General features: G+C 39.2%; 5 protein-coding genes across 10 annotated transcripts in view; 3 read left to right on the forward strand and 2 right to left on the reverse strand.

The window, feature by feature from the left end:
* Positions 1–10,616, reverse strand: part of slc7a2 (solute carrier family 7 member 2) — a 32,217-nt gene extending 21,601 nt beyond the window's left edge. For 2 of the 3 annotated variants that reach the window (XM_061901796.1, XM_061901794.1), the window contains exons 1-6: positions 10,196–10,616; positions 7,682–8,059; positions 7,447–7,602; positions 4,776–4,941; positions 4,562–4,698; positions 97–319 (exon numbers count right to left, since the gene is read on the reverse strand). In XM_061901796.1, coding sequence (XP_061757780.1) covers positions 97–319; positions 4,562–4,698; positions 4,776–4,941; positions 7,447–7,602; positions 7,682–8,051 — 1,052 coding nt within the window. In that variant the 5' untranslated portion in view covers positions 8,052–8,059; positions 10,196–10,616. Of the gene's footprint in view, positions 1–96; positions 320–4,561; positions 4,699–4,775; positions 4,942–7,446; positions 7,603–7,681; positions 8,063–10,195 lie in introns of all 3 variants that reach the window. The other variant, XM_061901795.1, reaches the window with a different exon arrangement.
* Positions 10,617–35,741: 25,125 nt separating this feature from the next.
* On the forward strand, positions 35,742–65,852 carry mtmr7a (myotubularin related protein 7a). The gene is made up of 14 exons (XM_061901798.1): positions 35,742–35,917; positions 36,208–36,327; positions 39,175–39,337; positions 43,536–43,693; positions 43,770–43,898; positions 48,323–48,457; positions 51,855–51,987; positions 53,321–53,430; positions 55,849–55,974; positions 59,388–59,437; positions 59,516–59,716; positions 59,856–59,990; positions 60,897–61,023; positions 64,582–65,852. Exons 1-14 carry the CDS (start codon positions 35,894–35,896, stop codon positions 64,909–64,911), a joined length of 1,941 nt encoding a protein of 646 aa, XP_061757782.1. The 5' UTR covers positions 35,742–35,893; the 3' UTR covers positions 64,912–65,852.
* Positions 65,853–68,265: 2,413 nt separating this feature from the next.
* On the forward strand, positions 68,266–81,936 carry cnot7 (CCR4-NOT transcription complex, subunit 7). 3 transcript variants are annotated; one of them, XM_061901801.1, is made up of 7 exons: positions 68,266–68,495; positions 68,874–68,997; positions 69,064–69,257; positions 72,052–72,213; positions 78,265–78,409; positions 78,492–78,602; positions 80,644–81,936. In XM_061901801.1, exons 2-7 carry the CDS (start codon positions 68,881–68,883, stop codon positions 80,773–80,775), a joined length of 861 nt encoding a protein of 286 aa, XP_061757785.1. In that variant the 5' UTR covers positions 68,266–68,495; positions 68,874–68,880; the 3' UTR covers positions 80,776–81,936. The 3 variants fall into 3 exon arrangements, with proteins under 3 accessions (XP_061757785.1, XP_061757786.1, XP_061757787.1); XM_061901802.1 differs by having other exon boundaries at positions 68,268–68,431; XM_061901803.1 differs by lacking the exon at positions 68,266–68,495 and having other exon boundaries at positions 68,855–68,997.
* Positions 81,937–81,948: 12 nt separating this feature from the next.
* zdhhc2 (zinc finger DHHC-type palmitoyltransferase 2) lies at positions 81,949–113,008 on the reverse strand. Of its 2 annotated transcripts, XM_061901799.1 has the most exons (14): positions 112,721–113,008; positions 100,287–100,313; positions 98,113–98,207; positions 97,513–97,633; positions 95,652–95,721; positions 95,504–95,536; positions 93,268–93,388; positions 91,165–91,203; positions 90,617–90,749; positions 90,228–90,354; positions 82,743–82,835; positions 82,513–82,628; positions 82,372–82,442; positions 81,949–82,294 (listed from the first exon to the last, which is right to left on the reverse strand). In XM_061901799.1, exons 1-13 carry the CDS (start codon positions 112,845–112,847, stop codon positions 82,402–82,404), a joined length of 1,143 nt encoding a protein of 380 aa, XP_061757783.1. In that variant the 5' UTR covers positions 112,848–113,008; the 3' UTR covers positions 81,949–82,294; positions 82,372–82,401. The 2 variants fall into 2 exon arrangements, with proteins under 2 accessions (XP_061757783.1, XP_061757784.1); XM_061901800.1 differs by lacking the exon at positions 91,165–91,203 and having other exon boundaries at positions 112,721–112,997.
* Positions 113,009–131,258: 18,250 nt separating this feature from the next.
* eif4ebp3l (eukaryotic translation initiation factor 4E binding protein 3, like) lies at positions 131,259–139,428 on the forward strand. The gene is made up of 3 exons (XM_061901804.1): positions 131,259–131,627; positions 136,655–136,828; positions 138,873–139,428. The coding sequence occupies exons 1-3, from the start codon at positions 131,501–131,503 to the stop codon at positions 138,899–138,901; spliced, it is 330 nt and encodes a 109-aa protein (XP_061757788.1). The 5' UTR covers positions 131,259–131,500; the 3' UTR covers positions 138,902–139,428.
* The last annotated feature ends 4,751 nt before the right edge of the window (positions 139,429–144,179 follow it).

The following is a 144,179-nucleotide window of genomic DNA, read 5'->3' on the forward strand; positions in this document are numbered from 1 at the left end:
CCACCATTTAGCAGCATAAATCAATCCAGTAGTAAGTATTACAGCATGCACATTTATAATCAGACATTCATAATGTAAAAACAATCAGTTGGTTACCTGGTGGACAGGGCACAAAGTGAACCAACAGCCACCACATATTTGGCAGGGCTCCATCCCACATATTCAAAAGCCATGGGCAGTGGGCTCTTCTCATCCAGCAGGTAGTAGGGCATCATAAGTGTCAGCGCAGCCGAAACACCAAAGTAGGCCAGGAAACACACAGTCAGTGACACCACTATGCCGATGGGAATGGCCCTTTGAGGGTTCTTCACCTCCTCACCTGTAGCAGCAAAACATTTTTACAGTATTTTTATATGGAAATAATGGCGTGGTACCAACAACTGACTGTATATTTATTCCGATAACAGCAATAATACTGTGTACAATTATACATAATAACTTGCTGGTTAAATTAATGATGTTCTGTATTAATTATAAAGTCGTCCGGACACGATCGGCATAAAAGTAGGATTAACATTAAAAAAATAAATATTTACATAGCTGGAGCATGCAAAAAGTCTTCGCAACTTTCTAAATAAGTTTTTAAATTCATATGGCCCCATCCCTGGGTGGATTTTGCATGAGAGGAAGATGAGGGGTTGGTAATTTGCAGTCTTCTGAAAATGATGGAAAGGGCCACTCTACATAGCAGCTGGCGTGGTGTTCAAAGCATACTTGCCAACCCTCCCGATTTTTGCGGGAGATTCCTGAATTTCAGTGCCCCTCCCGAAAATCTCCCGGGGCAGTCTTTTCCGGAATTTCTCCCGATTTCCACCCGGACAACAACATTGGGGGCGTGCCTTAAAGGGGAACATTATCACCAGACCTATGTAAGCGTCAATATATACCTTGATGTTGTAGAAAAAAAACAGTTTTTTTTAACCGATTTCCGAACACTACAAGGGTGAATTTGGCGATTTAAACGCCTTTCAATTGTTCGCCTGTCGGAGCAATGACCTTTCACCCGTGACGTCACATCGTGAAGCGACCCGCCATTTTCTCAAACACATTACACACACCAAGTCAAATCAGCTCTGTTATTTTCCGTTTTTTTGACTGTTTTCCCGTACCTTGGGGACATCATGCCTCGTCGGTGTGTTGTCGGAGGGTGTAACAACACGAACAGAGACGGATTCAAGTTGCAACAGTGGTCAAAAGATGCGAAAGTCCCTCGTTTGTTCTGCACACTTTACCGACGACAGCTATGCTACGACAGAGATGACAGAGATGGCCAGAATGTGCGGATACCCTGCGACACTCAAAGCAGATGCATTTCCAACAATAAAGTCAACGAAATCACAAAGGTGAGTTTTGTTGATGTTATTGACTTATGTGGAGTGCTAATCAGACATATTTGGTCACGGCATGACTGCAAGCTAATCGATGCTAACATGCTGTTTAGGCTCGCTGTATGTACATATTGCATCATTATGCCTCATTTGTAGCTATATCTGCATCCGGCCTTTCCCTCCACCCACATTTAATGCCAAACAAACACATACCAATCGTTAGTTAGAAGGCGATTGCCAAATTCGTCCACGCTTCCTCCCGTGCCGCTGTCTGTCGTGATATGGTTCAAAAGCTTCTGTTTCTTCTTTAATTTCATTTTCGGTACCTGCCTCCACACTCCAACCATCCGTTTCAATACATGCGTAATCTGTTGAATCGCTTACGCCGCTGAAATCCGAGTCTGAATCCGAGCTACTATGTTATACATTTCTGCGCTATCCGCCATGTTTATTTCTGGTGGCTTCGCGCAGTGACGTCACAGGACAATAGACGGGTGGATATAGCGATAAAAGTGTAAATCAGGCACTTTGAAGCCGTTTTTTAGGATATTGCGTGATAAGTAAAATTTTGAGAAAAACTTCGAAAAATAAAATAAGCCACTGGGAACTGATTTTTATTGGTTTTAACAATTCAGAAATTGTGATAATGTTCCCCTTTAAATATTTCTGATTAGCACATAAGTCAACAACATCAACAAAACTCACCTTTGTGATTTTGTTGACTTAATCGTTGCAAATGCATCTGCAGGTTATCCATACATTTCTGTGCCATGTCTGTCTTAGCATCGCCGGTAAAATGTGCAGACACACTGGTACATTCAATGGGGGTCTGGCGGCAGATTTCTTGCCAGTGGTGCAACTTGAATCCCTCCCTGTTAGTGTTGTTACACCCTCCGACAACACACCGACGAGGCATGATGTCTCCAAGGTTCCAAAAAATAGTCGAAAACCGGAAAATAACAGAGCTCAGACCCGGTGTTTGTAATGTGAAAATGAATATGGCGGGTGTGTTACCTCGGTGACGTCACGTTCTGACGTCATCGCTAAAAGACCGATAAACAGAAAGGCGTTTAATTTGCCAAAATTCACCCATTTAGAGTTTGGAAATCGGTTAAAAAAATAGATGGTCTTTTTTCTCCAACATCAAGGTATATATTGACGTTTGCATAGGTTTGGTGATAATGTTCCCCTTTAAGGGCACTACCTTTAGCGTCCTCTCTCACCTGAAAAGAAGATAATTGTACTGTGTATGTCTCTGTTATACATAGGTTTGTCTATAACCCATAAAGTAGGCAGACACGGAGCTATTTCTCAGTGTGTGTTTATTCCAGGTCAGCATGTTAATACACTGACACACAACATCCGGATTCCCATCATGCATCACTTCAAAACTACGGCAAGTAGTAATGTCCAAAAACATGACCGAGAAGAAGTAGAAGAACGAAGAAGAGACATGGCGACGACAAGTAACGGATATATCATTCATAAACGGAGTGTATATATATATATATATATATATATATATATATATATATATATATATATATATATATATATAATAAATACTTGAAAATATATATACCCCCCCCCCACACACACACACACCTCAACACCACTCCCCACACCCCCACCCTCATCTCTCGAATTCGGAGGTCTCAAGGTTGGCAAGTATGGTTCAAAGTTAGAATTGCCACAAAACACATTTTAAGATATTCAACGCTCTATTGCCGTCTGGTGGCTAAAGTGGATAGTGCACCCCCTCATTTTGTCAGCTTTCATGAGTCAGGTAAATCGCGACAAATGGGGCCATGTGGATTCCTTTTGTAGATGCTCCTAAACATAAAATAATACCCATATAGTCACTTTTACACACGCTTCACCCAATGTAGTAACCTTAAATTTGTTCTACTGTAGATTACTCGCAGCCACGATCGTTAGCTGTGATGTTAGCATTCTGTGTTAGCATTTCATGTTTGCGATGTCACTCCACATCGAGCATGTCAAAATGAATTTTGTCGAAGATCAAGTGCATCAAAAGAGTTTGTCTCCACTTTGAGACAGCTGTAAATAGCTGATAGCAGTCTCAATTAGCTTGAAGTACTCCACCGAATGTTCAATGCTAGGTCCACCTGACATCATTCCACATGTGGCGATGTTTTATTGATGAGGCAGGAGTTGAAGATAAAGTCTGTCAAAAAGTTGTTCTGCCAAAAGTTGGCTCATTAGATATTGTGAAGACAGTGCCAAAATTAGCTGGAACATTTGTATGGCTTGTATATTTTTTGATCGCCACAACATATTAATAATAATAAATAACAGACAAATAATGCTCTGTAATGTGTGATTATATATATATATATATAAATATACTGCATACAAAAAAAAGGATTTAGACCAAAAACATGTGGAATTAGTTGTTTTTTTCATTCTATTTGGTAAGAAAGGATACCAGTATTCCCATAAGCATATATACTATTGTCGCCACCAAATGCAGTTCACATCTGGTGATTTTTAACCTTTGTTTTAGTTTTTAAATGCATAAAAGAACTTACTGACTTTGTCAGAAACCTCTATTTCAACAAAACAAAACATTTTTTATATTTCACTAAATTATAAAATGCATGCTCTGGTCGAAATTATGACCTTGGTGTTGTTAGGGTCGGTTTTGACCCACTTATAAAAATAAGATTATCAAACAATAATTAGAGCCAAAACTGAACACACTGACAGCGAGCTCCTCTCCCAATCATGTAAAATTTAGAGGATTCTCATTTTACCTTGTTATCCAGTACAACAACAAACAAAGACCGGGCATGTCCAGACATGTGAGGTCAATTCAGTCTAAAATTATTAACATGAAAAAATAAATAAAACAAATGTATTTAAGAGACCTGTTCTAACACCCCTCAGTAATAGTCAGGTAACACAACGACCTTTTATTTATTTATACGATTCATTTTACCATTTTTTAAATTGAAATTGAGAGGTAAACTGGCAAAAAAAAGGCCCAATAGCCCACACCAAAAATATTAAAACCAATATTTTCATGGCTAAGGAAGCCTAACAAGGTAACCGAGAGACAAGAAACAAAATGGATGATAGATAACTGTTTTTAATGTATTTTACAGCTGATTTAAGACATGGGTCAAAACCGACCCGTTAACATAAGAGATGGTAACAGAACGCTAACACAAGAGAAAGGTTCATTCTTTCTAGTAAATGTGAGGTCCTACCCGTTGTTGCTATGCAGTCAAACCCCACAAACGCATAGAAGCAAGTGGCGGCCCCGGCTAACGTTCCACTGAAACCATACGGCATGAATCCTCCTGCTCCGTAATCACTGCTCACGTTGGCCGTCACCGATAAGTTCCTAAAAACAATAATGACAAATAAAGTGATTATCTCGTGGACAGAGTTGTGTACTGTGTGATAATGGAAGTACTGTACCTGACAATTATGGTGACATTTACGAGAGATTCTTCCGTTATCTTCCAGTTGCGTGTGTCTCCTTTGACAAAGCCGGAGATAATGACGAAGAGGAGTACAAGCACGTTGACTGAGGTGAAGACTTTATTTACCCACGCGGATTCCTTCACTCCGAACGACAAAAGTCCTGCGTGAGCACGATGACAGCGAATGTGAAAACTTTGATTAAAAAAGTTCAGAAATGCTGTAGACTTGCATGCACTGCAGACCTCTGCTGTTCAAATTATTGTAACCAAAAGGGGTGATCAAAAAAACTTGATTTACATCCAAATCGCTATTTTTCTTTATTCCGATTCTAAATTGATTAATCATTTTTGCAACTTGATTTCAATCTAAATGTGTATGTATATTTACAGTATATGTATATACAATATATATGTAATTATATATGTATGTATGTATATATGTATAAATTTACATATATATATATATACTGTTTATATACAGTATATATATATATATATATATATATATATAATGTATATGTATGAATGTCTATATGTACATATGTACAAACCCTGTTTCCATATGAGTTGGGAAATTGCGTTAGATGTAAATATAAACGGAATACTATGATTTTCAAATCATTTTCAACCCATATTCAGTTGAATATGCTACTAAGACAACATATTTGATGTTCAAACTGATTAAATTTTTAATTTTTTTTTGCAAATAATCATTAACTTTAGAATTTGATGCCAAAAACACGTGACAAAGAAGTTGGGAGAGGCGGCAATAAATACTGATAAAGTTGAGGAATGCTCATCAAACACTTATATGGAACATCCCAAAGGTGCGCAGGCTAATTGGGAACAGGTGGGTGCCATGATTGGGTATAAAAGCAGCTTCCATGAAATGCTAAGTAATTCACAAACAAGGATGGGGCGAGGGTCACCACTTTGTAAGCAAATTGTCGAACAGTTTTAGAACAACATTTCTCAACGAGCAATTGCAAGGAATTTAGGGATTTTACCATTTACGGTCTGTAAAATCATCAAAAGGTTCAGAGAATCTGGAGAAATCACTGCACGTAAGCGATGATATTACGGACCTTTGATCCCTCAGGCAGTACCGCATCAAAAACCGACATCCGTGTGTAAAGGATATCACCACATGGGCTCAGTAACGCTTCATAAAACCACTGTCAGTCACTACAGTTGGTTGCTGCATCTGTAAGTGCAAGTTAAAACTCTGCTATGCAAAGCAAAACCCATTTATCAACAACATCAAGGAACGCCGCTGGCTTCGCTGGGCCCAAGCTCATCTAAAATGGACTGATGCAAAGTGGAAAAGTGTTCTGTAGTCTGACGAGCCCACATTTCAAATTATATTTGGAAACCGTGGATGTGGTGTCCTCCGGAACAAAGAGTAAAATAACCATCCGGATTGTTAAAGACGCAAAGTTCAAAAGCCAGCATCTGTGATGGTATAAGGGTGTATTAGTGCCCAAGGCATGGGCATTAATGCTGAATGGTCCATACAGGTTTTGGAGCAACATATGTTGTCATCCAAGCAACGTTGTCATGGAAGCCCCTGCTTATTTTAGCAAGACAATACCAAACCACGTGTTACAACAGCGTGGTTTCATAGTAAAAGAGCGCGGGTACTTTCCGGGCCCGCTTGCAGTCCAGACCTGTCTCCCATCGAAAATGTGTGGCGCATTATAAGGAGTAAAATACGACAGCGGAGACCCCGGACTGTTGAACGACTGAAGCTCTACATAAAACAACAATGGAAAAGAATTCCACTTTCAAAGCTTCAACAATTAGTTTCCTCAGTTCCCAAACGTTTATTGAGTGTTGTTAAAAGAAAAGGTGATGTAACACAGTGGTGAACATGCCCTTTCCCAACTACTTTGGCACATGTTGCAGCCATGAAATTCTAAGTCAATTACTATTTGCAAAAAAAAAAAGTTTATGAGTTTGAACATCAAATATCTTGTCTTTGTGGTGCATTCAACTGAATATGGGTTGAAAAGGATTTGCAAATCATTGTATTCCGTTTATATTCACATCTAACACAATTACCCAACTCATATGCAAACGAGGTTTGCATATTACATTCTTTGTACGCAGAACACAGGTTAAGTAGTACAGGTTCAAATTGTACATACTAACAGTACACTGCAAAAAATAGCTGAGATAACAAGATTAGATTTTAAGAAATAAATATTATTTATACTGCATGGACATATAATTTTACTTGATAAGACATCTTAAATTAAGATTTGTATATATAAAAATTAGCAGGACTTTTAAGATCGAAATACGTTTTTTATTCTGAAAACATTCATTATTCAACTCGCACATCTTAAATTAAGCACCCTCAAAATGTTGCAAAATCTTTGAACAATATATTTTATCTTATTTGAATAGTTAGTTTCTCAATGTTGACATATTAAACTAGAATAGAACATTCATGTTAAAATCAAGATTGGTCAATGACGAAAAATTACTAAATAGCTCTTAAAACTAGAGAAATATCTCGAAAAACAGTTTTGAATCTTGGCAAGGGGCAAATAATATGCACCGTAGTATCATAAACAATTAGAAGATGCCTGGCGAGATACATTAATCGTCTATGACAATTCCTTATTTGTTTTTCCTCATCCAGTCATTATTTGATATCTTACCAGACAGCAGCAGAATCAGACAGACAGCAAAGAAGTCGGGGTACTGAGCCAGACCAGGAGAGTTCATGCTGAAGTAAGTTTTGCAAAATATCTCAATGTGCCCTCCTGTCATTTCATCAAATGTTCCACTCCAAGCCCGAGCTACTGAGGAGGTTCCTGTAAGAAAACAGAAGACAAAATGAGAACGCAGCATCTAGATAACGCAGCAATGCCGGTCATTTGGTAAATAACTCACCAATCACGTAAGAGAGGATCAGGTTCCAACCAGTGATAAAGGCCCAGACCTCCCCTACAGTCACGTAACTGTAAAGGTAAGCAGAACCAGTCTTTGGGACACGGGCTCCAAACTCTGCATAACAAAGGCCGGCCATAACGGAGGCCAGTGCCGCAATTAAGAAGGAGATAACAATGCTGGGACCGGAGTCTCCTTTGGCCACTTCTCCAGCCAGTACATAAACACCAGCACCGAGAGTGCTTCCTACACCCAGGGCGATGAGGTCCACGGTACCAAGGCAGCGGCAGAGCTTCGAATCCTCCAAGCTGCTGAGGTCAACTAACTTTCGGCGCACCAGAGAGCGGCCGAACGACAGAACTTGCTCCAACATGTTGTGGCCTGCTGAGACAGAAAATAATTTCTGAGTTTCTCTACAATATTTGCATTTGCCATATAGCCTACGGTGTTGACATGGCATACAACTGCGAAAAAACGTTACCCAATGAAATGAATGGAAACGTGTTATTTGTGCTTGTCCATCCCGCTCCTCCCCCAACCCCTTCCAAAAAAACGACATGTAACATTCCTTTTAAAAAGAAAAACACACTTTTAGATAATAAATATTGTTAAAAAAACAATACAATAGAATATAGTACAAAGAACTACCGTAGTTTTATGAAGTAATGTAATAATGATGGACACCACTTACCCTGGAGAGTGGACTTATGCATTAACCGCCTTCAAGCTGCTTCTCTTTCAAATACACCATTACGAGCTTCTCCAGATTTTCATGAAAAATGCCTCCCGTTTAGATATTATTTTAACGTCTTTGGCTGGCATTACAATCATTCTTCTTCAGTATGGTGCAGACTGGCAGTGATACACTCCAACTGCTTCATCAAGTTGATTTCTTTTAATATCTTTCTTTGATTCAATAAATAACATTGCACTGTTCTTCATACTCACTTTCTTCCTTCCAATGGTTGGGGAAACAAAATAGTTTCGATCTATAGCTATAAGCTAATGCTAGTGAGTAAAAATTATCTTACGGGGTGCACTGTGGCATTCGGCTCTTAACCTTTTTGACCTCAGGGCCCAACTTTTCCACTCCATAGGGGACCGGCGGCCCACTCAGATATTAACACTTAATATTCTTATTCTAATCTTATTCAATTATTATATCTAACCCACTTACAATGTACAACCTTGTTAAAAGATATGAAAGCATGTGTTAATCACAAAGATGATTATCAAGACTTAGATCCGGCTGATTACAAAAATAAATACTAATCAAATATACTGCAAAAGAAGACACTCGAAAAAATTGATGAAAAGATAATTGACATACAATTACGTTGTATCCTAACTAAATTGATAATACATAAGTAATGTTTCTTAACTAAACATTCAATAAAATTTAAGTGCAAATAAAATAAAGCTTCTCAAACGTAGTCATATATTTTGCGCTTAAGAAAGTTTTCTACGAGTTTAACTCCAGACTTCTTCTGTTTGTTTGATATTGTCATTACTGCCAAAAGTGGCGGAAGACTGGATTACAACTGAGTACCGCTGAGAAACAGATATATATTTTTTTAAATGCAGGCAAGTCAGTTAAAATAGAACACAAAGGGTTTTGTTGAGGGATGAACTATAGACTAAACCTTTGACATACGTTTTTTAGGAATGCTGCCAAGGTGTGTTGTGGGGTGCCATTCATTAAGTGAACATCTTATTAGAACTCTATTGTTTGGAGTTACGGTGCATACAGACAGTATGACATGAAAGGGATGCATTCACAAAGGGGCCCTGAATGCATCAGCATGGCCCAACAACCGCATTCCAATATTGCTCAGAAACAGAGAAGCTGCAGAGTAATTCTTCTTTACTACTCTACTGTACAATGTACAAAAAAGATCTACAGAAATTGTTTCCATTAATCATTAGTGGAATAAATATCTTTGCTTTACACTCAATGCATTTCTCTGGGTGTAAATTTGGATTAAATTAACCATTAATGAACCCCGATAACCATCTAAATGTGCATTAATCTGCACTAAAGAGTGGATATTTAAACCATGACAAGTGTATTATGGACATGGCAGCTCATTATCATTACAATGTGGACAATTTGTTACAGCGCCTCTTGCATTATATTACAGTGTATGGAAAAGAAACACTGGAAACACACAATTTACACCAACTTGCAGTTGGCAGCTATCTTTGTATGTTCTGGAAATTACATTAATTCATAATAATGTGTATTGGACACAATACAACTACTTTGCTGCGTCACCTACAACACATGAGCTAAGATAATGTCATGTTTTTGCAAATCACCCAACATATATTGATCTATAATGCACAAAATGTATCAAAGTGTCATTTTACAGTATATTTCAGTAAAAGTTTGGACACCCCTGATTTACGTTGTAATCAATAAAAATTATTGTTCAAAAAGATTAAACCATGCCAAAGACATAAAGAGCCACATTTAAAGCAAATATATGCTTGATTATAAATGCTGTATGGTCTTACCTGTTAGAGTGATCCCTGAGTGGATGTTAGAAGGCCAGAATTCAGGTAAAACAGCAAAAAGTAGCACGGCCTGTCAGCATGGATCATTTGCAGATCGACTAAGTAGGACTTGAGCTGCAGCCTAAGTTTCTGGGCTTCACACTAATTCACCTCTTTGACTGTACAAACTGTGCACAGAGGATATTTACTCCTCCCCTCTGTCCCAAGTGTTCTTTCATAGGGTCTGCCTAGCCTTGCCCCTGTACTCTGCCTCTATAGCCTGGTGAGAGATGTCCCCGTTCTTCCTTTCCATGCTGTTCCATTGGAATATTGCCATATTTTTAACACACACTTCCCCGCAAGCGAGAAAAAGAAGGGTAAATACTGTTATGGTGGAAATAGTAGTTGTTAATGCCCGCTGAGGTCTACAGCCCAGGTGTGGATGCTTACCGAGCACTGATAAATGCTTAAGCAACCGGCATTGACAAACAACGTGTCAGAACTAGTGTTTACCCAGTGCAGGCTGCTAAAAGCATGGCAGCTGATTGGTCAATGAAGGGTAGACGAGCAACAGCAAAGGGGTGGTGTGTACTCCTCCTAATGGGTGACAGGTATTGCTCAATGCTCTCTGAGCTGTTGGACCCACGGACTTGAATCGATATCACGGCTCACTTTTGGGGTCGCATCAGGAAACACAATCCTGCATGGGTACTTGGTTTGGTACAGTTACGGCGTCAAAATTGAGGGAACATGTTATTGCAACTTAGGTTAGCGGGCAGTAGCCTATTTCTGGCAAAAGCTCAAACAGGCCTAAAACATCAGTGGGAAGGTAGCAGCTGGCCTCCAGAGACATCAATGGAGCCACAGACCAGAGACTCGATGGAAGGAACAAGCTGCTCTCGCTCAGAGTGTGTCCTTACGCTCACAACTTACATCATTCTTTGGCCGCAGAGGCCATTTCTGTGATCTGCATACTGATGGCAAACCACATGTTGTTAATGTGGCTTTCAGTGTTTCCCAACCTTTATTGCAACTTTCAAGGCAAATGTTGCATTGGAAACATATCACAGATCACCACCAAACCAAAATGTTGGCAACAGGTGGATCCACAGGTTAAGTACGTACATTCTGTCATCAAGAGTAAGAGCATTTTTCTTGAGGGAACTCTCCTGAATGAATCAATAAAGTATTATCTATCCATCTATCTATCTATCTATCTATCTATCTATCTATCTATCTATCTATCTATCTATCTATCTATCTATCTATCTATCTATCTATCTATCTATCTATCTATCTATCTATCTATCTATCTATCTATCTATCTATCTATCTATCTATCTATCTATCTATCTATCTATCTATCTATCTATCCGTCCATCTATCCATCTATCTATCTATCTATCCATCTATCCATCTATCTATCTATCTATCTATCTATGTAATACGTACTGTACATGTAATGCATAACGAGATGCACAAAGATACATACAGTAGGCAAGGGATTTATATGGCCCCATTCCTGGGTGGATCTCACGTGAGAGAAAGGGGGATTAATTATTTTGCAATGCAGTCAGCTGAAAATGATGGAAACTGCCACTCTACATAGCAACTGAAACTGTAGTCAAAGATAGAATTGCCACAAAACAGATGTTAAGATATTCAACACTCTGCTGCCATCTGGCAGCTAAGGTGAATAGTCAATTCTCAATCTTGGGGTGACGAATCGATCCAGAATCGTTTCTCGTTTCAAATTGTTTCTTATGTTATTTGGTGCAAAAAATTATAAGACAGCCATTTTAAAACAGGTTACAGGCTACAAAAGCTCCTCTTGGCTGCTGACATATGACATATTGAGTAAGTAGGAGATATCCTAGAAAATCGTTTCAAAAACTGATTCTTCAGGAGAAAAAAAAATATTCCTGAAAACTGTGAATCGATTTATCAATCAATCAATGTTTACTTATATAGCCCTAAATCACTAGTGTCTCAAAGGGCTGCACAAACCACCACGACATCCTCGGTAGGCCCATATAAGGGCAAGGAAAACTCACACCCAGTGGGACATTGGTGACAATTATGACCCAGTGGGACGTCAGTGACAATGATGACTATGAGAACATTAGAGAGGAGGAAAGCAATGGATGTCGAGCGGATCTAACAGGATACTGGGAAAGTTCAATCCACAATGGATACAACACAGTCGCGAGAGTCCAGTCCAAAGAGGATCCAAGACACAGCAGCGAGAGTCCCGTTCACAGCGGAGCCAGCAGGAAACCATCCCAAGCGTAGGCGGACCAGCAGCGCAGAGATGTCCCCAGCCGATACACAGGCGAGCAGTACATGGCCACCGGATCGGACCGGACCCCCTCCACACGGGAGAGTGGGACATAGAAGAAAAAGAAAAGAAACGGCAGATCAACTGGTCTAAAAAGGAGGTCTATTTAAAGGCTAGAGTATACAAATGAGTTTTAAGGTGAGACTTAAATGCTTCTACTGAGGTGGCATCGCGAACTGTTACCGGGAGGGTATTCCAGAGTACTGGAGCCCGAACGGAAAATGCTCTATAGCCCGCAGACTTTTTTTGGGCTTTGGGAATCACTAATAAGCCGGAGTCCTTTGAACGCAGATTTCTTGCCGGGACATATGGTACAATACAATCGGCAAGATAAGATGGAGCTAGACCGTGTAGTATTTTATACGTAAGTAGTAAAACCTTAAAGTCACATCTTAAGTGCACAGGAAGCCAGTGCAGGTGAGCCAGTACAGGCGTAATGTGATCAAACTTTCTTGTTCTTGTCAAAAGTCTAGCAGCCGCATTTTGTACCAACTGTAATCTTTTAATGCTAGACATGGGGAGACCCGAAAATAATACGTTACAGTAGTCGAGGCGAGACGTAACAAACGCATGGATAATGATCTCAGCGTCTTTAGTGGACAGAATGGAGCGAATTTTAGCGATGTTACGGAGATGAAAGAAGGCCGTTTTAGTAACGCTTTTAATGTGTGCCTCAAAGGAGAGAGTTGGGTCGAAGATAATACCCAGATTCTTTACCGTGTCGCCTTGTTTAATTGTTTGGTTGTCAAATGTTAGAGTTGTATTATTAAATAGAGTTCGGTGTCTAGCAGGACCGATAATCAGCATTTCCGTTTTTTTGGCGTTGAGTTGCAAAAAGTTAGCGGACATCCATTGTTTAATTTCATTAAGACACGCCTCCAGCTGACTACAATCCGGCGTGTTGGTCAGCTTTAGGGGCATGTAGAGTTGGGTGTCATCAGCATAACAGTGAAAGCTAATACCGTATTTGCGTATGATGTCACCTAGCGGCAGCATGTAGATGCTGAAGAGTACAGGGCCAAGGACCGAACCCTGGGGAACTCCACACGTTACCTTAACGTAGTCCGAGGTCACATTGTTATGGGAGACACACTGCATCCTATCAGTAAGATAAGAGTTAAACCAAGACAGGGCTAAGTCTGACATACCAATTCGTGTTTTGATACGTTCTAATAAAATATTATGATCGACGGTATCGAAAGCAGCGCTAAGATCGAGGAGCAGCAACATAGATGACGCATCAGAATCCATCGTTAGCAATAGATCATTAGTCAGTTTTGCGAGGGCTGTCTCCGTGGAGTGATTTGCCCTGAAACCGGATTGAAAGGTTTCACATAGATTGTTAGACGCTAAGTGTTCATTTAACTGCTCCGCAACAATTTTTTCAAGGATTTTTGAAATAAAGGGAAGGTGAGACACCGGTCGGTAATTTACCATGAGGTCAGGATCGAGGTTAGGTCTTTTAAGAAGAGGATGAATAACCGCTTTTTTGAATGCTAGGGGAACAGTGCCCGAGGAGAGTGATAAGTTTATAATATTTAGCACTGATGGACCTAATAATACAAAGAGCTCCTTGATCAGTTTCCCAGGAAGAGGGTCAAGTAAACATGTTGTCTGTTTTATTCCATTTACACGTTGTAACAATTCCTCTAATGTTATTTCCTCAAAACGAGAGAAACTATTTTGGAGGGCAGTATCCGCCGTATATACAATCGTGTCAGTGTTAATAGAACCCCGTTGTAGCTGGGACGCATTGTCTTTAATCTCCTTTCTAATGACTTCAATTTTCTTACAAAGAATTGCATAAAGTCATCAGCTGAGTGGGTGGAGCTACTGGAAGGAGTTCCTTGTTGGGTTAGCGATGCTACCGTACTAAACAAAAATTTAGGATCGTTTCTATTACGGTGCATGAGATTTGAGTAATATTTAGCTTTAGCTAAGGTAAGCATGCGTTTATAAGTTATTAAACCATCACTCCATGCTTGATGGTGCACCTCAAGTTTAGTCGTGCGCCATTTGCGTTCCAGCTTTCTACATAATAATTTCTGAGCTCTAGTTTCTTCTGTAAACCACGGGGTGCGCTTTTTTGGAGCCTTTTTTAACTTTAGCGGTGCTATGTTATCAATGGTTTCGCGCAGGGGGTCGTTAAAGTTGTTAGTGAGGTTATCAATAGAGCCCACATACTTTGGGAATGGTGCCATTACCGAGGGCAGTAGGTCAGCAAGAGTTGTCGTTGTGGCTGTATTAATGTTGCGGCTGCTATAGCAGTTATTATTATTATTAGTTTGACAAACATGCGTCTGAACCTCGAATTTTATAAGGTAATGATCGGACAATACTTTAGTATACGGGAGTATCGTAACTTTGGAAACGGTGATGCCCCTGACAAGCACTAGGTCTATCGTATTACCGTTGCGATGCGTGGGTTCATTTATTATTTGTGTGAGACCACAGCTATCAATTACAGTCTGGAGCGCTACGCACGGTGGGTCCGATGGGGTATTCATATGGATATTAAAGTCCCTCATTATGATTATATTATCGGCGTGTGTCACTAGATCAGCAACGAACTCTGAGAATTCATTAATAAAGTCCGAATAGGGCCCTGGGGGGCGGTAGATAACAGCCAGGTGTAGAGGCAGCGGTGTGACAGACCTCATAGTAAGCACCTCAAACGATTTATATTTATTATTTATGTTAGGACTAAGGTTAAAGTTTTCGTTGTATATTAGTGCGACCCCCCCACCCCTTTTGAGCGGACGGGCAATATGCGCATGTGTAAAGTTAGGAGGACATGCCTCATTTAGCGCAAAAAAGTTGTTTGGTTTAAGCCAGGTTTCGCTGAGACCGATGACGTTAAGATTGTTGTCTCTGATAATATCATTAACTAACAACGTTTTAGGAGACAATGATCTTATGTTTAAAAAACCTATATTATAGGTAGTGGGCTGTTTTAGGGAGTTTTTGATCAAATTATCTGTAGTAGCAATATTAATAATGTTGTGTTTATTATGCCCGGTGCATTTAGTATAGTTACGACCATATCTAGGAATTGATACGACAGGAATTTTCCGATTGTTTGATTGTTGCTTTGATAAGTGGAAGTGAATCGTTTTTTTTCAGATATTGATTTAATACAGCATATACTGTATGTATAAATTAAATGTACTTGAGACTTGATCAAGTGAAATTAATCAGAGAACACTGATTGGTATGAAAACACAACTCATTTGGAATGGATTTGTGCCGTCTTTAATTAATCCAATCCAATCCAATCCAATCCAATCCACTTTATTTATATAGCACATTTAAACAACAATAACGTTTCCAAAGTGCTGCACAGCCATGTTAAAAACAATTGTAAAAAAAAAAAAAATAATAAATAAAATAAAAATAAAATAAAAAAAGTATATATATATATATTATGCTCCACCAATGACTGAATAAAAACAAAAAATAAATAAATATAAAACCAATAAAAACAATATAAAAAACAAATATGATTAAAAACTATTTTAAAGGGTAAAATCAATTAAAACAGTAAAATAGAAATCAAAGTGTATAAAAAACACAGAGGACAACAGAGAACAGAGGACCACACAACTCACGTAGTGTTAAAAGCCAAAGAATAAAAGTGGGTCTTAAGACGAGACTTAAAACACTCCAATGTGGAAGCAGTTTGAACATGGAGCGGCAGAGTGTTCCAGAGCTTAGGGCCGACCACAGAGAAGGCCCTGTCTCCCCTGGTCTTATGTCTGGTCTTGGGCACCACGAGCTGGAACTGGCTCTCGGACCTCAGAGCGCGCGCAGGAATGTAAATTTGGATAAGGTCCGAGATATATTGAGGTGCCAGTCCATGTAAAGATTTAAAAACAAACAGCAATGTTTTAAAATCAATTCTAAAATGAACAGGGAGCCAATGCAAACTCTGAAGAATTGGGGTTATATGCTGGCGTTTCCTGGCTCCTGTTAAAAGTCGTGCTACCGCGTTCTGGACTAACTGCAACCGGGAGAGAGCTTTTTGGCTAATGCCATCATAAAGTGCATTGCAGTAGTCCAGGCGACTTGAAATAAAAGCATGCACGACTTGTTCAAAAAGGTTAAAAGATAAAAACGGTTTAACCTTTACTAAAAGACGAAGGTGATAAAAACACGATTTTAAAACGCCATTGACTTGTTTGTCTAGTTTAAAATCCCTGTCTATAGTGACGCCAATCCACTTTATTTATATAGCACATTTAAACAACAATAATGTTTCCAAAGTGCTGCACAGCCATGTTAAAAACAACATTAAAAACAATATTATACTCCACCAATGACTGAATAAAAACAAAAAAATAATAAATAAATATAAAACCAATATAAAAACAATATAAAAATAAATAAGTTGAAGTGGAGAGCTCATTTATTTTTGACAACACCTTGTGGCCAGAATAATTCACTAAATTAAGCTCCTGATACAGTAAATTGAATGACGCCGACATGTTTGGTTACTGCAGAGTCTCGAATACGCTTCTACCTAGGAGTTTTCAATCTATATTTTAACAACATTTGTACAAGAACAAAATACCCAAAGTTAATACTATTTGCAAATGACACCTCTGCATTCTGCTCAGGGGATAACACACAGGGAGTAATGGAAAACAGTGCAGGTAGGAATGAACAAACTAAAGAAATGGTTTGATATACGGACTATCCTTGAATTGAAGTAAAACTAAAATAATGCTATTTGGAAAAAGTATGAAAAACAGTCAAATACAAATCAACGTAGTGCAAGTCACACAATTTTTAGGACAGGTCAAGAAATATTACATTATTGAATAAGGCAAAATAACTCCTGAATCAAAAGAAACTATAGTCTGTACTGTTTTCTGATGTTGTTTTCCCAACATCACTAATTGTTACTCACTGCAGACTTTTTGAGAGCCAACAAGCATAATAAAACATCACTTACTGTACAATGTCTGCTGTCATTAGGATGCTGACTGCTAGGATGTTTATATATTCCCATTTAGATGAAGAAGTTAAAGTACCAATGATTGTCACACACACACTAGGTGTGGTGAAATATGTCCTCTGCATTTGACCCATCCTCTTGTTCTCCCCATGGGAGGTGAGGGGAACAGTGGGCAGCGGCGGTGCCACACACGGGAATCATTATTGGTGATCTAACACCCAATTCCAACCCTTGATGCTGAGTGCCAAGCAGAGAGGTAATGGGTCCCATTTTTATAGTCTTTGGTATGACTCGGCCGGGGTTTGAACTCACAACCTACCGATCTCAGGGCGGACACTCTAACGGTGCTGTAAAACATGGCTAGCTAGATAGCAAGCGGATAATGTCTAACGAGCATAAGAGGTGATTTAAGACATGTCTAGCTAGCTAGCTAGCGGTTAATATATATCCCCAGTGTTGTAAGTACTTCCATCCATCCATCCATTTTTCTACCGCATGTCTCTTCTAGGGTCCCGGAAAAGTCGCCACCTCATCGCAGGACCATTGTAAGTACTTCCAAATCATTAATTATTGTCTCCATGGCGACAAATATAGTTAATTTGATCCAAGCATCTTCCCTGTAAGTGAGGGACAGCCACTTATGCTTCACTACATACCATATGTTTATATCGGATGTATTAATAATTATCTAATGTTATACATAGTCAAGACAGGATTTCACTATGTCCGATCAATAACATCCTAGAAGATTATCCTAACTTTGGACACACTACTCACAGGTGAATGAAGTTCATACTTAGTCAACATCCATACACACTCAGGGCGGCCGTATAAACAACCCCAACACTGTCATACATATGTGCCATATAGTGAAACCACACTACACAACAATGAAAAACAGATTATTTACACCGCATCACAACATAAACAATACAGAACAAATTCCCAGAATTCCCTGCATCACCAACTCTTCCGGGAGGCTACAATATAAACAAATGCCATTGGTGGATCTACACTTAACACCCCCTGTGGTGACACCAAGTACAATTCCCAAAGCCCAAAAAACGTCTGCGGGCTATAGAGCTTTTTCATTTCGGGCTCCAGTACTCTGGAATGCCCTCCCGGTAACAGTTCGAGATGCCACCACAGTAGAAGCATTTAAGTCTCACCTTAAAACTCATTTGTATACGCTAGCCTTTAAATAGACTCCCTTTTTAGACCAGTTGATCTGCCGTTTCTTTTCTTTTTCTCCTATGTCCCACTCTCCCTTGTGGAGGGGGTCCGGTCCGATCCGGTGGCCATGTACTGCTTGCCTGTGTATCGGCTGGGGACATCTCTGCGCTGCTGGTCCGCCTCCGCTTGGGATGGTTTCCTGCTGGCTCCGCTGTGAACGGGACTCTCGCTGCTGTGTTGGATCCGCTTTGGACTGGACTCTCGCGACTGTGTTGGATCCATTATGGATTGAACTTTCACAGTATTATGTTAGACCCGTTCGACATCCATTGCTTTCCTCCTCTCCAAGGTTCTCATAGTCATCATTGTCACCGACGTCCCACTGGGTGTGAGTTTTCCTTGCCCTTATGTGGGCCTACCGAGGATGTCATAGTGGTTTGTGCAGCCCTTTGAGACACTGGTGATTTAGGGCTATATAAGTAAACATTGATTGATTGATTGATAGTCAATACTACTATGATTACATTGATATTTTTCAGCACGACAAAATCTTATTACGTTTTTTTATTTATTTATAATATAGAAATAAATAAATGGTTGTACTTGTATAGCGGGTTTGAACCCCTTTTTAAGGAGCCTGAAGCGCTTTGACAGTTTTTCCACATTCACACACACATTCACACACTGATGGCGGGAGCTGCCATGCGAGGCGCTAACCAGGACCCATCAGGAGCAAGGGTGAAGTGTCTTGCCCGAGGACACAACGGACGTGACTAGGATGGTAGAAGGTGGGGATTGAACCAGTAACACTCAGATTGCTGGCACGGTGACTCTCCCAACTTCGCCACGCCGTTTATATGTTTATAAACTCAGGAAACATGTCCTTGGACATATGAGTACTTTGAATATGACCAATGTATAATAAGCCTTTAACGACTTGGTATCGGATTGATACCCAATTTTGTGGTATAATCCAAAACTAATGTAAAGTATACAAACAACAGAAGAATAAGTGATTATTACATTTCAACACAAGTGTAGATAGATCATGTTAAATGAGAAAATAATCAGATATTAACAGTAAATGAACAAGTAGATTAATAATTCATTTTCTACCACTTGTCCTTAATAATTTTGACAAAATAATAGAATGATAAATGACAATATATTACTGCATATGTCAGCAGACTAAATTAGGAGTCTTTGTTTGTTTACTTACTACTAAAAGACAAGTTGTCTTCTTTGTTAACTATTTTACATAAGGACTAACTTGCAATAAGAAACATATATTTAATGTACCATAAGATTTTTTGTTGAAATCTATCAATCAAATGTCAATCAATGTTTACTTATATAGCCCTAAATCACTATTGTCTCAAAGGGCTGCACAAACCACAACACAAACCACTACGACATCCTCGGTAGGCCCAAATAAGGGCAAGGAAAACTCACACCCAGTGGGACGTCGGTGACAATGATGACTATGAGAACCTTGTTTATTTATTTATTTATTGGAAATAAAGCCAATAATTTGTGGTCCTCTTTATCTAGAAAAGTATTGAAACACACTTTGGTATCGGGACAACACTATTACATAATGAAACTTACTTTTGGATAAAGTGAACATTGTATTGCAGTTGTTAATACCACGCACTCCCTCATGCAGGCAGGCTGTGTTGCCAGGGAACCGCTTAGAAAGCAGCGCCCTGCTCCACCTATCTCATTGTTGACTTGCACTAATTGTGTGAAGCCAATTGAATTCATTTGGCCTCCAATGGCTGAGTGACCTAGCTTCAAAAACGTGGATATGGTCAACAGATTGAGTGGTGTTTGCCTTGTGGACGCCGGACTGTTCGCTCCAGTTAGCACCGGGGTCACCACGAAATGTTTGCGTGAACATTCACTGATATGGTGGTGGACAACAACTCCTCGCTGAAGAAGGGTTTGAAGGTAAAGCAGCCACATCATAATCATCAATATGTTGTTGCACTTACTGAATGGAGGATAAAATGGCTGACCACAATATAAAGTATGTCTGAGAGGTAATACTAACAACGTACCATAATAATAAACATAGTCTTACGTTCATTGACATTTCCCATTCAGCTCATTGCATCGAATAGAGTTTAAGAGTGGTCAAAATATTTGGGAATTGCAAATAGTATATGACATGCCTCTTGAATTTAGGTGAAGTGTACAAAGCCTTGATATATTACATTTTAATCTCAGGACACAAGCCTGCAGACATCACCTGCACTTACTTAATGCTCTTTTTATTAAGCAGGATGAGGTCTTATCAGTGCATTCGTCTTGCCTTATGTGCACCTCAGTGCTTTGCTAAAAGTGATTTCCTGTCGTGGCGGTACGACGAGGGTATATCATGCAATTATAAAAAGTAAATATTAGAGTAGTAGTTGTTTTTTTTTAATAGCCAACCTAGCATATACACACCCCGTTTCCATATGAGTTGGGAAATTGTGTTATATGTAAATATAAACGGAATACAACGATTTGCAAATCCTTTTCAAACCATATTCAGTTGAATGCACTACAAAGACAAGATATTTGATGCTCAAACTCATAAACTTTAGATTTTTTTGCAAATAATAATTAACTTAGAACTTCATGGCTGCAACACGTGCCAAAGTAGTTGGGAAAGGGCATGTTCCCCACTGTGTTACATCACATTTTATTTTAAAAACACTCAATAAACGTTTGGGAACTGAGGAAACTAATTGTTGAAGCTTTGGAAATGGAATTCTTTCCCATTCTTGTTTTATGTAGAACTTCAGTCGTTCAACAGTCCGGGGTCTCCGCTGTCGTATTTTACGCTTCATAATGCGCAACAAATTTTCGATGGGAGACATGTCTGGACTGCAGCCGGGCCAGGAAAGTACCCGCACTCTTTTACTACAAAGCCACGCTGTTGTAACACGTGGCTTGGCATTGTTTTGCTGAAATAGGCAGGGACGTCCATGATAACGTTGCTTGGATGACGACATATGTTGCTCCAAAACCTGTATGATCCTTTCAGCATTGATGGTGCCTTCACAGATGTGTAAGTTACCCATGCCTTGGGCACTAATACACCCCCATACCATCACAGTTGCTGGCTTTTGAACTTTGCGCCTATAACAATCCGGATGGTTATTTTCCTTTTTGTTCCGGAGGACACCACGTCCACAGTTTCCAAATATAATTTGAAATGTGGACTCGTCAGACAACAGAACACTTTTCTACTTTGCATCAGTCCATCTTAGATGAGCTCGGGCCCAGCGAAGCCGGCGGCGTTCCTTGGTGTTGTTGATAAATGGCTTTCACTTTGCATAGTAGAGTTTTAACTTGCACTTACAGATGTAGCAACCAACTGCAGTTACTGAGAGTGGTTTTATGAAGTGTTCCTGAGCCCATGTGGGGATATCCTTTACACACTGATGTCGGTTTTTGATGCAGTACCGCCTGAGGGATCAAAGGTCCATAATATCATCGCTTACGTGCAGTGATTTCTCCAGATTCTCTGAACTTTTTGATGATTTTACGGACCGTACATGGTAAAATCCCTAAATTCCTTGCAATAGCTCGTTGAGAAATGTTGTTCTTAAACTGTTTGACAATTTGCTCATGCAGTTGTGGAAAAAGGGGTGTACCTCACCTCATCCTTGTTTGGGAATTACTTAGCATTTCATGGAAGCTGCTTTTATACCCAATCATGGCACTCACCTGCTCTCAATTAGTCTGCACGCCTGTGGGATGTTCCAAATAAGTGTTTGATGAGCGTTCCTCAACTTTATCAGTATTTATTGCCACCTTTCCCAACCTTGTCACGTGTTGCTGGCATCAAATTTTAAAGTTAATGATTATTTGCAAAAAAAAAAATGTTTATCAGTTTTAACTTCAAATATGTTGTCTTTGTAGCATATTCAATTGAATATGGGTTGAAAATTTTTTGCAAATCATTGTATTCCGTTTATATTTACATCTAACACAATTTCCCAACTCATATGGAAACAGGGTTAAGTGGAAGATGATGACGAGTGAACATCACTGGTTTGTCCAACGTGAGTAATCTCAACATTCAGTTTATTAATTCAACAATAACTTAAGGGGTTATGATTTTTTTTTTCTACATTTAAAACACTTATTTGTGATCTACATTGCATGTAATGGTGGTTCTTTGGTCCTATTGTTGCATAGATTTGGTTCAAGTCTCTTCAGTTTTGTGGACGGTCTTATTAACACGCCTCCACTTAGACTGCGTCTTCTCCCAGCCAGCTGGTAAAGTTCAGGAGTTTCAAACTTCTTTTAATCAAGGGCCATACTGCAGCATATTGCCGCTTGTTACCGTGACTAAATATACATTCTAAACGTATAATCGCATCATTATGTTATTTCACAATTCCCTATGGATTTAATTATTACATTTGTTTACAGATAATGTGTGTCTTTTTAAATTAAAGGTCAGTGCGACAATCATTTTGTTCTAATAAAACATTTTCTGAATATATGTTAATATTATAGGGGTGTCTTTTTTCCAACAAGGTATGTGGGGGGCCAATTTGATATATTATTATTTTGTAAAAACAAATGCTAATAAAACCTTACAGTTTCAATAGGGTCCTTTGGCCTTTTTGTCAATGGGCCTGGCGGACCCTAAAAATATACATTACATATGATTAAATACAAAACTTAGTGTCAGCCTTGTGTTATAAGCGACTGTTATTAAGTATTACACAGGTTAAAAAAAATAACAGTTAAAAAAAAAAAAAAAATTAAAATGAAAAGTAATCTTATAAGAAAAAGTTGAAATGTTGATATTAATAAATAATAACAATACACTGTCAGTATAACGGAAGCAGGGTTTGTGTGTGTGCCTCACAATAAGAAGGTCCTGGGTTTGAATCTCAGGCTCGGGGTCTTTCTTTCCTTCCTAGTGAACTTTGCATGTTCACCGCGTGAATGCGTGGTTTCCCTCCGGGTACTCCGGCTTCCTCCCACTTCCAAAGACATGCACCTGGGGATAGGTTGATTGGCAACACTAAATTGGCCCTAGTGTATGAATGTGAGTGTGAATGTTGTCTGTCTATCTGTGTTGGCCCCAGGGTGTAAACCGCCTTCTGCAGAAATGCAGCTGGGATACGCTTCAGCCTCCTGCGACCCTGAGAGGGACAATCGGTAGAAAATGTCACTTATAACACAAAGCTGACCCTAAGGTTTGTCTTTAAACACTGAATATACAGTATAATGCAGGGGTGCCCACACTTTTTCTGCAGGCGAGCTACTTTTCAATTGACCAACTCGAGGGGATCTGCCTCATTTATATATATCATTTATATTTATTTATTTATGAAAGAGACATTTTTGTAAACAAGTTAAATGTGTTTAATGATAATACAAGCATTTGTAACACATATAGATGTCTTTCTTTCACGAAGACAAGAATATAAGTTGGTGTATTACCTGATTCTGATGACTTGCATTGATTGGAATCAGACAGTAATGATGATAACGCCCACATTTTCAAATGGAGGAGAAAAAAAGTTGTCCTTTCTGTACAATACCACATGAAAGTGGTTGGTTTTTGGCATCTAATTCATCCAGCTTCCATATACTTTAAAAGAAAAACATTGGCGGCAAATTCCGTAGCTTGCTTGATTGACATTCACGGCACCCGAGGGTCTTGTGAGATGACGCTGGCTGCTGCCAGTTCATTATTATGAAAAAATGACAGAGAGGAAGGCGAGAAACACTTTTTATTTCAACAGACTTTCACGCCGTCCCTTCCGTCAAAACTCTAAAGGCCGACTGCACATTTCCTATCTTCACAATAAAAGCCCTGCTTCATGCACGCCAGCTTTCTGAGGGATCGCTTGTGCACGCCAGTTTTCCGAGACTCTGTATTTAGTTAGCGCAGGCAGCATGAAGCAGGGCTTTTATTGTGAAGATAGGAAATGTGCAGTCGGCCTTTAGAGTTTTGACGGAAGGTACGGCGCGAGAGTCTGTTGAAATAAAAAGTGTTTCTCGCCTTCCTCTCGGTCATTTTTAATAATAATGATCTTGCAGCAGCCAGCGTCATCTCACAAGACCCTCCAGTACCGTGAATGTCATTTAAGTGACGTCTTGGTGAAGATTGATGATCACCTATTTTTAGGTCTATTTTTTTTAAAAGACTGGGTGGAGATCGACTGACACACCCCCCGTGGTCGACTGGTAGCTCGCGATCGACGTAATGGGCACCCCTGGTATAATGGCTTTCGTATACTTTCACTTTTCAGTAAGAGACCCTTGGTGGAAGAAATTTGGACACTTTTTTGCCTTTTTTTCGCATTGCAGCACAACATTTTGCGCTTTTATTTTATCATTTACATTTTTACTGTTATTTTTTATCCAACAAAATGTGTCAGCCACAACCCCAGATATAGGAGAAACCACCACAGATTCCCCAGACACTGCTTCCTCATAGGAAGACGTGTAGGTGGGATTGAGGATATCTTCGAAGTATTCCCTCCACCGATCCACAACATCCGCAGTCGAGGTCAGCAGTACACCATACCCACCATACACAGAGTTGACAGTGCAATGCGTCCCCCTCCCGAGGCAACGGATGGTAGCTCAGAATCCCTTCGAAGCTGTCCAGAAGTTGTTTTCCATGACTTTCCTGAACTCCTTCCATGTCCGAGTTTATGCCTCTACGTCCGCCAAAGCTGTGCACTCCTTGGCCCGTCAATAGGAATCCTTCTTTAGCTTGACGGCATCCCTCACCGCTGGTGTCAGCGGGCTCCGTGATTACCGCGACAAGGCCCCAACCAACTTGCAGCCACAGCTGCGATCGGCTGCCTCAACTATAGAAGTTCGGAACATGGATATTTGAATATTGTTTTTAGTATTGTTGTGCAGCACCTTGGAAACATTTATGTTGTTTAAATGTGCTATACAAATAAAGTGGATTGGATTGGATTGAACATTTTTTTAAAGCAAACTAACATGACGTCATGTGAAATCCAGCATGTCAATGTCATCAAACTATCAAACCCCTGCAAGGGTTGACAACCTGTTGACGACAGGTCTGTAGAAAAACCTGCCAACTAACAAACAGAAGGACAAACACAACATTACCTATATTCTTTTTGTGTTAAGCCGTGTGAGCTCTACAAAGTGGCATTATAGTACATTTTTTGTGGTCATTGTTAGGGGTCTCAAATTATTGCGGTAATTGTGATTAATTAACACAGCCATATTTTGTGTGTTGTGTTTTTTAATCGCGTTAATTTAATTATTGATCTCTAACGTTACTGTTATGGTATGCCTGTAAATTGCCTCTTCTGCTGGAGTCTGAGCAATTCTACGGTTTCTCCTTCCAGCTGCTTCTCCATCAAACACACTATCAGCAGCTTCTCCGTATTTTCATTGATAACTGTCTGCCTTTAAGATATTATTTTAACATCCTTGGCTGCCGTTAGACACATTCAGTTTAGTGCAGACTAGCAGTGATACGCTCGAATTGCTTTGCCAAGTTGGGGACATCAATCCATCCATCCATTTTCTACCGCTTGTCCCTTTTGGGGTCGCGGGGGGTGCTGGAGCCTATCTCAGCTGCATTTGTGTGGAAGGCGGTGTACACCTTAAACAAGTTGCCACCTCATCGCAGGGCCAACACAGATAGACAGACAACATTCACACTCACATTCACACACTAGGGCCAATTTTAGTGTTGCCAATCAACCTATCCCCAGGTGCATGTCTTTGGAAGTGGAAAGAAGCCGGAGTACCCTGAGTGAGCCCACGCTGTCAAGGGGAGAACATGCAAACTCCACACAGAAAGATCCCGAATTTAGGACTACTCAGGACCTTCGTATTGTGAGGCACATGCACTGTTCCACCGTGCTCAGTTGGCGACATGTTTTTGATCATTTTATTCTTAATTTCAATGTATATCACCCAGTTCTTCTTCTCAGCACTGTCCTTCACACTCCCTTTCCATTCCTTATGAAGTCAAGCGCTGTAGTCCAAAAGGTTAGATTAAAAGTAGGTCATGTTTATCTAGGGTCATCAATGAAGAAACCTTTTATGACACTACAAGCCTACAATAATTCAATATTTGTAATTTAGTGTCTTGTTTGACCTTTTATACATAACTTAATAATGCAAACCTGCACCTGTGATGCAAGAAATATCAGTCATAAAACATCTCTTCAATAAAGATTAGATCGTCAATTAGCAGCAGGGGTGAGGCATCTACTCTGTACTGTATGATGTCATTAGAACGGAGCCCTGTTATATAACCAGTGGACAATTAAGCTTTCTTCATGCATGAATGCAGAGCATCAGGAGAGGGCGTGCATCAGTAAGTTAATCGATTCTGCTTAGTTTAACTAACTACTTTTATTGTTTTTCTTCCCTCTAGTGTCCTGCAGCAGATGGCTGACCTGCCAGGCGATCTAGTACCTGTCAAGAGTGCAGAATCTGAAAAAATATCTGAAAATATGAATATTTTTCACTGGCAAAAGTTTTGGGGATGTCAGACTAATTAAAGGTAATTTGAGGCGAAATAAAACAGATGTTGTTGGCCATGTGTGTGTTTAATAGCTGTCTGTTTTGTTTTACTGTCATTACTCGACTACTAACATTTGTTAAAATGGTACTATCCTACATTTACAACTTTTCAGACTTATTTCTGTCATTAGGTTAGTGTGTTTTTAACTTATTCTTGATTGTATTTTTCGGCCACTCCTTAATCCAGAGGTGGGTACTGCTAAGTAAAACGTTACATTTACTTTAGTAACTGTTTGGATACATTTTACTTCTCAGAGTAATTTAACTGCAACATATTTACTTTCACTTGAGTATTTTTTAGAAGAAAAGGCTATACTTTTACTCAGCTAGGCGCTGTCACATGACTTGGTTTCACCACTCCTACGTAAGCACTCGAGACAATTGACTCTTTTCTCCAATCAAATTAAGCCTGGCTGTCACATGACCACACTGTTGGAATCACACTGTAAAAAGTGACATGATGGCATTTATGTACTAACTACAAAAAAAATTATATCATGCACATCCTTTGTGTGTGTAGAAATAGTAACATTTTCAGCCAGCGAGAATTCCGCTTCCAACTAAAGAAAACACATCGCAGTAGATCTTTTTAAAATTTAGATTTTTATCCCCTGACAAGCAAGGAAACCTGCGAAACAGGCTTGTAGGGATGATAAATCTTCTTGTGTTTTTTCCTGCCCTGACGTATATTTCGCTTTACCCCGGTATTGAGCACTGTAAACCAGAAAAACCTCAACTATATACTGCATGTGTGTGTGTGTGTGTGTGTGTGTGTATATATGTATGTATGTATGTATATATATATATATGTATATATATATGTGTGTATATACATATATATATGTATATATATATATATGTGTATATATATATATATATATATGTATATATTTTTTTTAATTATTTAAGTGTATTTCTTTTGCATTCAACTTCAGCCCTTAAAATAAATACTAATCATGTAATGTTTTTTAATTTTTTATTTTAACCCTTCAAATGTTCATCAACAGCGAAAATTTTGTTTTGAGTTTTTATAAATTTGCATGACTAATTCAAACCTGTGACATTATTTGATCAAAAGGCCGTCGAAAGGGTTGCAATGAAAAAAGAAAAAAAAAATCATAACATATGTAATATTTTGGGCAGCACGGTGAAACACGGGTTAGTGCATCTGCCTCACAATAAGAAAGTCCTGGTTTCCAACCTGCGCTCGAGATCTTTCTGTGTGGAGTTTGCATGTTCTCCCCGTGCCTGCCGGGTTCCCTCCAACCTCCAAAGACATGCACCTGGGGATAGGTTGATTGGCAACACTAAATTGGCCCTAGTGTGTGAATGTGAGTGTGAATGTTGTCTGTCTATCTGTGTTGGCCCTGTGATGAGGTGGCCACTTGTCCAGGGTGTATCCTGCCTTCCGCTTGAATGCAGCTGAGATAGGCTCCAGCACCCCCACAACCCCAAAGGGAATAAGCAGTAAAAAATGGATGGATGGAAGTAATATTTGTGTTTGGGATTAAAGCTTATTGAGCAAACAAAGTTGAATAAAATGTGAATCCAAAACTTTTGTGTCCTGTTTGGCAGTAAAGTTAATACAAATGTCACGAGATTGTTATCGGTAATTTACAAAATCTGATGGCAATAGTGACTAAAATAAATACTTAATCAAATAAGCAGTATGTACAAATGACATCACTCAATTTTCAATCATTTATTTAGTTGACAGCATAAAGTAACACATTAAAGCCAGTATGTTGAATTAAAAGGCCTTACAGTAAGAGATGGAAATCCCAAGACAGTCTTCTGGCTGTGTGTTCCCATTGCCAAAGTAAGACCATCATTTTCAGACTTTAAAGGCTCGAGTGAAAGACTTGGAGATTTTCTTGCCCACAGAAGATAAAAATCTTTGGAAAGCAGAACGCTTCTTTGGAGGCGCAACAAGATGGTGTGCGAATATGGAGGTGAGGGTGGTGGAGATGAGGTTGCTTTCAGGACATGAGTATAGAGAAACAAAAAGCTTCATTGCACTGCCCCACTCGGCCAGCAGGTCTTTAAAGATCATCTCAACAACCAGTTCTGGGTCTGGGGACACAATATCGGCACCTTTTACCTCAGCCCAGGTACACTCGTGCAGATGGTTGATGATGACCTCTGCTTTTTTCTCAACCAAAACCAAATGCACCTTCAAACTGGCCTCCTCCAGGATCATTTCCAGGACCCTGTGGACCATCTTCTTCTCACTATTAGGTGCAGACTCTTCCAGGTGGTAAAACACAGCATTGCTCATTTTCTTAGTAGTGGCACCTGAGAGAGTGTGCAGAACACGATTCAATTTGACAGCCCAGCTTGAGGTGAACATCAGACCTGAGCTTGTGTGTAGATATATACTGTACACCCGTAGTGCTTGGGCCAAGATGTATACGACACAAACCTTAAAGCCATCAAAGTTTCAAACAGTTTCTTTGCATATTATCACATCACAGCACACGTGTAATCTCTCAGCAGTTTAATATGAAGTTTATGAAGTTCTTTAATAAGAAAATTGAACTTATTAGAAAGGAGATTAAAGACAGCTACAACGGGGTTATAGTAACACAGATACGATTGTATATACGGCGGATACTGCAAATATCCAAAAATAGTTTCTCTCGTTTTGATGAAATAACATTAGAAGGATTGTTACAACGTGTAAATGGAATAAAACAAACAACATGTTTACTTGACCCACTTCCTGGGAAACTTATCAAGGAGCTTCTTGTATTATTAGGTCCATCAGTGCTAAATATTATAAACTTATCACTTTCCTCGGGCACTGTTCCCGTTGCATTTAAAAAAGCGGTTATTCATCCTCTCCTTAAAAGACCTAACCTCGATCCTGACCTCATGGTAAACTACCGACCGGTGTCTCACCTTCCCTTTATTTCGAAAATCCTCGAAAAAATTGTTGCAGGGCAGCTAAATGAGCACTTAGCGTTTAACAATCTATGTGAAACCTTTCAATCCGGTTTCAGGGCAAATCACTCGACTGAGACAGCCCTCGCAAAATTGACTAATGATCTATTGCTAACGATGGACTCTGATGCGTCATCTATGTTGCTGCTCCTCGATCTTAGCGCTGCTTTCGATACCGTCGATCATAATATTTTATTAGAGCGTATCAAAATACGAATTGGTATGTCGGACTCAGCCCTGTCATGGTTTAACTCTTATCTTACTGATAGGATGCAGTGCGTCTTCCCCAGGGTTCGGTCCTTGGCCCTGTACTCTTCAGCATCTACATGCTGCCGCTAGGTGACGTCATACGCAAATACGGTATTAGCTTTCACTGTTATGCTGATGACACCCAACTTTACATGCCCCTAAAGCTGACCAACACGCCGGACTGTAGTCAGTTGGAAGCGTGTCTTAATGAAATTAAACAATGGATGTCCGCTAACTTTTTGCAACTTAATGCCAAAAAAACGGAAATGCTGATTATCGGTCCTGCTAGACACCGACCTCTATTCAATAATACAACTTTAACATTTGACAACCAAATAATAAAACAAGGTGACTCTGTAAAAAATCTGGGTATTATCTTCGACCCAACTCTCTCCTTTGAGTCACACATTAAAAGCGTTACTAAAACGGCCTTCTTTCATCTCCGTAATATCGCTAAAATTCGCTCCATTTTGTCCACTAAAGACGCCGAGATCATTATCCATGCGTTTGTTACGTCTCGTCTCGATTACTGTAACGTATTATTTTCGGGTCTCCCCATGTCTAGCATTAAAAGATTACAGTTGGTACAAAATGCGGCTGCTAGACTTTTGACAAGAACAAGAAAGTTTGATCATATTACGCCTGTACTGGCTCACCTGCACTGGCTTCCTGTGCACTTAAGATGCGACTTTAAGGTTTTACTACTTACGTATAAAATACTACACGGTCTAGCTCCAGCCTATCTTGCCGATTGTATTGTACCGTATGTCCCGGCAAGAAATCTGCGTTCAAAAGACTCCGGCTTATTAGTGATTCCTAGAGCTCAAAAAAAGTCTGCGGGCTATAGAGCGTTTTCCGTTCGGGCTCCAGTACTCTGGAATGCCCTCCCGGTAACAGTTCGAGATGCTACCTCAGTAGAAGCATTTAAGTCTCACCTTAAAACTCATCTGTATACTCTAGCCTTTAAATAGACCTCCTTTTAAGACCAGTTGATCTGCCGCTTCTTTTCTTTTTCTCCTATGTCCCACTCTCCCTTGTGGAGGGGGTCCGGTCCGATCCGGTGGCCATGTACTGCTTGCCTGTGTATCGGCTGGGGACGTCCAGAGTCGAGACCCAGGATGGACCGCTCGTCGGGACCCAGGATGGACCGCTCGCCTGTATCGGTTGGGGACATCTCTACGCTGCTGATCCGCTTGAGATGGTTTCCTGTGGACGGGACTCTCACTGCTGTCTTGGAGCCACTATGGATTGAACTTTCACAGTATCATGTTAGACCCGCTCGACATCCATTGCTTTCGGTCCCCTAGAGGGGGGGGGTTGCCCACATCTGAGGTCCTCTCCAAGGTTTCTCATAGTCAGCATTGTCACTGGCGTCCCACTGGATGTGAATTCTCCCTGCCCACTGGGTGTGAGTTTTCCTTGCCCTTTTGTGGGTTCTTCCGAGGATGTTGTAGTCGTAATGATTTGTGCAGTCCTTTGAGACATTTGTGATTTGGGGCTATATAAATAAACATTGATTGATTGATTGATAATAAGTAAATATGTTTTACATAATACATGCCCTGTGATGAGGTGGCGTCTTGTCCAGGGTGTACCCTGTTCCACCCGAATGCAGCTGAGCTAGGCTCCAGCGACCCCCCCCCCCATGACCCCAAAAGGGACAAGAAGTAGAAAAAGGATGGATGGATATATATATATATATATATATATATATATATATATATATATATATATATATATATATATATATATATATATATATATATATATATATATATATATATATATATATATATATATATATATATATATATTGTGAACGACTCCAGCCGTCACCGTGTGGGTTGCATGGACCATTTAGGTAGGACATCACGTCGAGCAGGTTTGACTCTTTTATTTTTTCAAATAAGGATTCTGCGTCAAAGTTGATCGGGCCACTTTTCAGCGCCTCCTCCTCTGCTGCTCGTCTCGGCTGGCTTTTAGGCTGTCGGTGACGTCGTCTTCCCCTGGGGCTCATTCTTCGCTCGTTTGTGTTGTCTTTTTCTTGCTTCTGCTCCGCTGTGGACACTCCAACTCTCTCTCGCTCCTTCCTCCTTCTCTCCTCTTAAACGCTGTGAGGAGATAGGCAGATTGAGAATCGGTGTGTGTGTCACGCACCTGATCTTGATTTTGGCGGTGTCACTCCAGGCACGCCCCGCCTCTTTGTTCCGCTGCATACTCCGCCTCCTGGCCAGCCATCTTGAGCCGGCCCATGGTGTGTCCCGCCCCGCCGTCGTATATATATATATATATATATATATATATATATATATATATATATATATATATATATATATATATATATATATATGTATATACATATATATATATATATATACATATACATATGAATATACATATACATATACATATACATATACATCAGAATCAGAATCAGAATTAGACATACTTTATTAATCCCCGAGGGGGGTGGTAATTAAAATTTTCAGCACAATCCCATTCAAGATCAGACAAACATTACAGGGAGACAGAACAGGATTGCTGACGGGTCTGCCAACTTACAAAAAAGGTGAGATGCAGGTAAACAAGTGGTGGGAATTTACAAAAATCAATCAATCAATCAATCAATCAATGTTTATTTATATAGCCCCAAATCACAAATGTCTCAAAGGACTGCACAAATCATTACGACTACAACATCCTCGGAAGAACCCACAAAAGGGCAAGGAAAACTCACACCCAGTGGGCAGGGAGAATTCACATTCAGTGGGACGCCAGCGACAATGCTGACTATGAGAAACCTTGGAGAGGACCTCAGATGTGGGCAACCCCCCCCCTCTAGGGGACCGAAAGCAATGGATGTCGAGCGGGTCCAACATGATACTGTGAAAGTTCAATCCATAGTGGCTCCAAGACAGCAGCGAGAGTCCCGTCCACAGGAAACCATCTGAAGCGGATCAGCAGCGTAGAGATGTCCCCAACCGATACAGGCGAGCGGTCCATCCTGGGTCCCGACGAGCGGTCCATCCTGGGTCTCGACTCTGGACAGTCAGTACTTCATCCATGGTCATCGGACCGGACCCCCTCCACAAGGGAGGGGGGGACATAGGAGAAAGAAAAGAAGCGGCAGATCAACTGGTCTAAAAAGGAGGTCTATTTAAAGGCTAGAGTATACAAATGAGTTTTAAGATGAGACTTAAATGCTTCTACTGAGGTAGCATCTCGAACTGTTACCGGGAGGGCATTCCAGAGTACTGGAGCCCGAACGGAAAAATAAAACATATATATACATCCATCCATTTCCTACCGCTCATTCCCTTCTGGGGTCGCGGGGGGCGCTGGCGCCTATCTCAGCTACAATCGAGCGGAAGGCGGAGTACACCCTGGACAAGTCGCCTCCTCATCGCAAGGCCAACACAGATAGACAGACAACATTCACACTCACATTCACAAACTAGGGCCAATTTAGTGTTGCCAATCAACCTATCCCCAGGTGCATGTCTTTGGAAGTGGGAGGAAGCCCGAGTACCCGGAGGGAACCCACGCATTCACGGGGAGAACATGCAAACTCCACACAGAAAGATCGCGAGCCTGGGATTGAACCCAGGACTGCAGGACCTTCGTATTGTGAGGCAGACGCACTAACCCCTCTGCCATGTAAATGGGTTATACAGTACTTGTATAGCGCTTTTCTAACTTCAAAGTACTCAAAGCGATTTGACACTATTTCCATATTCACCCATTCACACACTTTCACACACTGATGACAGGAGCTGCCATGCAAGGCACTAACCAGCACCCATCAGGAGCAAGGGTGAAGTGTCTTGCTCAAGGATTGACTGATTGAGTGATTGAAACTTTTATTAGTAGATTGCACAGTACAGTACATATTCCGTACAATTGACCACTAAATGGTAACACCCGCATAAGTTTTTCATGGTAATAAACCAACGGACACAATGGACGTGACGAGGTTGGTAGAAGATGGGGATCGAACCAAAAACCCTCAGGTTGCTGGCACAAGCCACTCTCCCAACCGCGCCACGCCGTCCCAGGTGTAATATTTAAATTAATTGCTGATTTAATTATGCATCCATCCATCCATTTATTACCGCTTATTCCCTTTGGGGTTGCGGGGGGCGCTGGTCCCTATCTCAGCTACAATCGGGCGGAAGGCGGCGTACACCCTGGACAAGTCACTACCTCATCACAGGGCCAACACAGATGGACAGACAACATTCACACTCACATTCACACACTAGTGCCAATTTAGTGTTGCCAATCAACCTATCCCCAGGTGCATGTCTTTGGAGGTGGGAGGAAGCCGGAGTACCCGGAGGGAACCCACGCAGTCACGGGTAGAACATGCAAACTCCACACAGAAAGGTCCCGAGCCTGGGATTGAACCCAAGACTACTCAGGACCTTCAAATTGTGAGGCAGATGCACTAACCTCTCTCCCACCGTGCTGCCCCTGATTTAATTATTTCATGATTTAATTGATTATTTAGTGACCTAATTAGTATCCATCCATCTATCCCTTCTCTACCGCTTATTCCCTTTGGGGTTGGGGGGGGGGCGCTGGCGCCTATCTCAGCTACAATCGGGCGGAAGGCAGGGTACACCCTGGACAAGTCGCTATCTCATCACAGGGCCAACACAGATAGACAGACAACATTCACACTCACATTCACACACTAGGGCCAATTTAGTGTTGCCAATCAACCTATCCCCAGGTGCATGTCTTTGGAGGTGGGAGGAAGCCGGAGTACCCGCAGGGAACCCACGCAGTCACGGGTAGAACATGCAAACTCCACACAGAAAAATCCCGAGCCTGGGATTGAACCCAAGACTACTCAGGACCTTTGTATTGTGAGGCAGATGCACTAACCCCTCTTCCACCGTGCTGCCCCTGATTTAATTATTTCATGATTTAATTGATTATTTAGTGACCTAATTAGTATCCATCCATCTATCCATTCTCTACCGCTCATTCCCTTTGGGGTTGCGGGGGGCGCTGGCAGCTACAATCGGGCGGAAGGCAGCGTACACCCTGGACAAGTCGCCACCTCATCGCAGGGCCAACACAAATAGACAGACAACATTCACACTCACATTCACACACTAGGGCCAATTTAGTGTTGCCAATCAACCTATCCCCCAGGTGCATGTCTTTGGATTAATATATACGTTTTAATTATTAATAACGCATTTAAGTATGTTTTCATATTTTATTTTATTTAATTTTGTCCCATTTGGCCCTCCACATGTAATCAATTCTACAATCTTTGCTTTTGCAGAGCTAAATTGCCTGGAGCCCTGTGTGACATTTCCGGCTTTAGGACCCAGCGGTGCACCGCTCAGGAGCCCTTTAACTCATTGACACGAATGACACCACAATGGCGGTGTTTACCTGAGTGCCACCCACTGCCGACGCATTGGTGACGTTTGCTCTTTGTTCACCTTCAGTGGTCATTGTATTGTCGCTGTGTTTGTGTTCATATAAGCTGATGGAGCACATCCGACTACCAAAGGTAAACGAGAGTCTGACTGTGGTCATCATTTCCGCATTACAGCCCCTCGCTGACGCTAGCCCTCGAAAAGCCACCAGCACTCTACTGAGGTTTTATTAGATATTAGATATAATAATACCGACTTTAACATTAAGTGCCACGTAGACGAGTATTGCAGTGTGTGTCAGTCAAGTGCACTGCAGTGGTTAAGTGTAAGACAATTCAGGCTCCAGGAGTGCCAGATCTGATTGCAGATGACGTCATGCAATAGGATGGTTGAGATTGATTGATCCCATATTTGCATATTCCAGGTGCAGAAGGTGAGGCTGCTTGACCGAGTGTTCCCCAGAAGAAGCAGCGTGGGCACCCTCTACCTGACAGCCACTCACACCATCTTTGTGGAGAGTGATGGAATGCGCAATGAAACATGGGTAGGCAGACTTATGTTGAATAAAGCAGTGTTTTTCAACCACTGTGCCGCGGCACACTAGTGTGCAGTGAAATACAGTCTGGTGTGCCGTGGGAGATTATGTAATTTCACCTAATTGGGTTAAAAAAATATTTTGCACACAATTATAATCCGTAAATAATGTGCCGTTAATGAGTGTCTGTACTGTCTAAAACAGGGGTCTCAAACATGCGGCCCGCGCTTTGATATGACAATTTAATGTATGTGCGACCCGCGAGTTTAATATGAACGCCGCTTGATGGGTCATGCTTGCCAACGTCCCCAATTTTCCCGGGAGACCCCTGAATTTCAGGGCATCAATTCTCTCGAAGCCCCTGTCAATTTATACCAGATCAACAATATTCAGGGAGTGCTGTAATGGCACTGCCTTTAGCGCCCCCTACATCCTGAACTGACAGCGTGCAAGCCCAATTGTATGTTGCATCTGGCCATGTGGTACGCATGTGTGTTATTGCAAGACATATTTCATCAACAGCTACATAGATCACACTAAAGGTGGCCGTAAAAAAACTTTTAACACTGTTACAAATACGTGCCAGACTATGAACCCACACCAAACAAGAATGACAAACACATTTCGGGAGAACATCCGCATCGTAACACAACATAAACACACCAGAACAATTACCCAGAATCCCATGCAGACCTAACCCTTCCGGGCTACAATATACACAACCCTGCTACCACCAACCCCCCCCACATCCCTGCCCTCCCTACTTGCGTCGGTTGAGGTTTTGTATATTGTAGCCCTGCAAGGTGTTCTGGGTATTTTTTCTCTTGTATTTAAGTTGTGTTAGGGTACGGAAAATCTCCCAAAAAGGGTTTGTCATTCTTGTTTGGTGTGGGTTCAAAATGTGGCGCATATTTGTAACCGTGTTAAAGATGTTTATGCGGCACCCTCAGTGTGACCTGTGTGACTGTTGAACAAGTACGTCCTGCAGCCACTGATGTTCTCCACAAGTCTCACACAACATGTTACAGAGCCGGCACATTGGTTGTGTGATATAAAAGCGTGCGCAATGACATGTAATGGAGCAGTAGTCGTCTTTTGGGGGTGCGCGTACCCCTGGAGATACATAAAGGTATGCCAAGGAACAAGTGAGATTTATTAAAAACATTCTTAAAAACAGCGGCAATTCATAAATCCTTAATACATATGTTTATTGAATAATACTTCAATGAAGAATGAATGTAAGTTCATGAACTGTGGAAAAATAATACAACAATCCAACATTTAGTGTTGACAGCTAGACTTTTTGTGGACATGTTCCATAAATATTGATGTTAAAGATTTCTTTTTTTGTGAAGAAATGTTTAGAATGAAGTTGATGAATCCAGATGGATCTCTATTACAATTCCCAAAGAGGGCACTATAAGTTTATGATTACTTCTATGTGTAGAAATCTTTATTCATAATTTAATCACTTGTTTATTTTTCAACAAGTTTTTTTTGTTATTTTTATATATTTTTTTCCAAATAGTTCAAGAAATACCACTGCAAATGAGCAATATTTTGCACTGTTATACAATTTAATAAATCAGAAACTGAGGACATAGTGCTGTATTTTACTTCTTTATCTCTTTTTTTCAACCAAAAATGCTTTGCTCTGATTAGGGGGTACATGAATTAAAAAATGTTCACAGGGGGTACATCACTGAAAAAAGGTTGAGAACCACTGTTGTAGAGGACGTTAAAGGCAGTGCAGTCACGGCAGCCCTTAATAATGTCGGCCGGGTGAAAATTGGGAAAAATTCAGGAGAATGGTTGCACCGGTAGATTGTCGGGAGGTGCACGGAAATTCAGGAGTCTCACGGAAAAATCGTGAGGATTGGCAAGTATGTTGCTAGGGCAGGAAAGCCATTTATAGAAGGTGAATTCATTGAAAAATGCATGTTAGATTTTTTTAAGAAATCTTTTCTTCCGGCCCAGCCTCACCCAGTGTCTGCATCCAGTGGCCCCCAGGTAAACTGAGTTTGAGACCCCTGGTCTAAAGCTTGGCAGAGTAACCACATTATACTCTTCCATATCAGTAGGTGGCAGCAGGTAGCTAATTGCTTTGCAGATATCGTGAACACGTCGTGTCGTGATCACAATATGCAGACGACAGCGAGAAGCAGCGTGCAGGTAATAAGATATCTTATGTTTAAGCCAAAAAGAAAAGGCATTGAAGCTTGGGCATGGCTATGCAAAACAAAACTAAAACTGAACTGGCTGCAAAGTAAACAAAACACATAATGCTGGTCGACAGCAAAGACTTGCAACGTGTGGAGCAGAGACGGCGTCCACAAAGTGCATCCGTACATGACATGACAATCAACAGTGTCCCCACACAGAAGGAAAGTGTCCGCACAACTCAAAATAGTCTGGATTGTGAAAACAAAGCAGGTGTGGAGAATAGTGCTCAAGGAAGACATGAAACTGCAACAGGAAAATACCAAAAAAACAGGAAAAAACACCAAAATAGGAGCACAAGAGAAGGACTAAAACACTACCCACAGAAAAACACAAAAAAACTCAAAATAAGTCACAGCGTGATGTGACAGGTTGTGACAGTACATCTACTTTGAGACTACAGCTAGAGGGATGCATGCTTGGTTATGGTTTAAATCTATATCCAACAATTGCGAGAATGACTTTTTATTGTCAATATCGGCTACTTCGTTTCTTTTTTTGCCTCAGGATTTTTTCAATGAAAATAATATCCCTTTGCTCAAAAAAGGTTGAAAAACACCGGATTAAAGCACCAGCAAGCTCTTTCTTGCCTGTTTGGATTTCAAAGCAGACTGATTATTTACTTTTTTGTTTTAGGTGCTTCACAGTTTGATTTTTGGTGTGGAGAAACACACATCCACACCATCAGGATGCCCCCTCCTAATGCGCTGCAAGAACTTCCAAGTTCTTTATTTTGTCATTCCTCAAGAGCGAGAATGCCACGATGTGTACGTGTCTCTGCAGCGCCTCGCCCAGCCAGGTGAGATGCTTGCACACCAGCACGTCACAGATTATTGCCTCTACCAAGCAGGCATGTTGCAAAAAGGTCCCATTTTTCTTGATAGAAAACATTTGAAAAAAGTGTCATTTGTAGCATTTTGTATCTAGATGGGTCTGATTACACCATAAATATAGCCAAGTTGCTGCAGATTGCAAACCCCTGCTTAGGCTGTACTCTCTGTTGCGTGCAAATTGACTGTTGGTTCCCATTATAATTTATTGTCCATTTCAGCTTTCTCGGGATCCACTAGGGTAGCGCAATATAGACAGTATACGATTATAAATTATACAGATTTGGCCAACTACAGAGCTTTTAATACTCTCATGCGTGCATGTGGATGACACATTCTGTGACATACAAATTTCATAACGTCGAACGGCCGTGTCCTCAATGCAATGTAGCGTCCTTGTTAGTGAGATAGCGGCTAACATCCCTCCACCAATTGTTGCCTCGACGGTGACAAACAAACTGTTTCGTACAAGTAGGGCTGGGCGATATGGACGAAAAAGTATATCTCGATATATTTTTACTTGAACTCGATATTTGATATATATTCTGGTGAAAGTACACATATAGATATATTCATTTTTGAGCGAGATTCACTGAAATTGAAGTGACTGACTAGTGTCCTGTAAACAGTCAGTGGCACTTTTATTAACCAGTTAGTCATGATGGGTATTAACAGCATAGAAAATAAACTGGTTAAGTAGCACAGAATTACATAACATAAACAAAATAAAAAAATATTCTTTCTACGTAAAATGAATAACATAGCTGTGCAAATGGTACATTTTTGGCAGCATTTCTTGTGCGAAATACGCCCGGCTCGGCAACTTGAGAACAGTTTGGATTTGGGCTTAAATGGTAAACAACTGAAATGTATGTTTTGCCGAGACGCATACATTCGTCTAAATGTGGCCAAGTAGACACATTGTGGTTTTCCTGGACGTGGTCTACATCGCTAAAAGAAAAAGCTAAAGAAGAGAATCCCTCTGCCATCTTCCACTAGTTTTTTTTAATATATAAATCGCTCTTCTCTCCTACGACTCTCTTTCCGTCATTTGGGATGTCTGTTGTGATTTCCCTATCTTGCCTCTGATTGGCCTAATCTCAACCCATCGTGACTCATCATAGTAAACAACCAACCAATCATGGATGTTCTTACATCGTCTTTTGCCTCCCTGTTTACCTGCAACACTTAAGTGCGAAGACTGCCCCAGGCTTTTCCACATACACCTTGGACTGCACAGTCACTGGCATGCACACAGACAGCGAGTCCAGCAAGCTCAGAGAGTCCAGAAGGTGAAGAAATTAATGATGAAGGAGAACGGATCCTCGTTTCTGAGGCTGCCAGGATGATGAAGGTGGCAAATAAACTGCTTCTTACAAGTATTATTATCATTAGAGAACAAGGAATCGTTTAACATGCTACACTACACATCGTAGGGGGATACAACCCCGGATTTAGACTGGATGCATAACAGCTGCTGAACGGCGACACCATGGAACGTCTAGCGTGGCCTTTTACGAAATCTTGCAAATCCACGCAAAACCATGTGATAAGAGGAGTTGTAGTATAGCGAACCACAAACTGTTGTTTTTTCCTTCAAGAGGAGCATAATCAAATAAAGTCGGTCCTGCCATTCGAGATACGTAACGGCTACTGAACGGCAACACAGCAGAACGTCTCGAGCTTTGCCGTCCATCAATACTCACAGGCGGGCGTCTGTGATGGCAATGACTAGATTTGAATCGTAAAAAAGATGACAGTTTTGCCCTGTAGAATGACAACTTTATTTTTTTGGTAGCAAGTAACAACACAACAGTAACATTATCCCTGGCGAGCGTTGCACACACACACACACACATACGCACACGCATGCACATGTACAAACACACACACATACATTCAACTCCTGCTAAGTACTCCCCTGTTTCCCCATCATCCGTATTAGCTGGTATTTGATACAGGCCCCTAAATAGCTGTACAGGATATGCCTGTAATGTGATTCTTTCATATGGACCTTTTCGAATCAGCATGTTCTCATCCACTTTTGTCAGCAACGTGAAATCATGTATGAAAACCTTGGACAAGTTGACTTCAGGTTCGCCCCCGCCAGTTAGGACATTTCAAAGTGAAAAATACGATTTGCCTCAGCAAAAAATCTATGCTCAAAGCCAGCAATGATACCAAGTATAGTATCAGTATATGGCCGATACTACAGTGATTAGATCAAACATTTTTAGTATAATGAAATCCTATTTTTTGCCGGTTTGGTTTACAAACTCAAGAAATTAATAATAATAATAATAATGGATTAGAATTGATAAAGCGCTTTTCTATTATTAGAGACTCAAAGCACTCACAGAGAAGTGAGAACCCATCATTCATTCACATCTGGTGGTGGTAAGCTACATTTGTAGCTACAGCTGCCCTCGGGTAGACTGACGGAAGTGAGGCTGCCAGTTTGCGGCTACGGCCCCTCCGACAACCACCTATCATTCATTCATCATTCATTCACCAGTGTGAGCAGCAACGGGGGCATGGGTGAAATGTCCTGCCCAAGGACACAACGACAAATAAGTCCCTGGACACAGAAGGTCTAAATGCAAGAACAAAGGATTTAAATCCAAGCCAATTATAGTTTTTTCTTATGTTTAGTCATTTTGCACTATTTACTTTATTTTGCTCAAAACTTGTATGTACTGTATTTCCTGGGCTATTGAGTGCACCGATATTTAAGCTGCACCCACCGAATTTTAAAAGAAACATTTTTTTTTTTTCATATATTTGTTGGACTGGATTTTAAGACACCGCTTTATATAAGTTGTAAAATAAGATATTTGTAAATGTTTGTTTGCATACCTTAATTGTTTCTAAATGTTGCCTGTCACACGGCAGTAAAACGGTTAATAAAACAAACAGAAGTCCTTATTATGGACCCACGAGCTGCGAATGCCAGCGCTACAATCAGCTAAACAAACTCAATAACTCCACGGTGAATTTACGAAAATGAAACGATGCAAAAATAATGCCATTGTAAATTATTTATTCTAACACAGACACTTGTAAATGTGTTAGCATATTCGCTATTGCTAAGAACACTAGCTTCATTACATTATTACGATAGGATGTACAAATACGCATGAAAAACACTTCTTTCTACATGACACTTTGGACAGTTTAGGAAGTATGAATAGCTTCTTATATTGTAAAATTTTAAATTGTTGCTCAGAGTGATCAATGAAGAATCTTTTACATATCGTATTTGCTGATGTTGTTGTTGTTGCTGTGTTTTCTGTTGTTGTTTTTGTCTCTCTGTCTTATCCCCCTCTGGTCCCCACAATTTACCCCTCTGTCTTCCTTTTTTTCTCTTTCTATCCCGTCCTGCTGCACCAAATGATAATACAAATACATTTAATAAAGTCAAACACAAATAAGGCAACAAAAGAAGTATACCACACTGACACTTCTCTTTTTTAACGTAAATTAGTACAGCCGATATGGGCATCTACATCAACAATTTGATTTGCCTGAAAAGCTGCACAGGACAAAAAAAAAAAAAATAATAATAATAATAAAATGCTATGCACGGTTCCGGGTCAAGGCACGAAACAGGAAGTACATTTTCAACCGTAAGCACCTGCAGTGAACAAACTAGTCCAAAATATGTTGCCATTGCACAAACAAAAACACTCCTTTTCAGAGTCTCCGTAGGTGTAATATGAAAACTATTTGTTAAATACAAAACTTAGTTGCTGTTAGCGAAGAAAAATATATAAATTAGTCTTACCGTTTTATAAGCCACTGGGTTCAAAGCATTGGAAAAAAGTAGCGACTTATAGTCTGGAAAACACGATAATGAAAAAGAATAAGGAAATTATTTGAATATTTAATTGACATAGCATCCTCAGTTTTTGTCCAATTATAATTATGATAACAAATTTAATCGTTCAATGATCTTGACTGTTTTATCAGCACTGGTATGACCAGTACAGCCTGCCTGTGTAACTACATGGTATTGGATTGATAACCCAAATTTGTAGTACCCCCCAAATTAATAGCTAGTGATGATTTTTAGGGATATTCAGATCTGAAAGTTTCTGGTGTCACCCATCACAGACATGCCTGATGCGATGCTTCTCCTCATCTGACAACTTTATTGTTACCTTGCAGAGCGCTATGAGGAGCTGTATTGTTTTTCCTATAAACCGAACATGGATGAGAATGAGAAAGGACAGGAATGGGACTTTGTGGACCTCCGAGCTGAGTACAGCAGAATGGGACTCCCAAACTCCCTGTGGAAACTCTCCTCGGTCAACCGGCACTACAAGGTGAAGAAGTGACCAGGCACATCATAGTCCTACTACTGTGGATCATGCAATAACTGATTTGTGTTTATTTTGGTAGGTGAGTGACACTTACCCTGCTGAACTCTTTGTCCCTGAGTCAACAACTCCTTCGGTCATCGCAGGAAGCTCCAAGTTCAGGAGCAGAGGTCGATTTCCTACTCTGTCGTACTACTCCAAAGACAATCATGTAAGTTGACAGCTTGCGTGTCATTTTGAGTATTTTCAAGAAACTAATTTGCTACTATCAGTCTTTTTTTTTTCTTTTCTTACAGTAGTCTGAGGATGTAAAATTGTGAGAAATGGCTTTTTGCTTTTGAAATTGGGTATTGTTTAAATAGTATTTGATACTGGTACCTAATAGGGATGGGCTAAAACCTATATTGAGATATATATTGCCGCCTCTTGTGATGATAATTTATATACCACAATATTATTTGAGTTATAAATGATAACAAGTTAAAATGGCTCCTTATTTAGATGCTGATGTATGTGCTAACAGATTGTGTCGTATCTGGTTGTATTTTCTCAAATGTAGGGTTGGGAATTGTTTGTATTTGGATGATTCCGATCCCTGTTCCCAGCGATTCTTGATTCTGATTCTTTTCAAAGGGAGGGTCAAATATTTACTATTCTCACGGGGCTATTTTCAAACCGTATATAAATGTCAATCCTCTTTACTTGAAAATATAATGTTATGACGTTTCTTTCCACAGATGTATACTTTCACAAAGATTCACTTGAATTTCGAAAACCTAATTAAAATACATTTATACAGTGCATTTCCTGTTGTACCTGAGTTAAAGATAGAGATGTGTTCTGATCAGGGTTTTACTGTTGGTTCCAATCATCAATGAGTGAAATTTGCAGATACCGATTACATATATTTACCATAATTTTTAAAATGTATTAGGGATGAGTGCTATTGATGGGTGAATTGGAATGTAACGCCTGGTGTCCCATTGATGCTCGATGCCCAATCTTACTCAAAACTATTATCAATCTACACTTCTGTTAAAATGTATTAAGAACGATGTCTTCTGTGGTTTGGCTACTTTAGGGAAACGATCCAATTACAAGTAGTTACAGGGTCAGTGTTGGCCATACCAATGCTAATATTTTAAATGTTCAAGATCATTAAATAATCACATTTTTGGTCACAATTTTATAAACAGACAAAAACACAGGAATCCGGGGTGACAATATCAATAATAAATTGTAATTGTATCCTTATTTACATGTAAATAATTATAAACTACTAAAAACTATTTTTTGATATTGAAAAATATTGATCTAATCGACCATATACTGATACTTGAAACCTCTTTTTATATGCTAGCGCTCTAGTTTAGCGATTTGCTATGCTTGTTTTGTATCCTCCGGTGCGTAGTGTCTAGTTATTCCTCGTCCACTAGTCCTCCAGTGGTAAATTATACTTGTAAAAAATGTTTGTTTGCCGCCATGGAGGCTAGGATTTGGGATTTAGAAGCTACACTGTGGAGGTACATTAGCCGCCATTGCGAGAATGCTCCATTTCTTTGAGGACACGCTTTCGTTCACTTGTTGCTGCCTAATATGTGGGATACAGCTAGAATGTGTCAACATGCATTATTACAATATGATGACAGTATTAAAAGTTCTTTCGATGGCCAAAACCATGACAACAGTATTGTCAAATCAGTACTTTAAAAAGTGTGCCGGTTGAACCAGTACTGGAAAAAAACTAAACACACATATTTTTTTCAATAACAATTTAAACAAGTTAAATAGAAGAGTAATTAAATATTTCAATAATATATAAATACAATTTATTTAACTAAGTAATACATTTACCATTATGAAATAAAATCTACTACAAATATATTTTTTTCTTTATTTTAATTCTTTAAGAGCATACATTACACACAATCCCATAGCCAAGTTGTTTTACTATTAATTGAGCAAAATTAAGTTAGTGTAATGACCTGCTTATGTTGTCATGTTGATGTTCAGAATGCAGGTGTCTCTGAATGCCCCTCGCCATGTGTGTGACTGGTGGATAAAGTGTTGTGTTTTTGGTGTGAAATGTTTGTAAATATCAAGAAGTTGGTGTTTAAACTGAGCACTGCTGTTGGCTTGTTAGGGTCGACAAAGGTTAAAAAGAGCACCTTGCTCTATATCTCTGTTGAGGTGCTACATTCTGTACATCAGGTACGATAGCTACCAGTACTTATTTTTTTTATACGAGTACTCGGCTTGCACGCAATAGGCGATATAATTGATATACATTTGGCGTACAATAGAACTTTAAATACTATCATCATATTGTGATAATGTTTGCTCATGACACATTCTAGCTGTGTCCTGCAAATTTGACAGGGACAATCAAACAGCCGCTTCCTCACTGCAATGTCGCATCTTCACTAAGGACTCCACCTACGTCCTCATTGACAAACTATCTTTAAATCACTACACCATGCCTCAATGGCAACAAAGAAATTGTTTCGTACAAGTTTTATTATCACTGGAGAATAAGAATTAGCTAAACATGCTATACTATACATCAGTGGTTCTCAACCTTTTTTTAGTGATGTAACCCCTGTGAACATTGTTTTAATTCAAGTACCTCCTAATCAGAGCAGAGCATTTTTGGTTGAAAAAAAGAGATAAAGAAGTAAAATACAGCACTATGTCATCAGTTTCTGATTTATTAAATTGTATAACAGTGCAAAATATTGCTCATTTGTACTGGTCTTTCTTGAACTATTTCAAAGAAAAGATATACAAAATAACTAAAGATAAAAATAAACAAGTGATAAAATTATAAATAAAGATTTCTACACATAGAAGTAATCATCAACTTAAAGTGCCCTCTTTGGGGATTGTAATAGAGATCCATCTGGATTCAACTTAATTCTTAAGTTTCAACTTAATTCTAAACATTCCTTCACAAAAAAATAAATATTTAACATCAATATTTATGAGACATGTCCACAAAAAATCTGGCTGTCAACACTGAATATTGCATTGTTGCATTTCTTTTCACAGTTTATGAACTTACATTCATATTTTGTTGAAGTATTATTCAATAAATATATTTCTAAAGTATTTTTGAATTGTTGCTATTTTTAAAATATTTTTAAAAAAAATCTCACGTACCCCTTGGCATACCTTCAAGTACCGCCAGGGGTACGCATACCCCCATTTGAGAACCACTGCTATACATCATTGGAGGATACAGGAAGCGAGGCTAATGCTCAAGCTCAAGAGCTCTTAAATGTAAACAAAGTTGGGCGGATCGCTACAAATATTGACAGTAACAATACTGAATATAATATAAATAGATGGTCAATACTACAGTGATTAAACTGATATTTTTTTATTAGCACAAAATCTTTTTTGTAGTTTTGTTATAGTTTACAAACGAAAAAATAAGTAATTTTAAGGTATTTCGGGAAAAAAACAAAGGATTTAAATCAGACCAAAAGTAGTTTTGCTTGTGTCTAGTTTTGCACTATTGACTTTATTTTGCTGAAAATATTGCATGTATTGTAAGGGACTAAGGAAACTATTTGAGTATTTAACTGATTGGTACACTGTCATCCTGTGTTTTTGTCCGATTATAATTTTGATCCAAAGAAAAGTAGTTAAATGATCTTAAACATGTTGGTATCCACATTCGTTTTGTCCATGTACGCTAACTACGTGGTATTGGGTCAATACCCAAATGTGTAGTGTCGCCCAAAACTAACTAACTAAACAACAGAACAATACAATGAAGTACATTTTTTACATAAGTGTAGATGGAAATATGTTACAATTGAAAGTAAGCAGCTAATAATAGTAAACTAGCAAGTAGATTATTAATAGTTTTGATAAAATAAATAAACCGGAAATGACGCAATATGTTTTTGCAAATGTCAGCAGCCAATTTAATTTGTGACCCGTTACATAATAGTTATATTAACATTTATATGCCAAATTATATATTGTGATTCATATTGTTTTCACAAACGGCTGTAATATATATCAAAATATAGATTTTAGGCCATGTCGTCCATACCTACTGGATACAGCTGTCGACGTCAGCAAGTTTCAGTATGGATCCGTACTTCGTACCCCTTTTTTCTTGCATCCTTTCTTTCGTGAGACTCAGATTTTGCATGTTTATACCATCCAGTAATAGCAACAATCCAGTGTTACTAAATATAGTGATTAAAGCCACTGTGTAAAAAATGTGCCTGTGGTTCTGTCAGAGGTCCAGTGTGATCAGGACGAATGTTCATATTTCATTTTGTTAATACTTTACAGAACAGTTGGGAGTGCTTTATGAGTGTTGGGTCAACTTCCCAGGGTGGAGGGTCCAGTGCGTCAAGCCCAAACATACAACAGTCTTAAGTTTGGTTCATTGGCCTTAAGGGTGAACCACATAATAATTCTTGATCTGGTCCCCTGGTGGATAATAAATGGAAATATGAGAAAATGATTAATTTTAATGTGTGTCAAGAAAAGGACTGTGGTTATTTGTTGATGTTTTTCTTTCCCCAAATCATCCATGTAAAGCAATAATGTTCTTAAGATGAGCTTATGGGGGGAAAGGATTCACATATGAAGCTTTTTCTTGGGTCTTCCCAGGCTGCCATCTGCCGCAGCAGTCAGCCCCTGTCAGGCTTCAGCGCTCGCTGCCTGGAGGATGAGCAGATGTTGAAGGCCATTCTGAGGTCCAATCCCCGCAGAGACTTCATGTATGTGGTGGACACCAGGCCCAAGGTGAGCCCCATGAATGGAAAGGACACACTGTAATAATATAAGCCGTGCTGTATTGTGTTATATGTTCAGGTGGTTGCTTTTCCAAACCGCCTTTTTGCAGCTGGACGGATGTGACTTGTGAAAACATCTTAGCTCTGGTCTCACTAAGCCGTGAACAGGATTATGCAACTAAAGTAGGTCTTAAAGTGCCCCTCTAATGCTGTCAACATTGGCATTCATTTCATAGTTGTGGACCTCCAAAATGATTAAAAAAAAAATAGACAGCGTAGTGATTTTAGGCATGTCAAACGAGTTACAGCAAATGAGCGAGCATCCACATATAATCACCAAATGATTACTGAGCGCAGCACACGCTGCTGCTCACTGCTCTCCTAACCTCCCAAGGGGGTGCACAAAGGTATGGGTCAAATGCAGAGGACAAATTTCACCACACCTCATGTGTGTGTGACAATCGTTGGGACTTTAACTTTATAAATCCAAAATGTGGGCGGGCATGAGCCTGCTGACGTCACCAACAGAAGACTGGAGCCAATTTTATACAGGGCTCGAAAATGTGACGTGGAAACTAGGGATGTCCCGATCCTGGTTTTTGCACTTCCGATCCGATACCGATATTGTTTTTGCACTTCCGATCCGATACCAATATTGGCCTGTCCGAGCATGTATTAAAGTTTAAAGTTATTTAGCCTACTTAGTTGTCAGATTCATGTTGAAAAGGGTTTTAGTTCTCTTGATAACAACTAGCGAGCTGAATTAGGTGAGTTTGAATAATACACAATGGTTGGTATTCAAGGATAAACACAAAATAGAAAAAAATTATACATGACAAACAGAAATGGCATCATTAAACAGTAAAAAATTTAACAATATAACGTGCAAATAATGCTGTAAACATTATTAAAAAAAGGAAAACACACAAACAACCTGAGTGGGATAAAATGTATATAACTCAACATCAATACTTGCTCTTGAACAAGTGTAAACTTTAAAAAAAAATAAAAAAAACTATCGATACACTCCTTTCAATTGTTTGCCCCAGTCGGGGGGGGGGGAAACAATTGAAGTCCAAGCATAATGGGGAGATTCTTTCTAACAAAGACGAGCACTTCAAAATGCTCAGGTGTCAGCCTGCTCCTGTGTTCATCAATGATGAGTGCTAAAAAGCCTCTCACTCTCAAGAGTCATTAAAATGTCTTACAACTTTTCTACCACTTTATTGTGGCATGTTTTGCACTCCACCTCTTCATCTTTTTCGTTTTGTAGGCTAAAATAATCCCACACAGCTGACATTTTTACCGTAACTTTTAATTCACATGGCCGTCTTAACGGTTAGAACACAGACCTGTGGATGTGTTGAAGGTGTGCTGGAAAATACGGAACGGCGCGTAGGGAGCAGCAGAAGAGTGGAATATATTATTTGAATCGGTATGTTGGAAAACACGGACCGGATGTTTTTATTTTTTTTTAACTGGATCTGGATCGGCATTTTCCCATGCCTTGCCGATACGCATTTTTTGGCAAATATCCACTGGAAACGCAATTCATTGTGGTTCCTGTTGGCCTCTGAATAGATTAGGACACAGTCTTGCCTTCAGCCATGTAAATAAAGTTGTTCTTTTCTTTAACAAGTGAAGGACATGGCCCGAACGTGCGACATAATTAACTGCCACAATGGTAGTCATGATCCTGTCAGGGAAAAAAAAGGTTTTGGTGAGAGTTGTCTTCTTCCAGCCTAGAAGCAAAGCCAAGGAAGTCGGTTAATGAGCTAATAAAGAGACGATGAATAGCCTCGATAGCAAGCTTGAGACTTTTGAATCAAAATATGTTTTATTCATTTGCACAATTTGCACTTAGTAGGGTATTATCGTTAGCTGCTAAGCTGAACTAGCTCCCAGTCATGAACAATTTACAGTATTTTGGGGATAAAAGCGATACCCCATTCATGAATCAATAACTGAGAAGACTTAAAATATTTCCCGCATTAATGCACAGTTTGTTTCAGACTTGAAATATATTTAGTTTGAAACAAATTTCTCCAGGAGACTCACACAGTGAAGTCCTGTTGGCTTACCTCTGAACGGATGACAGTTTTCCTTTTTTAATGTAAAATTCTGATATCTTGCGCTCACCCAACGTTTGTTTTTCCATGACACTTTATCAACTTTGCATTTCGAAATGTTTGGACTGTATATAAACTGACTTCATTGACGATCGAGATACTAGACACATTCAACAGCTTTCTTAAATCTTGTCTATTGAACAGGCTCATATGGATCAATTCCACCAATTATACTTATTTTTTAAGGTGGCAAGTCTTTGAAACAGGGTCCAGTTTGCTTAGGTAGATTCCCGAGATATTTTTCTTTTGTACAATCCATTTTAATCTTGTTTGTTGCTCTCTCACAACACCACTGGTCGAGTACAGCCATTTAAACAAATACTTTGTCCAGCAACCATGGCGACCCAGCTCCACAGTGCATTGCGAAATCACGAGCCCTATTGTGTGGTATGTGTTTTGGTAGCATTTTCATCACGGATCATATTACTTTTGCTCAGAATTAAAAAAATATATATATGTCTGCCAGATGTATTGTTGGAGGTTGTAGCAATACAACTAAAAAAGGGATCAGGCTGCATACATATCTAAATGATGTAAACTTGAAGAATAGATTAGCCTTTCCTCGCACTTTGACAGGCACAAAATGGGATTGACTAAGCGAAAAGAGGGTAATTTGCAGAGATCATTTTAATGACTGATTTTTAAAAAGGGTTTTAGTCTGAGTTTGAATGGAAACATGTGAAAAGATTCCAGCCCAATGGGATTCCAAACACAGGAGTACCATCGAGGAGCAAAAGACTGAGTCAGAACATGTGGGAAAAACGGACAAAGAAGAGCAGACCCGACACTCAAAAACGGAAAACAAAGATAGTACGCCTTTTAGTATTCTATTTTGTGTCCTCTTCTGCTGATATTTTTCTCAAGATTCTGGAGGAAATACCTAAAGAGCATGAGGAAACGCAAGCTATGGTGTCTTTAGAAAAGGAGATGGAAGAGCAGGACTCCTGGATATAGCGATTATTTTATATATATGTTTTCTTAATGATGTTAAAACTACTTGTTAAGTGTTTATTGACCAGGGCGCCAAAGTCATTTAATGACACACCAAGAGGGGGCAGCATTTAGAGTCTGAAAGACTGAAATGAGGGATTCCTAACACAATTAGTTATCTAATAATTACTGAAAAACTAATTAATATTAATGTAAATGACTGTCAGATTCATTTTCAAAAGTAAAACAAACATAAGGAAAAATGTTGGGTGAAATTTTGGTCATGTGTACGCCGTGGGTTGTTAAAATAACTAAATGTTCTTTCAATCTCCCAAATGTATTTTATAGTTGAATGCGATGGCCAATCGAGCAGCAGGAAAAGGCTATGAAAACGAGGACAACTACACTCACATTAAATTCCAGTTTGTCGCCATCGAGAACATCCATGTAATGAGGAACAGCCAACAAAAAATGCTAGAAGGTACAGTAATTACAAATTCTCACAGAGACTTCATTTGTTGTTGGAACATTTCCTTGGCAGTGAATCCATTAGTGTCAGGAATATTTCATCACTTCAGTATTTGTGGAACAAAATGTATCATATTTGGCATCATCTTTAGAACTGTGTTGTTTCTTTACATGATTGCAGCACAGCGCCATGTTACCCCTTTGGCTCTCAGATGCACTCAGCGAGACTGCACTGAGCCCACTGGAGAATTTCTGGGTATCATGCAGGGGTTCGCCTAAGAAGACTTTGAATCCATCTGGGTTTTATTTCTGAGCTATTTTGGTTTCCTGGAGAGCACAATCTGCGACCTACCCCACCAAAGCAAAACTGAGGGCGTGAGAATGATGTGATTTGTGGTCTGAAAAGTTGTAGCCACTCTTTACTTGTTATAACTCTTGGCGTCCTGGCAGCTCAGAAGAAGTCTTATGACGTTTTGAGACAAAGCCTTTGGCCTTTAGGGATTGCTAGCGTGTCCTTTTGCACGTTTTAAATACAATTTGTGGCAGCATCAACTTTGGGTTATTTGGCTTGTAGCAATGCTCTTCAAAAGTCATTAAAGTTGGAGAGAACTTGTTCGCCTGCTCACTCATAGACCCAGGAACACAGACAATGTGGTAATTGCTAATGAAAGTAAAAGTGCACCGTGGTACCTGGGTTTTTGTTATTTCCAAAACGTCATACATATAATTAGTTATTATCATTACTATTACTGGTACTCTTTATATTTGTTCTGTTTTTATTGAATTTTTATTATTTTTTGTAAAATCTGCACTGGGACCACATCCTTTCCTCATTGTGGGATGAATACCTCTATCCTATAAACAAACACAGAGACTGAGCCACTTACGGCTTAAATTCTTGGGCACTTGAGTCGCGGCATGATATGCATGCAAAAAACGGACTACCGGTAGTTTGTTAGGCCCTATGTTTGGCTGTACTATAATCGAGACGATTAACAAAAACTGGGACAAAAGGTTGGCAGACATTTTTTGTCTCATTTCGAAATGTGTTATACAAAAAAAATAACATTGAAGTCATTGTATCTTCTGCCAAACACAATTGTTTTGTTTCATTGTACACAAAGCCCTTTCACATGACAGAAAAAATATATTTACCAGTTAGGGACTTTGCTTTAAATGTGATCATTCTTATTGCTGTTAAAAAAGTTTTTTAATGCAGGGAGTATTGGTATTAAATGGCACCTCACAGTTACCGGTACCTATGTAGAATAATTGTGTCGTTTGATAAAGTGCGTAAGCTATTCCTTGTGTTTCCTGCCACTGAGACAGCTGTGTTGCTATTTCAGTGTGTGAGCTGCGTTCCCCCTCCATGTCTGACTTCCTGGAGGGCCTGGAGAGCTCAGGCTGGCTGAAACACATTAAAGCTGTTTTGGATGCAAGCGTCTTCATCGCCAAGGTCAGTCTGCAGTGTAATCCCTGCTGTCTGCATTACCGCTACTTTCATTATTTTCTTGTTAGTGTTGCATCGTGTGTGTGCTTGCTTTTTAATGCAGTTAAGACTCCTCAAAGCAATTTACAAACAATATTTTATGCACAAATTATTAGGCAGTAATATGATAAGAATAAAATGTATATTTGTAATTCACATCACGTTTAGTTATAAGAGTGATATAGCTTGTGAATTGTTTTTTTAGGAATATGGCCAAAATCCGTGCAAAAGCATAATGCTGCAGTCTGAGCCCAAAAACTTCTCCCTACTTCCTGACAGCCGCTGTATGATCAGGAGATATTATTACATAATACAATACATCCATGTAATGTATATCTGTCCATCCATTTTCTACCCCTTGACCCTTTTGGGGGGCGCTGGTACCTATCTCAGCTGCATTTGGGCGGAAGGCGGTGTACACCCTGGACAAGTCTCTACCTCATCGCAGGGCCAACACAGATAGACAAACAACATTCACTCACATTCACACACTAGGGCCAATTTAGTGTTGCCAATCAACCTATCCCCAGGTGCATGTCTTTGGAAGTGGGAGGAAGCCGGAGTACCCGGAGGGAACCCACGCAGTCATGGGGAGAACATGCAAACTCCACACAGAAAGATCCCGAGCTCGGGATTGAACCCAGGACTACTCAGGACCTTCGTATTGTGAGGCAGATGCAATAACCCCTCTCACACCGTGCTGCTCTGTACTGTATATGTTCATCTTTATTCCTCCAAACACATACATTTGCACAGTTACTTTAAAATCCTGATACCCTTGATTATAGAAGTGAGACTACCAAAGACTCGCGTAGATCTCTTAAATGATTTTTGAGTTTTAATCCTGGCATGAAGTCACAAATTTGGGATAATATTTATTCAGAAAAACAGACTGATGCTCCAAATGTGTTTGTAAAGATGCTTCAGAAATTAGCCAATAAACATGCACCTTTTTAAAGAAAATTATTTCTGTTTAAAAAGACTATAGCACCTTGATACACAACTAAAAACGTGAATGGTTCACCGATATGATTCAAAGCAAGCTGCTGTAAGATCTGATGATCCAGGTACCGTAAACTGAAAAATATTGTAACTAACATGAACAAGTGGAAAAACATTCAAATCAAATCTATCTGGTGAAATTACCAACTGTTTTAATATTTGTTTATGAGTAAGGTACACCAACTAGAAAATAATACAATCGATTTGATGAATGGACAATTTAAGCATAGTACATTTTGAGAAAAATTGCAAATCTCCTTTTGACCACTATCACCATATGATGTGAAAAAACTTCAGGCACTGTGAACAATAAGTTTTGGCTACGTTGTCTTGATGGGAAATGAATACATTATATGTCAGATTACATTTCCAAACCTGTTTGTTATATTTTAATCTGAGTTTGAAATATTGTATATACCCCCAAGTAGCCAAAGTGATACCCATAAAACAAATACAAAATATAAAGTAAATAAGATGTATATTTTCCCAAGCTTGGAAAGTAGCAAACATAATTATACATCTTTCTGTGGTCCTAATAGTAGACCAATTAATATTATTCCTGTTCATGGTAAAATCATGGACAAACTTGTTTCTCAAATGTTCAACTATTTTAATCATGCCTTTAGTTCCAGCATGCTTGCAAAGATGGTCACTCTACAACCACAGCAATTGTCCATATGAATGATGATTGGCAGCAACAAATTGATGCTGGTATACTACATTTTAGTACAGATGGTTTAGATCATTGTTTACTGTTGAGAAACCTTCTTGCATGTGGGTTTTGGACTTGTGCAATTAATTTGATGGAGAGCTATTTTGAATGATAGGTCTCAATCTTTGTATTTTAATGGTAACCTTTCTAATGCAGGGAGATTAGACTGCAGAGTTCCCTCAAAAAACTTCTTCTCTATTTTTTACTATTGATATATTTTACATGTAAAAAGTGAATTTATAACTATATATGCAGATGACTCTACACTTCATACAACTTCAAATAACATAAATATTTTAAACAATATACTGCAAGCGTACATTACACCAGTTTTAAAGTCGTTGCATTGGCTCCCTGTCCGCTTCAGGGTCGATTTTAAAGTTCTATTATTACTCCTTAAATGTCTCAATTGCGTTGCACCATCTTAGCTATCAGACCTGCTTTTATCACCCCTCGCGGATTCTGAGATCCTCTGGGACTGGCCTTTTATCTTTACCCAAACACCAGAACAAAGACCCACAGTAAGACACTATTTCCCCCACCTGTGGAACAGCCTGCCAGAGAGCCTCAGGACAGCCCTAAAACCTAACCCTATATCAATTAGATATGTTGTAAACAAAATGTATGTGTGTTGATGTCAATTTAATTTTTAGTGTCGTGTTTGTGTGCAGGCTGTTGCGGAGGATGGTGTCAGCGTCCTAATTCACTGTTCAGATGGTTGGGATCGTACTGCTCAGGTGTGCTCAGTGGCCTGTGTGCTGCTGGATCCTTACTACCGGACCATCAAAGGACTTATGGTACAAATAAACTGATTTTTTTTAATATGGCATATTAATATTTTGGAAATATAAAGTACTGTATGAATATATACTGTACTTATAGACAAAAGTAATAAGACACCTGGTCACTACACTTATGACAATGTCAGAAAATATGACAATAATCTTCCCTTTGCAGCTATTAGAGATGTCATACAATATGAAAATACGTTCTACGAGGTTGTGTAGATTTTTCTAATCATACAATTGTCTAAAATGTTTTAGGTTTTTTTTTTATATCTATGGGATTCAATAGGGACCAAAACAATACCACAATCGTTGCACATAAAAACACTCTGCGTGGTCCCCTGTACGCAGACGTGGACTCACTTTACACTTGTGCGGCCTCTTTGTACGCAGCGTCTTTTTGCCCGCACACGGACTTGTTGGTTTGCGCCTGTGATGTATTTTTCTACACGCGCGGCCTTTCATTTCACCCTTTCTGCAAGCATTAAATAAACGGCCAAGTAAATCCCCTCCTTTCTGATTAATCCCTTTAAACGCCTACTGTCTCTTGGTCTGAGCTAATCCCTGGGTACTGTTTCCGTCAAACTGTGTCCTTTTTGAAGAAGAGTCTAAAGTTAAGACAAAATAACCTATTGTATTATTCCTTATGAAGTAAAGTGCTGAAAATCAAACCAATAAAATACCCCAAAAAATGTTATCACATTATGAGGGTGTCACACTAGCAACTGGCATGTTGCATTGTACATACTGGTATGTATAATGCAAGATTGCAATTACCTGGGTTAATATCGAGGAAAATATATTGTCAGTTGAAATCATCTATTTTTAATGACATCAAATTGTTTTAAGTTGTTGTTAAAGATTGAGATTTTTGACAGGACATCATAATACATGTTAATGTTCTTGTTTAAAGGACCAGTATAATGCAAAATCAGGTTGCCTCTATGTTGAAGCGGTTGTAATATATTTCCAGTTTATAACAAAAGACTTGCATTGTTTGCGAGTAAAAAGATATGATCAAATGATAAAAATATCCCAGAGATTCAATCAATCAGTGTTTATTTATACTGCCCTAAATCACAAGTGTCTCAAAGGGCTGCACAAACCACAACGACATCCTCGGTAGAGCCCATAGGGCAAGGAGAAACTGATGGCTATGAGAAACCTTGGAGAGGGCCGCATAAGTTTTATTTTGGTTTCATCTGACCACATGACATTCTCCCAATCCTTTGCTGTATCATCCATGTATCCATTTTGGTATAAACTCAACTCGTCGTGTTTGGAGGAAGCAGAATACTGAGTTGGATCCCAAGAACATCATACCTACTGTGAAGCACGGGGGTGGAAACATCATGCTTTGGTGCTGTTTTTCTACTAAGTGGACAGGACGATTGATCCGTGTTAAGAAAAGAATGAATGGGGCCATGTATCGTGAGATTTTGAGCCAAAACCTCCTTCCATCGGTGAGAGCTTTGAATGGTTGACCAAATACTTATTTTCGACCCTAAATTTACAAATATATTCTTTAAAATTCTTACAATTTGAATTCCTGAATTTTTTTTTCACATTCTGTGTCTCACAGTTGAAGTGTACCTATGATGAAAATTACAGACCTCTGTCATCTTAAGTGGGAGAACTTGCACAATCGGTGGTTGACTAAATACTTTTTTGCCCCACTGTAAATAAATTGACTCTGTGATCAAGTGCAATGCTCGATTGCCCAGTTTGTAGTCAAAAGACACAACAAACTGAAACACATTTAATTAAGCAAGATGTGTTTTTTAATGCCACGCAAAAGCGACGCAATGGAGTGACGGCAACCAGAGACCTGTCAGTAGGCGCTATACTGCTTCAAAGCGACTTTATTATATTACTTAAATGTTTCAGTTTCTTGAATGGTATAATATTGACCTGGGGATTAATGGATCACTAGGAGGACAGTTGATAAAACACGGTCATGATGCGTCGTGAGTATAATGCGTTCACTTAAAAACTGACACAGCGTGCATGACTTTGAGGAGAAAATACTTTTGTTACAAACTTTTGAGTGATGTTGCTTTTTTTTTTCATTAATCAAAGCTGATTTAAGTGGGTAGTGATGTAGCTGAACTAAATGTGACAGTGTGTCATAATTAGGTTGGTCATGCTGTAACAAAAAAATACGGAATAAAATCGGTATACATCCTTTGGGACGCCTATTCAATGTATGCCTGTGAGTATGGCCGGGCGATATGGCCTTTTTTTAATATCGCAATATTTTTTAGGCCATATCGCGATGCACAATATATACCTCGATATTTTGCCTTACCCTTGAATTAACACTTGATACATATAATCACAGCAGTATGATGATTCTATGTGTCTACATTAAAACATTATTGTTCATACTGCAATAACATATGCTCAGTTTAAACTTTCATGCAGAGAAGGAATTCAAAACTAAAATAAATCACTATTTTCTTCATAAAGTGTTTATCTGGAAATGTTTGCCTCAGCATTTCGATGGTGTGGGCGTGTGGCACCGGATGGAGATGTTGACATGCAGATTAAGCACTCTTCATTCTCTAGCAGGTGACTTTTCAAATGATGCTACATATTAGCAGTAATGCTACTTTTTGTAGCAAAGCTTGTGCCCAACACTTGACAAATTAAAGTTGTCTATTTGACATATTCCCACTTGAAGCCATACCACCGCCAGACGATGGACCCCCTGCTGTTTTTCTTGGGATTTAATTCTTCCTTCATTTGTTACAAGATTCGCACCTTCTTTTTCTCTCGTATTACCACTCGCACAGCTGCGCTAGCATCACAGCTAACGTTACCCGGTCTGCTACCTCTCTGCTCCGCGAGGGCGTATACATATGTGACGTGTGACATGACAGTATGTGACGTATGTACTGTAAGGTGCGCTTGCTGTCTGTGAGGAGAGACAAGAAAGAGCGAAGAGAGCCTGTAGTGTAATTCCCGCAGCTAAAAGCAACTGCGTGAGAACGTATACTCGAATATCACGATATAGTCATTTTCTATATCGCACAGAGACAAACCCGATAGATCGCCCAGCCCTACCTGTGAGTATCAAAAGGGTGTAACACTCTGCGTATATAGAAACACATTGCAAGCACGAACAAGAGTCTGTGTGTGAGCAAAACTAGTCTGTGCGCAAACTTAGTCCGAGCGTGCACAGAGAGGCCACGCAAACGCCGAGTGGGGTTTTTACACTTGAGGATTTCGATTTGGCACAATACTCCACCCCCTGATTGAATGACTATATGATATAGAAGTGTATCTCAATACTTTTGTACATAATTATGCTCTAAAAAAATGATACATTCCGCAGACAAAAAGTGTGCACCATTACTTTTATTCTAAGTCAAGCAAAAACACTTTTATTACATAACTTTGACGTGTTTTTTCCCTCCTTTTAGGTTCTAATCGAGAAAGACTGGGTCTCATTTGGTCACAAATTCTCTCACAGGTATGACTTGAAGGCATTTGATTCACAGCATTGATTGTTTGGTTTGTTTTGGTCTGACAATCCCCTTCTCCTGTCCAGATGCAACCATCGGGTTGGAGACCCGAAAGAGGTGTCTCCCATTATCGACCAGTTCCTGGAGTGTGTATGGCAGCTGATGGAGCAGTTTCCCTGTGCCTTTGAGTTCAATGAGCGGTTCCTAATCACCATTCACAGCCACATCTACTCCTGCCAGTATGGCAACTTTATTGGAAACAACCAGCGGGAGAGGATAGAACTGGGGTGCGATCATTATTTGTTTCTCCTTCTAACAGTGTTTATAAACATGTCAGGAAAAAATGACTGGATAATGTTCCAAATCCCTTTCCTTGTTTTCATATTTGACTTTCCCCTTTCTTCACCTTACTTGATATTAATGCAGACTTTGTACAAGGACCCACTCTCTGTGGAGTTATCTGTGGTCAAACCGTGCAGATTACGCCAACCCCTTGTACAGACCAAACCACAGCCAGGCACAGGGCCTCCTGCGGCCATCTACTGCCCCCTGCAGGTTTAAGTATGTACCACCCATACAGGAAACACCTTGCTCAGCTAAAACAGTGGTCCCCAACCTTTTTGTATCCGCGGACCGGTCAACGCTTAATAATTTGTCCCGCGGCCCGTGTGGAGGGGTGGAAGGATGTCCTTTCTTATTTTATTTTATTTTATTTTTTTTGTCATGAAAAAGGGACGTTTTTGTCATTAAAAGGGAGGTTTTTGTGGTTGGTGCGCTAATTGTAAGTGTATATTGTGTTTTTTATGCTGATTTAATATATGTATATTTTTTTTTTAATAAAAATTAATAAACTATTCTGCAGCCCGGTACCAATCGGGCCGCGGACCCTGGTGGTTGGGGACCACTGAGCTAAAACACAACAGAACCTCTAAGGCAGTGGTTCTTAACCTTGTTGGAGCTACCGAACCCAGCAGTTTCATATGCGCATTCACCGAACCCTTTTTTAGTGAAAAATAAGGTGTTTTTTTTTCAAATTCAAGACTAAGTTATATATATTTTTTTGCTGGTTCACTGAATGAAACACAACAAATTACACACTTGCAAATCAGATGGAAAATTAGAGGGAACATTGTTTAGGGTATCCATAATACGCCGATTGGTAGAAGTTTTTATTCACGCGATGATTCGGTTGTGTCTTGACCTCCGCCGAACCCTTAGGTTCGATCGAACCCAGGTTAAGAACCACTGCTCTAAGGTAAAACATAAGCTGCTTCAAGATACTGCCACTTTTTTTTTTGTTTTTGTTTTTTTGTGCAGCAATTATTTGGTTACATTTTACCAGTAATATAAAAAAAATCCTCAGATTAATTTGCCCGTGGAGATGCCACTGTTCTGTATTTGTGAAATATTCTTTCAAATACAATGTGTTAGTAATTTGTGAGTTGAAAGGCTCTTTTTGTCCTGCAGATTTTGGAGGGGTTTGTACAACCGGTTTGACCGCGGGATGCATCCTCGTCAATCTGTCGAGGATTACCTGAGGGCCATTCAAGAGGAAACACAGCAGTTGGAGGAGCTGCTCGCCTCACATAAGCAGGTCGGATGCAATCATTTAAAAGTTTATTTGTTTAGTTGACTTTAAGTTAAATATGAGTGCTGTCAAATGATTAATTTCTCAATCAGAAATAATCACATTTGGTATTTTTGATTAATCTCAATTACTCACGGTATATTACTTGCTCACATAATTAAAATTGGCTTTGAAAAAAGACACCAATATTTTGACATAAAGAAATGTGATTTTTAGACAGTTATAAACATTTTTTAAAGGTTTTTATGTGAATACATAAAATACATGTATTTGCTCAAAGCTCGGTAACTGTATTATCTACTGATGGGTAAATGCTGGATTGGTGAGTGTATGTATGTATTTATAGATAGATTGATAGATAGATAATTAGTTAGTTAGTACTTTATTGATTCCTTCAGGTGAGTTCCCTCAGAATAATAAAAATTTGTATGGCATACTCAACCTGTATCAGCATGTGTCAGTATTTGATAATGTTCATTCATCGTCTGCTAGATTAAAAAAGTAACTACATTTGAGCTGCAATTGAAATTGATAGTTGATAGATCCCCATTAGCTGCTAATGGCTATTCCTCCTGAGGTTTACCATTAAAAAAAACAACTTTAATTCAATAAAGCAAAGGAAAATACACACATTTATACATGACAATAACACCACATTCAAAATAAAACAACTGCGCAACATTTTTTACAAACATTTTTTACAAACATTTTTACAGTATACTAATGTGGAATTACACAGTAGCCATACAAATACAATTGTTTCAAGTAAAGTCTAAGCCCTTAAAAAAGGTGCAGATTGAGTCCATGCAATCAAGTAATAAGTGTCCTTAGTTGAACAAAATTGGAGTCTATTTTTCAATCCAAACACATATCAAATAATCATAATTGTGTATTTCTTAAAGATATAAAATCTCCAAAGCATTAGCGTACTAGAAAGTATCCAGTAACAGTGTCCACATCATTCAACATACTGCGTTAAGAAATCCAATCAATCAATCAATTATTTGCTTATACAGCCTTAAATCACGACTGTCTCAAAGGGCTGAAAACCTAATGAGTTATTTTGGCCACTAGGTGTCGTCAATAACAATTACTACTTCACTTCCATTTCAGAAACCTAATAATTAAGAGGTTAGGGCTTTTCATATCTCCAAATCATTAAAAGTATGTCAGATTCGTGTTTGTATCAAATCAATAGAGGAATAAGCCAATACTTAAGGAGGAACTGCACTTTTTTTTTTATATTTCACAATAATAATTAGAGACAAGAAGACAAAATGTTTTTTTGCATTCTCTCTCATTCTAGGTAGCTAGCAATGTAGCTATTGGGAGCAATCAATTATACTCTAAATCACTTTAAAAATGCATTCAAAATCTGTCACCTATACTTAATTTGCGTTCTGTAACCGAATAATAACCAAGCTGTATCGACGATGTTATTGTAAGAGCGAACACTGAGGAACTATTTTTCTAGCGTAGTAACACATCGGTGTGCTACGGTTTTAGCCGTAGATGCTAACTACGGCAAGAGACACGCTAGCTTCTACATCAAAACAAAACACATTTGAGTTTGTAAAGCCCAAGACTGCAATAAGACAACAATCTGTACTGACTGAAATACATGAACAATCATATTACAGTCTTTGTAATGTATTAGCCTACATTTCATGTTTTGTTTGTACACAGCCAGCTAAACGGTGTATGTACTGTAGTTGTAATAACACGCTTGATGTGCTGTGTATATCATGAGCAATATAAATTGTGACTCATTCCATGGACAGTTGTCTCTTTGGTCCAGCTGGCCAGATACATTTGTTCTGGTTTATTTGGAGTAAGCACGCCATTTATTTTGAAATAGCTTGTCTTCAAATTCCACATTTTTCAGCTTTTAGTGGCTTTCATCTCACTCTATCAGCCTCTGTCTGCTCCAACGTTTTACTCTTTTTTTTTTTTTTTTTTTTTTTTTTTTTTTTTTTTTTTGTGCTCTCTTCTAGAAGCAGCAGTTCATCCTCGGTTCATTGATGTTCAATCAAATAAGGTTGTGAATCCTAATTCGTCCAAAAATAGTCACCTTTATTGTTTGTTACTAAGTCTGCCATGATTAAAACACACAAGCGTTTTATATCCGGAAGTAAAATACATATTGTTGCCAGAAGTCGGACGTATGCTGCAATGGAAACTGATATCAATGTGCGGAAGCAGTCAGTTCTGGAATTGTATAAAATTATCCAAATACAGTTAATACTGAACATATTACATATGGTTATGAATGTGTCTGTTACTACATTATATATAAACATTGGAGGGTTTTGAAGTTGTCTTAGAGCAGGGGTGTCAAACTCATTTTAGCTAAGGGGCCACATGGAGGAAAATCTATTCCCAGGTTGGCTGTAATGGTACAAAAAAATCATGGCACGATAACTTAAAAACAAAGAAGATTTCAGATTGTTTTTTTTTACTTTGGCCAAAAGTAGAACAAACACATTCTGAAAATGTACAATTCACAAATAATCCTTTTGACAAAACACTTAAAATTCTGAGGGAAAAGAATGTGTGACTTTCTCTCAGTGTATCTACAACGCTGATAAACATGAAGTCACAGCCTATCTGGGATTGAACAAAATAAACAAACTTGTAGGTGTCAAATACCTAATTTGTCATGTCTAGGTATTAACCCTGTGACAACTCAACAAACTACACATACGAAAGTAGCAACGGTTGAAGATGGTGGATTTACACTCACTTTTGTCAATTTTGACAGACATTTAGGGGCAATGAAGGTGCCAAAGAACAACGCGTTTGAAGCAGAAGACCTAAAACTGCAGGTTTTGCGTTTATTTGTTCATGGAGAGGAACCACAGCCACGCGTTACCATAGCGATATGCGCTTTACGGAGTGCTTGGCCCTGGTATCAAGCATTTGCTTGCCCAACATAGTTGTTATTGCGAAACCCAGTGGAAACATTTAAATTAGGACTTTCTTTCGATAAACAATTTTAGCTCACTTTTATACTTAGCAAACTCATCTCGCGGGCCGCATAAAACCTATTTGCGGGCCTGATCCGGCCATATGACACCCCTGTCTTAGAGAGTTTTGGAGGCTACAAAGGTGACTCCAATTAGCCACATCTTCCAAATGTTTTTTTTACCGGGGCGGTATTGCTCGTTTGGTAGAGCGGCCGTGCCAGCAATTTGAGGGTTGCAGGTTCAATCCCCGCTTCCGCCATCTTAGCCACTGCTGTTGTGTCCTTGGGCAAGACACTTTACCCAGTGCCACCCACACTGGTTTAAATGTAAAATTTAGATATTGGGTTTCACTATGTAAAGCGCTTTGAGTCACTAGAGAAAAAGCGCTATATAAATATAATTCACTCACTTCACTACCATCTTTAAAATATATATATATTTTTAAAAGGCGTTTGTTCTTGTGTCTCATAATGATTGTATTCCCCAAAAAGTGCAGTTCCCCTAAAAGGCTCCAATATCGGTATTGCATCAGGAGTGAAAAAGTTGGATCTCGACACTGCTAGTTAAAACATTTGCTATGGTTTTACATGATCAACAGAAAATTGCTGAACTGGAAGAAGAGCAGGTGTGGAGATGCACCCGTAAAGCCACCACCTATGATAAAAGCCCCACAGCCTGGGTTGTTAGTAACGACCTGGGCTTGGCAAACACCCCTCAAGACTACACCTCAGGCTTCCTCACCAGCAGCCCCTGTCAGCCCAAAGCGCCACGCAGCAACCTGACCCTCTCGCCCCAAGATTTGAATCGAACGTTCGACTCCAACAACTCCAACGGCAGCGACCGGGAGTCTGGAATAGCGGACGTGAGCTGCCGTTCACCCTTCAGCGAGGACAGCGCCAGGGATCAAGACTCTGACGATACTGCCTAATCAGCTGCTTAAAAGATGTAAGCAGCTACTGAAATCTCACTACAGCGCTGAAAAAACACTACCTATAGAATTACGTACTCAAAAAAACTGGCTTTTTTTCTCATTTCAGCCAAAAGTCATATTCAGGTTGCATAAATAAGTTGTGTGCATGTGGTGTTGAACATATACTCGAACACTGTTTACCGTAGCGGACCACATTGTAGTTTCCACACAAAGAACAAAATTAAACCGTTACTCTGTGCAGACAGTTTAAAATAGTCAAGTGCCTCCTGGGCCATTTTGTAAGCCCATTATACACTCCAAAAAACATTATCATGAGTGAGGAGCCAAAACACTTCAGACTTCAGAGTGCATGTGAAGTGGATGTTTATGTACATCGCCTCTTTGGTGTATTTATGCAGCACATGGTTTACTTCACAATGCAAACACATGCAAAAAAAAAAAAAAAGACCAGAAGCAACATGATAATAGTTGATGCATTGCAACAAATGGTATTTACTTGAATCTGCTTCAATCATGTATGGAAGAAAGTCATCTTATCAAAATGAACAAATATTTTAATCATGATACAAGGTGAATATGGCTTGTAATTTTTTTGTTGTTGTTGCTATAGTGACATTGTCACTCGTAGCCTTCATGTGGAACATTTAGTGGATGGCGCCAACAGTGGACCGCATGTAAACTCAAAGTATAACTGTGTTAGTAGGAGAATCTGCCTATTATTGTACTGTATAACATTGCCAATGAACAATGCAGCATGCAGGTATATTTTTGTACTGTATTTTTTTGTTTATTTGTAATCCTCCTTGCATGCATGTCATTTGGTTGTATCCAAAAAGTTTACATTATTTTGATAAGGGCATTTATTTGTTGATGTGGAATGACTGTGTAATGAATTGTAATTTTTTTGGTCAAATAAAATAAGATGTCACTGTCACCTATCTCATTGACTCCCTATTATTTATGCTATCTTCCAAATGGATTGAATTCATAAAAGTATGTTGGCGTTATTAACTTAAGGTTGTAAAGGCATTGAAATACTTTAACAGTAATATAGGTTACCTATCTAACTCAATACTTGGTAGTTTAATCGATAACACTGTTCTTTAATCGAGTTGTAATACTTTGAATTCCAAACATTGATAAAGTGTCAAAAGAGCGTTAAATCTTTGGATTATATTTGCATATCATCCACATGTGAATATTTCTATTAATGTGTTTTAGATCCAATAGATAATACATGAAGAGAAACAGTACAGTAGACCGATAATAAATACATTACTGTAATCAAGTAAAAAATACGTAACAAAAGCTGTCCATTTGATTTGAATCGTTTCTGACCAGTGGTATGCCGTCAGGGCCAGCAAGGCCTTTTCTGCTGGCCTAACACAACCAGAAATCATTATAATTAAAGATAAAAGTTATTTTTAATTTACTTTCCCTAAATATCTAAAAGTATTCATATTCTATTCATGTCATTTTATGCTCCTTCCAGAGCTGTTATTTTTAGGTTAGAGTTTGTATCCAATCAGAATTCAGATAGCTTATGTTGCCATGCTGTGCCAAATCTGCCCGCGGCCTTCAGAATCAACAATGCAGGTGTCTATGCACTGTAAGTGAACGGACAAGTACAGTAAAAAAATAGTTGCGATAGCCAATCAGGTCACGAGTTGTTGTCAGTAAGGCCTTACAGCTGGCCTCACGTTGAACGTGACATTTACACGTCCTCTGATTGTATACTCACCTGGACCATTAGCGGATGAGTTTGAGAACACATACAGTTGACAGACAGTTGCGATAGCCAATCAGATCACAAATTGTTGACAGTAGCCTATCTCGGTAGCCTGATGTTAACGATACTGCGATTGGATACTCACTTATCATTCCAAAGTGAATATCTAATCACAAGTTGCAATTTAGCAGGAAACAGTTAGTGTTGATCCACAAAGAAGGACAACAAAATGTTGATTAGGTGGCAGATATATATCTGCAAGGCAATTTTCAAGAAGGATATTTAGAGACAAACTACATCTTGTGAGATGATGTCCGGGATTAAATGGGGGAAATGCCCGCCATTTCCACTCGAACCGTTATAATGGCGTCGAATGGGTGCTACAAATTGTGAGTTAAAATATTTTATTCCTCTATTTTTTCACATTTATTATGTTTATTTTATTTTTGACTGTACCAAATAAGATATGTTTTAATTGCTGATGCGAGTTCATTGATTTTTAAATTCGCCAAAAAATAAGCTGTTTTGTACGCTGTTGAGGGGTTCAATGGCCAGTAGTGCGTAAATGTGTTCCTTTATAGCATTTCTCCAGCAATGTCATGAGGTGACATAAATGATGGTATTTGGAGAGGTAATCATTGAGGTCGGACATCACTGAAGCCCTTGGCGGGAAAGCACGTCCCCCGCCCCCCCCCCCCCCCACCCCGCACCCCCACTGAATCTGAATACTTAATGAATAAAGATCAGTTTTGTTTAGTTAAAGTCTGCAAATATGACTAATAAAACTGGATTATTTCAAAATGTGTATTATACAACTTGGAAATGTTTTTTTTTTTTACTCTGGTTGGCCGACACGGCAACTGTTCAGATTTTACTTGGATATTAAGTAAATAAAAATGTATTATTTCAACTTTATTTTTGTAAATTTTATGTTATTTATCCCCATTATTGGTGTTTTTTTTAGTTTTCTTGGGTAATATGTATTTTTTTTTTAGAATGGGCTGACTTTGGTCATATGACGCAGCCTACTAATCAGGTAAATATTTAAATAAGAGTTGATTAAAAATAAAAATGAGATGGGGAAAAAAAAAAATATATATATATATATATATATATATATATATATATATATATATATATATATATATATATATATATATATATATTCGGCTTTTGACTCGTTCGACCGCTCATAAAAGCAATGGGACTCTGTCTGTGAATGACGCTTGTAGTTACATATTATAGAAATATGTAAATATTATGTAAATATGTATATAAATATGTACATAAAGTGTTGTAATTATATTCCAACTCCGCGTTCTTCTTGGTCATCGCCAATGCCGCCTGCCCCCAACCACACCACCCCAAATAGATGCCTGACCTGTGGGAAACAGTGATATATATATATATATATATATATATATATATATATATATATATATATATATATATATATATATATATATATATATATATATATATATATATATATTATGCCCCCCGTGACCCCAAAAGGGAATAAGCGGTAGAAAATGGATGGATATATATATTATATGGTTGTAGAAGTATTGGTCTATTATTAACATCATCGTCTGCAATCCTGGGCGTTCTCAGAGAAATGCACCGGGACAACGTATTACGTACGCACTTGGCGTAAGGGTCTGCGTGATGACGTCACGCTGTAGGTTAGCTAGTATGATGGCAACCCGCAGGTTGACATATCTTCCATGCTGAATTGTAGACTACCAAACAAAGTTAGCGGAGGGAAGCCGTGGCGCGTTAGCCCAGGTGAATTTAAGAAGTTAAGATAGTACACCCTTTAAACACTCAAAGCGCGCGGTTTTAGGGAAGGGTAAGTTAACGAAACATATTGTGTGAGATATAGTGTGTGGGCGTCCTTGTTACTCTGCTTCTGACGTCGAAGCAGCACTCTTTAAATTGTCGTACAGTTGTGAAGAAGTCAAACCTGGGAGCCAAATGTCTTAAACATGATTTGTAGTGTGGGACCTGCTAGCTCCCAGCTAGCCCAAAGTGCTCCTGTAAGCTAATGTTAGGCTTCCAAAGACACAGCTGATCAGTGATCTTCACAATGTTTGCTTAACTTCTCACTGCCAACCTCACTAATACTCACTATTTATCATGTCTTTCTTACAGCTTACAGTTGGTTGACATTACCTCCCCATTGCATTAGTCTAGTTTTTATAACACTATGTATGTTTGCATGTTGAAGTGGCACTATGCCCGCAGCGACCGTGGATCACAGCCAAAGAATATGTGAGGTTTGGGCCGACAACCTGGAGGAGGAGCTGAAGAGAATAAGAAATATCATCCGAAAGTACAACTACATCGCCATGGTGAGTGATGCTCGCTGGGGCTTGTGACGTACAGTATGTCTTGACCTTTTTGTTTGTCGTTGACAGGACACCGAGTTCCCAGGGGTGGTAGCCAGACCCATTGGGGAATTCCGAAGCAATGCTGATTATCAGTACCAGTTAATGCGCTGCAATGTGGACTTGCTGAAGATAATCCAGCTGGGCCTCACATTTATGAACGAACACGGGGAATACCCGCCGGGAACATCAACTTGGCAGTTCAATTTTAGGTTCAACCTTACGTAAGATGACTTTCCTGTCTTTTGTTGCTCTTAAAATACATTCTTACGCCTAAACATGGGATAAGAACAAGGACTAATATTCTGATTCCCCTCATCGCAGTTATTTCTCAGAGGGACAGCTTGTAACAGTAAATATAAAGTTAAAGTACCAATGATTGTCACACACACTAGGTGTGGTGGAATTTGTCCTCTGCATTTGACCCATCACCCTTGATCACCAGCGGTGCCGCGCCCAGGAATCATTAATGGTGATTTAACCCCCATTTCCAACCCTTTTATACTGAGTGCCAAGCAAGAAGGTAATGGGTCCTATTTTTTTTATAGTCTTTGGTATGACTATAAAAAACGATCTCAGGGCGGACACTCTAACCACTAGGCCACTGAGTAGGTAAACATATGATAGCCTCATTACACATAAAACGGCCGCATAAAACGACGTGGAGGGACACATGAAATGACATGGCATGCCAGATCTTGCCCCTAGTCCTTGAGTTTGATACCTGTGTTCTAAAGTGTACTAAAATGAAAAAACGATCCTGCTCAAGAAGATTCATTATGTCTTCTTATTCATTTACTCAAATTTTCTTGTAATCAGACCATATTTTTCGGCATATTATATTAAATATTTACCTGACATGTTTCTTTGACTTATTGTTATTGTCATTTAAAGGCGACTGAAACCCACTACTACCAACCAAGCAGTCTGATAGTTTATATATCAATGATGAAATCTTAACATTGCAACACATGCCAATACAGCCGGGTTAGTTTACTAAATTACAATTTAAAATTTCCCGCTGAGTTTCTTGTTGAAAATGTTGCGGAATGATGACGCTTGTTTGTGACGTTATTGGTTGGAGGAGACATATTAGCCCAGCACCACTTACGGCTAAACGTCGTCTCTTTTCATCGCGCAGTTACACGGTATTTTGGACATCTGTGTTGCTGAATCTTTTGCAATTTGTTCAATTAACAATGGAGATGTCAAATAAGAATGCTGTTGCTGGAAAGCGGTGGATTGCAGCTGCCTTTACCACCGAAACACAGCCGGTGTTTCTTTGTTTGTTGTGAAGCTTTAACACAGAGCGGTCAAGTGAACATTTTCTCTACGTCAACCTGCAAGTTTTTGGACGGGAAAATTGTCATATTAAGTCTTACCGGAGTCTTTAGTGGATTACGCGACCTCATCCTGCAGCTATGAAAGGCAGCTGTAATCTTGGCTCCTTGGCTTCTCTCAGAGACACTGGCGTTCACCGCAGCCATCCAACTTTCAGGTATGACATTAAAATACTATTAACACAATAAGCAGATAAGGAATTTTCCAGAACTATCCTAGTAAATGTGTCTAATTACATCTGAAACTTTCCCACTGCCGCCGCCCGGAGCCGTCGCCTTTTTTTTAAATTAGTGCTTCACTCTAACTTTCCTCATCCACATCTCTTTCATCCTTGCTCAAATTAATGGGGAAATCGTCGCTTTCTCGGTCCCAATTGCTCTTACTGCTGGTGGCTCACATTATAAACAATGTGAGGATGTGAGGAGCCCTCACACCGGTGACGTCACCCGCACATTGTCTGCTACTTCCGGTACAGGCGAGGCTTTTTTATTAGCAACCAAAAGTTGCAAACTTTTTCGTCAATGTTCTCTACTAAATTCTTTCAGCAAAAATATGGCAATATCGCAAAATTATCAAGTCTGACACATAGAATGGAACTGCTTGTCCCCGTTTAAATAAGAAAATCTCATTTCAGTAGGCCTTTAAATTTGAACTTTACAGTAGAGATAAGAACAACGTTTTGTTGCATTATCTCGTAGTGCGTGATAAAAGAGCAATAAGGTACAAATATAAATAAATATATTGCACTTTTGCATATGCCTCCACGTTTATGGATGTATGTTATATTGTCTTGGTTATCCAGCGGGTTAATTCGTTTTTGGGGGGAAATGGAGGGGATTATTATGATGCGTTCAAGAGTCTTATGGCTTCAGGGAAGAAGCTGTTACAGAACCTGGAGGTTCTGCTACGGAGGCTGCGAAACTTCTTTCTAGAGTTCAGCCGTGATTACAGTCCTTGGTAGGGGTGGGAGGAGTCTCTGCAGATTTTCTGAGCCCTGGTCAGACAGCGGCTTTTTTTCGATTTCCTGGATAGGAGGAAGAGGAGTCCTGGTGATCTTTTCCGCCGTCCTTGCCACTTTCTGCAGAGACTTCCAGTCTGAGGCACTGCAAGCTCCAGTCCAGACAGAGATGCAGTTGGTCAGTAGGCTCTCTACAGTGCCTCTTCGACTGTCATCTGCAGTCTTCTTCCGGAGGGTCAGCTGACCACAGTGACGTGTTGCCTTTCAGCTGTACTTATGGGCGTGGCCAACCAGGCAGACCTGTCAAGTCTACCTGGTTGGTAACCCTCCCCCCCAACCCCCCTGCCGCTTGATGGTTAATAGAGGAGGGAGTCCTAGGTATGCGAGAGCATGAATGCTCCCTCATCCCGATTGATGGTTACTTTGGGCCGCTTCCTGTTTCTTTGGGCCACTTCCTTAGTTTGATCGCCTCCTTAATCCATCGTTTGAATTTTTTACTTTCTGGTTGGCCACGCCCATAAGAACAGTTGAAAGGCAACACATCACAGTGGTCAGGTGACCCTTCTGAAGAAGACTGCAAGATGACAGTCGAAACATGTCAGGTAAAACATCCATCTAATATAACAAACAATATGGTCTGATTACCAAGAAAATCTGAAAGAGTGTATGAAAAAATTATCATCAGTAACTAATCTTCAGTTTCCCCATCTCTTATACAGAGAGGACATGTACGCACAGGACTCTATTGAGCTGCTGACAACTTCAGGGATTCAGTTCAAGAAGCTGGAGGATGAAGGCATCGAAGGGTTATACTTTGCGGAACTGCTGATGACATCAGGAGTGGTACTATGTGATGGTATCAAATGGCTGTCTTTTCACAGGTATTTTCACTCATTACATCTCTTGATCCATTTTTTTATTGAAAATTAACCATACTATAAACCAGGGACCTTAAAAAAAGGCCCAAATTCTCTTCTGACAGTCCGGGATGCTCCTGTACACCCAAAAATAAAGTAGGGGGGTAAAATCACCCCTAGGCCAGTGTTTCTTAACCATAAAGCCGGGCTGTTGTTGGGCCACAGTAAAATATCTTTCTCTGCTGTGGTGTATATTAGTAGCAGCAGTTGGTAGCTCAGTTGTAATACACTTTTCCACCACTTGTGGCAATAATGAAAATATCAAACAAAGTAGAGATAAAGTCAAAGATAAGTTTCTTAATCGTAAGAATTATGACTAATATGGATGAGCTGTATTTTCTTTTGCACTTAAATTTTGTTGACGATTTAGGAAACATGTATATGTTATTATTTATCATTAATTTAGTTGGAATGTATTTATTTTAGCACTGCATAATTTATTTACTGTAAATTCTGGACTATAAGTCGCTACTTTTTACTTACGTTTTAATCTCTGCGATTTATTAAACAGTGCTTGTCATTTATGGATTTTTCTCCGGCCATAATGCAAAAAGTTGGACGAGTTCATTCATCTACAGTATTTTTTTCTGTTTAGTGCTTTCAAACGGAAGTAGAAGTGCCGTTTCTCCTTCAAGTTATTTATAGCGTTTTTACTCGTATAGATTCTTCTTTCATCACTCCACATTTGTAAGTTTTACTTTATAACTAAAACTTTCCATACTAACTCGACTGTCCGATATGTGATTTCTGTAAGAGTGTTTTCATGCATATTTGTACGCGCAATCGCAATGTAAGGAAGCTAGCGTCGTTGGCAATAGCTAATACGCTAACACATTTACAAGTGTCTGTGTTAGTATTATTATTATAAATAATTATTAATGATTGTAAACGATAGGCAACAACCTAAAGAAGTGCAGTTCCCTTTAAGAAACTTCTCTATGATTATTTTGATTTGTTTGATATTGTCATTCAGAATCGGAATAGTTTTTTTTGCCATTGTTTGAGAATGGGTCCACAAACTAGGAATTTTTCTTGATGAAATTGTGCAACATAAAACACATAATAGGTAATAAAATGAGCTGTGCCTAAGCTATCAGATCTTATCATTGTTCATGTGCCTGATGGCCGAGGGAAAATAACTGTTCAGGTGGCGGGAGGTGTGGGCCTGGATGGACTGTAGTCTCCTGCTTAAGGGGCAATAATCGCAATAAAAACTATTTTGATTCTGATTCTGATTTTGATTATCGCCACAAGTGGTGAAAGAGTGTAATACAGCTGAGTGCTCCTGCGACCCATATGAACCTCAACTGAGAAAAAAATATTTGGCCCTTTTGGTAAAAAACGATTAATTGACTCTAGATCCAGGTCCGAATGGGATGGCGTCAGGGTCCGAACTCAGAACGCAAACCGCTAATTAGTGATCTCTGCTAAAAATGGTTGGTCGTTCAATTCAGGGATTTTTAACCACCAGGTGTTGCAAAACTAAAATGACACTGGGTTTTTTATTTTTAGATAGCTCCTGACCTACATTGTACTGGTTTTAGCATATTTTAATGCATAACATGTATCAAAGTGGCCTTCAGGTTTTCTGTATGCTGCACTTGCTGGAAAAATCGGAACACTCCTGCACCAGGATATCCACATACTATAAACCTGAAAAGTCACATACTGTCTCTCAGGTTTTTTTGCCTATAATCCGGAGTGTAACACAAAATTGTAGGCACCCTAAAACCACTGTTGGCTTCATGTACACACACTTGTCATGTATGCACTAAAAAAAGTAATGATCGCATGGATTTGGTTGAAACCAGCTTTTTAAAACACATGTAAAAACCTTAAATCGTTTTTTGTTTTTTTTACTTTATAAAGATGTGATTAACATATCTAGATAACCCCCACTAAGTTATTTGGTTATGTTTAATATAAGATTTTTTTAAAAGTCTTCTTTTTTTAAATTAAATTTCTTAAAAAAAAAAGCGCCAATACATTTAATATTAAATGGCCAAAATATTGTTTGAAATGATCCTATAACCTGTCATTATTCACTTAATTAAAAACCCCGTTTCCATATGAGTTGGGAAATTGTGTTAGATGTAAATATAAACGGAATACAATGATTGGCAAATCCTTTTCAACCCATAGTCAGTTGAATGCACTACAGAGACAAGATATTTGATGTTCAAACTCATGAACTTTATTTTTTTTTTTGCAAATAATAATTAACTTAGAATTTCATGGTTGCAACACGTGCCAAAGTAGTTGGGAAAGGGCATGTTCACCACTGTGTTACATCACCTTTTCTTTTAACAACACTCAATAAATGTTTGGGAACTGAGGAAACTAATTGTTGAAGCTTTGAAAGTGTAATTCTTTCCCAATCTTGTTTTATGTAGAGCTTCAGTCTTCAACCTTTTGATGATATTATGGACCGTAGATGTTGAAATCCCTAAATTTCTTGCAATTGCACTTTGAGAAACGTTGTCCTTAAATTGTTTGACTATTTGCTCACGCAGTTGTGGACAAAGGGGTGTTCCTCGCCCCATCCTTTCTTGTGAAAGACTGAGCATTTTTTGGGAAGCTGTTTTTATACCCAATCATGGCACACACCTGTTCTCAATTAGCCTGCACACTTGTGGGATGTTCCAAATAAGTGTTTGATGAGCATTCCTCAACTTTATCAGTCTATATTGCCACCTTTCCCAACTTCTTTGTCACGTGTTGCTGGCATCAAATTCTAGAGTTAATGATTATTTGCACAAAAAAAAATGTTTATCAGTTTGAACATGAAATATGTTGTCTTTGTAGCATATTCACTGAATATGGGTTGAAAATGATTTGCAAATCATTGTGTTCCGTTTATATTTACATCTAACCCAATTTCCCAACTCATATGGAAACAGGGTTTGTATGATGCCTATCTGTGTTGCCACTGTGATGAGGTGGCAACTTGTTCAGGGTGTACCATGGCTTCCGCCCGAATGCAGCTGAGATTGGCTCCAGCATCCCCTGCGTCCCCACAATATAAATCTTTAAAGTTTCCTTTTACTTCAGAGTGTAAATTAGAGATTTGCATCAGAATTTAAGTAATTATAATAGTATATTATCATTATTATTATTGTATTATTAATATTACTGCATCTCCTGGTTAAGTCTCCCCCCCCTCTTTGAAATTTAGCGACGCGTCCATTTCTAACTTTAAATCAAGGGTCATTGAACGCACCACAGTTATGTGAAATTAGATAAGTGATATGTTCACATACATAGATTTATTATATTTTTAACTTTCTTCTATCCAAAATATTTGTGCTGTGTGTGAATATACTTAAAGGTAAGCTTTGATGTGTTGAGTGAATAGTTTAGTGCTGGTTTTAGCGCTATCCAGGTGGAACGAACCATTTTGCATTTTTGATAAAGGCTGTGGGTAGTTAAGTGTTCTAAATTTGATTCAAGCAACCTTATTATTAAACATTGACAGATATTTATTTTTTTATATCAACTAGGGCTCGGCGATATGGCTAAAAATGTATCTCGATAAAAGTGTTTTATATCAGGCGATAGCGATGATTTTTGATTGACCAGGAGAAAAATATATTAAAGGAGCAGTAGAATGCAAAAACAAGTTGACTTTATATGCCTAATTGTGTTTCATTTTATCCATTTAACCATATCCAATCGTATTTACAATTTGCAAAGTATGCAAAAACACAGTTTAAAGATCACAAAATTCAGTCAGCTATTTTGAATTTTAAGCTCTGAATAACTTTGGCTATTTTTGCACATTGACATCTCTGGAGTAACGCTTCTGCACTCTGACCATCGTATCAGATCAGTCAAACTGGAAATACGCAAAAAATAAACAGAGATGTGCTGTTGATCATTCACAATCCCTATATAAGACATGAACACATGCATTCTAAGCCGTAAATAAATAAATCCTATATAAAGTCCTCTAATAATCTACTCGATGGGGGCTCTATTTCGCCCACAAAACCCTCTAAATAACCTTCCAAAACTCGCAAACAATATTCCATACACTTATCGTGACTTTAATGTTAACGAATTATTAGCAATGTTGTTACTAAACTATTTTTTGCAGCGCAATGGTACAAACATATAAGTAGCCCTCTGCTGCTTTTACTGTGAGCCACCAGTTCTGCTGCTCCCGGATCATCGCGTCTCGGCTCATCAAAGTTATTCTAGATAATAAATCATGCCTCTCAACTGGTAAACAGGAGGATTTAACCATGAATGTAGAAGTTGTTCATCTGTGACATTCAACGTACAACCGGTGATTGAGACAACCGAAGAGGGTATCTGAGGGAGACTTCCTTTTTAACCCTTCGTGTGCATCATGATTAATTCTTCATGGAAACGGGAAGATATGGACATCCTATCAATAGTCAGTAAGAACAGACATTGTATAGTAAGCTATCGTTTTATTATGTTTGTAGTTTGTATTTCTTGTTTAGTACTTAGCAATACTGCTACATCATGCTATATTGTTTAACCAAAGCTAGATCTGTTTAGCTTAGCTTTTACAACTTGGAGCTCATCCTCCTTAAATCAAAGATCAACAATACAAGGTTATGGATGATATTTTTCTCCAAAAAAAACTGTGGTTGGCTCTCACAAACTCTGCATGATTTGCATTGTTGTTGGTGGGGAAGGGATCTGCGGTTCCTACCTCTATGTCAGGCGATCATGTGACTGGCTTCCTTATTGTCTCTCAAAAGGGCTCGGGAATCTCCATGAGTTTGATAATATTTTGATCATATCTATTTACGAGCAAACGTTGGAAGTCTTTCGGTATCACACATCAGATATATATGATAATATCTTCAATATAGGGGCAACTTGTTTTTCTACTCTACTGGTACTTTAAATGTTAAAATTTTTATTTAAAATGTAACCTTTTGATTATAATCCCTCAGCTATCAAGGCAGAAAGGGGAAAAAGGTCAACACAACCATAGAAAACATTCATACAATCAATGAAAATAAAACTCTAAAATCACATTGAACAATTTGCAAAGTATGTACTATAAACATGGAACCTGAGAATAATTATTTTCTGCAGGTTTAGTGCCAGGAAGTTACTGCCATGCACGAGCGAGTGTGCCTAAGGTGGTCCACTTTGGTCTGACTACGTACGGTCCGTTTGAAAAAATCTGAAAAAAAACTGCAATCAAATCAAAGTTTATTTATACAGCCCTAAATCACAAGTGTCTCAAAGGGCTGCACAAATCACAACAACATCGAGGTGAATTTTCCTGTTTTATCGACAATTTGTTTGCTCTCTGCAGCAGTCTTTTCTAGTTTTCTCTTCTCTTTCCATGCAAAGAATCAACCGCGGGACAACAAGACGGTGCAACCAAACTTGGTAATTGATACTTTTACCTGATTGGCCGTTAGCATGTCACTCCCACTGATCAGTAATTACTTGCTGTATCGCTCGGTTACTAGGGAGCAGAAGCCTTTGTTCATGCAACCCACCTTATTAAAATTATCCAAAGTGTTATCAAAGGCCTTTTTTCAAGGACTCAAGTACGTGTCTATCGTGGTAACTAATAATATCGTTTTATCGCCCACAATTCATGATGTTTTTTTTATAACATGTATATTTAAATGACTTGTACTGGGGGCACCTGTACTTCATCCCTCCCTACATACCCCCCTCATTTAAACACCCCTGCCCATAATAGTCGAAAGTGCGGTGGATGTTAACAAGACGTCTCAATGTTCTGTGCTATGAACAAAACCCACCCAATAGCATTTTGAGGTCATTAGCCTGATTTATCTGTGCAGTGCTGAACTATGATAGAACACAATTACAATACAAAACAGAAGCCCTGGTCTACTCAGTTTACAAACTGACAACTACTACTGTAGTTTAGTATAACATGCAAGGGAAGACAAATTTCCACAGGCATTAGTGACTCCTTGAATGTCAATTTTTATTTCTGTGACATAATTGTGTACACTTTTCCTATTTGTGATGGACTTTTCTTTTTTGCAGTGGCTATGACTTTGGATACTTGATCAAGCTTCTTTCCAATGCTAAACTGCCCGAGGAGGAGCTTGATTTCTTTGAAATTCTTCACTTGTATTTTCCAGTCATTTATGATGTCAAGTACCTCATGAAGAGCTGCAAGAACCTGAAGGTGGGATTGTTTGTTGCCAAGTATTCCAGTTCAAGGGTGTGTATGGTGATTGACAGGTACGGTAAATGTGTGTCGTGTTCAGGGTGGACTGCAAGAAGTAGCAGAGCAACTTGAGCTAGAGAGGATCGGCCCACAGCATCAGGCGGGTTCGGACTCTTTACTAACAGGCATGGCTTTCTTCAAGATGAGAGAGGTAGGCTCCCCAGGGGATTGGTAATGCTATAGTTGTGTTAACTTGCATTCAACACATCACACATTGACAGTTACACAATTCAACATGTCCGAAAAGGATTAAATGTTTTGGTTTGATTATAAAGTTGGAGATAAATTTTATGATAGAAATAAGTAAAAGTGTGAAGCTAACTGACCGTTGGAACTAAAATGCTAACAATTAGCATGCTAGGCAGATAGCAACAACTAGCAAAATATATGACTCTTGGGTGGAGACTGTCACGCCCAATTTCTTCCCCCCTACAAAAACCTCCCCCCCATTTATTTCCGGGGTCATGATTAATACAGACGTTTTGTTAACGCTATATTATAAAAATATAACGCTATATTATAAAAATACAGACGTTTTGTTAACGCTATATTATAAAAAAAAATTTAAAAAAAATTTACAAACACAAGCTATAGGATGACGCATTTTCTTCCGGGGTAACGTTTCCTTTTATGTCATCCCATAGCTTGTGTTTGTAAATTGTTTTTTAAATTTTTTTATAATATAGCGTTAACAAAACATCTGTATTTTTTATAATATAGCTTTATATTTTTATAATATAGCGTTAACAAAACATCTGTATTAATCATGACCCTGGAAGTAAATGGGGGGTGGAAAGGTTTTTGTAGGGAGAAGAAATTTGGCGTGACAAGACCAGCAAAATTATAAAACAAATGCTAGGGTAATATGCTAATGTTAGCTTACTAAAAGTTAGCATGTGTGAGATAAAGTATTTGACTCTGAGGCAAATACCTGCAAAATTGTCTGAAAAGCTGGCATGTTAGTGTTAGCATGTTATAAATGCCAACAGTTAGCATGCGTGACTTACTAAAAGTTAGCATGTGTGAGATAAAGTATTTGACTGAGGCAAATACCTGCAAAATTGTCTGAAAAGCTGGCATGTTAGTGTTAGCATGTTATAAATGCCAACAGTTAGCATGTGTGACTTACTAAAAGTTAGCATGTGTGAGATAAAGTATTTGACTCTGAGGCAAATACCTGCAAAATTGTCTGAAAAGCTGGCATGTTAGTGTTAGCATGTTATAAATGCTAACAGTTAGCATGCGTGAAATAACAAAATATTTGACTGAAGTGTATACCTGCAAAACAAGCTGGTATGCTAATGTTAGCATGTTAACAAGCAAACAATAATGTTAACATTATCTTGTTTACAGTTAACATGCTTTAGGTAACACTATTTGATTTTGAGGTGTATACCTGGAAAATTTGCCAAATAGTTTACGTCTGACGTGTATATTGGCGAAGATTACCTCAAAGGCTTAGCATGCATCAAATAACAACATATTTGAGGCATATACCAGGACATATTAGCTAAAAAAGCTAGCATACTAATGTTAGCATGCTAACAATTGACTAAAATTAGCAATGAGCATTTTGACTTTGAAACTGTTGAGAAATTTTCCAGTAGTAACGCTGTGTTACGGACATTTGGGAACTGTTCGAACGCAAAAAATACACAACCTGAATGTTCTTGAATAACTGGAATGTTTTAAAGAATATGGGAGAAGTGTTCTGGGGAAAAAAAGGTGGGAACAGTTGAATTGAAAAGTCTTTGGCGGTTTCTTAGCCTAATTATTGCATGTTCAAAAAGTCAGCAAAAAACAATAAAATCAAAACAAATATTAAGAAATACAAATTAACTTTCTTCTGTCACTTATTTTTGTGGCTTGAAAATAAGGGAGCCAACACTTGTCCTTTTTGCAACATTCAAAGACAGTCCCATTATAATGTGTATATGAGTGAAGGCAAACCATTTATTTGCGGAGGTCCAAATTTGAATGGACATATGGGCAAGACTGATATGTGTGTCTTTTAAACAATGACTTGAATGAGGCGTAAAGTCTTCTTTAAATAGTTTTTGAGGATGTGCAGTAGTGTAGAAATGCCCTGACCTCATATTTAAATAACATCTTTACTCCTACACCACAACCACAATAATAAACATAAGAATATTCATATTCGTGCTTGATATTCTCCATCTTGTTTCCACCAGATGTTCTTTGAGGATCATATCGACGATGCAAAGTACTGTGGCCACCTGTACGGGCTTGGTTCTGGCTCCGCCTACGTCCAGAACGGAACAGGGAACGCTTACGAAGAGGAAGCCAACAAGCAGCAGTCGTGACACGACACTCGCAACCATCCTGCATGGGCCAGTGCGGCACAGAGGCTGAGCTTGGACAAGCGGATAACGATGACAGTGGTAACAACGGAGGAAGCGCTTCTTTTGTCATCGTCTCTCTTGGTCTTAGACAGTTGAGTGAGTGTCAGTGGGGAAAAGTACCACAGTTTTCCCCCCTACGTGACACTTGTGTGAGTTTAACCTTTTACTCCGGCAAAGCTGCACAAACATCTGATCGCTTCCTTTCAATTCCACATGCTTGAAAAAAAAAATGGGATTTTAGTTCTCCTAAAATGTTCTGTCGAATATTTTTGCACTTTAAAGCTCTAACCTGATTTTATATGGAAATGTATCTGATGTTGCTTTGTTGCCTTTGTCTGTGTTTACTTTGTGAACACAGCGTGTTTATTTAATGTTACCAAAACATTTCGCTACCACACTCAGCCTTAAAAATGCATAATTTTTAAGTTTTAATTTGTCATGCCGGTACTTTACTGCTACTAAAAGATGCTGAGTTCAACACTAAGATGCCACACGCTACCGTATTGCCTCAAAATGAGAAAGGGATTATGGGTGTGTTCACATGCACACAGAGTCACACACTGTAATTCAACTTATTTCATTTTTGCACCATAGTGACCCAATGTAAGAAGCCTTTAATATCCATGTCAAAGCAGTCAAATGCACATAAATGATCACTGATTCATGCACCTCATATCTCCAGTGCAAGGAAACACATCAGACACGCTGAATACTTTGTTGTGACCACATTTTCATTTTGTTTTAATTACGGTTGCTTGTGCAGAGTTTTAGTGTTGTAATAAAAGACAATAACACTATTATTCCTTGGGGAATATGGTGTGGCATTTTCACATGCATTATTTTGTGTTGCATTTCCGCTCTAACATGCTGCATAGAGGTACCGCATGTTCAAAAGGTTTTGCACAAATGCCGAGTCGTTGAATAGTGTTATGAACATTTGTAACTGTGTGCTGAAATATTAATCAGTGTCATGTTGATGACTGAAATGGGATTTCTTTTTTCTTTTTGTTTTTTTTTTGTTTTTGCAGTGCATCCCTGGGCACTGAAGAGGGAAAAAGTGTGAGGTACAACAGTTGTTTTTAGATTGTTTTGTAAATAAAGGCTCAAAGCTTTTGTAAAGTACTATTTCCAAAGTTCACTGGTATATCCTACTTTCTTTTATTCTTGTTTACGTGGACTCAGACGCATAGAAAAATACAGTATATTGATTAACAGTTAGGCTTTGCCAAACATTCTTCAAATACATGACTAATAAGAAACTGCTAGGAAGCAGCTAGAGAAACCATGTGTGCCACATTTTGCAGAGGTTTCATATAACAATGAGACATTGCTGTACAAGTGGACAATATTACAGATAAATGGGCACACAGCTCTTCCATCAGGGCTGATATGAATTCCACAACCTTTATATATTTTGATTTCAGGGAATAACTAGTGATGACATCGTGTCACATTAGACAGACGTGGATGCAGCACCGACCTGTAAAATGATTTAAAAAAATATACATATATATCCATGACATACATTTTACTCTTGTCTATATTTTGCACACTTACACTTCCAACAGCATCCAAGCTTTTCCTTGGCTATGCCTCATTTTCTAAAGTCATCACTGGGTTATTCGTGCCTATTAGTGGGATAAAAACACAATCAGCTGAGAAAAGTATGACACAGTAGAACAGTAATGTGTTGTTTACCCCTCTGGTCGACATCAGCTGTAACGTCAATTTCAGTCCAGGAGGAGGTGCTGCAGAGAAGTCGACTTTGACTGTCACTCATTGGCTTGGATGGGAAGTGGCGACCTTCTGCTGCACTGGAGACAACAACAAAAAAACATTTGTCTCTTTGCATCCATCTCTAAATGATCAACTCATTCATTTTTGTGCATTGGTATTGCAGAATTGTTCAATGACAAGTACTTTTTTACCTCCTGTTTGCAGGGCTATGGCCATGGGGTGAAGATGGCTGCTCGGGGTCAGTATTCACCAAGCATGTTGGGAAGGCGCAACCATCCCCTAAGCTAGAGAGTGTGCAAGAGAAAGAGGTTATTATGAAAACTTGTTTTATACAGTATAATAATTTGATTGTTTAACTTGAATAATGATGATTTAACTTGCATGAGAAAGCGTTGTGATAGAAATAGGGGAATTCATACAGCATGAGTCCATTGCAAACAACAGCCTAATACGGCTTCTTTAAAATGAACATCTGAGCATTTTTAAAGTGCATACAGAGGTAGATAAAGTTGCTGAATGATAACCACTCATACAACAAAATATAGAAAGGACCTTGATGTTTGAGTGTACCTACTAGCGAGTTTTTGGGGATACGAGCATCTCTGATAAGTCCATGCTTTGACTGTTTTTTTTTTTTTTTTTCAGCTTTATTTACCCAGGGAAGGTCCAATTGAGATTAGGGATGGCTTTTTCAAGTGAGACCTGCACATTCATACTCCAGTGTAGGTGCCACTGGGAGCAAGGTGGGTGAAGCATCTTCCTTTACACTGGTATATAAATATAGATTATGTTGTCTCCATCGCGCTTCAATATAGCGCGGAGAAGATAGTACATTTTATATTTGTGTGCTGCATGTTAACATGACGAAACGCCATAAGTAGGACCATGTGACACCATAACAGTATCATGTTAGACCCGCTCGACATCCATTGCTTTCGTCCTCTCCAAGGTTCTCATAGTCATCATTGTCACCGACGTCCCACTGGGTGTGAGTTTTCCTTGCCCTTATGTGGGCCTACCGAGGATGTCGGTGTGGTTTGTGCAGCCCTTTGAGACACTAGTGATTTAGGGCTATATAAGTAAACATTGATTGATTGATTGATAAATGTAGGGAAATGAGTGTCTCCATGGTGACAGCCAGTAGACACAAAAACCTCATTTAAATGTGTCAGTGTGCACCACGTGCACAAAGTCTTAGTAGATCACCCGTAACACACCCACTAAAAGTACTATTTTATCATTTAGACACGCTATTTAGCACGTTATTAGGATATTACTAGAGCCTGATCTATTATAGTTGATCTAAGCTTGTGCGCAAAGGAATGCGTCTCTTAAGTGAGAAAAATAAGCAAATTTAGTGTGTCTGTCTTCATGACGATGCAGAATATATGCTGATCATCAGAAGGCTCACAATACTGGGAGGCGTATGTAAATTACATTATTTATGGCACACAATGTGATTTATGAAGACTGAAATTGTACAGCCGCCGCTGTTTGTCGTCTATATTTAGTACGTCTAGAACAGAGGAGTCAAACACATTTTAGCTCAGGGGCTGCATGGAGGAAAATCTATTCCCACGTGGGCCGAACGGGTAAAATCATGGCATAATAACTTAAAAATACAACTACGACAACTTCAGATTGTTTTCTTTGTTTTACTTCGGCCCAAAGTAGAACAAGCACATTCTGAAAATTTACATAACACAAATAATCTCCTTGACAAAACACTTCAAGTTAGTTGAAAATTCAGAGGAAAAAAATTGGTGCGGTTTCAAAAACACCATAAAGAACACGATGAATTTGGATTTAATCTCAGTTTATCGACAAAAGCAGTTCAACTTTCAGTTAAAGACCATCTAGGTTTGAACAAAAACAAAATAAAGGATAAATAAGAACTCTTCTATGTATCAAATACCTCATTTGTCATTTCCACTTATAATCCTGCGCTAACTCAACAAACCATACTTTTATTTTACTCCTGTTTGTTTTATGTTGAGTCGAGGGGGAAAAGTGGCAGCCCCGCTTTAGCGTGTACCTCTTGTTTGGTATAGGTGCTCGTCCCGGTATAAACTATTTACATTCCTAACAGAATTGCTATTGCAAGATCCAGTTGACACATTTAGAGCAGCAGTTTATTTCATTTAAAAATGCAGCTAATTTTTACACATAGCAAACTCATCTCGCGAGCGGGATTGAACCTATCCAGGCCCACGGGCCGCATGTTTGACATCTCTTGTCTAGAAAGAAGGTGCAAACTGGCAGTTGCGCAGAAGTAGCTGTGTGAAAGGAGGCATTTGTACGCCGTCCTACAAGTATGGTTGTTATCAAATATGGACAGTCAACCATTTATATACTAGACATATCCTTGATTCAGCAACATCCTTTTATAATTTTCTATCTGCTCGCTGAGTGAGTTGAGGGGCTGATTAAAACAAGATCAATGGATTTGTTTTGCTGTCTGCTAGTGTTTTTTTCAAACAACATTCGTTTATTCATATATCTGAAAAAAACTTCTTGCAATATGCATTTTCTTGGGTTTGGAACAATCCAGCACACGCTCGCAGTTAGTGCCAGCGACACCCAGGGCGCTAAAGTGATAGATGTCTCCCGCATGTTTGAAAAAAACAAAGGAAAATTCCACAGGTAAGAAGCCTGGTCACATAGATGTGCAGTAGATGGTTAGTGAAAAGGTCTTAGTACAGACAAAAAACTAATTTAAAGTACCAAGAACCGGATTTATAAAGATCCAAATACAACGCGGCAAATAGCGTGTGAATTCTATAAATTTGTGTGTACTATTAGTGGGCGTGATGTGTGTGAGTAATAACACTGCGTGTACAATTGAAAAATTGTACAGACAGCCTTATTTAAATGAGGATTTTGTGTGTACTACATGGGCCATCACCAAAGAGACACTCTCCCTTACTGCATATTCATGTTATCATGCTCATGGGAGAGAGGCTGCACTTACTGTGCACAAAATGCAAAAATATGCATATCGTAAGAAGTTATTTCATTTAGGAGAGACATTAATGATATTCTAAATGGAAAAAAAAAGCCACCATACACCAAAACCCGTCCATCCATCCATTTCCTACCGCTTTTTCCCTTTTTTGGTTGCGTGGGGCACTGGTTCTTATCCCAGCTACAATCTGGCGGAAGGCGGTGTACACCCTGGACAAGTCGACACCTCATCGCAGGACACCAAAACCATCAATTGAGTTTGTTTTAACCAGCCACTTAAAGGGGAACTTAACTTTTTTTAAAACAAATTTCTATCATCCACAATTTTTATGAAAGACATGACGCAGGATGGATTTAAAAAAAAAAAAATTGTTCTCAGTATTAAGTAAGCGTAAATAAAAGTCCGCTTACAGCGAAGCCAATGGCAGCACCACTATTTTGCCCATGAAATTTGATAAATAACCATTCAGAAAGCGCCAACAATGCCCCATTTACATTTCATGACTTAAATATTAACCAAATGTTAGTCATATTGTTATCATAAGTTCTAACACAGGCAAACTATTAATAGCGGCGACGTGATCGCTATCTGTGTCCCGATGTTTACATCATCGAGCTCCTGCTGCTTTCTCGCTTCCTCGCTCTCTGTAAATTTATGGTAGATATTAAATCATGCCTCTCACCTGGACAGAAAGTGGCTGGTGATATAATCCGACAAGTTGGGACACTTTGACCACCACTTAGAACCCGGAACTGACGAGAACGACACGAAAAGCCCTTGAATTTATTTAATATTCAGAATGCATTAAAAAAAATCCACCCATCCATCCTAATATCTTTTATAATGATTGTGAACGATTGGCAACATTCCCATAATAGTGCAGCTTTAAATTTATAAAAGGATGTTGCTTTGTGTAATATATTTTATTTCTGACACCATGCAATAAGTTGACACACACACACGTATGACGCAGGATTCCCTGTCAATAATATGTCTTTGCAACGCGAGCACAAAGTGTGTCAGTTTGCACGTACTTTTCAGACGTGCTTAATAGTGCTTGGAAAACGGAGATGAGTGTTGTTTAATCACAATATAATAATTTAAGATTCTAATTAGATTTGGCGTGTGTATATATATATATACGCAGCCGAGTGTGAAGCGACCGGAATGAGAATCAGCACCTCCAAGTCCGAGTCCATGGTTCTCGCCCGGAAAAGGGTGGAGTGCCATCTCCGGGTTGGGGAGGAGACCCTGCCCCAAGTGGAGGAGTTCAAGTACCTAGGAGTCTTGTTCACGAGTGAGGGAACAGTGGATCGTGAGATCGACAGGCGGATCGGTGCGGCGTCTTCAGTAATGCGGACGTTGTACCGGTCCGTTGTGGTGAAGAAGGAGCTGAGCCGGAAGGCAAAGCTCTCAATTTACCGGTCGATCTACGTTCCCATCCTCACCTATGGTCATGAGCTTTGGGTCATGACCGAAAGGATAAGATCACGGGTACAAGCGGCCGAAATGAGTTTCCTCCGCCGTGTGGCGGGGCTCTCCCTTAGAGATAGGGTGAGAAGCTCTGCCATCCGGGAGGAACTCAAAGTAAAGCCGCTGCTCCTTCACATCGAGAGGAGCCAGATGAGGTGGTTCGGGCATCTGGTCAGGATGCCACCCGAACGCCTCCCTAGGGAGGTGTTTAGGGCACGTCCAACCGGTAGGAGGCCACGGGGAAGACCCAGGACACGTTGGGAAGACTATGTCTCCCGGCTGGCCTGGGAACGCCTCGGGATCCCCCGGGAAGAGCTAGACGAAGTGGCTGGGGAGAGGGAAGTCTGGGTTTCCCTGCTTAGGCTGTTGCCCCCGCGACCCGACCTCGGATAAGCGGAAGAAGATGGATGGATGGATGGATGGATATATATATATATGTATATATATATATACATATATATATGTATATATATATATAAAGATATATATATATATAGTACTGTATGTCAGTTACTCTACTTACAGTGGGGCAAAAAAGTATTTAGTCAGCCACCGATTGTGCAAGTTCTCCCACTTAAAATGATGACAGAGGTCTGTAATTTTCATCATAGGTACACTTCAACTGTGAGGGACAGAATGTGGAGAAAAAAAAATCCATGAATTCACATTGTAGGAATTTTAAAGAATTTCTTTGTAAATGATGGTGGAAAATAAGTATTTGGTCAACCATTCAAAGCTCTCACTGATGGAAGGAGGTTTTGGCTCAAAATCTCACGATACATGGCCCCATTCATTCTTTCCTTAACACGGATCAATCGTCCTGTCCCCTTAGCAGAAAAACAGCCCCAAAGCATGATGTTTCCACCCCCATGCTTCACAGTAGGTATGGTGTTCTTGGGATGCAACTCAGTATTCTTCTCCCTCCAAACACGACGAGTTTAGTTTGTACCAAAATGGATACATGGATGATACAGCAGAGGATTGGGAGAATGTCATGTGGTCAGATGAAACCAAAATAGAACATTTTGATGAAAATTACAGATCTCTGTCATTTTAAGTGGGAGAACTTGCACAATCCGTGGCTGAGTAAATACTTTTTTGCCCCACTGTATATATATATACAGTGCCCTCCATAATTATTGGCACCCCTGGTTGAGATGTGTTAAAAGCCTTAAAATAAATTCAGTGTTTATTGCAGAAGAATACTGTCACACTGAAAATTGTAGGAAAATGTAGCCTTCAACTCAAATGAATTGTAAGAAAATAAAAAAATCCCTGACTAAAAAATAATTATTTTTCATTAAATCACCTGTTCCACAATTATTGGCACCCTTAACAATTCCCAGGAAATAAATATAATTGAAGCATTTCTGTCATTTCTACAGTAGTTTACAAAGTTTACCAGAGTACGTAGGAACATTTAATTAGTAATTCATCACTTCCTGTTTCCCTGGGGTATAAATATGACGTGACACCGAGGCCATTTCTCTTATCCACTCTTAAACATGGGAAAGACAAAGGAACACAGCATACAAGTGAGGCAGATGTGCGTCGACCTTCACAGGTCAGGCAGAGGCTACAAGAAGATTGCCACTCAACTGCAGCTGCCCATATCCACTGTGAGAGGAATAATTAAGAAGTTCAAAACAACTGGAACAGTGGTAAATAAGCCTGGACGAGGACCCAAGTTTATTTTGCCACCACGCACAGTGAGGAGGATGGTAAGAGAAATCAAAAGATCTCCAAAGCTCACTGTTACAGAATTACAACAAATGGTAGCATCCTGGGGTCACAAAGTCTCCAAATCAACCATCAGGCGCTGTCTACACGCCAACAAGCTGTTTGGGAGGCATGCACGGAGAAAACCTTTCCTCACTCACAATCATAAACGCAAGCGTCTGGAGTTCGCCAAACGGTATTGGGGCTTCAACTGGGACCGTGTGCTTTGGTCAGATGAGACCAAGATTGAGCTTTTTGGCAACAAACACTCTAAGTGGGTCTGGCGTACCACGAAAGATGCGCATGCTGAAAAGCACCTCATACCCACTGTGAAGTATGGGGGTGGGTCAGTGATGCTGTGGGGCTGTTTCACTTCCAAAGGCCCTGGGAACCTTGTTAGGGTGCATGGCATCATGAATGCTTTGAAATACCAGGACATTTTAAATCAAAATCTGTTGCCCTCTGCCCGAAAGCTGAAGCTGGGTCGTCACTGGGTCTTTCAGCAAGACAATGACCCTAAACATATGGCCAAATCTACACAGAAATGGTTCACCAGACACAAAATCAAGCTCCTCCCATGGCCATCTCAGTCCCCTGACCTCAACCCCATTGAGAACCTGTGGGGTGAGCTGAAAAGGAGAGTACAGAGGAGAGGACCCAGGTCTCTGGATGATTTAGAGAGATTCTGCAAAGAGGAATGGCTGAAAATCCCTCTTTCTGTCTTTGCCCATCTTGTGAAACATTATAGGAGAAGATTAGGTGCTGTTTTGTTGGCAAAAGGGGGTTGTACAAAATATTAACACCAGGGGTGCTAATAATTGTGACACATATTATTTGATGTCAAATAATTATTTCTCTATGTGGGATTTTTTCCCCACTGAATAAATGCACTTGTATTGAAGGTTGGATTTTTCTCTTTTTTTCCATTAAGGTCCCATATTATTTAGAAAAAAAATAAAATAATTGGAAGCTAAAAAACACATCTCAACCAGGGGTGCCAATAATTATGGAGGGCACTGTATATATATATATATATATATATATATATACATACACATATGGGGCTAAAAACTGCAACCGTAAAAACTTAATGACCCTGTAAGACCCTGCATATGGATCCTAAAAAAGACAAAAATGTTGCAATGACTAAAAGAAACACTCTAATATGTATTGATGACTGGTCAGTCACAGCCCACATTTCCTTCCTTCTTAATTTCCATCTCTCTCTCTTTCTTTCATTCGTTTATTTATATGTATAAATATAAATTATTATCTGTTCATCTTCAGTATTGTGGGCGTTTTGATGATCATTATATATTCTGCTTATAAATGAACACAGAGACGCAAAATGGATTGCACGCCTTATTCCAATCCGCTTTACAGACATTTAGTAGATCAATCTTGTGTGCTGTCAAGTTGGCACATGTTTTAGTACACACAAACCTTTAGTAAATCAGGCCCCGAATGGTCTATTTCAACTGCTGATTGTATACGTGTGTGTGTGATCCAAGGAGTGTACCTGGAGAAAACAGGAAAGGGCCAATATTTGGCTTCATCGCCAAACACTTGGCGGAAGTTCTTACTGGAGCCCAGACTGAATCCGTTCTTGTCTCTGCCGTGACGAAAAACAGGCGCACGAACAGCCTCTAATAGCACACACAGCCAAGGGGAATGGAATGTTAGTATTATGTAACAGACAAAACGGATGAATAGTAACACTGAGTGTCAGATGGACGCCATGAGTGACTTCTCCTGCTGAGGAGTGTCTATAATCAGCTGTTTGTCTTGCCCTGACGCGACAACATACACAACACACATCCGTCTCCTCTCTGTCTGACAACAACAACACAAAGATGCTCATGAAAGGAGGCGGACATGTGCAAAGAAGACAATGCAGACGACGCCTACCGAGTGTGGACCTGTTCTTGCAGACGAGCCAGCAGTGATAGATGAAAAGCGAAGCGAGGCTGACTGAGAACATTGAGGCTGAGAAGAAGAGGAACAGGATGTGGAACTTGGCCTGCGTGTCTGGGAAGCCATTCTGTGGGAGGAACGAGCGGCACAAATGCGTGAGTGGAAGCTACGCTCTGGTCACGCATGAACGATGTTGACCCAAATATAAGACAAAATCAGACTGTAATAATACTTTTTTAAATCATGTAATCAGTGCTGAATTGAAAAGAAGGATATCTGCTTTATTAGTCATCATTATCATACCATACTTTAACTTTTAGGACACTTTTATCCTACGGCACGGCTTCAAGTGTGTGTGAGTGACGGGAAGAAAAGCTCTTCAGGGTTGTGTTTTTCAGACTTTACACACAAAAAAAAATATTGTCCTATATTAGGGTCAATATCTCTACTTAGTTGGTGGGTGTTTACCTATTCAGTACACATAATCACATCTACCATACTAAAGTACGCTAACTAGCTTGAGTGAATGGCCAAATTGTTACCAGATATTCCTTCAGACGGAAATGGGCTCGACCTCCAGCCTTGTGGAAAAAATGTCAAATCGAACAATGACTGAGTTCTTTACAGATATTATCTACTTGTAATCTACCCAATATATATATATATACAGCATATATATATATATATATATATATATATATATATATATATATATATATATATATATATATATATATATATATATATATATATATATATGCTGTATATATATATACAGTAAATATGTATGTATGTATGTGTATATATATATAGAATATATACAAACCTTGTTTCCATATGAGTTGTGTTAGATGTAAATATAAATAGAATACAATGATTTGCAAATCCTTTTCAACCCATATTCAATTGAATGCACTACAAAGACAATATATTTGATGTTCAAACTCATAAACTTTATTTTTTTTGCAAATAACAATTAACTTAGAATTTCATGGCTGCAACACGTGCCAAAGTAGTTGGGAAAGGGCATGTTCACCACTGTGTTACATTACCTTTTCTTTTAACAACACTCAATAAACGTTTGGGAACTGAGGAAACTAATTGTTGAAGCTTTGAAAGTGGAATTCTTTCCCATTTTTGTTTTATGGAGAGCTTCAGTCGTTCAACAGTCCGGGGTCTCCGCTGTCGTATTTCACGCTTTATAATGCGCCACACATTTTCGATGGGAGACAGGTTTGTACTGCAGGCGGGCCAGGAAAGTATCCGCACTCTTTTTTTTAACAAAGCCACGCTGTTGTAACACTTTTCTTGCTGACATAAGCAGCCATGATAACGTTGCTTAGATGACAGTATATGTTGCTCCAAAACCTGTATGGACCTTTCAGCATTAATGGTGCCTTCACAGATGTGTAAGTTGCCCATGCCTTGGGCACTAATACACCCCCATACCGTCACAGATGCTGGCTTTTGAACTTAGCGCCTATAACAATCCAAATGGTTATTTTCCTTTTTGTTCTGGAGGACACCACGTCCTCTGTTTCAAAATATAATTTGAAATGTGGGCTCGTCAGACCACAAAACACCTTTCCACTTTGCATCAGTCCATCTTAAGTGAGCTCGGGGCCAGCCAAGCCGGCGGCGTTTCAGGATATTGTTGATAAATGGGTTTGGCTTTGCATAGTAGAGTTTTAACTTGCACTTACAGATGTAGCGACCAACTGTAGTTACTGACAGTGGTTTTATGAAGTGTTCCTGAGCCCATGTGGTGATATCCTTTACACACTGATGTCGGTATTTGATGCAGTACCGCCTGAGGGATCAAAAGCTCGTAATATCATCGCTTACGTGCAGTGATTTCTCCAGATTCTCTGAACTTTTTGATGATTTTACGGACTGTAGATGGTAAAATCCCTAAATTTATTGCAATAGCTCGTTGAGAAATGTTGTTGTAAAACTGTTTGACGATTTGCTTAGAAAGTGGTGACCTTCACCCCGTCCTTTTTTGTGAATTTCTTGGCATTTCATGGAAGCTGCTTTTATTCCCCATTATGGCACCCAATTGTTCCTAATTAGCCTGCACACCTTTTGGATGTTCCATATAAGTGTTTGATGAGCATTCCTCAACTTTATCAGTATTTATTGCCACCTTTCCTAACTTCTTTGTCACGTGTTGCTGGCATCAAATTCTAAAGTTAATGATTATTTGCACCAAAAAAAAATGTTTATCAGTTTGAACATCAAATATGTTGTCTTTGTAGCATATTCAACTGAATATGGGTTGAAAATGATTTGCAAATCATTGTATTCCGTTTATATTTACATCTAACACAATTCCCCAACTCATATGGAAACGGGGTTTGTATATATATATATATATATATATATATATATATATATATACATATATATATATATATATATATATATACATATATATATTTTATTTTTTTATTTTTTGTATATATGTGTGTGTGTGTGTGTGTGTATATATATATATATATGTACATATATATATATATATGTATATATACTGTATGTATATATATATATATATATATATATATATATATATATATATATATATGTATGTATGTATGTATGTATGTATGTGTGTGTGTGTATATAAGATTGAGGTATGTACTTACCATCCAAAACTTAATGAAGTACTTAAGGTCTGTAGCCGTTATAAAAAGGCAGTAGAGTAGGGAATATGACAAGAACAGCATAAACGGCTTATAGTTGGAAAATCCCACGCAGTTGTTAACCCTGTGGATATAACATGAGACAGCAGTAAGTACAACTGTAATATTTCACATTGTACACATACATACTGCATCGTTGTAGACGTAAGATGGCAGGAAGCTCATGAAGTTAAAATGAGTCACATGTTAACATATTGAAGGGGACAATTTATGCGAAACCAACTTTTCTTACCCATTGGTTCCTGGTTTTGTGTACTGTATTTGAGATATGAATGAGTCTGTAAAATGTTTGATATTGATAAAATAAGTTTGCCTTCTTTCATACTTTCTCCAAACAAGCTGTTTGGAATTTTCTCAATTTGTGACGTTTTATCCCAATTGTGACATCAGCGGATATCTCGATATAGGGTCAAGTTTTACCCGAAGATCTTTGCGCATGTCCGCCATTGTAGCCCGACTACGTAGTCACCAAACTCCTTATCTTTCTCCATCCTCTTGTTGTGATGCAGACTGGCTCCTACATGCACATGCATCCTCTGATGTTGTTATTTGTAAAACAAAGTAGTATGAAGTTCTAACTTATATGTCAGTAGACTCCATATGGAAGCGCTAAAAAATAATATTAAAACTCACGTTTCTTCATGGAATTCAGTGTTTATTTTTGTGTTTTTGTTTTCTTACATCCATCCATCCATTTTCTGCCGCTTATTCCCGTTCGGGGTCGCGGGGGGGCGCTGGCGCCTATCTCAGCTACAATCGGGCGGAAGGCGGGGTACACCCTGGACAAGTCGCCACCTCATCGCAGGGCCAACACAGATAGACGGACAACATTCACACTCACATTCACACACTAGGGCCAATTTAGTGTTGCCAATCAACCTATCCCCAGGTGCATGTCTTTGGAAGTGGGAGGAAGCCGGAGTACCCGGAGGGAACCCACGCATTCACGGGGAGAACATGCAAACTCCACACAGAAAGATCCCGAGCCTGGATTTGAACCCAGGACTGCAGGACCTTCGTATTGTGAGGCAGACGCACTAACCCCTCTGCCACCGTGAAGCCTGTTTTCTTACAGTACAACAATAATTTTTTACTTAATACTTGGAAAAACAGGTGAAAATCTTTTTATGATGCTTTGAAAATGGTTTAAAATAAAATAATTGCATAAATTGTGTGGTTTGATATTCCACGTTTCATTGTCAACACTAAAATTAGATTTAGTGTGTGAATGTGAGTGAGAATGTGTTCTGTCCATCTGCATTGGTCCTGTGATGAGGTGGTGACTTGTCCAGGGTGTATCCCCCTTCCGCCCAAATGCAGCTGAGATAGGCTCCAGCACCCCCCGCGACCCCAAAAGGAACAAACGGTAGAAAATAGATGGATGGATGTTGTCACTTTTACTAAAACTGTGACCTGATATTAAGCATGCACTAAATGTTGCAATTATTGTTATACCCTTACAATTTAGCTTTGAATAAGGATCTTTTATTTTATTTTATCCAATATTATTTCCTGATTGCCTTATCTGGTTACAACATCAGCTTATCTGCTAAATTCACTAAATCTATCAACAACTCCTCATGTAAAATGGGCAGCTGATCATAAAATGCACGTAATAATTGATTTGAGTAATAACTAGACTATTTTACAGAATTAAAATACCTTTGCATTTTTTTGTCTTAAAGTTCTGTTTTCACAATTTTCAACTCTCGACTTATTTTTTCCCTTTTTTCTTTCTATCCCCTCTGGCTGAGGGGATAGTTATATATATATATATATATGTATATGTGTGTGTGTATATATATACATATATATATACCTGTATATATACATATATATGTGTGTGTGTATATATATGTATATATATACACATATATATATACATATATATATATACATATATATATATATATATGTAGAGCTACAAGAGAAGTATCCCACACTTCTATTTTGTTAAGTAAATATGTACAGCAGATATGGGCGTCTACATCAACAATAAGATTACCCTGAGCAGCTGGATGGGACATATGTAAAAAAAAAAAAAAACATTATTTTTTTAAAACTTTGGACGTCTTGAAGCCAGATTGTGGACGCAAGTGGGCTTGACTCTTGGTGTAAATACCCATAGTGAAAATGCGCACGGTCTGGTCTGGTTTTTGGTTATATCTAGCGTACGTACCAGGGACAGTGGTGATCCATCTTCAGGATGCATCTGAAACAAAACAGGGTCAGATGTAAGCGTTATTGGATCTTCCTCTGTTGGTCACGACATCATGAGCTCCTGTTCTTGCAGATATACTACTGTACGTGCAGAGCGGGAGTCATACTTATCGCAAACTGAACAATGGTGACATCGATCAGGCTTCAGCAGCTGGCAGCGGTCACAAAAACGGATTGCTGAGGAGAGACAGACAATTAGAACACACAGCGACGACTTGATTAATAAGTCCCTTAAGTGTAAATAAACATATCACATAATCTTTAAAGTGCCGTTTTTAGGAGTAAATGTCAAATGGTTGGGATTGAGTGATGCAATGTTGTCTGTCTATCTGTGTTGGCCCTGTGATGAGGTGGCGACTTGTCCAGGGTGTACACCGCCTTCCGCCTGATTGTAGCTGAGATAGGCTCCAGCGCCCCCCGCAACCCCAAAGGGAATAAACGGCAGAAAATGGATAGATGGATTTCTTTTTGGTCTTTGAAACAGTATTTAGAGTCACCACTTTGTGAAATAATGTTTTCTGTGTATTTTATAACATTGTCATTTTAAAAAGGTACATCAGGCAGTGAGTTTTCTTGGTAGCCCAACTTAATGTTTTGTTTTCGTTTTTACATCCATCCATCAACCCTCTACTGCCTAATGTTCAGGCTTGAGGAGTTCCTATGGACTGGCTGTCAGTCATTGACAAACATATATCGACAGCACACAACCTGATCTACTAGTATCCAAATAACAAATGTTAAACACTGTGTGCTAATTGTGATTACTATTAGTGAGTGTGTTGCGTGTGATCTACTGAGACTTTGTTTACAACTAGCACCAAGTGCAAAAGTGGTGTAGACCGCACATTTTTTTTCTCACAATCTTTTCCCGATACATACGAAATCATACATGGGGGCAAAAAAAATATTTAGTCAGCCACCGATTGTGCAAGTTCTCCCACTTAAAATGATGACAGAAGTCTGTAATTTTCATCATAGGTACACTTCAACTGTGAGAGACAGAATGTGAAAAAAAAAATCCAGGAATTCACATTGTAGGAATTTTAAATTTTAAAAAATTTATTTGTAAATTATGGTGGAAAATAAGTATTTGGTCAACCATTCAAAGCTCTCACTGAATGAAGGAGGTTTTGGCTCAAAATCTCACGATACATGGCCCCATCCATTCTTTCCTTAACACGGATCAATCGTCCTGTCCCCTTAGCTGGAAAAACAGCCCCAAAGCATGATGTTTCCACCCCCATGCTTCACAGTAGGTATGGTATTCTTGGGATGCAACTCAGTATTTTTCTTCCTCCAAACACGACGAGTTGAGTTTATACCATAAAGTTCTATTTTGGTTTCATCTGACCACATGACATTCTCCCAATCCTCTGCTGTATCATCCATGTATCCATTTTGGTATAAGCTTGTCGTGTTTGGAGGAAGAAGAATACTGAGTTGCATCCCAAGAACACTATACCTACTGTGAAGCATGGGGGTGGAAACATCATGCTTTGGGGCTGTTTTTCTGCTAAGGGGACAGGACGATTGATCCGTGTTAAGGAAAGAATAAATGGGGCCATGTATCGTGAGATTTTGAGCCAAAACCTCCTTCCATCAGTGAGAGCTTTGAATGGTTGACCAAATACTTATTTTCCACCATAATTTACAAATAAATTATTTAACATTCCTACAATGTGAGTTCCTGGATTTTTTTTTCACATTCTGTCTCTCACAGTTGAAGTGTACCTATGATGAAAATTACAGACCTCTGTCATCATTTTAAGTGGAAGAACTTGCACTATTGGTGGCTGACTAAATACTTTTTTGCCCCACTGTATGTGAAGACAGTCCAACATGTGCTGCTTGGTTATTTTTTGCACAAAATAAAATATCAACCACATTATACATATATACATAAATACATATAATACACAGAAACCCTTAAAAGATCAGACCTAAAGACAGCACAGGTGTAATGCATACCTCCAGAGTTGGTGCGAGTGTAGATTGGCAGCTTCTTGGCTATTCTCCTCAGGATTTCCTGCTGAGACTCACCCCTGTCTTCACGCTCCAGCAACTCTTTTTCCGAGTAGGACAGGTGAAACTTTGTAGAACAAGACGCAAAGAAAACACGAGCTGTCACGTCCTGTCAGTGCCTGTTTTATTTTGTACTCTAGCATGTTAGACACGTGCAGGAATATGTTGTTTAAGCGTGAAGAAAATACAGGCAGGGTTGTGTTTTTACTTACTTAAATGGAAGAAATAACTATGATGCGCACAAACAAGTTTTGATTTTTATTACAACCGCCAAATCTGAGATGATTACCAGTGTCATAAAGCAAAGCCTCATCTGCTAGGAAACGTTGCATTGTGACTTTGGGAAGTCCTCTAATTTTGAATGTGTGTGTCGTCAGAGACACGAAGCTGAGTTGCTGCATCATAGACTATTGCGCCTCTTGCAAGGTGTTATTAGTCCAAAAGCAGCACTCACTCACACACTGAGGCTGCAACCTACCTACCTCTGGACTTCCCACAATAACTCAACTCACGCTGTCAATAACAAAGCGCCGTCGCCTCACTCACCTCCTCCAGGGGGTTCATGGGATTGGTGAAGATAGTCTGCCAGTAAGCCCAAATAAACATGATGAAGATGACATGGTACAACATTAAGTATAAGACTGAAAAGGAGAGAAAATTACAATCGATCATTCGTGAAAATTGTGGTTACGAGTGAATTTGAAAGGCTTTTAGTTTTTTTTAGTTTTTTGCACAAGACAAATTAGTATGGGCGTCTCGACGCACTTCCTATACCATACTGATATCAGTCTTGAGTATTGGCCCATACCAATATTGATTAGATACGATATCAGCATGAATCATACAGTGGGGCAAAAAAGTATTTAGTCAGCCACCGATTGTGCAAGTTCTCCCACTTAAAATGATGACAGAGGTCTGTAATATTCATCATAGATACACTTCAACTGTTAGAGACAAAATTAGAAAAAAAAAATCCAGGAATTCACATTGTAGGAATTTTAAAGAATTAATTTGCAAATTATGGTGGACAATAAGTATTAGGTCAAACATTCAAAGCTCTCACTGATGGAAGGAGGTTTTGGCTCAAAATCTCACGATACATGGCCCCATTTATTCTTTCCTTAACACGGATCAATCGTCCTGTCCCCTTAGCAGAAAAACAGCCCCAAAGCATGATGTTTCCACCCCCATGCTTCACAGTAGTTATGGTGTTCTTGGGATGCAACTCAGTATTCTTCTTCCTCCAAACATGACGAGTTGCGTTTATACCAAAAAGTTCTATTTTGGTTTTATCTGACCAGATGACATTCTCCCAATCCTCTGCTGTATCATTCATGTATCCATTTTGGTATAAACTCGTCGTGTTTGGAGGAAGTAGAATACTGAGTTGCATCCCAAGAACACCATATCTACTGTGAAGCATGGGGGTGGAAACATCATGCTTTGGGGCTGTTTTTCTGCAAAGGGGACAGGTCGATTGATCCGTGTTAAGGAAAGAATGAATGGGGCCATGTATCGTGAGATTTGAGCCAAAACCTCCTTCCATCAGTGAGTCCTTTGAATGGTTGACCAAATACTTATTTTCCACCATAATTTACAAATAAATTCTTTAAAATTCCTACAATGTGAATTCCTGTATTTTTTCACAGTTGAAGTGTACCTATGATGAAAATTAGACCTCTGTCATCATTTTAAGTGGGAGAACTTGCACAATCGGTGGCTGACTAAATATTTTTTTGCCCCACTGTACATACTTTTATGAGTTGGTAGTGTACAATGTTCAAAAGGCTTGATTATGACTCAATTGTAAGTGGAAAAAAAAAACAATTACTTCTTACTAAACGCCTGAAATGGACTTATGCAGTTTTTAAATTGAAGTGGAGTGATAATTCATTACTGGATACCGTCCAATATGCTTCAGCCTTGGAGACTTAGTGTGTTTAAGTATAATTATTCAATACTTGTTTATTTATAAATGTGTTGAAGACCGCAATATTGTTTAATTAAGGACAACTTATTACATGTGTCTAGCTTGTGTGCTATTGTGTGCGTAGCTGTTGTGGAGCTGCTCACTCCTAGTAGCCCACAGCCTACCATGTGTTACCTGACCTGCCATCGATTGGGAGAGCATTTACTTGTTCTGTCTGTCACTACAGAATATGTTGCTGGCAAAGACTTTTTTGACTAATAAGGGGAAATTAAATACTTGGATAACATTAATGTACTGCAGCACAGTGGTTGGGAATCCCTGGTCTAAACGTGCTGAAAAGGGAAAAGCCTTACAAGCATTACTGCGCTCCTATAAAGTATGGGAAATTAAATTCACAAATCCCACACATAAAAACATGCTCTGTAAGCCCCACAGACATCGTTCAAAATGCGAGCCAAATGGACAGCTGCCTACCTCCGAAACATTTTCCAAAGTCCAACTGGGACTTTTTTCAGAGTCAGTTCTTAGGGTTTCTTTAAATATACAAGAATCATGGTAAAACTATAAACGATGACATTGCTAAAAAATCCAGGTGGAATAGTGTTCCCTATTAAGTATGAGGAGGAAGTCATGAAAAATATGTCAGGACGCAGATGACACAGACTGCAAGAAATGTTTTGAGGAGAGTTGCAGCTGCACGGACGTCTCCCGACTGGAATCATCGCGTCGTCTGACGCTTGGAGATTAAATAATTCTTCTTGATTTCAGACATGTGTTATGAAACACTTACCCTTTTCCCACGTGTTTTCGATTGACACTGCAAAGAGAAAAAAATACATGTAAGGAGCATTTATATATGTCAACTTAAATACACTAAACCCTATGCTTGGTTGCAAAGGACAACATTTGTCAAAAATATGAACATAATTGGTCCACATACTATATATATATATATATATATATATATATATATATATATATATATATATATATATATATATATATGTATATATATACATATATATATAGATAGATAGATAGTACTTTATTGATTCCTTCAGGAGAGTTCCTTCAGGAAAATTTAAATTCCAGCAGCAGTGTACAGAGTTGAGATCAATTTAAAGAAAAAAGTAAAAAGTAAATAATGGGGGTTTAAAAGGAAACAAAATAGAGAAATATTACAAAAAGAATAAAAACAATGGGAATAACAATATAACAGTAAAATAAGAATATAACAAGACAAAGTAGGCAGTAGTGACCATGTTATGAAAAAACGTATTGCACTGTTAATGTTTTGCATCCCCTGTCATCTTAATACCCCCCGTCCCCCGCCCCAGAGAGGAGTTGTACAGTCTAATGGCGTGTGGGACAAAGGAGTTCTTGAGTCTATTAGTCCTGCACTTGGGATGAAGCAGTCTAGCACTGAACAGGCTCCTCTGGCTACTGATAACTGTATGCAGAGGGTGACTGCCATCATCCAGGATGCTCACTAGTTTGTCAACAGTCCTCTTCTCTGCCACCGTCACCAGTGAGTCCAGTTTCATTCCGATTGTAGAACCGGCCCGCCTGATCAGTTTCTTAAGTCTGGAACTGTCCTTCTTAGATGTGCTGCCCCCCCCAGCACACTACCATGTAGAACAGAACACTGGCAACCACAGACTGGTAGTACATCCACAGGAGTTTTCTACAAATGTTGAAGGAGTGCAGTCTCCTGAGGAAGTACAGCCTGCTCTGTCCTTTCTTGTACTGGTGGTCCGTGTTAACAGTCCAGTCCAGCTTATTGTCCACCCATTTTATATATATATATATATATATATATATATATATATATATATATATATATATATATATATATATATATATATATATCTCCATACATTTCCTACCGCTTATTCCCTTTGGGGTTGCGGGGGCGGTGGTGTCTATCTCAGCTACAATATATATATATATATATATATATATATATATATATATATATATATATATATATATATATATATATATATATATATATATATATATATATATATATATATATATATATATATATATATATATATATATATATATATATATATATATATATATGCTAACTTTCAGATAAAATCACAGACTGGTGCACAGGGAGTACCTGACACACTTTTCTGCAAACAAGAATTAGCCAAGCATCATGAGCAATTAACGAGGATAACAACCTCACTCTTTCACGCACGCACATGCTATATGTAATGAAAGGAGGTAAAACTGCAATGCGTTTTACTGAGAGGTGTTTCCAGTACTGTATGTCAGTTACTCTACTTACAGTGGGGCAGAAAAGTATTTAGTCAGCCACCGATTATGCAAGTTCTCCCACTTAAAATGATGACAGAGGTCTGTAATTTTAATCATAAGTACACTTCAACTGTGAGAGACAGAATGTGAAAAACAATCCAAGAATTCACATTGCAGGAATTACAAATAATCTTTTTTGTAAATTATGGTGGAAAATAAGTATTTGGTCAACCATTCAAAGCTTTCACTGATGGAAGGAGGTTTTGGCTCAAAATCTCACGATACATGGCCCCATTCATTCTTTCCTTAGCACGGATCAATCGTCCTGTCCCCTTAAAAGAAAAACAGCCCCAAAGCATGATGTTTCCACCCCCATGCTTCACAGTAGGTATGGTGTTCTTGGGATGCAACTCAGTATTCTTCTTCCTCCAAACACGACGAGTTGAGTTTATACCAAAAAGTTCTATTTTGGTTTCATCTGACCACATGACATTCTCCCATGTGCTCTCCGGCAAACTTCAGACGGGCCTGGATATGCACTGGCTTAAGCAGGGGGACACGTCTGACACTGCAGGATTTGATTCCCTGTCGGCTTAGTGTGTTACTGATGGTAACCTTTGTTACTTTGGTCCCAGCTCTCCGCAGGTCATTCACCAGGTCTCCCCGTGTGGTTCTGGGATTTATGCTCACCGTTCTCATGATCATTTTGACCCCACGAGATGAGATTTTGCGTGGAGCCCCAGATCGAGGGAGATTATCAGTGGTCTTGTATGTCTTCCACTGTCTGATAATTGCTCCCACAGTTGATTTTTTCACACCAAGCGGCTTGCCTATTGTAGATTCACTCTTCCCAGTCTGGTGCAGATCTACAATTCTTTTCCTGGTGTCCTTCGACAGCTCTTTGGTCTTGGCCAAAGTGAAGTTTGGAGTCTGACTGTTTGAGGCTGTGGACAGGTGTCTTTTATACAGATAACGAGTTCAAACAAGTGCCATTAATACAGATAACGAGTGGAGGACAGAAGAGCTTCTTAAAGAAGAAGTTACAGGTCTGTGAGAGCCAGAGATCTTCCTTGTTTGAAGTGACCAAATACTTATTTTCCACCATCATTTACAAATAAATTCTTTAAAATTCCTACAATGTGAATTCCTGGATTTGTTTTCACATTCTTTCTCTCACAGTTGAAGTGTACCTATGATGAAAATTACAGACCTCTGTCATCATTTTAAGTGGGAGAACTTGCACAATCGGTGGCTGACTAAATACTTTCTTGCCCCACTGTAGCTGCATGAGAGAGTATTGGAAACGCCTGTCTGTCAAATGACTTAGAATTTAGTGTTTCCCATTAGACTGCAATCTATTAGTGGTAGGTTGTTGTTGTTAAAATTGTAGATTCAAACTCATTTGCAAAAAATGACACAAAAAAAAAACATGGATGGCAAGCAAATTAATTATGTTTTAAAGACAAATTAATGAAGAGTATCTACAGGGGTTTGATTAATAATTCTCTGGCAGACCAGGTACACTGTAGGATGTGTTTATGAACGAGGGCGAACAGGTGGCACCATGGCCTGGGCCGAATAAATCAATTAATCGAACGATAAATTAAATTAACTTCACAATACATTTAATTGCCATGTTTATGTTTGTTTTCTTTGTCTTTCGCTTTCATACAGGGTGGAAGAGGGTTCAACGTTGGTTGCCGAGTTTTTTGGAAAGTGATAGCAACAACAAAAAAAAAGACAACAAAACAAACCATTCGACTCAGTTTTTTTCATCGGGGGAAAATCATTCAATCAAAGTGTATTTATATAGCCCTAAATCATAAATGAATCAAATAGGCTTCACAAACAAAAACAACATCCTCGGAACTGATCCCACAACTGGGCAAGAAAAAACTCAACCCAATGGGAACAATGAAAAACCTTGGAAGGGACCGCACCACACTGAGTCATGTTTATGTTTAATAATGTGAGATTCCAGTCAATAGGGAGGTCAGCAAATTATCCTCTTGTATGTACAGAAAATACAATATTTATTGAAGAGCAATTTTTGCTAAAATAGATTGAGAGACAATTCTATTTTTGTTTACTTATTTGGGACGATTTAAAGTTATTGACCTTCCATTTACAACAGTAAAAAACCCAAATGATGAATAAAAGTTTAAAGAGTTATTTCCATTATTAGTTTTTAATATTATGTTTACAAAAGTACTTGATTTTGTCTCAGAATAATGCTAACAATAATACCATTTATTGGCAATAATTTGTGGGACAATACCTCAAATGGATGGATGGATGGATGGATGGATTGAATATCTCGTCTATCGAAATGTGTTATCGGCCCAGGCCTCTTGGCACCATATCTGTCTGTGGTGGTCCAAATTTATTTGTGGTGGCCCCAAACCTGTAAACCATCCTGTTTTCCCAAGGAAAACTCCCTTTGAAGTATTGTTTTTCTTATTTCCTTAAGACATTCACATTCCCGTAATTTAATTTTTTTTTTTTTTTTTTTTTTTAAATCCCATTCTGTTTAGTCCGCAATACTCGAAGAAGTCCAGCCCACAATGTCAGGGCTACAAAACAAAAGCATACCGATGAAATAACTTGTTTGCACCACAGTATGCAATTGGGTCTTTTACACCAGCACACCCACTGGTGAGTTATGCGCTCTCATAAAAAAATAAAAAAAAAGTTATATTTTTTAAGTGTATACTTTGATAGCAGTGACGTGCTGTCAAGGGAGGCAAGTGAGGCAGTGCCTCACCTGACACCAGGTGGCTTAACCATGAGATGTTCCAAAACGAAGTAATAGAATAAAATATGTTTTAATATTTCTCTTTTTGTTTATGCTTTTTATGAGATTTTGGTGTGGTTCCTGTATATTTTAAAAATTTTCATGGACAAAATCGCGGAAAGTCCATGTTTCCTGATCAAAACAATGCGCAGGCCGCCACAAATAAATGAATGTACGGTTAACACTACGAGCAATGTTCAAATGAATATGTCAACAAAAAATGAATCATGTATGCAACTTTCTACAAACACAACATTCAACCCCAATTAATGAAAACATCATAAAGCTTTGTGTGTTACGGCATCATGCATTATCCTGACACCGAAATCCAATAAACCTAAATATTATCAATAAAACTTCTACAGTGATACTGTACCAAGACTCCGACATCATGACTATTTGCATCGATTTCCACAATCTGGAAAGCGATGGTCCGAATGTTCAAAGGCAGATGTTGGTTGCTTTAAACGAAAGTGGGTCAACCTCAGATTGCTTGAGGTGAATTATATAAACCCGACAATGGGATTAACTGAGCTGTTGAAAGAGTGTCAGCTGACACGACTTCCACACAACTGTCTCTGTGTGCGTCTGCAGAGCACATGCTTTGTAGCCTCCGTCCCGCTCTTAACGTGCTGGCCCCCTGTGACTCCAGTCAGCCTGCTGTGGTCATTTAAAAAATGTTTTTCCTCACAAGTCTTAAATTCATGACAGGGCGCTCCGCTCTCCTGTTTAAGTGAAGCTGGAGACTCTGTTCGGACTCGAAACATGTTCAAAGCATTTTATTACTTCAACTTACAGACATGCGAGCAGCCTTTAAGAAAAAAAAAGAAAAACTAATGAAAAAAAGAGGACATTTCTATGCCACACAAGCACCACAGGCACAATTTGAAAATCAAGACTAAATTACCTGCAATCAGGTGCATTTCTACACTTTATTTTACCTTTAAATTCATTATCATCCACCAACCTCTTTTAAAGTTAAAGTACCAATGATTGTCACACACACACTATGTGTGATGAAATACAACCTGTGCATTCAACCCATCCCCTTGATCACCCCCTGGGAGGTGAGGGGAGCAGTGAGCAGCAGCAGTGGCCACGTCTGGGAATCATTTTGGTGATTTGATCCCCAATTCCAACCCTTGATGCTGATCGCCAACCAGGGACGTAATACGTAGGTCCCAAGTGCTGATATCTCCCAAACCTAAACCCCCATCCACATCCCACCCCCCGGATTGTAAATAATGTAAATAATTCAATGTATATACTCTGATGATTAACCTGTGTGATGACTGAATTATGCTGATAGAATATATATATATATATATATATGTCTTGATTGGATTATCCAGAGAATAGTGCTCGATACCGTGGTAGAGCGCAATATGTAGGTGTGGGAAAAAAATCACAAGACTACTTCATCTCTACAGATCTGTTTCATCAGGACTGTCATCAGGACTAAACAATCATCAGGAGATAAAATCTCCTGATGATTGAGGGAACCCCTCATGAAACAGATCTGTAGAGATGAAGTAGTCTTGTGATTTTTTTCCCACACCTACATATATATATATATATATATATATATATATATATCAATGGGCGGTATAGCTCGGTTGGTAGAGCGGCCGTGTCAGCAACTTGAGGGTTGCAGGTTCGATCCCCGCTTCCGCCATCTTAGTCACTGCCGTTGTGTCCTTGGGCAAGACACTTTACCCACCTGCTCCCAGTGCCACCCACACTGGTTTAAATGTAACTTAGATATTGGGTTTCACTATGTAAAGCGCTTTGAGTCACTAGAGAAAAGCGCTATATCAATATAATTCACTTCACATCAATCAATCAATGTTTACTTATATAGCCCTAAATCACTAGTGTCTCAAAGGGCTGCACAAACCACAACACAAACCACTACGACATCCTCGGTAGGCCCAGATAAGGGCAAGGAAAACTCACACCCAGTGGGACGTCGGTGACAATGATGACTATATATATATATATATATATACAGTTATATATATACGTATATATACATATATATATATATATATATATATATATATATATATATATATATAGATATAGATATAGATATGTATGTATATATATATATATATATATATATACCCCGATTTAAACAAGTTGAAAAGCTTATTCGGGTGTTACCATTTGGTGGTCAATTTTACGGAATATGTACTGTACTGTGCAATCTACTAATAAAAGTTTAAATCAATCAATCAATTTTATAGTCTTTGGCATGACTCGGCCTACTGATCTCAGGGCGGACACTCTAACCACAAGGCCATTTTGGCTGTCTTTTTGACACTTTACGGGTAATGTACCACTGATCAATCAATCAATCAATCAATCAATCAATCAATCAATCAATCAATCAATGTTTACTTATATAGCCCTAAATCACTAGTGTCTCAAACGGCTGCACAAACCACAACACAAACCACTACGACATCCTCGGTAGGGCCACATAAGGGCAAGGAAAACTCACACCCAGTGGGACGTAGGTGATGTTTTTTTGTTTTTTTCCTAGATAATTTACTACCATTATTATCATTAAAAAGTATATACAGTAATATGCATGCAAAGAACTCAGAAAATGTTTCCCATTTGGCGACTCTACTCTGTCGCCATGCCCCCCTCGGGTAATATATGTCCGGTTTTGTGACCTCTGTGTACATTCAAAAATAGATATTGTCGCTGGCTACAAATGAATACTTTAGAACAACAGCTGGTTCGGATTGAAATCATCGAAATATGATTAGCTGGCAAGTAAGAAGCCGTCAACAATGTGGCTCAGACAGCGAACGCAAGCGACAACAAGTAAGATAGCTAGATGACGCAAACTATACTAAGTAGCGAGCTTATTTCGGCGAAAAAGTAATATTTTGACGCTAAAATTAATGTTTAAAAATGCGGATTTCCACTTTTTCACATGCCCGAATTTACTATAAATGTTTATTACTCACTTGTGTCTGGATCCTAATATTCATTGTTCAGGAGCACAAAATAGTTTAAACAAGACAAAAAACACCATAATATTATGGTACTAAAATGGTTGTAAATCCTTACAGGAATGTTTCTGTATATGCAGTGATTTAGTGATTCCCAACCATTGTGCTGCGTCTAGTTCTACTTAATTAGCCAGAATATTCAAATGCATTTACTTTTTTGTATCTGTTTTTAAGGCTGTTTGAGTAAACCCATTCGTTTGATTCTATAAAAAAAAGCTTTGATTTATAATCTGTCGCTTCGATTATTTGTTACATGAGTGTAAGTAATAAAAATGCTGAAAATACAAACAATATACATACATATGCATGTAATATGTATAAACATTTGTATATATATATATATATATATATATATATATATACACAGTCAGGGTTTCTGTGGTTTATCTGTTATAGAGTGCTCAGTAGTGGGAAAAACACAGAGGCTATTTCATCCCTACAAGCCTGTTTTGCAGGTTTCCCTGCTCTTCAGGGGATTGTATTGAATAAAATCACTCAATAATCATTAAAATCCTCTGAAGAGCAAGGAAACCTGCAAAACAGGCTTGTAGGGATGAAATCGCCTCTGTGTTTTTTTTCTGACCTAACGTATATGTATATGTATATGTATATATATATATATATATATATATATATATATATAAATATATATATATATATATGTATATATATATATATATATATATATATATATATATATATATATATATATATATACATGTCTGTGTGTGTGTGTGTGTGTATTTATATATGTATGTATTGCAATGAGGTGGCAACTTGTCCAGGGTGTGACCCCAACAGGGACAAGTGAAAAAAACGGGGAAACCTGCGATATATATATATATATATATATATATATATATATATATATATATATATATATATATATATATATATATATATATATATTTACATTAGGTCAGGAAAAACAGAGAGGCTAAATCATCCCTAAAAGCCTGTTTCGCAGGTTTCCCTGCTCTTCAGGGGATTTTATTAAAAATCATAAAAATGTAAATGTTTGTATTTATATATGTATGTATTGCCATGAGGTGGCGACCTGTCCAGGGTGCACTCTGCCTTCCGCTGGGATAGGCTACAGCCCCCTGGAAACCCCAACGGGGACAAATACACTGCTCAAAAAAATAAAGGAACAGTTTTTTATCAGGGTATGGCATGAATTCAATTGCACTTTTCTGATAAGGTTTTGGTCAGGTACGTGGCAGAGTGGGTTGTTAATCAGTTTCAGCTCCATTGGTGTTGATGGAATTAACAACAGGTGCACTAGAGGAGCACAACGAGATGGCCCCCAAAACCGGACTGGTTTTGCAGGTGGACGCCATTTCAAGTTCCTCCCTCTGGATCTTTTTTAACTGTTTTTCCACAAGTGTTGGCTTTATCGAGAGTCGTTTTCACGACTGGGAGCATGAGGCGTTTTTTTAACCCTCCTGAAGTTGCGCAGATTGTCCAACTCCTCCAGGATGGCACATCCGTGCGTGCTGTTGCAAGAAGATTTGATGTGTCTCTCAGTACAATCTCCAGAGCATGGAGGAGATTCCAGGAGACAGGCAGTTACTCTAGGAGAGCTGGACAGGGCCGTAGACGGTCCTCATCCCATCAGCAGGACCGATATCGGCTGCTTTGTGCAAGGAGGAACAGGTTGAGCACTGCCCGAGCCCTACAGAATAACCTCCAGCAGGCTACAGGTGTGAATGTCTGCCCAAACAGTCAGAAACAGACTTCACGAGGGTGGCCTCAGGGCATGACGTCCTGTAGTGTGCCCCGTGCTCACTGCTCAGAACTGTAGAGCTCGATTGGCATTTGCCATAGAACACCAGAATTAGCAAGTCCGCCACTGGCGCCCTGTGCTTTTAATAGATGAGAGCAGGTTTACCTTGAGCACCTGTGATAGACATGAAAAGGTGTGGAGAAGCCAAGGAGAGCGCTATGCTGCCTGCAACATCATTCAGAATGACCCGTTCGGTGGTGGGTCAGTGATGGGGGAGTCAACGGCAGCTATGGACGGGGGCAAGCTCAGCTTTTCTCCGGTAAGAAGCGACTTTTTAACCACAATTTTCTCACCGAAACCTGCTGGTTGACATTCCGTCATGTTTCATGTTCGCTTGACCGCGTTCTGATCCATAGTAAATTTTCACCTCCAGGAATTTTAAACAAGGAATCACCGTGTGTTTGTGTGGCTAAAGGCTAAAGCTTCCCAACTCCGTCTTTCTACTTTGACTCCTCCAATATTAATTGAACAAATTGCAAAAGATTCAGCAACACAGATGTCCAAAATACTGTATAATTATGCCGTTAAAGCAGACAACTTTTAGCTGTGTGTGTGCGCAGCGCTCATATTTCCTAAAAACCCATGACGTCTTGCGTACACGTCATCATTACACGATGTTTCGAAGACGAAACTCCCGGGAAATTTAAAATTGTAATTTAGTAAACTAAAAAGGCCGTATTGTCATGTGTTGCAATGTTAATATTTCATCATTGATATATAAACTATCAGACTGTGTGGTGGGTAGTAGTGGGTTTCAGTAGGCTTTTAATTTTTTTGAGCAGTGTAGTAGAAAACGGTTGGATGTGTCACACCGCGGTGAGGGATGTCTTGTCTTGGGTTTTTCTGTCTTATGGTTTGCATGTTTTAATTTGAAAAGTAACTCTCCTCTCGTTTCAGGTCACCTGCCCTTCCTTTTGTGTCATCAGTCTGACGTCATCCCTGTTTTCTGATTGTTTCCAGCTGTTCCCTATTACCTTCATGTGTTTTATAAGCTCACTCCTTCCATTGTTCTGTGCCAGATTGTCTCGTTTGTTCGTGCTCTCTAGCGTCCATGTTCTTGTCCATGCCTTACCTTGTCTTGTGCTTATGTCCCTTGATCCTGAACCCCTTTGTGAATATTTTGTGTTTTCCTTTCTTCCTCCTCAGCAGAGTGATTTTGATTATTTCGTTATTCAGCCGCAGTGGTAAGTTTCAGTTAAATTTTTTTAATTCATTCCTCAACTTTTTGAGTGACTATTTTTGTTAAAACTGTATTAGATTAGGTAGTGTAGACATTTTCATAGCTGTTGTTTTGGTCCTCCTGTTGGAGCGTTTTTTTGTTAAATATTTTTATAGCATATAAGGCAGGGGCGCTCACACTTTTTCTGCAGGCGAGCTACTTTTCAATTGACCAAGTCGAGGAGATCTACCTCATTCCTATTAATAATTTATATTTATTTTTTTATGAAAGAGACATTTTTGTTAACAAGTTAATGGTGTTTAATGATAATACAAGCATGTTTAACACACATAGATTCCTTTCTTTCATGAAGACAAGAATATAAGTTGGTGTATTTGATTCTGATGACTTGCATTGATTGGAATTAGACAGGCCCTGCGATGAGGTGGCGACTTGTCCAGGGTGTACCCCGCCTTCCGCCCGATTGTAGCTGAAATAGGCGCCAGCACGACCCCGAAAGGGAATAAGCGGTAGAAAATGGATGGGATGGATGGGAATTAGACAGTGGTGCTGATAACGTCCGCATTTTCAAATGGAGAAAAAAAAAAAGTCCTCCTTTCTGTCCAATACCACATGAAAGTGGTTGGATTTGGCATCTCATTTGTCCAACTTGCATACTGGTTTTTAAACACTTTGTTATGAGAGTAGCATATGTGTGTGGCCCTTTAATGTCTGGCAGCAGGTGAGTGACGTCAGTGAGTGTGCGGGTGGGCAAGCAAGTGAGAAAGCGGTCGCTGAGGGCGGGGGAGAAATACATTGGCATCAAACTCCGTAGCTTGCTAGCTTGTGCACGCTAGCTTTCTGAGACTCTTATTTTGTTAGCACAGGCAGGATGAAACAGGTCTTTTATGGTGAAGACAGGAACTGTGCTGTCGGTCTTTAGAGTTTTGACAGTAGGTACGGAGTCTCTAGGAATAAAATGTGTTTCCCTGCGTCCGCCCTGTTAGTGATTTTTTTCTTAAATATGAGCTCGCAGCAGCCAGCGTCATCTCACAAGATCCTCGGGTGCTGAGAATGTCAAACAACTGACGAAAGTGAAGAAGTCTTGTTATGATTGATGATTGCTCATTTTTATGTATATTTTTTAATGCCTGGCTTGAGATCGACTGACACACCTTCCGAGATCGACCAGTCGATCGCGATCGACGTAATGGGCACCCCTGATATAAGGCGTCAATTATAGTTCGTCTTTACTTTTGTGTTTTCCTCCGTTCGGAGTGATTTTCGGTTGTTCCTTCTTTTTCTGGAACCTTTTCGCCGAGTAGTTTTTTTTTGTGATTATCACGGTGGAAGAGGGGTTAGTGCGTCTGCCTCACAATACGAAGTTCCTGCAGTCCTGGGTTCAAATCCAGGCTCGGGATCGTTCTGTGTGGAGTTTGCATGTTCTCCCCGTGAATGCGTGGGTTCCCTCCGGGTACTCCGGCTTCTTCCCACCTCCAAAGACATGCACCTGGGGATAGGTTGATTGGCAACACTAAAAATTGGCCCTAGTGTGTGAATGTGAGTGTGAATGTTGTCTGTCTATCTGTGTTGGCCCTGCGATGAGGTGGCGACTTGTCCAGGGTGTACCCCGCCTTCCGCCCGATTGTAGCTGAGATAGGCGCCAGCACCCCCGCGACCCCAAAAGGGAATAAGCGGTAGAAGACGGACGGATGGATGGATGGATAGATATTGTTATTTCTTGACTTTGGAGGTAAAAGGAAGTTGTCAAAATAAAAGCCTGTCTAAAGTCCCAACTCTGCTTCTGAGTCCAATCCTTTTACCAAGCTTGACAGGATGGAGTTTCAAACTAATATTGGCTTTTAATTTTCCTTCCAAAACTTCTAGTCAGGCAATTCCCCACCTGTTGCCATTCACGAGAACAAATAAGTCACTTTCACATATTAAAATGTAAAATGCGTGCTGAATAAAAGTTAGCAATCACGGCTGGAGCGCGTGATGTGGTCAACTACTTCATCCTATCACAACATAAACACCACTATGCTCAAAAGATGTGTGCATTTCAAACCATGTGAGTGACAGGTGTCACACACTGAACCTACAGCCAGATGACACTCATCTGTCATACATACCTTCTGCAAAATAATAGCGACCCCCCCTCATTCACACGCATGTGTCGCCTTACCCAAACAGAGCTGCACGACATAGGCGTAGTACGACCAAGCCACTATGAGGGCGATGAACAGGACGGGGATCCAGTAAAAAACTCTCCTGCAGCCCCATTTGACATTCCGCGGGCCCGACGGTGCCATCGTCTAGGAGCGGATCATAGCCAGTGCGCGTTCACGTCCGCGTGTTTACTCGCCCCGAGTGTGGGTGCGCGCGCGTCTCGGTGTCTCCCTGCCCTGAACGCATCGTCTTTCATCTCCACGCACCACGTGACGCCGCGGCGTGCTCACACGCGCCACACTACAACACCACCAGCAGCTCCGCCCCCTCCCGCCGGTTGCCATGGCGGCCGCAGGATGCTGCAACGCTGGCACATTTCCCCCACCTGAACCGAATGGGTTCACTGGGTTCATGTGGGCGGCAGCCGGCCCGGTGGACACGCACGCCGTGTCACAGCCACGGCGATGTAATATTCATAAAGCGGGTAATTACGCTCCAAATCATTCTTGTAAAAAAGGCGAGCGCGTTCGTGGGAAACTTTTTGTGCGTCGCACCGCTGGTTTATAATGCATGTCTTCTCCCGCCCCCGCGAGGTTGAAATGTGTATTACAAGGGTTGACAGTGCAGAAATGAATGGCAGAGGGGTTAGTGCGTCTGCCTCACGATACGAAGTTCCTGCAGTCCTGGGTTCAAATCCAGGTTCGGGATCTTTCTGTGTGGAGTTTGCATGTTCTCCCCGTGATTGCGTGGGTTCCCTCCAGGTACTCCGGTTTCCTCCCACTTCCAAAGACATGCACCTGGGGATAGGTTGATTGGCAACACTAAATTGGCCCTAGTGTGTGAATGTTGTCTGTCTATCCGTGTTGGCCCTGCGATGAGGTGGCGACTTGTCCAGGGTGTACCCCGCCTTACGCCCGACTGTAGCTGAGATAGGCGCCAGCGCCCCCCGCGACCCCGAAAGGGAATAAGCGGTAGAAATGGATGGATGGATGGATGGAGCGTTCCATCCGCCCTGCGATGAGGTGGTGACTTGTCCAGGGTGTACCTCGCCTTTCAGCGCCCCCCGCCACCTCAAAAGGATTAAGCGGTAGAAAATGGATGGATGGAGTGTTCCATGCAGTGAGTCACTCTTTGACTTCTTGTTATAGACCAGGGGTCGGCAACCCAAAACGTTCAAAGAGCCATACTGGAACAAAAAAATATATAAAAATCTGTCTGCAGCTGCTAAAAATTTAAAACCTTATACAGGTGTTAAAATTAAGGCAACACATGATGTGTCTACAAACCCCGTTTCCATATGAGTTGGGAAATTGTCCATCCATCCATCCATTTTCTTCCGCTTATCCGAGGTCGGGTCGCGGGGGGCAGCAGCCTAAGCAGGGAAGCCCAGACTTCCCTCTCCCCGGCCACTTCGTCCATGTCAGACCTGCCACTGACAGTTTGTTTGTGTTTTAGTTTCACCTCTGTGTGTTTAGTATTTCCTGTCCTTAGTTCCTGTCTAGTGCTCTTATTTTGTCAGCTTCCTGTCTTGTTCCGTGAGTGCTGTGTTCCTCCTCAGCTGCGGCTGATTGGCACCTGGTCACACCTGTTGCCAATCAGCCCGCTCCTTTTTGTACCTGCTTTGTCTTGTGTCAGTTGCTGGATCATTGTATTGTACTGTCGTTGCCACATGTCGCTCTTGTTGTGCTACCTGTCGTGTAGATGTGATCATTTCAGCTATTACCTGTCGTGCTACATTTTGTCCTGGTCGTCGTAGCGGTAAGCTGTTCTTCTTAGCCATTAGCTATTTCCAGTTTTTCTGTTTTGCTATTCACTAGCTTCCATGCTAAAGTTTTTTTTGTTTCTTGCTAGCTTCTATGCTAAAGGCCTTTTGTTTATTATCCGCCCACGTGCGCGCTTTTGGTTTGAACCCTTTGTTTGATTTTGTCTTAGTATCTTTATTAAATCATGTTTGCTCACTCCATGCCTGCCTCCATCTCTGCATCTTGGGGTTCAACATCAATTAACTTTGACAGTCTAGCTCTTCCCGGGGGATTCCGAGGCGTTCCCAGGCCAGCCGGGAGACGTAGTCTTCCCAACGCGTCCTGGGTCTTCCCCGTGGCCTCCTACCGGTTGGACGTGCCCTAAATACATCCCTCGGGAGGCGTTCGGGTGGCATCCTGACCAGATGCCCGAACCACCTCATCTGGCTCCTCTCGATGTGGAGGAGTAGCGGCTTTACTTTGAGTTCCTCCAGGATGACAGAGCTTCTCACCCTATCTCTAAGGGAGAGCCCCGCCACCCAGCGGAGGAAACTCATTTCGGCCGCTTGTACCCGTGATCTTATCCTTTCGGTCATGACCCAAAGCTCATGATCATAGGTGAGGATGGGAGCGTAGATCGACCGGTACACTTTGCCTTCTGGCTCAGCTCCTTCTTCACCACAACGGATCGGTACAACGTCCGCACCGATCCGTCTGTCGATCTCACGATCCACTCTTCCCCCACTCGTGAACAAGACTCCTAGGTACTTGAACTCCTCCACTTAGGGCAGGGTCTCCTCCCCAACTCGGAGATGGCACTGCACCCTTTTCCGGGAGAGACCCATGGAGGTGCTGGTCTTGGAGGCTGCGAACCGATCCAGTGAGAGCTGAAGATCCCGGCCAGATGAAGCCATTAGCGCCACATCATCTGCAAAAAGCAGAGACCTACCACCAAACCGGAACCCCTCAACGCCCTTGACTGCGCCTAGAAATTCTGTCCATAAAAATTATGAACAGAATCTGTGACAAAGGGCAGCCTTGGCGGAGTCCAACCCTCACTGGAAACGTGTCCGACTTACTGCCGGCAATGCGGACCAAGCTCTGACACTGATCAAACGGGGAGCGGACCGCCACAATAAGACAGTCCGATACCCCATACTCTCTGAGCACTCCCCAAAGGACTTCCCAAGGGAGACGGTCGAATGCCTTCTCCAAGTCCACAAAGCACATGTAGACTAATTGGGCAAACTCCCATGCACCCTCAAGAACCCTGCCGAGAGTATAGAGCTGGTCCACCGTTCCACGACTAGGACGAAAACCACACTGTTCCTCCTGAATCCGAGGTTCGACTATCCGGCGTAGCCTCCTCTCCAGTACTCCTGAATAAACCTTACCGGGGAGGCTGAGGAAATTGTGTTAGATGTAAATATAAACGGAATACATCCATCCATCCATCCATTTCCTACCGCTTATTCCCTTTTGGTGTCGCGGGGGGCGCTGGCGCCTATCTCATCTACAATGATTTGCAAATCCTTTGTTGTGGTCTGGAACAACAAAGCATACACAAACTACTATGAGAAATTTAGCCAATATTACATACAAATAATGTGTCATCAGACATGCAAATATAACATTAATACACAGAGGACATAAGTAAAGGAAATTAAAATAGCTTATATATACCTACAAACGAGGCATCATGATGCAATATATACATACAGCTAGCCTAAATAGCCTGTTAGCATCAATTAGCTTGCAGTCATGGATTGACCAAATATATGCCTGATTAGCACTTCAACAAATCAATAAAATCAACAAAGCTCACCTTTGTGCATTCATGCACAACATAAACCGTTTGGTGGACAAAATTAGACAAAGAAGTGGCATCAAACAGGTCTTTCTGTGGCAGCGTCGGAGAAAGTTGTACATGTAAACAAACTATAGTGAGTTCAAGAACCGCCAAAATCAGTAGGACAAAACGGCGCTATCCAAATGCTCTCATCGGTGAAGCATGTTTAGTATAAATAGGGATTTCTTGCAATTAGGAAGGTGTGTGTCATGTTTGTCCTCCAACAGAAAATATATTAAAACAAAAAATATACTTTTTTCTTCACCTTTTTTGATCGTCACACATCCCTGAAAGAGGTGCATGGAGCCACTAGGGCGGCGTGGCTCTGGAGTCGCATGCGGGTTGCTGAACCCCGTTGTGGACAATCAAAATGTACGTGTAAAATGGATTTGGGGGTTTTCACAAACATTTTATGCAGAGTATCTCTATTTTAGGGACTAACAATATTAAATATACTTGATAAATAAAACCTCTGTCTTGTTTAGATTGAATATTTAGGCCTATACTATGTTACTGTATTTTGATATTTGTCATAATGGTGGCACTTGGAGAGCGTAGTTTTTCTGAGTGGTACTTGGTGAAACAAGTTAGAGAACTACTTCTCTCGGGAGATTGGGTTTTAATCATCTTCAAAGCCAAAAGTGACATAAAAGTATTTAGTTTTTTGATGGGCGTAGAAAACTATTTTGATTTTTTTGATTACATTTTTTGCTAAATTTTTTGATAAACTTCAGTCCTAAACAAAAATATCAAACATTTTTTATTACACTTGTGATTTTATGAATTTGTTATCAATGTTTTAAGTGTTCATTGAAACCTTAACCTCAAACAGCACAGGATTTCAACAAATACTGGATTGGTGTTTTACTCATTTTATACCACACAGATTTAAAAGTGGACACCGTAAGCCATTGGTGACCAGGAAAGACAAAGTGGATAATGGAAGTGTGCTTAGCTTAAAGGTGAAGAATACCCTGGATCCGTCTGGAAAAGGTATCCTACCATCATGAAAGATAATCATGAGTGTAAAAAATTACATCTTTGTGAAGCTTGTGTGCTCTTCCTGCACAGGTCGTGTGGTTTTCTACCACAGTTCTATATTCTGACTCTTTTGACCAGAAATTGTCACAGGATTACTTTGTAAAATAACAAATGCTATGCAAATGTGTATACATTAAAAACTATGACAAAAGGCCTTCAAATCATTCTAATAATAAAAAATAAAATAAAATAAAATAAAACATGATGCAAGATATTTTTGTTTAAGGCTGAAGTTGATTGACACATTTGAGGAAAACAAAGTTAAGAAAAAACTAAAAAAAAAAAAATTTATATAAAATGTTTTTAAAATGTATGTCCTGTTTGGCTTTGGGGTATTATTGTCCATGTATTGTACACCCGTGAAAAAAATTGTTAAACTCGAACATGAAAAAAATCATTTTAGAAAAAAAGGCAGGGTCATGGCATAACACAACAACATTTAAAGCCAAAATACGGCAAATATGTACTTAAAAGACCAAAAAAGTCAGTTGTTATCACCTTAGTGTAACAACAATAAAATGGGGAAAACAGAGCAAAAAGGCCCAACAAAAAGAGAAATGTTGATGTATTTTTGGTATTGAATTGTATATATATATATATATATATACATATATATATATATATATATATATATATATATATATATATATATATATATATGGTGAAGTGAATTATATTAATATAGCGCTTTTTCTCTAGTGACTCAAAGCACTTTACATAGTGAAACCCAATATCGAAGTTACATTTAAACCAGTGTGGGTGGCACTGGGAGCAGGTGAGTAAAGTGTCTTGCCCAAGGACATAACGGCAGTGACTGGGATGGGGGAAGTGGGGATAGAACCTGCAACCCTCAAGTTGCTGGCACGGCCGCTCTATCAACCGAGCTATATTTTAATTGTTTTTTTTAACAGAATTACAGAAATCTATAAGAAATGGCCCCTCCATACGTAAATGTTTGGACTCTCCTAGACAAATGGGGAATTGGAAGGCAGCACGAGGCAGTTTTCATGTTGTCATCATACTTGTGGGTTTTCCTCACAGTCCGAAAACATGCAGACTCTAAATTGTATTATGAATGTGAGTGTGAAATATTATATGTCTATCATCAATCATTCCAGGATTGTATAAGATTTTTTTGTGTGTAACTGTGCCGGCCAAAAATGCTCTTTCTCAAAAAGTTGCAATGTTTTTAGGCACATTTTTGATTACACTTGTGATTTTATGAATTTGTTATCAATGTTTTAAGTGTTATTTGAAACCTTAACCTCAAACAGCACAGGATTTCAACAAATACTGGATTGATGGTTTACTCATTCTATACCACAAAGATTTAAAAGTGGACACCGTAACCCATTGGTGACCAGGAAAGACAAAGTGGATAATGGAAGTGTGCTTACTCTGGATCCGCCTGGAAAAGGTACCCTACGATCATGAGAGGTAAACATGAGTGTAAAAAATGTTCTCTTTGTGGAGCTCGTATGCTCTTGCTGCACAGGTCCTGCGGTTTTCTACCACAGTCCAAAAACATGCATCCTAGGACATTGTAATTTCCATACAAGTGTTAGTCTATCTATAAATAATGTGCCCTGGCAATCAGTCAGCTGGAATAGTCTACAGCATGGGTGTCAAACTCTGGCCCGCCGTGCAATTTCATTTGGCCCTTGAGGCAATATCAAATTAACATTAGAGCTGGCCCGCCGGTACTATACACGGTAACACTGCATTCGCCGCTAATACTCATACTTGTCAACCGTCCCGATTTTCCAACCATTCTCCCGAATTTCTCCAGATTTCTACCCGGACAACAATATTGGGGGCGTGCCTAAAAGGCACTGCCTTTAGCGTTGTCTACAATATGTTGTCACGTCCGCTTTTCCACCATACAAACCGCGTGCCCGCCAAGTCACATAATATATGCGACTTATACACACACTTAAGTAAATGCCAGCATACTTTCTCAACAGCCATACAGGTCAGACTGAGGGTGGCCGTACAAACAACTTTAACACTGTTACAAATATGCGCCGCACTGTGAACCCACACCAAACAAGAATGACAAACACATTTCGGGAGAACATCCACACCGTAACACAACATAGACACAACAGAACAAATACCCACAAGCCCTTGCAGCACTAACTCTTCCGGGACACTACAATATGCACCCCTCGCAACCACCTAACCCTGCCCTCCACCCCCAACCCACCCATCTCATTGTTATTTTATTTTAAGATTTATTAGCCTGTGGAAAAATGTAATGTTGATATTTACCTCAGAAGGCTGCTAATAGAAAAGAGGCATTAAATGTTTTATTTAAATTGTATTTATTTTACCATTGATGTTTTTTTTGTTTTTTGAAAGTTGATTTTGCACTATTAAGTTATATAAGTATTGCTTGTTCCATATTCAGTGGTAAAGCAAATCAGTCTAGCAAACTGCGCAATAATTAACGTTTTATTCATGCAATTTCTCTTGGTACTTCAAGGTTTAAATGTTCGATTTATTCATTATTGTTATTTTATTTTCAAATGTATTATTAGCCTGAGGAAAAAGTTCATTTTGATATTTACCTCAGAAGGCTGCAAATAGAAAAGAGGCACTCAATTTTTATTTAAATTTTATTTGATATGCCATTGATATCTTTTAATTATTATTATTATTATTATTTGAAACTCGATTTTGCATGTCACTATAGAGTTATATAAGCCTTGCTTGTTCAATATTCAATGCAAAACTTGTTTGGGTCCCTATTAAAAGGTTAATTTGTTCAACCCTTGGCCTGCGGCTTTGTTCAGTTTAAAATGTTGGCCCACTCTGTATTTGAGTTTGACACCACTGGTCTACAGCCTCACCCAGAACCCTAATGAAGACAAACAGTATAAGTAATAGAATCATTCTGAGATACAGTTTAGGCCATAAACTGTATCTCAGAATTAAAAGCCCTGAACTTCAGGGCTTTTCTTTCTGCTCACAGTCCTTTCTCCTGTCAAGTGGAACAGATATTGTGTAAATTATTTATCGTTTTTCTTAAATTAAGTTAGGCCTTGAAGTATGTGGGCTATGGAGTAAGGCTTTTATTAACTACTCTTTGGGGGTTGGCTATAATTTATATTTAGCTACAAGAGGAAGGAACCGGCTATCAAAATGTGCTAAAACGCTAATAAATTATCATGAACCATAGTAACTGTAGGCAGTCTGCAATCAATACAATAAACGTACTATTTCTAATTGGCTGCCAGGTTGATTGATCTACTTTTCTGAATAATTGTATGGTAGGCTTTGTTTTGGACATGGTTGATAAGTTGCATGTTTACATTGAAAACATTCAATGTTTCTAAAAAGGAGTAAGCAGAAACCTAATCCTACCCCTTCTCCATGTCTATTATAGAAAATGTCATTCATGACATATTTTTTAACACATGTATGTTCCATGAACTATGCTTTTTTTCTCACTCCGGTTAACTATAGCAATGTTTTTCAACCTTTTTTGAGCCAATGCACATTTTTTGCATTGAAAAAATTCGCAGGCACACACCACCAGCAGAAATCATTAAAAATCACTTATTTTCAATATTTTGCTCTTTTTTCTTTGTGTAGTGTTTTAATTCTTGTCTTGAGCTCCTATTTTCATGATTTTTTTCTCCTTTTTTGGTATTTTCCTGTAGCAGTATCATGTCTTCCTTTGAGCGATATTTCCCGCGTCTACTTTGTTTTAGCAATCCATAATGTTTTTGTTGTTTTTATCCTTCTTTGTGCGGACATTGTCAATTGTCATGTCGTGTTCGGATGTACTTTTTGGACGTCGTCTTTGCTTCTCAGTAAGTCTTTGCTGTTGTCCAGCATTCTGTTTTTTTTTTTACTTTGTATCCAGTTCAATTTTAGTCAAGTTCTGCATAGCCTTCCCTAAGCTTCAATGGCTTTTCTTAGGGGCACTCACCTTTTGTTTATTTTTGGTTTAAGCATTAGACACCTTTTTACCTGCACACTGCCTCCCGCTGTTTCCGACATCTACAAAACAATGAGCTGCTGGCTGCCACCTACCAATATGGAAGAGTATCACACGGTCTAGACAGCATTGACACTCAACAACAACACTTAATTTACAGACTATAAGTACTGGTTTGCAAAAAAAATATTTTTAACCCAAATAGGTAAAATTAGATAAACTCCCACGGCACACCAGACTGTATCTCACGGCACACTAGTGTGCCACGGCACAGTTGTTGAAAAACACTGAACTATGGAACTACAGGAATATACTCCACTTAATCCAGAGCCAGAGTCGTGTATAAAGAGAGTATGGCCAACCTGGTTTCAGGCAATCTCCTCAATGATTGGTCAAAAGGCACTCAAATGACTACAGGGCGCCACGACTGCTACCAACTTTGAGCCGATGCTTTGTGTTTGCGGCGCTTCCTTGTTAGTTTTGTCAGCGTGTAAAAAATGCCCTGTTGTGCAACAATGGGCTTCTCCACACCTGAGAATTCGCATTCCCCACAACCCAGGAAAAAGACAAATATGGGAAATGAAGGTTCACCATCAACACTGAAGGGCCACCGCTTGTGCGAGGCAAACACACGTTTGCGTTTTGTTCAAGAGACAACACGCAGAAGTTAATACAAATAATAACAGAAGAAATTAACAAATTAAAGAGATGGTTTGACAAAAACAGACTATCTTTGAAACTCAGTAAAACTAAAATAATGCTATTTGGTAACAGCAGAAGAGAAAGTCAAACACAAATACAAATAGACAGACATTGAACAAGAAAAAAAAAAAAAAAATTGGGGGGGGGGGGGGTGTATGAAATTTGACAAAATGACCTGAAAATCTCATTAAAAATACAACATAAAGCGGCAAAAATTTGTCAATAATAAATAAAGCAAAGTAATTTCTGGACTAAAAGTCACTCCATGTCTTTGTGTTACCATATTTAAGTTATTGTTCAGAAATATAGGGAAATAACTACAAAAGTACACATATTCACTTAGCATGTTACAAAAAGGAAAGATCAGTTATAATTATACATAAATAGTGATATGTGGTGATTAATGTAGAATATATGTAGAATATATTTATATTTTTCATGTATTATATATATCATACAGTGGGGCAAAACAGTATTTAGTCAGCCACCGATTGTGCAAGTTCTCCCACTTAAAATGATGACAGAGGTCTGTAATTTTAATCATTGGTACACTTCAACTGTGAGAGACAGAATGTGAAAAAAAATCCAGGAATTCACATTGTTGGAATTTTAAAGAATTTATTAGTAAATTATGGTGGAAAATAAGTATTTTGTCAACCATTCAAAGCTCTCACTGATGGAAGGAGGTTTTGGCTCAAAATCTCGAGATACATGGCCCCATTCATTCTTTCCTTAACACGGATCAATCATCATGTCCCCTTAACAGAAAAACAGCCCCAGAGCATGATGTTTCCACCCCCATGCTTCACAGTAGGTATGGTGTTCTCGGAATGCAACTCAGTATTTTTCTTCCTCCAAACACGACGAGTTGATCCATCCATCCATTTTCTACCGCGTATTCCCTTTTGGGGTCGCGGGGGGCGCTGGCGCCTATCTCAGCTACAATCGGGCGGGAGGGGGGGTACACCCTGGACAAGTCGCCACCTCATCATAGGGCCAACACAGATAGACAGTTGAGTTTATACCAAAATGGATACATGGATGATACAGCAGAGGATTGGGAGAATGTCATGTGGTCAGATAAAAGCAAAATAGAACTTTTTGGTATAAACTCAACTTGTCGTGTTTGGAGGAAGAAGAATACTGAGTTGCATCCCAAGAACACCACACCTACTGTGAAGCATGGGGGTGGAAACATCATGCTTTGGGGCTGTTTTTCTGCTAAGGGGACAGGACGATTGATCCGTGTTAAGGAAAGAATGAATTGGGCCATGTATCGTGAGATTTTGAGCCAAAACCTCCTTCTATCAGTGAGAGCTTTGAATTGTTGACCAAATACTTATTTTCCACCGTAATTTACAAATAAATTCTTTAAAATTCCTACAATGTGAATTCCTGGATTTTTTTCACATTTTGTCTCACAGTTGAAGTGTACCTATGATGAAAATTACAGACCTCTGTCATCATTTTAAGTGGAAGAACTTGCACAATCGGTGGCTGACTAAATACTTTTTTGCCCCACTGTATATGTTATATATTATTTATTATTATTATTGGTTATTGTGAGCAAACTGTGGTGGTGAATTTCCTCCAGGGATCAATAAAGTACTTTCTATTCCATTCTATTCTATTACCAATATAATATAGTCAGACACCACAGTTGACACACAAGTCACAATTTCTCCGTGATTGTTGGTCCAAAATAAATGAAAATGTTGGCAAAAAGAGGGTAATAAGTATAAATATGTTATTTTTGGGTCGTTATGTGTGTTTGTTTACGTTTTTTGCATCGTCGGGTGCCTCTTAAAGTGTAGCAGCAGAGTGCGTCAAATACGGTCGCAAAATTACACTTTTACAAAATAAAAGCATGTTTTATTGTAAGTTTATGAGCTGTAGTATGTTAAGACGTTTTATTTGGATTTATTTCGTCAGAAAAACTAACGTCAAATGGACAACAATTGCATGCACAAGTCCTTGGTAGCAGTCATGGCGCCTGTTGTTTAGTTGGCTATGCTCTCTTTATATACGACTCTGTCCAGGGGGAGTCAATGTTGCCCTCGAGTGGTGGAAAGCAGTAACTGCACCTATCAAAAAAACAAAACAAAAACACAACCTTGAAAAACAAAGCGCAAAATTAAATGTTATCTTTGATACTGTAAATTGATAATCGCGTTTAGTAAATGATGACACTGCAATACAATATCTGTGCTCTAACAAACTTTCTTTAACATCATTAAATAAATTAAAAAAACTAATAACACTGCTAACCACAATAATATCAGAGAATGTGGCATTGTTTTTGTTTTTTTTAAAACCAACAAATGTTAAAGTTTGGAGAACGATAATAATAATAATAACAATACATCTAATATAATATTAAACCTTCTCAATACAAAAATAAAGACAAGTAAATGCCTTACATTGCAAATCATTTCAGTTTATTTAACCTCCTGAGACCCAGTAGTGCATGAATTGATTAACGTGGACCCCGACTTAAACAAGTTGAAAAACTTATTCAGGTGTTACCATTTAGTGGTCAATTGTACGGAATATGTACTGTACTGTGCAATCTACTAATACAAGTTTCAATCAATCAATCAATCAATCAATCAATCATGTTTGTACTCTGTAAGGGACACGCGTTTCACCGCCTTATTTTAAGTCCCAAATACTTTAAAATAATAAAACAGGCTGTGCTGTTAAGAAGACATCATTTAATGGTTTTATTTTAAATGTCACGTTGAAATAAAAAAATCTGTCATAAATGTGTGACAGATTTTATGTGTAAATGACATACATGCTTTCATGTTGTTTTATTTATTTATGCTGTTATTGTTGTTTAGTGTGGGTTTTTTTCTTCATACATTAAGTGTTGGATGATTTTGGTAACATACAGTTGAGACTGAAAACAACAAATATATTCAGTGTCCTCTGTGGTGGACATTAGGGCATACTACTAAACCTTTTTCATATACCATGAAATAATGACGATGGTTGATGGAAAACGTATATTATAATGGATGTACTGCATCTACCTAAATACAATATTCCTCAACTTACGATCTAAATTGGTTCTGTGACAGAGCTCTTAACGCAAAACACTTGGAATTCAAATCAACATTTTCTTTAGGAATGAAAAACAATGATTTGGAAAAGGAATATTGTATAAAAAACAATACCAATAGATTGTACTACACACAACTATAGTTGAGTAATTTACTGAGTAATTTAACATTAATGTCCAGTATTTACCTTGGAGAGTGGACTTCTACTGCAGTGGTTCTCAACCTTTTTTCAGTGACGTACCCCCTGTGAATTTTTTTTTTAATTCAAGTACCCCCTAATCAGAGTAAAGCATTTTTGGTTGAATAAAAGAGATAAAGAAGTAAAATACAGCACTATGTCATCAGTTTCTGATTTATTAAATTGTAACAGTGCAAAATATCGCTCATTTGTAGTTGTCTTTCTTGAACTATTTGGAAAAAAAGTAAAAATAACAAAAAACTTGTTGAAAAATAAAAAAGTGATTCAATCATAAATAAAGATTTCTACACATAGAAGTAATCATCAACTTAAAGTGCCCACTTTGGGGATTGTAATAGAGATCCATCTGGATTCATGAACTTAATTCTAAACATTACTTCACAAAAAAATACATCTTTAACATCAATATTTATGGAACATGTCCACAAAAAAATCTAGCTGTCAACACTGAATATTGCATTGTTGCTTTTTTTTCACAGCTTATGAACTTAAATTCATATTTTGTTGAAGTATTATTCAATAAATATATTTATAAAATATTTTTGAATTGTTGCTATTTTTAGAATATTTTTTTAAAATCTCAAAAAAAAAAAAATCTAGCTGTCAACACTGAATATTGCATTGTTGTATTTTTTTCACAGTTTATGAACTTACATTCATATTTTGTTGAAGTATTATTCCATAAATATATTTATAAAGGATTTTTGAATTGTTGCTATTTTTGGAATATTTTTTAAAAATCTCAGGTACCCCTTGGCATACCTTCAAGTACCCCCAGGGATACGTGTACCCCCATTTGAGAACCACTGTTCTACTGTATCTCTTTCCAGCTGCTTCTCCATCAAACACACCATCTGCAGCTTTAACATATACTTTCATGGATACATGTCCGCCGTTTGGATATTATTTTAACTAGCAGTGCTATGCTTGAATTGCTTTCCCAAATTAGTGAAATGTTTGACCATGTTTGTGATTACTTATTTCTTTGTCCATTTCTTCTTCTCACTCACTAATGTCAGCGAGTAAGAGCACATGTTTTGGGTGGATACTACAGGGTTCACTGTAAACATTTGCTACGCCAATTATTGACGTAGATGCATGTAAGTTAAAGTTTTGCTTGCACCTTAAAGCATAACCATCAGCCAAGAGACAGCTCTTACCTCAAAACACTCTAAAAACGAGGTACCAATGTTGTGAGTAGAAAAGTGTATTCAAAATATGCTATTTTGTACCCCAACTGAAATTGCATAAAAAAATGAACACATATTTCTGCAAAATAAAAGATGCAGATTTTATTCTACTGAGTTTCAGGAGGTGACAAAAAAAGTATTATTTATTCATTATTATTTCAGTATCATTATCCACACTCCATCCAGCTGTCCATCTGTCTATTGCCTGGCCGTTTCTATGTTGGCTACCTCTTTTTGTTTATAATGTATATTTTTCCTGTGGAATCTACTCTCTATTTTATGCTGCAGCTGGTATGTATACAGTAATATTGTACATGGTAATTGTTATATATTGTATATATTATATTAAAAAAATATATAATATAATACAGTATATCACTGGCGACTTGTCCAGGGTGTACCCCGCCTGCCGCCCAATTGTAGCTGAGATAGGCACCAGCGCCCCCCGCAACTCCAAAGGGAATAAGCAGTAGTAAATAGATGGATGGATGGATAATATATCAGTATATACCATACAGTAGATATAATATGTGAATATTATATAAACAGTATGAATTGAGTTTATACCAAAAAGTTCTATTTTGGTTTCATCGGACCACATGACATTCTCCCAATCCTCTGCTGTATCATCCATGTATCCATTTTGGTATAAACTCAACTCGTTGTATTTGGAGGAAGAAGTATACTGAGTTGCATCCCAAGAACACCACACCTACTGTGAAGCATGGGGGTGGAAACATCATGCTTTGGGGCTGTTTTTCTGCTAAGGGGACAGGACGATTGATCCGTGTTAAGGAGAGAATGAATGGGGCCATGTATCGGGAGATTTTGAGCCAAAACCTCCTTCCATCAATGACAGCTTTGAATGGTTTCCACCATAATTTACAAATAAATTCTTAAAAATTCCTACAATGTGAATTCCTGGATTTTTTTTCACATTCTGTCCCTCACAGTTGAAGTGTACCTATGATGAAAATTACAGACCTCTGTCATCATTTTAAGTGGGAGAACTTGCACAATCGGTGGCTGACTAAATACTTTTTTGCCCCACTGTATATGTTATATTTTGTATTGCTATTACGATATAATTTTAGTCTACTTTATACCTGCATTATCCTTTCCATCCTTACACTTTCCATCCTTTGTAACAAACCAGATACACGAATAAATGTGACCTACACACTCCTCTGAACAACCAGCAGAGGTCACTGCAGCCAGAGTGGTCTGGGCCACAGAAACATTACATGCATTATTTGCAAAATGCCCAGAGTTCTCTGCACAAAAACAATCCACGTCTTTAGAGAGAGAACGCACACCGGGCATGAGCTAGCTAACGTTAGCGTTCTATTAGCTAATGCTAATGTATCCAGTTAATCTGAAAGACCGTGCTAGCTGCTTATTTTATTGTATCAATGTGGTTTAATGACCTTGTCTTGATGCACAAACCCGTTTCCAAATGAGTTGGGAAATTGTGTTAGATGTAAATATAAACGGAATACAATGATTTGCAAATCCTTTCCAACCCATATTCAATTGAATGCACTACAAAGACAAGATATTTAATGTTCAAACTTTTTTTTTTTTCTTGCAAATAATAATTAACTTAGAATTTCATGGCTGCAACATGTGCCAAAGTAGTTGGGAAAGGGAATGTTCACCACTGTGTTGCATAACCTTTTCTTTTAACAACACTCAATAAACGTACCTGAGAAAACTAATTGTTGAAGCTTTGAAAGTGGAATTCTTTCCCATTCTTGTTTTTTGTAGAGCTTCAGTCGTTCAAGAGTCCGAGGTCCCCGCTGTCATATTTTACACTTCGATCGGAGACAGGTCTGGACTGCAGGCGGGCCAGGAAAGTACCCACACTCTTCTTGTACGAAGCCACGCTGTTGTAACACTTGCTGAATGTGGCTTGGTATTGTCTTGCTGAAATAAGCAGGAGCGTCCATGAAAAAGACGGCGCTTAGATGGCATCATATGTTGTCCCAAAACCTTTATGTACCTTTCAGCATCATGCCTTCACAGAAATGTAAGTTACCCACGCCTTGGGCAGTAATGCACTCCCATACCATCACAGATGCTGGCTTTTGAACTTTGCGTCGATAACAGTCCGGATGGTTCGCGTCCGCTTTGGTCCGGATGACATGATGTCGAATATTTCCAAAAATAATTTGAAATGTGGACTGGTCAGACCACAGAACACTTTTCCACTTTGCATCAGTCCATCTTAGATGATTTCGGGCCCAGAGAAACCGGCGGCGTTTCTGGATGTTGTTGATAAATGGCTTTCACGTTGCATAGTAGAGCTTTAACTTGCACTTACAGATGTAGTGACAAACTTTATTTAGTGACAGTGGTTTTCTGAAGTGTTTCTGAGTGTATGGGGTGATATCCTTTAGAGATTGATGTCGGTTTTTGATACAGTGCCGTCTGAAGGATCGAAGGTCACGGACATTCAATATTGGTTTCCAGCCATGCCGCTTCCGTGGAGTGATTTCTCCAGATTCTCTGAACCTTTTGATGATATTATGGACCGCAGATGTTGAAATCCCTAAATTTCTTGCAATTGCACTTTTAGAAACGTTGTTCCTAAACTTTTTGACTATTTGCTCACGCAGTTGTGGACAAAGGGGTGTACCTCGCCCCATCCTTTCTTGTGAAAGACTGAGCATTTTTTTTGGGAAGCTGTTTTAATACTTAATCATTGCACCCACCTGTTCCCAATTAGCCTGCACACCTGTGGGATGTTCCAAATAAGTGTTTGATAAGCATTCCTCAACTTTATCAGTATTTATTGCCACCTTTCCCAACTTTTTTGTCACGTGTTGCTGGCATCAAATTGTAAAGGTATTGATTATTTGCACACAAAAAAATGTTTATCAGTTTGAACATCGAATATGTTGTTTTTGTAGCATATTCAACTGAATATGGGTTGAAATTGATTTGCAAATCATTGTATTCCGTTTATATTTACGTCTATCACAATTTCCCAACTCATGAATTGATTAACGTGGACCCCGACTTAAACAAATTAAAAAATTATTCGGGTGTTACCATTTAGTGGTAAATTGTACGGAATATGTGCTGAACTGTGCAATCTACTAATAAAAGTATCAATCAATCAATCAATATGGAAACGGGATTTGTAGATACTGATATCATATCGGTGCAATATGTGTCAATCATCCCAAAGGCCATGACGTAATATGACCCTCTCGAGTGTGCCTCTGATTGGCTTGCCAGTGTCTGACCATGTCTGCATGCTCTGGCTGCAGTGCCCTCTGCTGGTTGTTCAGGGGAGTGTGTAAGTCACATTTATTTGTGCTGCTGGTTTGTGGGAGGAATGTCTCAACACATGCAAAAAAGCGATGCACATATGCAAATTCATTACAAATACTAATACAAAATCAAGTATATTTATATTAAAATCTCAAAAATATATTTAAAAAATACATAATTATTTTACAAATTATTGATTTATTTGTATGTCACATTTTTATACTTATACTTATACAAATCTCAAAAATATATTTAAAAATACGGGTTTATTTATTTTTTTTTTTTTTTATTCATTTCCGTCCATCTGGAGCCAAGGATGTCATTGTGGCTTGTGCAGCCCTTTGAGACACTTGTGATTTAAGGCTATATAAATAAACATTGATTGATCTCAGCTGCATTCGGGGGGAAGGTGGTGTACACCCTGGACAAGTGGCCACCTCATCAGAGGGCCATATCATATTTGTATTTGTATATTTATCAATATATACATATGTATTGATATACAGTGGGGCAAAAAAGTATTTAGTCAGCCACCGATTGTGCAAGTTCTTCCACTTAAAATGATGACAGGGGTCTGTAATTTTCATAATAGGTACACTTCAACTGTGAGAGACAGAATGTGAAAAAAAAATCCAGGAATTCACATTGTAGGCGTTCTAAAGAATTTATTTGTAAATTATGGTGGAAAATAAGTATTTGGTCAACCATTCAAAACTCTCACTGATGGAAGGAGGTTTTGGCTCAAAATCTCACGGTACATGGCCCCATTCATTCTTTCCTTAACACGGATCAATCGTCCTGTCCCCTTAGCAGAAAAACAGCCCCAAAGCATAATGTTTCCACCCCCATGCTTCACAGTAGGTATGGTGTTCTTGGGATGCAACTCAGTATTCTTCTTCCTCCAAACACGACGAGTTGAGTTTATACCAAAGTTGATACTTACAAATAAAAATTTTTAAAATCTTACAATGTGAATTCCTGGATTTTTTTCACATTCTGTCTCTCACATTTGAAGTGTACCTATGATGAAAATTACAGACCTCTGTCATCATTTTAAGTAGGAGAACTTGCACAATCGGTGGCTGACTAAATACTTTTTTGCCCCACTGTATATAAGTTAAAGTGAAACAATTCTACTTCCATAAAATTGTAGTACTACGCTGCAAAAAATGCACAACAATACATTTCATGACTTTTGATTGATTGAAACTTTCATCAGTAGATTGCACAGTACAGTACATATTCCGTACAATTGACCACTAAATGGTAACACCTGAATACGTTTTTCAACTTGTTGAAGTCGGGCTCCACGTTAATCAATTCATGACAAAAAAAAAACTATAGTGGAATCTTGTTTTCCACAAGACAATTATTTAATGTAATTAAATGGCTCTGAGGAGGATATGCAGTATTTAAAGGGTGCGCTTGTTTAACGTCAATCACGAGTGTTTTTTGTTTCCCCTTTCATGACGCAAGAGACCCCGCCCCCGCGGAGTGTCCGTGTTGACAAAGCTATCGCCCTCTTTCTGCGAGGCCCCACGTGCCAAATAAAGCCAAGCAGAAAAACATCAGGAGCGCGGTGCTGCAGACACAGCACATGTGGTCCTCCTGCCTGCGGACACCACCCGAGAAACAACCCCCGAGCTCGGTTAACACTAAAGAAAAGCTGTCACGGATAGCTTGCCATAAACGAAACGTCTTGTGAAGGCTGTCCGAGAGCTTTAAACTGCATTGAGGCATTTTGAACAACAATTGTGTTGACTCCATCAAGCCAGAAGCTAGCATGTCGACAAATGAAGTTAAAAGCTGCCCCATCCCCACTCGGGTGCTCACCCTGAAGGACTGGTCCCAGCTCCCCGACTGCTACAGCCAGACTCCCGGTGGCACTTTGTTCTCCACTACGCCCGGAGGTAAGAACGCCAAAACTGTCTCTCGAAAATGACACGGTGTCGTTGTTAGCAATCCTACTTTTTATTATTTTTTTTAAATTTTCGTTGAAAACGCATATGCCCGCACACTAAAACAAGTTATCGCGAGAGTCTGTCGGAAATCACGTCTCCTCAGCGTATGATTTATAGCAGAGGTCCCCAACCACCGGTCCGGGGACCGTTACCAGTCCGTGACACATTTGCAACCGGGCCCTAAAGAAACATTACATTTATAAACAAATGCATTTTCTCCGACTTAAAGGCCTACTGAAACCCACTACTACCCACCACACAGTCTGATAGTTTATATATCAATGATGACATATTAACATTGCAACACATGCCAATACGGCCTTTTTAGTTTACTAAATTGCAATTTTAAATTACCCTGGAGTTTTTTCTTGAACAGTCGCGTAATGACGTGTACGCGTGACGTCACGGGCTGTTAGGAAATATGAGCGCTGCACACACTCACACACACACACACACCTAAAAGTCGTCTGCTTCAACCGCATAATTACACAGTATTTTGGACATCTGTGTTGCTCAATCTTTTGCAAGTTGTTCAATTAATAATGGAGAAGTCAAAGTAGAAAGATGGAGTTGGGAAGCTTTAGCCTTTAGCCACACAAACACACGGTGATTCCTTGTTTGAAATTCACAGAGGTGAAACTTTACTTTGGATCCCAGCGAACATGGATTCCGACAAAATGTCAACCAGCTTGGTTTCGGTGAGAAAATTGTGGTAAAAAGTCGTTTTACTGGAGATCAGCTGAGCTTGTGCCGCCTATAAAGCTGCCGTCGACTTCCCTGAGACACTGCGCGTCAACACACCCTTGGAGACACACCTCCGAATATCAGGTACTGTTAAACTCACTAAAACACTAGCAACAAAATAGAAAGATAAGAGATTTCCCAGAATTATCCTAGTAAATGTGTCTAAAAACATCTGAATTTGTCCCAATGCAATCGCTTTTTTTTTTTTTTTTACTTTTTTTTTTTTTTATATCTAATCCGTCGCTATCAAAATCCTCAACACGAATCTTTCATCCTCGCTCAAATTAATGGGGACATTGTCGTTTTCTCGGTCCGAATAGCAGTTTTTGTTGGAGGCTCCCGTTAAAAACAATGTGAAGATGTGAGGAGACATCAACCTGTGACGTTATCGTCTGCAAGTTCCGGTAGAGGCAGGGCTTTTCTGTTAGCAAGCAAAAGTTGCAAACTTTATCGTGGATGTTCTCTACTAAATCCTTTCAGCAAAAATACGGCAATATCGCGAAATGATCAAGTATGGCACATAGAATGGACCTGCTATCCTCATTTAAATAAGAAAATCTCATTTCAGTAGGCCTTTAACTTTGTCATGTACTACTAGACCGGGGCTCTGCAACCTGTACCACTCAAAAAGGCATTTTGACCCGTTTCACAAAATAAAGAAAACAATGGGAGCCACAAAACTCTTGAAATTTATAACGAAATAACACTGTATACAGAGTTTTTTGTTGCTTTCTGCTATGTATAAACCAGGGGTCTCAGACACGCGGCCCGCAAGTAAATATGAAGATTCATTGTTCGTGCGGCGCGTGAGTTTTAAATGGATGTCTCTTATTAGCATCATGCATGCAGATTCTCCCATTTTGTCCGGGAGACTCACTAAGTACCGGGTGACTATTCCCTCGGACGTCTGATGAGTTGCACCCGAACAACAATTATAAGGGCGTGCTATGATGGCACCACCTTTAATTCATTCTACAACTTGTACAAACAGCTTGTCAGCCAAGTCACATGTTGTATGTGCCTAATAAATTCGCGCACATGGGACTGCAAGCATACTTGTTCAACAGCCATACAGATCACACTGTGGGTGGCCGTTTAAACAACTTTAACACTGTTACAAATTTGCGCCACATGGTGAACCCACACCAAACAAGAATGAAAAACACATTTCGGGAAAACATCCGCACTGTAACACAACATAAACACAACAGAACAAATACCCAGAATCCCATGCAACTCTAACTCTTCCGGGCTATAATATACACCCTGCAGACTTAACGAGAACCAATTAAACATCACTTACTGTACAATGTCTGCGGCCATTAGGATTAAAATTTATGTCCCCGTTTAGATGTATAGTGACTCATAATCCTCGTGAAGAAATGGAGGGTGGAACCAACTCTTTTTGTGACTTGCTTGCCCTTTTCGGGTCTAAATTGTCTGTAAAAGTGTACCAACTTCTCTGATTAAGTCCTCATATTTCTACTGTCAAAGTGAGAAAATGATTTATGATCTAGAATAAACTTTCACGAGCACAGAGGCAAGGAAGCAGCTCATCAGTCGATCTTGTCAACATTGGTACATAAGCTTGTGAGCACAGCGCCACTATAAACAGTTTGTCTGCGTTAGCACTTATAATAATATCACTAAAACCTGGTTAATATTGAAGTCGCAAAATGTATAATTGTTTGCAATTTTGGGGTGATTATTTTTGGGGTTTAATGGGCTGAACAGAGGACCTCACATTGACTCCATTGTAAGCAGACTTTTATTTACGTTTATTTACGAGTTAGAAAGCATTAAAAAGAAAACACATCCATTGTAATAATTGTAAATGATGGGCACTATTACAAACAATGCAATTACTCTTTAAGAACACGGTCACAGAAACAATTAAGCTTGTAAATTGGCTTTGGCTTTTTGCTCCCAGGGCCCTCCAGTGTCCAATAACTTAAGTTTGTCAACAGGATAACAGCATTTACCGTCTAACAAAAACTACACAAATAACAGTCATTTGTGAAAATGAACAAAAAAAAAATGAACTTATTTTCTTAGTTTCAATCTGGTACTGATACTAATGTTGGTATTAGTACTGTAGATATTTGTATCAGTCTGCCCGCCCCTAATTCTATAGTTTTAACTAACAGAAAATGTGCTGATTATTACAAAGTGCATGTGGAATTTGCAAAGTCCATATAATGTGGTTTCTAGTCTTTCCAGTAGCCACAAATATGCCAAAGTATATATTCATTTTTAAACCATAGACCAAAAACTGATTATGAAATGTCTGTGCAATATATAGAAATGCCTTTTTATACTCTGTAGCCCGTGTTTTATGCAGTTGTAAACAAGATTTCTCCCACCCAATGTTGTTTAAAGGCGGGGTTTATCCTGTAGCCAGCAAAGCAAAGTGATTGGTTGCGTAAAGGCTGGAGGCTGTCCTATCTCTGCATGACTTTCTGCCCTACATTTCAGGGACAGAACTTGTTGTGCAGACAAATAAGAATAAATGTTTTGCATGCCGCTATTATGTGCAATTAAAGGATTGAAGAAAATCGGTTGGAACAAGAAACGTTCTTACAATCTGTGTTGCTGAGCCCAGGCATGCACAATATTTTATAAGTACAGAAAAGGCTGTTGTGTTATGCTTGGTAGCCCATATTTCACACCTTATCACTACCCCCGCCCCTTCTTCTCCGCCTGCCTTTTGTCCCGGACAAAGTGCTCAGAGTGCAGTTCTTGCATAATATGTTTTTCCCCCTTGTGAACGGACCTGATCAGCTGTACAGAATGGGTCAAACTCCAATTGAGAGTGACATCAGCAGCTGATCACCCCATGTCTCTGACATACTCTGACAGCATTTCATGGCTCAGTGCGTTGGAAATTGGCCTAAGTCCAAATTTTGACACACCACAAACATGCCAGGATGGTGTAATATATGCCAACCTACATGTTTAATAGAACAACTTTTGTATTATGTTGCAGAGAACAAGAAGAATGCAAACCTTCGATTACATAGCTGAGAATGGTGTTTTGTTCGAAAGCCTGCAGCTGAGCCAAAGTCTAAAAACATGTGGCTTCAATCTCAATGTCTTTTTGAAGAGGGAATGTTATGTGCCCTGATTTCCTAGAAGTCATCGCAGCCTAAACCACTCCCCTCTGCATTCCCATACTCTCATACATCAACACACACACATGCGCTTCTATAACTTGGTTTCTTCCACTCAAGGAATAGGGTTTGTAACTCCTAGGTTATTCAGTCGCCGAATGTATTTTAGCATTTATTACTTTAAAGCAATTGAACTGGTGGCTCGGAGACCAAATCCTGCCCACTACTGACACCAGTTCGGCCTCAGATTTCAGTTCAAGACCAACATTTTTGCAGCAAATTCCTAAAATACACTGTAGTGTTCCTGTTGTATAGAGGAACTTGGACCAGTGTAAACACCGTGGAAATTTGCATTGACATTTTAACCTCCTTAAAGCAGGGAGTCGTCAAATTTTTTAGACTTTGTTGTTTGATATATTTTTTCATATTCCAAACACAATTTTTCCACAAATGCAAATGTCTTTAAAAATACACGTTAACATTGATCCCACACACTATAGTGTACTTTAGAAGTGGCAGTGGCATAGCCACCCTACTCACAGTACCTTACAGGTTTAAAATAAAAACATGAGTAAATATAAGGATTATATTATAATCGTTAGCATTTAAAATTAACATTTAGCAGTCTGTCAGCTATAAAATAGCGTGACTGTTGCTTGCTAATGATTAGCAGCACTATACTGTATTATTCAAATATATTTATATTGCACAATAATATGGTACCTTTTTTATAATCGCACAAATGTGTGTGCGATATACTAGTAGCGGTCTCCACTCTATTTTTTCATCAGTTTGGTAGTCCTTGTCCTGGAAAATGTTGCAGACCTTTGTCCTAAAAGCAAACGTCCACTGCTGTGGACAGTTGTATTTTGCATTAGTATAGATTTTTTCTGAAATGTGTAACTCTGACTAAAGAAATTGACCAAAAACCAATGTCCACAAAGAGGATTCTGGTTTCTCATAATTGGACTAAATGGTGAAGGGAGAAGTCAACAAGCTATGGACCCCGGTCCTTAGCTTTCTGGAAATATGGCCCGGTTGAACAATTTAGTTAAATAGTTCTGCTATGAAGTCTGATTTGACAGTTAAAACAATGTTGTTATACGTTTCTCATCAACACAGGTACCCGCATCATCTATGACAGGAAGTTTTTGTTGGATTGCAGAAACTCTCCTCTCTCTCGCACCCCACCATGTCTCCCCCAGATCCCGGGGGTAACGTGCCCTGCAACTCACACTGTGAGCAAGCTGCAGGATGTCAAAGAGGAGGTGGAAGAGGAAGAGAAGGACATTGCAGGTACACTGTTTTCAAAATCCAAATATTTTACCACAGATAACATTGCATAGTTTGTTGTCCAGAAGTATAGAAATATTTTCTTCTTTTTTTTTTGATGACACAATAAAATTAAATTAGTTTTTGTTAATGTTTACAAATTTAGGAAGAAGTTGTTTTTGCTTTTGTTGAATAATTTTGCTTGAAATATTGTATGTAATGATAGGCAATAAGGAAGTATTTAGAATATTATATTTATATTGTTACACTACAGCCTGTGTTTTGTCAGATTTATAATTATGATCGAAAAATGAATCATTAAATGACAATTTCAAGTATCAGCATCAGCAGTTTGACTAATTCTACCCTGTTACTATGTAATATTGGATTGATACCCACATTTGTAATATCACTCAAAAAATATGAAAAGTACCCAAACAATAAAATAAGTGCTTGTTAAAATTTTTGATTGTAACTTAAAGGGTAACTGCACTTATTTTTAGAATTTTGCCTATTGTTCCCAATCATTATGAAATACATTCAGACAGATGGATTTTTGCAATGCATTCTAACTTGTAAATAAATTTAAATAAACATCAGCGTACAGTAGAGCCAATGAGAAGTCCTCTATACCACCTAAAAACTCCAATAAAAGAACATGCTAAAAGCACCAACAATACTCAATTTACATTTGAATATTAACCAGATATTAGTGCTATTGTTATTATAAGCGCTAACGCAGACAAACCATTTATAAGCTTGAGTGTATTTTTTACAATGAGTGGTCTGCTGTTTCCTCTCTTCCTTGCTCCCTGCAACTTTATTCTAGATCATAAAACATGCCTCTCACCTGGATAGAAAAAGCATAAGGATGTATTCCAACAAATTGGACTCTATTGACAGCCAAATTAGACTCGTAAATGGCGAGAACGACACAAAAAGACCTTTGGTCCCATCGTCCTTTTTCTTTGCGAGGATTATGAGTCATTCTTCATCTTAATGGGAATATATGAACATCCTAGCAGTCGGCTTCTTAATGACTGCAGACATTGTACAGTAAATGATGGTTTGTTATGTATGTTGGCTCTCATCAAGTCTGCAGTGAGCAATAATCGGTGATTTTGTAGAAAAAAAAAACAGTTGCAATTTTTTTTTTAATTGTGCCATGTATGCTTAAAAGGATCAAAATAGTAAAATATAACATTTTATTAGAAATTTACATTACACATATACTTATTGCACAGTTTTTTACGGGCTTTATAAGCAGAATAGAGCGGCTCCATTGTAAGCGGTCTTTTGATCAAATGTACTTAATATTTAGAATGCATTAAAACAATCCATCCGTCGTTATGTTTTTCATAATGATTGTGAACGATAGGCAAAATCCAATAAAAGTGCAGTTCCCCTTTTAAAGCATAACAAGACAGCTCTCATCTTAAAACACTCTTAGAGACACTCTTAAGGTGGCTTACCACTTACATAAGTGATAAGCCATTGACATTGTTTTGCACTATTGCTGTTTGTACAGTCTGTACATTTTGTTTACTTTTGACTTGAATGCTTGAGGTCTGACTTGGGAAGTTCAGAGTCTGATATTTCCTGTGTTCAATTGTTGGTCAAAAATAGCTCCTTGCCAATTTTAGCTCATTTCCACAGATACCTAGGATATCTGATCTTGAGAGATCTGTTAATAATAAACATTGTTTTGGTCCATTCCCCTCCCTAAATGAGGATTTTCTTGGCTGTGTGACCAAAGGTTCTGGCTGAGTGACAAATTGACACAGCAGTTTGTTGTGGGCGGAGGGAAAAAAACGGCCAAATATCAACGCATTCTCCTGTTAAAATAGCTTTGGGGCTGAAGCGTCAGCTGTGTCTGGTGTTTAAACTGGTGTTCATCGACCATCTCAGGTTGTGTCTGTAAGGGTCAGGCCCTCTGTGTTCGTGTCTTGTCAGTTGTGAATGGAATGATAAGCGCTGTTTGCCTCGCTGTGTTCTGTTAAGATGTGTTTCCTTTTTGAGGCGGGGGCAGCAAGCATGAATTCACTGATTTCACTCTCCTTTTCCATAGATGACAACCAGTTTGAGATGGACATCTGAGCTCCAGTTTTACCTCCTGTGGAGAGCTATCACTCAAAACACCTCCATGGTCAGTACTGACCGTAAAGCATTGCAATAAAGTTTTATTTTATTTTTTATTTTATTTTTTAAACAAAGGCTGTGGAACCAAAAATAATCTTAGAAAAGTAGGGTGTTTTTGACCCTAAGAAGGGTGTTTTGCTAGACATGGTACCAAATGGGTTAATTGCTCACTTGAGCTTTAGCAGGATTTGAAAATAAAAATCAACTTTGATTTAACTTTTTATATCTTTTGTATATATTACAATGTACTATGTAGCTTATTTTTAAGTTGGCAAATAAAGATGATTACATTGCTAGATGTAAAGTCATCTTTTTCACTGCAGGGTTGTTTTTTATTTTTATTTTTTACCCTTTGCTTAAAAGGCACTGCAATTACCACCAAAGTGTCTCGTTTTTTGGGGCAGACTAAAACTGCTCAGGCTGTTTTTTTAATGGAGAAAGGGATTAAATGTGAATAATTGAAAATAAAGGCTGTTCAAAATGTGTCACTTTTTTCTCTCTACTTATAAATTGATTATACTGGATTTATTGTGTATTTTACTGAGAGTAGCTTGTTTTAATGCAGCCAAAACACCTCCTTACTGCCTTATGTATACAATGCAGTTTATTTTAATTCTGTGTGGTCGAGCCCTTAAGACATTCTGAGCCTAACTGGGTTTTTAGTCTGCCATTGGCCACTATATTGCTTTTGATGAATAATGCTACAAACTTACAGATCATGCCAAGTCAACTTTGTTTAGTACTGTGACCCCCTCCAACAAAAACAGGAAGGCTGCATGATAAGATTGTGATGAGTGTTTGTGCACCTTTTTTTTCTCTTTTTTTTTTTTATTTTTTTTGAAAAAAAGCATGGCTGTTGACCTACATGTGCTGTTTGAACAAGTGTGTCGGCGCACACGTGAGGGAAATCCCAGGTGCCATGCAACTGAAACGTTTGGAAAGTGGATTTATAAGAATGAAAAATCGAAAAAAGTTCAAATTTTTCATATTCTAGTGAATAAGTATTGTTTTAATCTTCCTGGTGGTGCATACAAATGTATTAGAAAGTGAGTGATTTTACCATTAATGTTGACCACAAAGCATAATAATCTAAAATGTTAATTATCTTTCATAGTAAAATGTTTAATTTTGGCGGTTGTATACTATGTAATGTTGTCTTGCACAAACTATAGTGCATGCCATAGGAGGTGCAATTGTAATGTGGAATTACTGCTTTCCAAAGTGAGTACTGTACAGTGTTTCCTCTGTTTTTGTTCCAATTATAAATGAACATACACTTTTGCCTTTATCGAAGACTTTTGATGGCAAAGATGGCGATGAGCACAAAGGGACTAGGGGTGTCAAATGTACAGGTTTTATCCGGCCCTCGGGAGGAGTTTGCTAAGTATACAAATTAACCTGAAATTTTTGAATGAAAGAAACAGCTCTTCTACAAGTGTTTACTAAATGTTGCAATAGCAATTCTTTGTATTTCTGTAGATCAGGGGTTGGCAACCCGTGGCTCCGGAGCTGCATGCGGCTCTTGGATCACTCTGATGTGGCTCAGCTGCATACTGGCCGACCCCCCCGTTTTTCCGGAAGGTTTTCCGGATTTCAGTGCCTCTCCCAGAAATCCCCCCAGGATAACATTCTCAGATTTTCACCCGGACAACAATATTGAGGGAGTGCCATGATGTCGTTGCGTCTGCTTTAATACTATACTATCTGAGTGCCGGCCTGCCACAGCTAGTGTGCGGTTACTGACTCAGCGGGCAAGCGACTGCAAGGCACACTTGTTCAACAGCCATTCAGGTTACACTGAGGTTTGTGATATACCATATTTCCTTGAATTACTGCCGGGTCAAACTCACTTCCCAAAATGATTAGCGCATGCTTAGTAATACCGCCTGGTCAAATTCGGGACACTTCCCCTGTCATCATTTTCAAAATAAAGGAGGCTGATTTCAATACAGGTCATTTGAAATTGCATAAAGGGAAGAAGATTAAGAGCTATTCAGTAGGACTTAAGGTCCAAAATTACATCACACTCAAATTTTTACTGCATACCTTTGGTAAGTGCCGGAGCGGGAAGAGTTTTTAAAATAATTAGCGCATGCTTACTTTTACCGCATGCCTTTGGTAAGCGCAGGAGTGAGAAGAGGTTTCAAATTAGTTAGTACCCCAGCGGTAATTCAAGGAAATACGATAAACAACTTTAACACTCTTACTAAAACGCGCCACACTGTGAACCCATACCAAAGAAGAATGACAAACACATTTTGGGAGAATATCGGCACTGTACCCAGAATCCCATGCATCCCTATCTCTTCCGGGCTACATTATACGGCGCAGAATTCTGCTTTGGCAGCGGCCAGGCAGTTTAACATTGACCCAAAGCGTGTACGCGAATGGAAACAAAAAAAGAGAGAACTACTATTTCAGTCGGCAATCGATGGAAAACGGGCTCGCTTATCTGGCGGAGGTAGGAAGGAAGTGAGCGATGAGCTTGATGCTAATTTGTGTCAGTGGATACATCACCTTTGTGGACTGAACCACCATGTGTCCCGCAAAATGATACGCATTAAGGCCAAGGAGTTGTATGCCACCGCGAGTGACACAAGAGACACCGGGGTGGTGTTTGGTGCAAGGAGTGGCTGGCTTAATCGATACCTGCGTCGGAACAACTTTACCCTCAGGAGGAGAACAACCGTTGCACAGAATGACGCTCCCGTCGAGAAGATTGTCATCTTCCTCGTTTTCACTACTAAACAGATAGAGGCCAAGAAAATCCAGGCCAAGAATATCATCGCCATGGATGTAACAGCCGTCTGGTTTGACTTGGTTGGTTTAAGTATGGTCAATGAGAGGAGCGCCCACTCCATCTGCCTCAAAACAACCAGCCACGAGAAGGCACGCCTCATGGTGGCTCTTGCAGCCAAAGCAGACGGGACAAAGCTGAAGCCTTACATTGTGTTGAAAGGTGCTGTCCATGATGTAAAGGCTATGCAGAGCATCCCCGGTGTGATCATAGCTTCCTCCAAGAATGGCTGGTTTAATGATGACCTGACAAATGATTGTCTCCAGAGGGCAGTGGGGAAATTTCACTTTGGACCGAGGCTACTTGCATGGGACTCATATCGATGCCATATCAGCGAGGCCACGGAGGCAGAGCTCAAAAGGGGCTACAACCTTACAATGACTGTTATATCTGGAGGTTGCACAAAATTACCTGCATGCCCCCGATGTTGTGTGGAATGGCCCTTTCAAAGCGCAGCTCCGTGACTACTACGACAACTGGATGGCTGGTGATAAAGACAAGACATACACCAAGTCAGGGAACCTGAGAGCCCCTTCCCGCCGCCTCCTGGTCGACTGGGTCCTGGGAGCCTGGGATGCTCTGGATCGGGACACTCTGATCAACTCATTCAAGGTAGGTCGGCTGGCTGTGTGTATGTGTGTGTGTGCGTGCGACACTCTGATCAACTCATTCAAGGTAGGCTGGCTGGCTGTGTGTGTGTGTGCGTGTGTTGCAAACAGCTGATTGTTGCTTTCTGGTATCCTACAAGGTGTGTGGGCTGACGGGGGCAGCTGATGGGAGTGAAGACCAGCTCATTTACTGCTTCAAGGAGGGACAGCCATGTCAGGCAGGCAGAGAGATGCTGTTGAGGGCTAAACAGCAGGGTGCTGCTGTGGTTCAGGAAGAGGAGGCGAGTGATGAGGAACAGCAGTTCCTCAATGAACTTGTGATTGAAAAGGAGGAGGATGATGAGTGGGTTTGAGTTGCATTTGGGGTTGCGTTTGCTGCAGTGTTATTGTTTTGATGGTTTTATAGAGTACTTGGTACCATAATTTTGTTTTTCCTGTATGCTGCTTTCTTTAAAAATTGGAATACTGTAGCCTTTATTTAAGTGACACTATTATTGTTCTGTTTTGATGGTGGGCGTTATACTTGAGTTCTTGGTACCATAATTTTATTTTTCCCGGTAGGCTGCTTTATTTAAAAACTTTATTTATTTTCAGTATTGGTATTCTTTTTGACAATTGTTGCACTACTGCCATGTTGAGGCCTTGTTGATCTCTTGTCTTTTGATAGTCTTGTTTTTTTGTTTGTATGTTTACAATAGCTTTTCCATTTAAAGTTTTTTATACAAAAAAAAAATACTGGACAGTAACCATTGTAACCAAATAATGGCCTGGTGCAGGCTGGTGCAAAAATACATAAAAGCCTTGTGCAAATAACCGCCTGCTTCTTTTAAACGCCCGTCTCCAAAAATGATTTTGTGAAATAAACGCCCGGGCTACTATTTGGTAAATATATATATATATATATATATATATATATATATATATATATATATATGTATATATATATATACTGTATGTACAGTCGTGGTCAAAAGTAAGCCAAGGGACATGTATATACTCTGTGTGTGTGTGTGTATATATATATATATATATATATATATATATACATGTTAAGGTCAGGAAAAATCAGAGGCCATTTCATCCTTTCAAGACTGTTTCGCAGGTTTTCCGGCTCCTCAGGGGATTTACCTTGAAAAAAATCCCCTGAAGAGCAGGGTTACATGCGGAACAGGCTTGTAGAGATGAAATGGCCTCTGTGTTTTTTCCTGACCTAATGTATATTCCACTCCACCCCGGTATTGAGCACTGTATAACGGATAAACCACAGACACCTCGACTATATACAGTATATATATATATATATATATATATATATATATATGTGTGTGTGTATGCACATCCTTAAAATGTCATAACCCAATTAATTATGTTTTAAAAAGCTGATTTCAACAGAATTTATGCAATAATTGTATTTTATTGGGCTTGTAAACATACCGAGTGTGTATAAAGGGCGGCGACATTGGGTGGAACCTTCAGGAGTCTTATGTAAGAACTGTTCAGTTGTGCTGCCACACACGCATTAAAGCATTGTCGAGGGCCTCGCACCACTGTGAACCACTTCACTCCAGACACACACTTCCATCTTCGCTCTGGGTTCAAAAAACACTGCAGAAAACCAACCCCTTGGCCCTTTTCCATCGTCGAAACATTGCCCCCTTTTTCATTGCCACCTCCCCCTTTTCCCTCGTTCTCCTTCCCCCCGCTTCAGTTTCTTTCTGTGCATGAGGAGGAGTTGGTGTACACGGCTCTATTTTCGTCAGCTGCTCCTGTTCAAGGTGGTGGAGGATCATTGCTGGGGTGACAGAGTAAATAGACACTCAAACACAGGGCC

The sequence above is a fragment of the Nerophis ophidion genome, linkage group LG05 (assembly GCF_033978795.1).
Source record: "Nerophis ophidion isolate RoL-2023_Sa linkage group LG05, RoL_Noph_v1.0, whole genome shotgun sequence".
NCBI lineage: Eukaryota > Metazoa > Chordata > Actinopteri > Syngnathiformes > Syngnathidae > Nerophis > Nerophis ophidion.

Excerpts from the sequence above, each read along its gene's own strand:
- mtmr7a (XM_061901798.1), top strand. The coding sequence starts at position 35,894 with ATGGAGCACATCCGACTACCAAAG. Across the intron at positions 43,694-43,769 it reads CGGTCAACCGGCACTACAAG|GTGAGTGACACTTACCCTGC; the intron begins GTGAAGAAGTGA and ends TTATTTTGGTAG. Across the intron at positions 55,975-59,387 it reads GGACCATCAAAGGACTTATG|GTTCTAATCGAGAAAGACTG; the intron begins GTACAAATAAAC and ends CCCTCCTTTTAG.
- cnot7 (XM_061901801.1), top strand. The coding sequence starts at position 68,881 with ATGCCCGCAGCGACCGTGGATCACAGCCAAAGAATATGTGAGGTTTGG. Across the intron at positions 68,998-69,063 it reads AGTACAACTACATCGCCATG|GACACCGAGTTCCCAGGGGT; the intron begins GTGAGTGATGCT and ends TGTCGTTGACAG. Across the intron at positions 69,258-72,051 it reads AATTTTAGGTTCAACCTTAC|AGAGGACATGTACGCACAGG; the intron begins GTAAGATGACTT and ends TCTCTTATACAG.
- zdhhc2 (XM_061901799.1), bottom strand. The coding sequence starts at position 112,847 with ATGGCACCGTCGGGCCCGCGGAATGTCAAATGGGGCTGCAGGAGAGTT. Across the intron at positions 98,208-100,286 it reads CGAAAACACGTGGGAAAAGG|TCTTATACTTAATGTTGTAC; the intron begins GTAAGTGTTTCA and ends TCTCCTTTTCAG. Across the intron at positions 82,836-90,227 it reads CCCTTTCCTGTTTTCTCCAG|CTTAGGGGATGGTTGCGCCT; the intron begins GTACACTCCTTG and ends CACACTCTCTAG.
- eif4ebp3l (XM_061901804.1), top strand. The coding sequence starts at position 131,501 with ATGTCGACAAATGAAGTTAAAAGCTGCCCCATCCCCACTCGGGTGCTC. Across the intron at positions 131,628-136,654 it reads GTTCTCCACTACGCCCGGAG|GTACCCGCATCATCTATGAC; the intron begins GTAAGAACGCCA and ends TCATCAACACAG. Across the intron at positions 136,829-138,872 it reads GGAAGAGAAGGACATTGCAG|ATGACAACCAGTTTGAGATG; the intron begins GTACACTGTTTT and ends CCTTTTCCATAG.